Source organism: Elephas maximus, chromosome 19, assembly GCF_024166365.1.
Source record: "Elephas maximus indicus isolate mEleMax1 chromosome 19, mEleMax1 primary haplotype, whole genome shotgun sequence".
In the NCBI taxonomy this organism is placed as follows: Eukaryota; Metazoa; Chordata; class Mammalia; order Proboscidea; family Elephantidae; genus Elephas; species Elephas maximus.
The window spans coordinates 67,211,401-67,355,579 of NC_064837.1; the positions used below are offsets into that span (position 1 = coordinate 67,211,401).

The window sequence follows — 144,179 nt, forward strand, 5'->3', positions numbered from 1 at the left end:
CCACCCAGAGACTTAGAGCCTATTGGAATGGCTCAAAACCCAGTTGCTGTGCTGTTTACAGTAGCAAAAAGCTGGAAGCAGCCGAGGTGCCCATCAACGGATGAATGGATAAATAAATTATGGCACATTCACACAATGGGATACTACGCATCGATAAAGAACAGCGATGAATCTGTGAAACATTTCATAACGTGGAGGAACCTGGATGGCATTATGCTGAGTGAAATTAGTCAGTTGCAAAAGGACAAATATTGTATAAGACCGCTATTATAAGAACTTGAGAAATAGTTTAAACTGAGAAGAAAACATTCTTTTGTGGTTACGAGAGGGGGGAGGGTGGGAGAGGTAAAAAAAAAAAAAAAGGAGAGGGGTATTCACTAATTAGATAGTAGGTAAGAACTACTTTAGGTGAAGGGAAAGACAGTACACAATACAGGGGAGGTCAGCACAATTGGACTAAACCAAAAGCAGAGAAGTGTCCTGAATAAACTGAATGCTTTGAAGGCCAGCATAGCAGGGGCAGGGGTCTGGGGACCATGGTTTCAGGGGACATCTAAGTCAATCGGCATAATAAAATCTATTAAGAAAACATTCTGCATCCCACTTTGAAGAGTGGTGTCTGGGGTCTTAAACACTAGCAAGCAGCCATGTAAGATACATCAACTGGTCTCAACCCACCTGGATCAAAGGAGAATGAAGAACACCAAGGACACAAGGCGATTATGAGCCCAAGAGACAGAAAGGGCCACATGAACCATAGACTACATCATCCTGAGACCAGAAGAAGTAGATGGTGCCTGGCTACAACCGATGACTGCCCTGACAGGGAACACAACAGAGAACCCCTGAGGGAGCAGGAGAGCAGTGGGATGCAGACCCCAAATTCTCATAAGACCAGACTTAATGGTCTGACTGAGACTGGAACGACCCCAGTGGTCATGGCCCCCAGACCTTCTGTTGGCCCAGGGCAGGAACCATTCCCGAAGCCAACTCTTCAGACATAGACTGGACTGGACAATGGTTTGGAGAGGGATGCTGGTGAGGAGTGAGCTTCTTGGACCAGGTGGACGCTTGAGACTATGTTGGCATCTCCTGCCTGGAGGGGAGATGAGAGGGTGGAGGGGGTTAGAAGCTGGTGAAATGGACACGAAAAGAGAGAGTGGAGGGAGAGAGCGGGCTGTCTCATTAGGGGGAGAGTAACTGGGAGTACGTAGCAAGGTGTATATGGGTTTTTGTGTGAGAGACTGACTTGATTTGTAAACTTTCACTTAAAGCATGATAAAAATAAAAAACTTGAAGAACTTACTAATGAAGATCAAAGGCCACAGCCTTCAGCATGGATTGTACCTCAACATAAGGAAAACAAAAATGCTCACAACTGAACCAATAAACCGCATCATGATAAACGGAGAAAAGATTGACGTTGTCAAGGATTTCATTTTATTTGGATCCACAATCAACAGCCACGGAAGCAGCAGTCAAGAAATCAAAAGAAGCATTGTATTGGGCAAATCTGCTGCAAAGGACCTCTTTAAAGTGTTGAAAAGCAAAGATGTCACCTTAAAGACTAAGGTGCGCCTGACCCAAGCCACGGTATTTTCAATCACATCACGTGCATGTGAAAGCTGGATAATGAATAAGGAAGACCAAAGAAGAATTGACGCCTTTAAATTGTGGTGTTGACAAAGAATATTGAATATACCATGGGCTGCCAAAAGAACAAATATGTCTTGGAAGAAGTATAACTAGAATGCTCCTTAGAAGCAAGGATGGCAAGACTGCGCCTTACAAACTTTGGACATGTTGTCAGGAGGGATCAGTCCCTGGAGAAGGACATCATGCTTGGCAAAGTACAGGGTCAGCGGAAAAGAGGAAGACCCTCAACGAGGTGGACTGACACAGTGGCTGCAGCAATGGGCTCATGCATAACAACGATTGTGAGGATGGCGCAGGACCAGGCAGTACCTCTTTCTATTGTACATAGGGTCGCTGTGAGTTGGAGCTGACTCTGTGGCACCTAACAACAACAACTTGTTTGGGTGGCACAAATGTTTTGCATTCTACTACTAACTGAAAAGTTAGTGGTTCGAACTCATCCAGTGGCACCACGAAAGAAAAACCTGGTGATCTGCTTCCACAAAGATTATAGGCAAGAAAATCCTATGGAACTCAGTTTTTGCCTATAACATATGAGGTCACCGTGAATTGCAATTGATTCCACACCAATGTTTTTTTTTTTCCAAAATATCCTGTTTACAGTCCAGATTTATCTTTATTGTTAAATAAGATATACATATTTGGAACTTTTTATAAATTTTTTAATTCTACATTTTGGAAGTGTTTGACAGTAAAAAGTAATAACTCCCCCTCCCCCCCCCAAAAAAGCCGTTGCTGTGGAGTAGGTTTTGACTCATGGTGACCTCGTGTGTCAGATGGTGACCTCGTGTGTCAGGGTAAAGTCGTGCTCCATAGCATTTTCAGCGGCTGATTTTTCAGAAGCAGATTCCCAGGCCTTTCTTCTGGGGCACCTCTGGGTGGACTCCAACTTCCAACCTTTCAGCTAGCAACTGAAAGTATTAACCATTTGCTCCACCCAGAAACTGTCCTGAGGAAAGTGGCATGGAAAAAAGACACTTGAATGCGACCAGTAAAGTTGCCAGGACACCTGACCTTCACGCTCTCCGCTCTTCACCTTGTTGATGAAGCTGGAGGCCTGAAATGTCAGCCTGTCTCGGGGCCAAGGTCCTCCACTGTTGATTGTTCTCTCCCAGGGTCTCTAGCTCTCCATGAGAGCTCACCCGGTCATTCTGTGATTTCTTGCCTGCTTCCGTCTCTCAACTGGCTGGTTGAGGTGGGTGCCCTGCAATTACTTGTTACATCACCAAAGGGTAGATGGGTTTCGTGTAAAGCATTATGTAAAATATCATGAAGACTCCCCTAAAACTATTGCACTGAGATCGTCTTTAAACCTTAAACCGAAAATATCCTCTGAAGCCATCTTAAAAGCTTAACTAGTAAAGAATGTCTGCCTTGAGCATTGTGCTCTTTGAAGGTCTGTCTATCTGGGAACAAACCCACAACAGCAACTGGAAAGATTAGATAGGAGCCTTAGAGGGCAGAGAATTTGTGCTCCTGGGGGAGGAACAACTCAGAAAAGGAGGTGGAGCGTCCAGCAGACTGAGTTCCCCACAACTAGATGGTCCCCGGCTACCACCACTGACCACTCTGACAGTGATCACGATGGCGGGTCCTGGACAGAGCTGGGGAGAAATGTAGAACAAAATTCTACCTCACAAAAAAAGATCAGACTTACTGGTCTGAAAGACTGGAGAAACCCTGAGAGTATGGCCCCCGGACACCCTTTTAACTCAGTACTGAAGCCACTCCTAAGGTTCACCCTTCAGCCAAAGATTAGACAGGCCTATAAAACAAACCATAATGCGTAGTTCAACCACGTGTACAAGACTAAATGAGCACACCAGCCCAGGGGTACGGACGAGAAGGCCGGAGCGGACAGGAAAGCCGGACCAAGAGAAATGGGGAACGCAAAGTTGAGAAGGGGAGAGTATTGACATGTCATGGAGTTGGCAACCAGTGTCACAAAACAATATGTGTATTGTTTAATGAGAAACTTATTTGCTCTGTAAACCTTCACTTAAAGCACAATTTAAAAAAAAAAAAGGAAATTGAGAGAAAAAAGTACAAGTATAAATAGACCTCAGCGTATGTAAATGTAAATGCAAGTCCAGTCCACAAAACAGAAAAGCGTGCAATGAGGAAAAAGAAAAAGGAAGGCGAGCGAGGATGGCTGCCCAACTCGAAGGATGTAATCAGTGTCGCTGACTCGCACATGTAGAAACTGCTGAATTGGCACATGTTTTGCTGTGGATATTCTTAACAACAACAAAATAAATTATTTTTTAAAAATTCAATTTCTCAGTCACAGTATTCAAAAGTCACACGTAGCTAGGAAAAAAAAAACAACATTGCCATTGAGTCGATTCTGACTCGTAGCGACCCTATAGGACAGAGTAGAACTGCCCATAGGGTTTCCGAGGAGCACCTGGTGGATTCGAACTGCCAACCTTTTGGTTAGCAGACATAGATCTTAACCACTGCACCACCAGGGTTCCCCACACGTAGCTAAACCCAGTGCCATCGAGTCGATTCTGACTCATAGCGACCCTATAGCTAGAGGCTACCATATTAAACAGCACCTCTCCAGAGTGCACTGGTATTTGACTCAAGCATTTTAGCTCTCCTGATATCTTAATTATTATTTTTCAATATTTATCTAGTAGTATATGTACGTAGTTTAAAAATCAAATATTTTTGACTGGGGTACTGACCGGCACAATGCGCCCACTTTGGGTTAACTTATCAGGCTGTGTACTTATGGCTTACACCCTTTTCTGTTTGTAGGTCATTACATATGTTACATTTCAATAAAAACGTCACCAAAAAAAAGTCAAGATTACCAAAAAAGAAAAAAAAAATCATCCAGCAATCTTTACAGTGCAGAAGCCCGGTATGGTTTTACGTTGTGGTACACGATGCACCTATAACAGTTCTTTGATAATTCCTCGGATCAGTTATGCAGAAAACTAGCTCATTCTTGCTCTTCTGGTGGAAGTGGGTCTGCGTGCAGCTGTGGGCAGTCAGCTTCCCTCAGGGCTGCCAGCTGCGGTGTTATGCAATGGTTACGCAAGACTGCTGTCACGGCCGCCACCATCAGCAGCACCTTCAGCTTCTGGTATTGAATTAAAGTCAGACTCGTGTTCTTTCAACAACAAATTCCTTGCTAAGGAAACGAAGACTTGGATTTTCAATTTTAATATTTAACTTCTACCCAAGGCTCTGTAAGCCTCATTCCACGTTCTGTGCGTTGACTGTTCCCATTGAGTAGATTTTCTTAAGGTCAAATTTCCAATATATGTGCCTATTTGAAAACTTTAACTGGTTGTCATCTTCTATCAGGATGAGTTACGGGTGGAGCCCGCATAACCCCTAAGGCAGATCTCAAGCCCCTTTGCTACTGTATAGCCTATGTTCCAAAAAGTATTTTACTCTTTTGAAAGTTTCATGGGGAAGATAAAAAAAGAAGTCAAAATGAAATAAAGGCTTCATTTCCTCCGTTTGTTTTAAGTATGTGTAAACACTGCTTGGTGTTTCTTTTGGTTTTTAATTTCTTATTAAAGGAGTATGTGCACTTGGTTTAAAAAGTTGTAGTTACTGCTGAGTCAGTTTTGACTCATGGAGACCCCATGTATGGAAAGTAGAACTGGGTTTTCTTGGCTGTAATCATTATGGAAATAGATCACCAGGCATCTCTTCTGAGGTGCTGCTGGGTGGGTTCAGACCACCAACCTTTAGATTAATCGTGGACCAAAAACCCTTTGTACCACCCAGGGACCTGTTTTAGTGTAAGTATGTCCCAAATATTGCACTGCCATACTTATAAATTTTTGTTATCTGAAATTAAAAATATAGTTGGTTGTCCTACCCTAATTCAGTGAGGCCTAAGCTGCTTTTCAAGGCTTTGATCAGAGAGCACCTCTTCTGGCTTTGTCACTGTGCTGACGTCTCTTAGACACTGTCTTACCCCACTTGGGAGGCTTAGATCCTCTGTGTAATGCGCCGATGAGTGAGTATCATTTGTCTGGAACAGAGGGGGCACTGGCAATGTTGAATTTACCTAAGCCCAGTGCTCCACGAAAACAGTGCCGGTTGAGGAAACCAACCCAACCTGCCACCACCACCTCCCTTTTGTGTTGCAGAAAAAAACTTACTGCAAAGAGACCCCCTTCCCCTCAGGATGTAGGTAAGACTCAAGGATGCCCCCCTTGTTTACCTAAGACTATGCCATACTGATCAGTGGAACAAAATGCCTGCTAACCAAATGTTGGTTACATTTCTCTCCTTGCCTCCAGGCCCTGAACTTTGGCCTACCCTCGGCCTGAGCTAACACACACCACCACTATAAGGCACCCTCCTGGGAATGGTCTGGCCTGGGAATGAAACATTCTCTGATCTATTATTCCATCAGCCACCCTTTTGTCTCCCTTCCCCGGGACCTTGTTTATTCCTTCCAAGAAAAGTAAAACTGTTTGCACAAACCTTCAGACCTTGCAGGTCTTATGGTCAGAGCGTTCCTCCTGTTGCAATAGTCACTTCCCCCTCCCTTCCTGGACCAATGACCAACAAACATCTCGATAAACAGAGAAAAGATTGAAGTTGTGAAGGATTTCATTTTACTTGGATCCACAATCGATGCTCATGGAAGCAACAGTCAAGAAATCAAACAACGTAGTGCATTGGGCAAATCTGCTGCAAAAGACCTCTGTAAAGTGTTCAAAAGCAAACATGTCACTTTGAGGGCTAAGGTGTGCCTGATCCAAGCCATGGTATTTTCGGTCACCTCATTTGCATGTAAAAGCTGAACAGGGAATAAGGAAGACGGAAGAAGAATTGATGCCTCTGAATTATGGTGTTGGTGAAGGATATTGAATATACCATTCACTGCCAAAAGAATGAACAAATCTGTCTTGGAAAAAGTACAGCCAGAATGCTAATTAGAAGGGAGGATGGCAAAACTTCATCTCCCATACTTTGGACATGTTATCAGGAGGGACCGGTCCCTGGAGAAGGACACCATGCTTGGGAAGTAGAGGGCCAGTGAAACAGAGGAAGGCCCTCGATAGATGGATTGACATAGTGGCTACAACATTGGGCTCAAACATAGTGACAATTGTGGGGATGGTGCAGGTGTTTCATTCTGTCGTATATAGGGTCACTATGAGTTAAAACTGACTAGATGGCACCTAACGACAGCGACCTCCCTTACAATAATTCTATCTAATAAAGTCTTTCCTTACTAAACCCAAGAAACCCAGGTGATGCAGTGGTTAAGTGCTTGGTTGCTAACCAAAAGGTCAGTGGTTTTGTTATAGGGCAGGGCTTCCCAGCTTGGGACTAAGCCCTACTTAGGTTCTTACCCTCTTCTGGCCAAGAATGACCAGGAAAGGCTCAGAGGTTCCACACGAACAAAGGTTTATTAGGAAAAGGCTCATGAGGGAGAGATGGGAGGGGTTTTCACCTACGCTAGCCTCCAGTCTCTCTCTGAACAAAGGATTTCTTAGGGCTTATAAAAAGGCATTATCTTTATTCGTTAGATGGGTGGAGATTTTCAGGAGAAGGGGAGGGATTATGAAAATTAAATGTGCACGGAGTTGGAATCCAAGATGAATTTCCTCCCAGAGGTTGCTGGAACTAAGATGGAGTCTGTCACAAAGGCTGCTGGGATGTCGAACAGGACTTATTCTGGGATGTTGTGCATGCATGATGTCTCTGGATCCTGGTTCCAGTCCCGGCAAGGGATCTTTGTTCATGATTATCTCATGTGGAAGATTATTCATAGGTTACCTTGATTTTTACTGTGCATGCTCTGCGCCTGGTGGGGTACTTGAAAAACAACTCAGGAGGGTTATCAGTAATTTATAGCTGGTCAAGAATGTAGGGATAGGAAATATGGCCCCTTATCATGTCTAAGCACCTAGTTTGTTAGTCACAAGTAGTCTTCGAGTGCCAACAGTAAAAGTCGTGGTCTGCACTTAGGTTTAGATTTCCAAGAATACTGAGTCAAATGCCTTTTAATTACAGCGCCAGCCTGATCTCTCACCTGTCTCAGTTTGAACCCACCAATCACTCTGCGGGAGAAAGAAGTGGTAGTCTGATCCTATAAAGATTACAGCCTTGGAGACCCTACAGGGCAGTTCTACTCTGTCCTATAGGGTGGCTATGAGTTGCAATCGACTCGACAGAAATGAGTTTGGTTTTTTTGGTTTTTACCAAATCCAGAGTTGTTTTTTTATTGGACATTTGGCAGCCAGAAAGTCTGGTTTTATTGGGGTTACAGGTGAGCAGAGGCCTCCATACAGTGGGGAGACTGGACTTTGGAGCAGGCAGCACTGGGTTTGGATCGAGGGGCCACCTCCAGTTATGTCCTGCCTGTGACCTTTGCCCTTGCTGTTCCAGCCACCTGAAATGCCCTTCCCTCCTCTTTCTCAGCTTCTCCTTCCTGATTCAGCTCTCTCTTGCGTACTACCAGGCAGGCCTTACCTGCCTCCCAAACTGCAGTAGGAATCCCATCACCACTATCACGCCACCACTGTCATGCCATCGTCAGAGCAGCGATCTTATCGGAAGGCAGCGTTTTGGGGTGTTTGCTTACTTTCTGTGTCTCCTCAACTAGATGGTGGGCCCCAGTGCCATGGTGACTGTCCTGTTTGCCCCATATTCTTGGTGCCCTGGCCAGCGCCCAAGTACAGCAGTGTGTCTGGAGAAAGCCAGCACAGGCCTGTGACCTAGGGCGCTCCTGCCCTGGCTTGAGCACACCCTCCCTCTTCCGCCTAAATCCAGGGTCAGTGACCTCGTTCCAGGAGGTAAACTGGGAAGGTGCTTGGCACCTGCTGTTATTGTGAGGTGCCCTTGAGTCAGCACCAGCCCCACGTACCACAGGATGAAACGCTGCCTGGTCCTCCTCCATCTTCAAGGTCACTGGTGTGCTTGAGACCATGGCTGCTGCTGCTGCTGTGTGTTTTGAGTGCTTTCAGCCAAAGGGGCTCATGTTCTAGCACTATATTGGACAATATTCTGTTATGATCCATAGGGTTTTCATTGGCTGATTTTCCGAAGTTGATCACCAGGCTTTTCTTCCTAGTCTGTCTTTGTCTGGAAGCTCTGCTGAAACCTGTCCACCATGGGTGACCCTGCTGGTATTTGAAATACCAGTGGCATAGTGTCCAGCATCACAGGAACACCTGAGCTACCACAGCGTGACAGACTGACAGGCTGGACTTGGCACCTAGCAAGCCATAATAAATTATACTTACCCTCCTCTTCCCATGATATAATACAGTAAAATCTGTGAAAGCCAGAACCTGTGTAAGGTAGAAACCTGTCAGAAGGAAAACTCATATTTTCCACGAAAGTGAAGGATAGAAAAGCAGGGCTTCCACCCAGTTCCTTCTGGTTTGAACCCCTGCTGAGATAGTCTTGGTAACAAGTTCCCGGGCGATGCCAATGCTGTTGGTTAGGGACCGATTCTGAGAACAGCTAGTAGAGCCGTGGTTCTCAAATTTTATCATATGTAAGAATCACCTGGGGATCTCGTTACAATGTAGATTCTGATTCAGTATATCTGGGGTAGGAATGCAAACTCTCAGCAGGGGTTCAAACCCAAACAAACTGGTTCAAAGCCCTGTAGAAAAGTGCTAAGACTGCACCCTGTCTAAGGCAGAAAACTTGTGAGACCTGGAAGAACAAGACAGTCATACTGAGTTCCAGCTCTCCCAGGTTTCACTGTGTCTCCCACTCTCCTGGAGTTTAGAAAGCCTTCAGGTAAAGCTCACAAGGGCCAGACGGTCAGGAAGTCACCCTCTACATCTCTCCTTCCCAAATGAGGGAAAACGAATTACTGGGCCCCTTTCTTTTTTTTTTTCCCAGAGTCAGCATAGGGCCAGGCTCCGGGTCTCAGTCACGTTTTTCCTTCTAGCTGCACCCTCAGCCTGCATGACCATCCATGTTCTCCCTGGAGGTTTTATGTCTCACCAACAGAGTTCCATTTTGTGCAGGAGAGCAGCAGCTTGGGAGTCACGTAAAACCTCATAGATCCCCAAAACATGTCATTTTCCACCGCGGAATCCCTTACGTGTTAGGGGAAGACAGCTGATCAGTGAAGAGTTTTAATGACTTCAGATTTGGTGGTAGGACTGAGGAGCCTGTTTATTCAGCCAACAGCTGTAGACCCGACAGGACGAAGAAGAAACTGCAAACCAAAAATAGCTTCCACTTACCGGCCACTTGACCCACGCCAAGGCTTGGTCCCAGTGCTCTGCTATTATTGTGTCAGTTAACCCCTGGAACAGGTCTCTGAGGCCAGTGTCGTCATTATGTTCACCTTACAGATGCGAAAGGGAGGCACTTGCCCAAGATACAGGGCTAGTGAGGGCTGCGGTAGAACCTGACAGTGTGGCTCTGAGCCTTAGCGTTCACGACATACAAGAAAAAAAAGTCTTATTCTTGTGGTTTTATATAAATATAAAAATACTATGAGTATTTTATATACAAAATGTCTATTTCCAGTCCATATTATGGTCAGTTAAGACATAGGGGAAAGAAGGAAAAAGACTGAGAAACGTCCAGAAAGTAGGAAAAACCAAAGAGAAGCAGAAATGTGCAAGCTGGAGCATAAGCTTCCACCCTGACTCGTGAGAATCAACCATGACCTTCTCACCCATTGAGGGGCTTTGATGGTGCCCAGTCATTTAAAGGTGTCTTTTTTTACTTTCTTGCTAAATGAAAAAAAAAAATTTTTTTTTTAAATACAGGTTTATTTTAGACCGAAATTCTAAAGTCTTTACATGTGTGGAATGATTGAGTTGGTTTTCAAGCCTTACTTTGGAACTTATCAGTTTTATCAGCATCACCTGAAAGTTCCTTTGACAAAGTGACTTTGTCAATCAGTTTCAATCTATGATCTCTGGACACGACAATTTGGAGTTGACATTTATGTCATTGTTTTTACTCACCTTCCACACACACACACACACACACACAATTTACTTCTAGACTGTTGGTTAAATGTATCGTTGAGTCTCTTTGGACTTGGTGACCCCATGTGATGGTAGAACTGCCCCATAGGGTTTTCGAGGCTGTAATCTTTATGGAGCAGATTGCCACATCTTCCTCCCTAGGAGTTGCTTAACCACTGTGCCACTAGGACTCCTTGGAGCAAATATTTACCCAGAACCCAGTGTCGCTGAGTCGATTCCGACTCATAGTGACCCTATAGGACAGAGTAGAACTGCCCCATAGAGTTTCCAAGGAGTTCCTGGCAGATACAAACTGCTGACCCTTTGGTTAGCAGCCGTAGCAATTAACCACTATGCCACCAGGGTTTCCAAGGAGCAGGTATTTAGCATCTGGTAATTTCCAGCCGTGAAAGGGTCACCCCAGCCGGTTACAATGTAGCAGATCGTTGTCTGCTGCAGTAACTAAATACAGAAGATGCTAATATCATCATACGCGAACCTTCTCGAAATGGGCTAGGTTTCTCAATTCTGTGCTTGTGTGCAGAGCAGGGTAGTTGGCCCTCACTGCAGGCAAACTGCGTCCCTTTCCACTGTTCTGTTACCCAGAATAGAGGCGAGGGCTTATTTACTTGGTTTTCATTGAAGAACATTATTTGTCTTCTAAGGGGCACATAAGAACTCCTGTCTTAGAACACAAAGCTCTCAACAGTGATTTATCCGCGGGAGTAATTAGGCCAGTTGACTGAGCAACAGAAGGGAAATGTATTCTTGGTTGCCGGGTTGCGGGGAGAGGAAGTGGCCTGATGTGAGATTGTAAAACAGCAATTGTTTTCACCAGGTGCTAGCCTCCGACATCCTTCCCAGAGCCTTGATCTTGCAGCGATTAATTATGGACATGGCTTTGGAATAGCCACTTGCCCAGGGTGATAATGAGGCAGCCAGCAGGCTGCAAGTGTGGAATTTTACTGCTGGCAAGCCTACTTATGAGTGGAAGAAGGCTGATACAGCTTTGATATTTAATTCTCAAAATTTGCTAAAAATTGGAAGCAACGAGAGACAAAAAGGGGAAATCGATTATGGTACAGCTGTACCATGCCTTTAAAAAATGTTTGTGTGTGCGTGCAGATGTATGTATTTACAAAAGTACAGCCAGAGTGTTCCTTGAAAGCGAGGATAAGACTTTGTCTTGCTTACGTTGGGCATGTTATCAAAAGAGACCAGTCCCTAGAGAAGGACATCATGCTTGGTAAAGTAGAGGGTCAGCAAAAAAGAGGAAGACCTTCAACAAGATGGATTGGCACAGTGGCTGCAACGATGGGCTGCAACAGCAATGAGGGTGAGGATGGCGCAGGACCAGGCAGTGTTTCTTTCTGTTGTACATAGAGTTGCTGTGAGTCAGAATCAACATGTTGGCATCTAACAACAACAATAACAAATACTCATAGGGACCCTATAGACAGCAATGGAACACTGCCGGGTCCTGTGCCATCCTCACAATCGTTGTTATGCTTGAGACCGTTGTTGCAGCCACCTTGTCAATCCATCTTAATGAGAATCTTCTTCATTTTCGCTGACCCTCCACTTTCTGGTTGTACTTCCTCCAAGACAGGTTTGTTCGTTCTTTTGGCAGTCCGTGGTGTATTCAGTATTCTTTGTCAACACCACAATTCATAGGTGTCAATTCTTCGGTCTTCCTTACTCATCGTAGAGCTTTTGGATGCATAGGAGGCAATTGGGGTCAGGCATACCTTAGTCTTCAAGGCCTGACATCTTTGCTTTTTAACACTTTAAAGAGGTCTTTTGCAGCAGACTTGCCCAATGGAATGTGTCCTATAGCGACCCCATACCAAAAAACCCAAACCAAACCTGTTGCTGTTGAGTCGATTCCGACTCATAGCAACCCTATACCGACTCATAGCGACCCTATAGGAAGGTATTATTCTGCCAACCACAGGGCCTAGAGTAAAAAATTAAGAATGATCATTTCTAAGAGGTAGAATTCCCCCACTCTCCCCTGCTTTTTTCTTACCTGCATATTCAGAAGTTTGCCTGAGAGCACGCAGCATACTGCTTCACAGAGAAGAAAAGTTAAACCTCTTATCTTTGTAAGATGCGATCAGTCTACCTCCCAGTTTAGCCCTGACAGCTAACAGTGCACCTGAATGTTAAAATGATGAACCAGAAAGCACTTGAGCCTTAGGCAAAAGAGCAGAACTTCACCCGTTGTTATCACTGACCCCCCCAGGAATGCAGCGCCACCTCCTTACCCAGAAAAAAGAGCTTTTCTGCCTAAAATATTGATGAAACTTCACCGTTTAAATTTTGAAATATTAAAATTAAAATTCCTGTAGTATTAAATTTGTGTGTGAACTCATAAGCTTTATTTTTTGCAATTCATGAACGGGGCATTGTGTCTGCTCCGAGAAACAAGCGCTCCCAAGTGCCTTACAAAGCCGGAAGGGCTTTTGTGAGCACAGACACGCAGGAACAGGTAAACTGTACTTTGCAAATTTCAGATTGGCTAGTGGGCATTTTCTTGCCTTACTTGGGATTTAAGGGGAAATTTTGAACTGGATTAAACTGAGCAGGTAAGTCTTGATTGGCTGGTTAGGTTTCCGTTTTCCAGGACAGTTAGTTGTTAACTCAGATTTCGGATCCCAGGAAGGTTAGGCATTTTCAAGAAGTGGAAACTTAGGTTGCGGTTTGCTGATGTGGGGCCCAGAACAAATGACTCCGTTTTGGACCTAGTAGGGCTCTGATGGCACAGTGTTTAAGCGCTGGGCTGCTGACCGAAAGGTTGGTGGTTAGAAACCACCAACCTTGGGAGAAGGGTGTAACCATCTGCTTCCATAAAGATTATGTCCTTGGAAACCCAGTTGGGGAAGTTCTACTCTGTCCTGTAGGGCTATTATGAGGCTGAAGTGATGGCAACGGGTTTGGTTTGGGGTTTTACAGTCAGGTTAACAGAAATAAAACAATGTTTTACTGCGGAATTTTAAAAATACGTGAAATGAATGAATGATGTTTTAGAAACAGTATTGGTAACTTGCCAGCAGTACCTTAGTTTCTTTTCACCAGCAAGGCTTCCTGGTCCCTTTCTCTCTTTGGAGAGGTCAGCGCTAGCTCAGCCCACAGAACTGCGGATCATGAACTCGGCACCTATGTCTTCTTACCTCTCACCTCTTTCTTTGCCAGTGAACGCGCTAGGCTGCTAACCGAAAGGTTAGCAGTTTGAGTCTACCCAGAGGCAGCTCAGAACAAAGACCTGGCAATTTACTTCTGAAAACTCAGCTATTGAAAACCCTGCAGAGTCACCTTGAGCAACAGAGGAAGACGAGTCAGAAATAGGAGGAAATGGACTGTGTGACTAACTGCCTCCATGAACAACTGCCTCCTTTGCCATGAGATCAGAACTTGTTGGTGCCTGGCTACTGTTACTGAGTGTTTTGATCAAAGATGCTGTAGGAGGATCTTGATAAAAAGGGGGAGAATGCAGAACAAAATTTCAAATTCTCACGGAATCTAGAATTTCTGGAGCCATGGAGGCTGCTTGAAACCCTGAAATTAACTGCCATGAGATAATCTCTAAGCCTTAAACCAAAAATATCCTCTAGAGTCTTCTTAAAACCAAACAATAGTTCAGCTTAACTAGTAAAGCCTCCCTTGAGCATTGTGCTCTTTTAAAACCCTCTGGAGTCACCTGGAGCAACAGAGGAAGAGAGTCAGAATAGGAGGAAGAAATGGAATGTGTGGTTATATGGAATCATATGGGGTCAAAATCTGCATGGGATCAAACTGACCTCAACTTGAAAGATTAGATAGGAAACTTAGGGGGCAGTGAGTTTATATATGGGGGAGGAACAACTCAGAAAAGGAGGGTGAGAATGGTTGTACAAATTGAACAATGTAATCAATGTCACTGGATTAAACACGTAGAAACTTGAATTGGTGTATGTTCTGCTATGTATATTCTCTACAACAACAAAAATAGATTACGTATGAAAAAAGAAAACCCAATGGAGCACCGTCTTAGTCATCTAGTGCTACTATAAACTACCACAAGTGGATGGTTTTAACAAAGAGAAGTTTATTCTTTCACAGTCTAGTAGGCTAGAAGTCCGAATTCAGGGCACCAGCTCCAGGGGAAGGCTTTCTCTGTCTGCTCTGGAGGAAGGTCCTTGTCGTCAATCTTCCCTTGGTCTGGGAGTTTCTCTGCACAGGAACCCTGAGTCCAAAGGACACACTTTGCTCCTGGCGCTGCTTTCTTGGTGGTATGAGGTCCCCCGTCGCTCTGCTCACTTCTCTCTTTTATATCTCAAAAGAGATTGGCTGAAGACACAAACCAATCTTGTAGTTTGAGTCCTGCCTCATTAGCATGACTGCCACTAATCCCATCTCATCAACATCATAGAGGTAGAATTTATAAGACGTGGGAAAATCACATCATGACAAAACGGTGGACAATTACAATATTGGGAATCATGGCCCAGCCAAGTAGACAGATATTTTTAGGGGACACAATTCAATCCATGACAAGCACCTTCGGCTCTGACACAGATGGGGTTGTCATGAGTTGGAGTCAACGCCACAGCAGCTCATTCGGTTTTGTCTTCGTTTGTCCTTTACCTTGCCTCTTTTTCCAACCAGTCGTCCTTGCTTGGGTGCTTCCTGGGTCATAGGTTGAATAATCTGTTATGGATTCAATTGTGTCCCCAAAAATATGTATTGTAAATCCTAAACCTCTATACCTACATATATAATCCCGTTTGGGAATAGGACTTTCTTTGTCAGGCTGATGAGATCATATTGGTGTAGGGTGTGTCATACAGATTAGGCATAGAAAAGGAAGCACACATGGAGGGGAGGATACAAGCCACAGGAAGGACAGGACAAGAGACAAGGACCTTCCCCCCAGAGCTGACAGAGAGCCTCGCCCTAGAGCCGGCACCCTGAATTTCGATTTCTAGCCCGAATTGTAAGAAAATAAATTTATGCTCATTCAAGCCATCCAGTTGTGGCATTTCTGTTATAGCAGTGGTGGGACAGTACCCAGGAACGTATCTACAACAACAGATTCGCTATGTAAGGGGCTAAGAAGAAATACCTGTCCCTGCCTCAGCTCCTTGGGGCTGAGGTCATTGCGGTCCTCTGGACAAATGACAGCTCATATCACAGGTAAAGATCCTTAAGTACCCCCGTGCTTTCCATGGAGGGTAATAGAGTGTTAAATATGATGCTGCTCACTGCAGCCAATGGGCTCTGATTCCTGGCGAACTTCATTAGTAGAACTAAACGTTGCCCTTTCTTAAACCATCTTCACAATTATTGGTATTTTTCTATTTTATTTTTTATTGTTTTATGTGAAACTTTACAGCTCAAGTTTGTTTCTCATGCAAAAATTTATACACATATTGTTATGTGACCTAGTTGCAATCCCAATAATGTGATATACTCCCTCTTTCCACCCCAGGTTTCCCGTGTCCATTCAACCAGCTCCTATCCCTTTCCACCTTCTCATCTCACTTCTGGACAGGAGCTGCCCATTTAGTTTTGTGTATCTACTTGAACTAAGAAGCACACTCTTCATGAGTATCATTTCATGTTTTATAGTCCAGTCTAATGGTTGTCTGAAGAGTTGGCTTTGGGAATGGTTTTAGTTCTGGGTTAACAGAGAGTCCAGGGCCGAGTCCAGTCTCAGTCAGACCATTAAGTCTGGTCTTTTTACGTGAGTTTGAGTTCTGCACCCCACTTTTCTCCTGCTCCATCAGGGACTCTCTGTTGTGTTCCCTGTCAGGGTGCTGATTGTTGGTAGCTGGGCACCATCTAGTTCTTCTGGTCTCAGGCTGATTGAGTCTCTGGTTTATAGGGCCCTTTTTGTCTCTTGGGCTCATATTTTCCTTGTGTCTTTGGTGTTCTTCATGCTCCTTTGCTCCAAGTGGGTTGGGAGATCATTGGTATTTTGAGATCACTGTTGTGGCTGTTGTGTTAATCCATTTCACTGAGAGTTTCCCCATTTCCGCTGACCCTCTGCTTTACCAAACATGATGTTCTTTTCTAGCAATCGGTCTTTCCTGATGATGTGTCCAAAGTAAACGAGCCGAAGTCTGGCCATCCTCACTTCTAAGGAGCATTCTGGTTGTATTTCCTCCAAGACTGATTTGTTCATTGTCCTAGCAGTCCGTGGTATAGTCAGCCTTCTTTGCCAACGTGATATATTTGTTCTTATTAATTCCAGGAGCTTGTCGCTCCTGACTTTGCTATAAACATAACGTCTTATCCTACCCACAGGCACATGCCTTCTGATCTACCCAGAGATTCTGGTGCTAAATTTGGATACAAATAAAATCAGGAAAGGTCACCCTGCACCCAGGAGGAAACGCGGGTGTAGCTGTGCTATCTCTGCCTTCAACAAGGCCTTTTTAGGACACTGTTTGGGTAGCTACCTGGGTATCTGTGATGATTTATTACCAGGGCTTCGAACCAGTCCATTCTACCCCAGATATACAAATCAGAATCTACATTTTAACCAGATCCTCAGGTGATTCTTATGTATGATAAATTTTGTTCTATTATAAACTACAAGTGGTTTTCTGAATTGGTCCCTAACCACCAGCATTAGCACCACCTGGGAACTTGTTAGAAATGCAAATTATTAGCAGGGGTCTGAACTGGAAAGAACCAGTTTTAATTTATTACAAGATTTTAGGAGCCTCTCCTTTCCTTTGGAAGCCCTGGTGGCTTAGTGGCTAAGACCTATAGCTGCTAACCAAAAGGTCAGTAGTTCAAATCCACCAGGCACTGCTTGGAAACCCTATGGGGCAGTCCTGTCCTATGGGGCCGCTATGAGTTGGAATTCACTTGATGGCAATAGGTTTGGTTTGGTTTTGGTTTCCTTCCCTCTACCCTGCCCCGGGCTTCAAGAGTCAGAGATGCACTTTAAACAAACTATTGAATCCCAATAACATTTTCTGGAAGCTCCCAGCCCCAGTCTGTAGGAACACAGTCTCTTCTCTGTTCCTAAGGAGCCCTGGTGGTACAGTGGTTAAAGCACTCGGCTGCTAACCAAAAGGTCAGCGGTTCAAACCCACCAGCCTCTCCGTGGGAGAGAGACGTTGCAGCCTGCTTCCATAAAGATTACAGCCTTGGAAAACCCTATGGGGCAGCTCTACTCTGTCGTACAGTGTTGTTTGCTATGAATTGGAATCCACTCGACAGCAATGGGTTCGGGTTATTTATTTATTTTGGTTTCTGTCCTAATCACAGAGCTGTTTTCTTGTTTTGCCTTTAGTCATTTGTTTTAATAATTAACTTCAGAAAACTGCCTCTTTCCAGAACCTTCCTGTGCCTGACCGTTTACCCGGTCATCTTGGTGTTTCCAAATCAACTAGAAAATGCAAATAAGGGGTTTTTAAGTGACTGGCCCAAGAGGAGGTCTTGCAGCTGTAAAATGTGTTTAAAGCTCCAGGCCGTTAGTTTGCTTTGGCTGCTACTTTGGGGCAAGGGTGTTTTCATCAGCGACTCCACTTCCTCTAGGCCCCTAGGGGACCATCCCCGTGTTCTTGGCTGGGGCACCGGGCCTTCACTCGGGGTGGCTCCAGCCCCACACTGATGCTGCTGACCTCCAAACAGGGCTGTTCTCAGCACTGACGGCCCTGTGAGCTGTTGAGACCCAAGGAGTGTGTTCTCTTCTTTTTAGTACACAGGAAACAAATAACTGTTTCCTAAATGAGAAGGAACAAAACCAGCCTGGGAGAGTTCGAGGGAGATGTGTTCCAAGTAGCTAAGAGTACTTGGCAGAATAAGGCAAGAATGTTTGTATCTAAAATACCCTTTATCGAGGCCTGTTTTAAAGTTGTTTCATTGTGTGATAAAGGAAATTAAGAGAAAGAATGAAAAACTGTTTGGCTCTTCCATATTTTTAAACAGTACAAAAATTCACACTGATGGAACAGCATTTTTCAGGCCCCTGCCCGAGGCAGCATCTCTCAGGGGAAGACCTTGCCTAACTTTAGGAGGGGGAGGAGAATCACCATCAGCATCAGCCCAAAGCTGATTCCTATAAAGTGGAGGCCAGACATACCTCCACCCTCCAACCCTTTTTAGCAGTTCTGATGCCAGCCATCCCTCCGGTGGTATTCTCTACTTCTCTGCTGGGTTCAATCATTCGTTGCAATGGCCACACAGAACTCACAGACCATACTCACAGTTACGGGGTTTATTAGGGAAGTAACAGGTTACAATTCAGGACTAGGATCAACTAGGAAGTAACAGGTACAACTCAGGATATAGTTCTTCAGTCAGGACAGCCTATTCTCTGTTGTGCTGGAAGGCTGGCTTCGGCCCTTGCTCTCCACTGCAGCTCCTGCTCTCAGCCTCGGCTCCCTCTCAGGCCTGGCCTCGGCCCTGCTCAGGCAGGTGTTATAGCTCTTTCTTTAGCTCTGCTGGTAAGTGCCTAGAGGCACCCCACTCCGCCAAGAAGCCTCCTGGCCAAGGCACTCACCTCTCACTGCATGAGTCAACAAGTCCACTGTAGCCACCTTGCTCTGTGGGCTGGGAAACCCACTGGACTGTCTTGTGCTGGTCTCCTGGCTCTGCTGCTGCTGTTTCTCTGCCACTGGACTCTGCTATGCTTGCTGCCACTTCTTGCGGTTGCGTGCTGTCTCCAGTGTTACAGCTCTCCCTGTCTCTTGGGTCTAGGAGGTTCTCAGCACAGGGACCCTGGGTCCAAAGGACATGCTGTGCTCCCAGCTCTTCTTCTTAATGGTAGTGAGATCCCCCCTCAGCCTCTAGAATTGGCTCTTTTTAAGCCTAGCAGGATAACAAAACTGACCAATCCCTTGGTTGGCCACAGGCACCTTATTTGCATAGTCCCACCTCCACAAGTGTTCCATGGACCTTATTTGCATAGTCCCACCCAGTCATTTTGTGGGAGTTACAAGACCATGGCTAGAAGGGCCATATTAAAGAAATTCACTGCACCGCACTACCCAAAGCAGAATATTGTTGTTATTATAGTTGTTGTTAGTTCCTGTCCAGTCAGCTCCAACTCATAGTGACCCCAAGTACAACAGAAAGAAACGTTGCTCGCTCCTGTGCCATCTCCACAATCGTTGGTATGCTCAACTCTAGTTGCAGCCACTGTATATTTTGAGTGTCTTCCAACCTAGTGGCTCAGCGCTACATCAGAAAATATTCTGTTGTGATCTGCAGGGTTTTCACTGGCTAATTTTCAGAAGTAAATCACCAAGCCTTTCTTCCTAGTTCATCCTAGTCTAAAAGCTCCACCGAAACCCATCCACCATGGGTGACCCTGCTGGTATTTGAAATACCAGTGGCACGGCTTCCACCATCACAGCAGCATGCAAGCCACCATAATACAACAAACACAGCTGGGTGGTGGAAAGCAGATGTCATGAGTGCCATAGTAACTGTCTGAGCAAAACCATCGACTCAGAACCCAGCAGAAAACACACACACACACCCCAGCTGCCATCGAGTCGACTCTGACTCATGGCAAGCACATGTGTGTCGGAGTAGAAATGGGCTCCACGGGGTTTTTGATGGCTGATTTTTCAGGAATAAATCACCAGGCCATTCTTCTGAGGTGCCTCTGGGTGGACTTGAACCTTCATCCTTTGGGTTAGCAGCCAAACACATTAAACATTTGCACCACCTGGGAGGAAGGAGGAATGAATTCAGACCCCTGGGTCTGGGGGTTACACAGAGGTCCTGAACCATGAGAGATGAGGCCGGATTTTGGAGGGCTGGAGCTGCTCTGTAGTCCTTGGGTCCCAGGGCAGGGTAAAACTAAGATCTCATGTCTTCATGTTGTGCCTTACAAATCGGAGAGCTAGCGCAGCCATGAATTTGCTAAAAAGTCAGGGTCGCTATGAGTTGGAATTGACTCAATGGCAATGGGTTTGGTTTTTTAGTTGGTATAAACAGAAATGAAGTCCCGGTACGTACCACAACGTGGATGAGCCTTGAAAACATGTTGCATGAAAAAGTCAGGCTCAAAAGGACTAACATCTTGTGAGCCCACTTCGCTGGAATATCTAGATTAGGCATGTGTATAGAGACCAAAGTTTATTTAAGGTTCCCAGGGGCTGGGACTCCATATTTAGGGGACACTGAGCTTCTGTTAGGGAGCCCTGGTGGCGCAGTGGTTAAGAGCTCAGCTGCTAACCAAAAGGTCGACAGTTCAAATCCACCAGGCACACTGGAAACCCCATGGGGCAGTTCTACACTATCCCGTAGGGTCGCTATGTGTTGGAATTGACTCTATGGCAATGGGTTTTTGTTTTTTAAGCTTCTGTTAAGGATGATGGTAAAATTTGGGAACAGATAAGGTGCTGGTTGAACAACAGGGTGAACATAAGGTCACCGAAGAATGTATGTGAAGATCGCTGAAATGTCAAATATTTTGTTACATATGTATTTATCACTCACAAAAAAGTCAGGGCTTTTAATTTGGAATTGAAGGGATATTTTCCATCAGTGGCAGCCTGTTCAGTCTTGGCGTTTCACAGACTTTTCCACAGCCTCCTCCCATTTCTCCAAGGACTAGTTTGCAGGGATACTCAGTAGCTGACCAGCGGACCATAGAACTCACCCTGCCTCACCAAGCGCTGTGGATGTGAAAGGGGGCTGGAGCTGTGGGTGGGTGGGATTTTTGGGCTGTGATGCCAGCCCCACACTCCATCTTTACAGAATTAAGTCTTAAGCATCCTTTTGATTTGCTGTAATTAGTTATCTCTGGTGTCTGCTCAGTACCATCTACCCAGCAGTTTGCAGTCTTTCTCTACTCTCTGCAGTAAATGCTGGTGTAGGTGATCTGTGTACAAAGGCGTCTTCTGGGTGCACGCAGAAATCCAACCAACATCTTTGCAAAACGCTGGTATTTTAAAAGCCCTAATAAGCTGTTCTCAAGAGCTGAATGAAGGCTTTGACAGTCTAATGGTGATCGATGCGATCTATAGCTTTTAGACAGAGCTGATGAATTACAGAGTAACTTCACGGATCAAGCTGTAGATGAGAATTGTCCCCGTGGAGCTGGCCTGTCGCCAGTGAGTTGCTAAAGAAAACCCAGTCCCCATGGACCTGGCCATCTCCTGCAGAGGAAACATTCGGTAGGGCTGAGGGGTAGGAGAGCCTATCATTCCAAGATATTGGGGGGAAGGTTTAATTTGGAGGTCTTCAGATCTTTTTTAAAAAAATATTTTATTTGATTTTTGATAAAAATATATACAGCAAAACCTGCTCCCTTTCAACAGTTTGTAGACATAATGATCAGTGACGTTGGTGACATTTTTCAGGTTGTGTCAACATTCTCGTTATTTCTGTTCTAGTTGTTTTGCTTCCACTGACTTAAACTCCTTGCCCCCCGACCTTCTCGTCTATGCTTTAAAATAGCTGTTGTCCATTTGGTCTTATAGAGATAATTTTTTTAAATAATGCAACATTCAAGGGTGACGATCTTTATTTTTTGAGCTAAACTGTTACTTAGTTTAAAGGTGACTTCCAGGGATAGTTTCAATTCAAGGCTCAAAGAGTCACTCAGGGCAATAGTCTCCAGACTCTTCCAGCCTCAATAGATTCAATAAGTCAGGATTCTTTAAGAATTTGAAGTTCTGTTCTACCTTTTTTTCCTCTTCTATCAGGATTCATCTATTGTGTTCCTGATCAGCATATTCATTAGTGGTAGCCGGGCACCATCTAGGTCTTCTGGTCTCCAGATGGAGGGGGCAGTGGTTCATGGAGAAACTAGTCCTGTAGTCTGGTTTCTTTTCTGATTCTTGAGTTTCCTTCTTTCTTTTTTGTTCCAGACGAAGAGAGACCAGTTAGTGTATCTTAGATGGCCACTCAAGCTTTTATGGAAGTCGTCAGATCTTTGAGACTCCTTTAAGACCATCGCCCTGTCCTTTCTTTCTCTGTCTCATTACTTTGGGCATGAATCTATGTAGAAAGATGAATGATTTGGCCTTTGACAATGGACCTTAATAGGACCAGCCTGGTGAGAAGACCCTAAAAACAAGGCTGGCCTGACAAATGGCCAGGCCCCTCTGCACCAGGCTGGCTGGCACTCAAGTTCTCCGGAACCTAGAACCAGAAGGCCAAAGCTTGGAGGCCAGCAGCAAGGCGAGCATTTCATCCCGGTCAGCGTCTAGACCAACTGGATAGCAGGAGTAATGGGATCTTTCCAATCTGGGCATACCAAGTGGGCCAACAGGGCTACCTGGTTCACTTGGGTCATCCCAGGGCCCCAGCAGCTGGGCAGATGTGGCTGCTCAGAGTCACTGAGGCAAGTGCAGCAGAAGGGTCTGGAAGGGCTGCTTTCCTTATTCCTTCTTTATCCTAAGACCCTCTTACCTAGGCAGGCCCTCAAAGGGGTCCATAGCTGCCTGAGTTTTGTCTCCCTCTTTCTGCTTAAGGATTATAAATTGGATGATCTTATAATTTACCGCCCAACCACAAGAGTGAAAAGGGGGTGTTGTTAATAATTACCCTGAGTCAACAGGCATAAACCAACAGTTTCAGGCCAGCTAAGACCCATGTCACCCTAATTATAAGTGATGGAGGAGGGAAGGAACTTGACTCATTAGTGCAGCCTCTTAGTCTCCACCCAGGTGGGCCTGTCCTTGAGCCCAGCACATTCCAAGTGACAGTGGACACTTTTCTGTTATGTAACACAGTCCTGGGTGCCACCCAGCCCAAAGGTAACGAAGTGCAGAGCATTTCCAGCTGCCGGTCCAGGAATGCCATTGCATATAAGGAGCGCCTTAGTCCCAGTTAGAAAATAGCCTGCTTTCCTAAGCCAAGATTATAATTACACACCGCGGAAGCCTCCTTCCCGTAATTGTAATGTGCATGCATGCACGCATACAGGCAGTGCATCTAGAAGCTGCTGTTTATATTTAGCTGCTGTTATCCTTGCCTCTGCGCAGCATTCCTGCCTTAGTGTGCAAGGCGCACAGGCTTTGACTGGCATGGTAATCCCAGGAGGCTTAAAACGGGAAAGCAATAACTAGTACCTTCCAGTAATCCTCCCACCCTCTTCAACAAGATGAAGGCCCGAGAGCTAGCTTGTTATTTTTAGCTACCATCGAATTGGCCCCTGACTCATGGCGACCCCACGCACGGTGGAACAAAATGCTGCTCAGTCCGCCACCATCCACATGATCAGTTGCAATCGGACAATTGTAATCCTTAGGGTTTCCATTGACTTATTTTCAGAAGTAGATTGCCAGGCCTTTCCTCCTAGTCTGTCTTAGTCTGGAAGCTCCACTGAAACCTGTTCAGCGTCATAACAACACACAGGCCTCCACTGATCGGAGGGTAGTGGCTGCACGTGAGATACATTGGCTGGAATCGAACCTAGGCCTCCCCCAGGGAAGGGCAAGAATTCTGCCACTGAACCACCACTGCCCCCAGAGCTAGCTTAACCAGTAACCAGGAGCTGTTCAGTCAGTTCCGACTCATGGAGACCCCATGCGTGTCAGGATAGAACTGTGCTCTGTAGAGTTTACAATGGCTGATTTTTTGGAAACAGATTGCCAGGCCTTTCTTCTGAGGCACCTCTGGGAGGACTCAAAACACCAACCTTTCCTTTAGTAGCTGAAGGCGTTAACCGTTTGTATCACCCAGGAACTCTAGTGCTAACTTGGTCCTCATCTGCATGAAATTAAACAGACGTGCTAGCTGGAGGAAAACCTCACAAAGGAGCTGGCATCCCTTCCAGAGAGAGGTGGGGTGTTGTCAAGGATTCAAGCTTGCTGGTGGGACAAGAAGCAACATTTCCTTTATCCACCTGCAAGATAAAAGAGTGTGTATTTCACGAGATCACTTACACTGAGTGAAGGCAAAGAATCATCTACAGTTTCTGGTAATTAATAACTTTTTTATCCATGAAAAGAGGGCTGCAAGTCAGGCTTGTCTCTAAGATTACATAAACCAGCCTGTGCCGACACCCACCAGCTCCATCCGGCCCAGAGCAAGCTCCTTTGTGCAAGGGCTGTGAAGGCTAACAGGGAAAATTAGAATCTTTGCAGCTAGTATCAGGTAGAAAAGGCAGCAGCTTAGAAAGGCAGGAGAAATTTTAAGAAACCTGACCTTGGGGCCTTTTTCCAGGCTGGACTGACTCCTCAGGCTGAATTTGCCCTTACTAGAAATATTTTCCTTGATTGCAGGGAAAATAATTTCAGGTCATTTGTTACACTGGCTGGGGTTTTATCGGTTATAGGTTAGAGCTGACAAGCATTGTAAAAAGGTACACTAGCGATCCATATGAAAGGTCCTTTACCAGGTGCACCTTGAATGGATGTTCTGAATCCATTCTGCAGCTCATACCTGAGCTCGGCTGGGGATTTTCCTTGAGCATATCACAGCATCACTTCCATTGGATAAGGACAGATGTTAGTAACCCCCAAGTTTGTGTTCTTGGCCAACCCCCCATGTTGGGATGTGTTATGGATTGAATTGTGTTCCCTCCCACCCCCAAAAGAAATGTGGAAGCCCTAACCACTATACCTGTGAATGGGACTTTGTTTGGGAATAGGGGTTTTCTTTTGCCATGTTAATGAGGTCATACCAGAGTAGGGTGGGTCCTAAACCTGATCACTTCTGAGAAAACGCCAAAAAAACCAAACCCGGTGCCATCAAGTTGATTCCGACTCGTAGCGACCCTATAGGACAGAGTAGAACTGCCCCATAGAGCTTCTAAGGAATGCCTGGTGGATTCAAAGTGCTGACCTTTTGGTTAGCAGCTGTAGCTCTTAACCACTGTGCCACCAGGGTTTCCCACTTTTGAGAGGTATCTTATAAAAACACAGAAGAGACACACACACACATAGACACACGCACATGTGCACAGATGTACGCACGCACACACACAGAAGACAGACACGGTGTGGGGACCTGTCAGTAAGTAAAGGAAACACTAAGAATTGCCAGTGGTTGCCAGAAACTGGGAGAGGCTCACAGAAGGAACTAACATGGCCTTGAGTCTCATTTGGACTTTTAGCCCCCAGAACTGTGAGAAAATGCATATCTGTTTGTTAAAGTCACCTGTGTTGTAGTTCGCTTGTTAGAACTGCACGAGGTGGCTAAGACAGGGTACGTCCACAGCTGAGGTTGCCCCAAACTCTTTGAACTGTCCCTCCACATTCCGGTGCTTCTCCAGATTGTACATGTCACCTTCCCAGCATAGAAAGAGAAAACTTGCCAGGGTCCGGATGCGTGACTTACCCAGCCGGTCCGGTTCCAGCAGGAGGCTCGGAGTCAGGGATGAGCTACAGGCAGGAAACAGGGCATCCATTTGTTGGTATGGATTGTGGCAGGGGGAGCTTGGTTCCTGACTTGGCAGCTTTCTAAGCCTCGTGAGGTGGCAGCATCATAGCGAGCCAGTTCTTCCGTGTGGTCGGGGAGTTGGTTGTTCCTGGACACCTGCCGAGTGAGCGCCCGTGTCTCCAGCCCCCTCAACACTTCTGTGGGCTCTCCAAGTTGTTGTTGTTGGGAGCTATCAAGTCGATTTTGGACCCTATGAGTTACAGAGTAGAAGTGCCCCGTAGAATTTTCTAAGCTATGATCCTTACTGAAGCAGATTGCCAGGTCTTTCTCCGGCAGAGCCAGTGAGTGGGTTCAAACCTATCACCTGTTGTTTAGCAGCCAGGTGCTTAACCATTGCACCAGCAGGGCTCTATAAATCCCCCTAGCCTTAAACTAGCTGGGATGGATCCTGTTGTCTGCAACTAGGAAACTGCTGGCTAATACAGATGGGGCAAAGGCAGCAGGGGCAGGGGGAAGAGACCTCAGGAAGTGGTAGAAGAGTCCAGAAAGAGATCTGGGAAACCGGCAAATATTTTGAATAACGGCTACCATTTATTGAGGCCATACCATGTGTATTATCTCTAACCCATACGACAACTCTATTATTATTTCCATTTCACAGATGAGGAAACAGGCTCAGAATGGGAAAGGGGCCAACCCAATGGTTAGGACCAATCTAGGGCCACACAGCAGTTATGGCAAGGCAGGAATTCAAGCCCAGACCCTTTGTGCTTAAAGCCCAAGTTTTCTCCACTCTGCTCAGCTTGCAAAAAGAAGTGAAAACTTCTTTTCCTGTTCCTTCTGCTCCTCTTGGCTTCCCATCCCCAAAGCCCAGGCCTTCAGCTAGGCTGAGTAATGGTACAGTTTACCTACGGTTGGGTTAAAAAGTTTCCGGGGTATTCATCAGTTAGGACCAATGGACACGTTAGAAAATGCTGACGTTGCAGGGAAACTTCCAGAATGGATGACAAACTTGCAAACAGCCTGTTGCATCACAAAGGAGAGGGGATTACAGAGGCTCTCTGCTTTCTGCCTTCAACAATTGTGCTACTTGAATTTTTTATACAAAGCAGAGGTGTTACTTTTGTAATCATGTGTCACAATCAGAGCCACCAGATCAGTGGCTGAGAGGGAGGAAAAAGCAACAAAACCTAAACTGTGGTTATTATTGGATGGGGGGACGATGGGTGATGTTTTAATGTCTTCTTTATAGTTTTCTACATTTAAACATGTTTCTAAAATGAACATGTGCTCATGTTGCTTTTAACTATAAGGAACAGAAAACCCTGACTCAAACCGGGTTGCACAATAAGGACCTTTACTGTTCTCGTACCCAGACGTCTAGCAGAAGGAGGGCCCCAAGCATGGCATGAGCAGCAGTTCTGCAGAATCACCAAAAACCACTTTACTGATTCTATAGAAGAATCCTGATCAAAAGGGGGAAAATGGAGAACAGAATGTCAAATTCTCACAGACTCCAGACTTTCTGGAGCCATGGGAGCTGGATAAACCCCTGAAACTATTGCCCTGAGATAATCTTTAAACTTTAAACCAAAAATATCCCCTCAAGTCTTCTTAAAACCAAACCACAGTTTAGCTTAACTAGTAAAGAAGTCTGCCTTGAGCATTGTACGCTTTTAGAGTCTATCTAGATGGGCTCGAATTGGCAACAGCAACTCGGAAAATGAGATAGCAACCCTAGGGGACACTGAGTTCATGTTAATGGCGGAGGAACAACTTAGAAAAGGAGAGGACGGTTGCATAGCTGGAAAAATGTAGTCAGTGTCACTGAATTATACATGTAGAAACTGTGGAATTGGTATATGTTTTGCTGTGTATATTCTCAAAAATAACAACAACAACAAAAATAAAACACATGGGGGGAAAAAAAAAGAATACCAAGCTTTATATGTAAAAAACAAAAAACCCCACTGTGGAACTGAAGCCACTCCCAGAGGTCACCTTTCAGCCAAATAATAGACCTGCCTATAACACCCATGAGGAATGTGCTCTGGAGAACGATCAAATGTAGGAGACCAAAAAGGCAACATATGTCCAAAAGCAAAGATGAGAAGGCAGGGAAACAGTGAATGGAAACGGGGAGTCCAGAGGGAAAATGGGGAGAGTGCCGACATATTGCAGGGGTTGCAACCAGTGTCAGAGGACAATTTGTGTATGAATTGTTGAATAGGAAACTAATTTGCTGTGTAAACTTTCACCTAAAGCACAATAAAATGTAAAAAAAACCCCAAAAAACCCACCTTGTTCTTCCATCTCTCCCTTCTGCAGCCTTGCACCCCCTCCTCAAGGCAGGCTCCCCTCGTGGGCACACAAACGTCACAGTCCCAGAGCAGCACCACAATGTCCAGAGGCAGCAATGGTTCTTCTTCTTCTTTTTTTTTTTTTTTAATTTTGCAGTGATGAAAATATGCACACAAAATATACACCATCTCAACAATTTCTGCATGTACAATTCAGTGACATTGATTACATTCTGCACGTTGTACAGCCATTCTCGCTATCCTTTTCCAAATCAGCCTGCCACCATTAACACAACTCACTGCTCTTAAGCAAAACTCCCCTCTTCTCCCTCTCTCCCACCTCTAAACCAAAAAAAAAAAAAAACAAACCCAAACCTGTTGCCATGGAGTCAATTCTGATTCCCAGGGACTCTATAGGACAGAGTAGAACTGCCCCATAGAGTTTCCAAGGGTGTAATCTTTTTGGAATCAAGCTGTCACGTCTTTCTCCCCCAGAGTGCCTGGGGGTTCAAACCTCCAACCTTTCGGCTAGCTGCCATGCACGTAACCACTGCACCACCAGGGCTCCTTCCACCTCTGGTAACCACATAAGTGAGATCATACAGTGTTTTTCTTTTGTGACTGACTGATTTTGCTCAGCATGTTTTCAAGGTTCACCCATGCTGCGGCATGCATCAGGACTAAATTTCTGTTTATGGCTGAGTCGCATTCCATTGTGTGTCGGGGCCTCCTTTCTAAGGTGTCAAGCTCCCGGGCAGCTCCCCCGTGGGTCTCATTGGTCAGAGCTGAGTCACATGCGTATTCCTAAATCAGACCCTGGCAGGAGAGGTGCCAACTCCGCGGCTGCCGGCTGCTGTAAATTCACCAGGTCTACCTGCTGGGGCTGGGGCTGGGGCAGGGACAGGGGCCAGCTTCCCCTGGAGCACCTGGAGGGTGGAGGCCTGAACAAAATCAGGGCCTTGGGAAGGAAGAAGTGGGGGAATGGATGGTGAGTAGACTGTCTGCAACGGCTACCACCGTCACTGGTTGCTGTCGAGTGGATTCCGTCTGACTCATGGTGACCCCACGTGTATCAGGGTAGAACTGTGCTCCATAGGATTTTTTTTTTTTTTACCACAAAAAAAATGTACTTCTTGCTTAAGTAACTGTTTAAACACAGGTGTCCCTGGTCACAGGCAGCTCCTCGGTACTGGAAGATTCAGGGATCCAGACCCCCACCACCTCCTGGTTCTGCCATCACCCCAGGCTTCACCATCTCCAACACCATGGTGCGAGTCTGTCTGGGTTCTAATCAGCGGGCCAATCTTATGTCCAGTGCAGCCTCGTTCAGCAAATATTCAAGCCTGAACAGCTTCCCACTCTGTCCTCTGTTCATGTGCTTCTGTCCATCCTGCCTGATAGGCTGAACTCTCTCATCGGATGGATTACCCCTTCCTACTTTTGCTACTAGGTATTCATTGTTTTGTGTACCTTGTTCAAGCTATCATTCTGACAAGGTCTTACAAGGAGAAAGACCTCAGTTTTCCATCTTAAGCAAGATTAGAAAAACCCTTGTAAATGTCTTTAGGAGAACACGCAGCAAGTTTTGTGTGTATGTGTGTGTTTTTTAAACATTTTATTGTGCTTCAGGTGAAAGGCTCCGTAGGGTTTCCGTGGTTGGTTTTTCTGAAGTAGATGGCCAGGCATTTCTTCTGAAGTATCTCTGAATGGAATGCAGCTGCCAACCTTTAATTTACCAGCCAAGTGTACCACCCAGGGTCTCCTATGGCACATATTGTTTTAGAATTGTAACAATTACATAAATGTAAAAAATTGGACAATTGCCCTTGCTGTGGCTGGAGCCGAAATTGAAAACTTTGGCATGAGTTATGTTAGTGAGACCCCACGCAGCTGTCATTTTGTTGTACTGCAGGGACTTGCATGTTGCTGTGATGCTGGAAGCTATGCCACTGGTATTTAAATACCAGCAGGGTCACCGGTGGTGGATGGGTTTCAGCTGAGCTTCAGACTAAGACAGACTAGGAGGAAGGACCTGGCAGTCTTCTCCTGAAAAAAACTGGCCAGTGAAAACCTTACGAATAGTAGCAGAACGTTGTCTGATATAGTGCTGGAAGATGAGCCCCATCAGGTTGGAAATAAAAAACCTACTGCCATCGAGTCGATTCCAACTCAGCGACCCTATAGGACAGAGTAGAACTGCCCCATAGAGTTTCCAAGGAGCGCCTGGCAGATTCGAACTGCCAACCTCTTGGTTAGCAGCCATAGCACTTAACCACTACGCCACCAGGGTTTCATCAGGTTGGACGACACTCAAAATACGACTGGGGAAAAGCTGCCTCCTCAAAGTTGAGTTGACCTTAATGATATGGATGGAGTCAAGCTTTTGGGACCTTCATTTGCTGATGTGGCATGACTCAAAATGAGAAGAAACAGCTGCTAAGATCAATTAATAATAGGAAAGTGGGATGTACAAAGTATGAATCTAGGAAAATTGGAAACCATCAAAAATGAAATGGAAAACATAAACATCAACATCCTAGGCATTGTTGTTGTTAGGTGCTGTCGAGCCAGTTCTGACTCATAGCCATCCTATGTACAACAGAACAAAACACTGCCCTGTCCCGTGCCATCCTCACAATCGTTATGCTTGAGCCCATTGTTGCAGCCACTGTATCAATCCAGCTTGTTCAGGTCCTAGGCGTTAGTGAACTGAAATAGACTGGTATTGCCATTTTGAACCAGACAAGTTATGGTCTACCATGCTGGGAATGACAAATTGAAGAGGGATGGCATAGTGTTCACCATCAAAAAGAACATTTCAAGATCTATCCTGAAGTACAATGCTGTCAGTGATAGGATAACATCCACATGCCTACAAGGAAGACCAGTTAATACGACTATTGTTCAAATTTACGAACCAACCACTAAGGCCAAAGATGAAGAAATGGAAGATTTTTACCAACTTCTGCAGTCTGAAATTGATTGAACATGCAATCAAGATGCATTGATAATTATGGTGATCGGAATGCAAAAGTTGGAAACGAAGAAGGATTGGAAGTTGGAAAATATGGCCTTGGTGATAGAAATGACACTGGAGATCACATGATAGAATTTTGCAAGACTTCTTCATTGCAAATACCTTTTTTCAACAACATAAATAGGTACTATACGTGTGGACCTCTCCAGATCAAATCAGCTACATCTGTGGAAAGAGACAATGGAAAAGCTAAATATCATCAGTCAGAACAAGGCTAGAGGCTGACTGGAACAACCATCGATTGCTCATATGCAAGCTCAAGTTGAAGTCAAAGAAAATTAGAACAAGTTCACGAGAGCCAAAGTACGACCTTGAGTATATCCCACCTGAATTTAGAGACCATTTCAAGAATAGATTTGACCCACTGAATACTAATGACTAAAGATCAGACAAATTGTGGAATGATATCAAGGACATCATATATGAAGAAAGCAAGAGGTCATTAAAAAGACAGGAAAGAAAGAAAAGATGTCAGAAAATGGATGTCAGAAGAGACTCTGAAACTTGAACATAGAGTAGCTAAAGCAAAAGGAAGAAATGATGAAGTAAAAGTTGAACAGAAGATTTCAAACGGTGACTCTAGAAGATGAAGTATTATCATGAAATGTGCAGATACCCGGAGTTAGAAAACCAAAACGGAAGAGTATGCTCAGCATTTCTCGAGCTGAAAGAACTGAGAAAAAATTTAAGCTTTGAGTTGCAATATTGAAGGATGTTATGGGGAAAACACTAAATGATGCAGGAAGCATCAAAAGAAGGTGGAAGGAATACACGGAGTCATCAGACCAAAAAGAATTGGTTGATGTTCAACCATTTCAGGAGGTAGCATATGATCAAGAACCAGTGTTACTGAAGGAAGAAGTCCGAGCTGCAACGAAGGCATTGGCAAAAAACGAGGCTTCAAGAACTGAGGAATACCAACTGAAATGTTTCAACAAACAGATTCAGCGCTGGAAGTACTCATTTGTCTATGCCAAGAAATTTGGAAGACAGTTATCTGGCCAGCCAATTGGAAGAGATCCATATTTGTACCCATTCCAAAGAAAGGTATTCCAACAGAATGCAGAAATTATCGAACAATATCATTAATATCACACACAAGCAAAATTTTGCTAAAGATCATTCAAAAGTGGCTGCAGCAGTATATCAATAGGGAACTTCCAGAAATTCAAGCTGGATTCAGAAGAGGACGTGGAACCAGGGATATCATTGCTGATGTCAGATGGATCCTGGCTGAAAGCAGAGAATACCAGAAAGATGTTTACCTGTGTTTTATTGACTATGCAAAGGGATTCGACTGTGTGGATCATAACAAACTATGGATAATATTGCGAAGAAGGGGAATTCCAGAACACTTAATTGTGCTCATGAGGAACCTGTACTTAGACCAAGAGGCAGTCGTTCCAACAGAACAAGAGGATACTGCATGATTTAAAGTCAGGGGACGTGTGGATAAGGAAAGGTGTGCGTCAGGGTTGTATCTTTTCACCACACCAATCTGTATGCTGAGCAAATAATCCGAGAAGCTGGATGTTATGGATTGAATTGCCACCCCTCAAAATGTGTGTCAACTTGGCTAGGCCACGTTTCCCAGTATTGTGTGACTGTCTATCATTTTGTCATCTGATGTGAGTTTCCTATGTGTTGTACATCCTACCACTATGATGTTAATGAGGTGGAATTAGCAGCAATTATGTTAATGAGGCAGGACTCAATCTACAAGATTAGGTTGTCTCTTAAATTAATCTCTTTTGAGATATAAAAGAATCCAGCAGGGAGACAGGGGGATCTCATACCACTAAGAAAGTAGTGCCGGGAGCAGAGCATGTCCTTTGGACCAGGATCCCTGCACTAAGAAGCTCATAGACCACTGGGAAGATTGAAACAAGGACCTTCCTCCAGAGCTGACTGAGAGAGAAAGCCTTCCCCTGGAGCTGGCATCCTGAATTCGGACTTCTAGCCTCCTAGGCTGTGAAAGAATAAATTTCTCTTTGTTAAAGCCACCCACTTGTGGTATTTCTGTTATAGCAACACTAGATAACTAAGACACTGGACTATATGAATAAGAATGTGGTAGCAAGATTGGAGGAAGACTCATTAACAACCTGTGATATGCGGATGACACAACCTTGCTTGCTGAAAACGAGGAGGATTTGAAGCACTTACTGATGAAAATCAAAGACTATAGCCTTCAGTATGGATTACACCTCAACATAAAGAAAACAAAAGCCCTTACAATTAGACCAACAAGCCACATTGTGATGAACAGAGAAAAGATTGAAGTTGTAAAGCATTTCGTTTTACTTGGATCCACAATCATCGCCCATAGAAGCAGCAGTCAAGAAATCAAATGACGCATGGCATTGGGCAAATCTGCTGCAAAAGATCTCTTTGAAGTGTTAAAAAGTAAAGATGTCATTTTAAGGACTAAGGTGCGCCTGACTTAAACCATGGTGTTTTCAGTCACCTCACATGCGTGTGAAAGCTGGACAGTGAATAAGGAAGGCCGAAGAAGAGCTGATGCTTCTGAATTACAGTGTTGGTGAAGGTATTGAATACACCATGGACCGCCAGAAGAACGAACAAATCGGTTTTGGAAGAAGTACAGCCAGACTACTCATTAGAAGCGAGGATGGCAAGACTTCATCTCACATGCTTTGGACATGTTATCAGGAGGGACCAGTCCCTGGAGAAGGACATCGTGCTTGGTAAAGTAGAGGGTCAGCAATATAGAGGAAGACCCTCAACGAGATGGATTGACACAGTGGCTGCAACAGTGGGCTCAAGGATAACAACGATTGTGAGGATGATGCAGGACCAGACAGTGTTTTGTTCTGTTGCACAGGGGGTTGCTATGAGTTGGAAGAGACTCGAGGGCACCTAACAACAACAACAACACCTTAATAGGTCCCCTTTATTTATGAAAGCTCTCCGCTCCTAATGGAAAATAATCATGGCATAAACATGAACAAAATTCTATCTTGTTTTAGCTTTAGGATATTTTCTTATTTGTGGGAACATCGGGAGCTGAATGGGTCCTAACTGGCAGTCACAGAGCCTGAATTTCCTCAGGTGTATGTCACGTGGGTCACCTGGGCCATACCCCTTACCTGGGCTCCCTGTCTCTGCTCCTAAGGCTCTTTTCTGAAGCTGTGTGGCTCACTATTAATTTTTGTCGTTACGGTGTTGTTATGGATTAAGTTGTGCTTCCCCAAAAGATACCCTGGAATCCTAACCCCTGGTACCTGTGATCATGACCTTGGTTGAAAATAACGTCTTTGAAGATGCTATTGGTTAAGCTAGCATCAGGTCATACTGGAGTGAAGTGGGCCCTCATCCAGCAGCTGGTGTCCCTATACAAAGGAGAGATGCAGAGACAGGCACACAGAAGGAGGATGGCCATGTGAAGACACAGGCAGAGACCGGAGTGATGCCGCTACAAGCCAAGTAATGCCAAGGATTGCCAGACACCACCAGGAGCTACAAGAGTCCAGGAAGGATTCTTCCCTAAAGCTTTCAGAGGGAGCATGGCCCTGCCAACACCCTGAATTTGCACTTCTAGCCTCCAAATCTGTGAGAGAATAAATTTTTGTTGCTTTAAGCCGCCCAGTTTGTGGTAGTTAATTACAAAAACCCTAGGAAGCCAATACGTAGCGTTAGGTTCATATTCTGTGCCCCGGAAGTCACTTACCCTCTCTGTACCTTGGTTTGCTCATCTGTGAAATGGGCTGTTAGGAACGTCAGGGTGATGCGTGGCATGTGTGGCCAGCACTGGGCCTGATATAGTTGGTGTGCAATAGAGGGAGCTGTCTTTGTCCTTACAGGGATCTGTTACTACATTTAGACAGCAAGATACCCTATTTAAAGGCCACATGGGGAGAGAGGAACCGTGAACTGGCTCCAAATTTCAGAACTACCTGTAGGGATGGAACACCAGGCCTCCTTGGCCCTCGATTTCCTGGGTATGGAATGAGCTCAGGTTCCTGGAAGGGTTCCCTGAATTTCCAGGAGCCTCACTCCCAGGGCACCTTTGTATGCCTGGCAAGCCATGTGAGCCGGGCTTGTCGCCAGTGCACCTGATGAACTTTCGGATGCGGCCAGCTCCAACACAAAGGCCGGCCTTTGCCAACAAGGACAGCGATGTCTTTGTTCTGCAGCTCTCTCAGAGCCCGGGGACCCATGGGGGGAAGAATAGGCCGGCGCTGTCCCTCCTTTGGGCCCACTTTCCTTAGGCGACCAGGCAAGAGCGAGCACTGCCAGGCTCCCATGGGGCGCAGGTGCCTTCTTCACTAGTTCCTGACGAAATGAAACGCTCTCCCTTCCGGCTGTCAGGGGTTTGTTTTTAACCAATTGTGAGTGCTTCTCAGCCTTACCTGGTGACAGGTCTCCTATTTCCTGCTGTGCGAACCTGTGTCCCTGGGGATATGGAGAAAGGTCACACAGGTCTGGGCTTTGCGTCAATGCTTGAATGTTTATGGAGGGCAGTGGATGCCCCACTAAGGTCCAGGAGGAGGTGGGGGCCTTGCCTGGGCACAGGTCCAGTTCCCGATGAGGGACACCCAGGAAGGGGGGCTGGCAGGTAGGGTTCCTTCTAGGACCAGTTACGCATTCAATCTTTAACACTTTAAAGCTGAGCGTGCTTTCTCAACTTGGAAGGATGCCGGCTAAGTAAGAAGACTGTTTCCATGAGGGTGCCCTGGCCCTTGAAGCCCCACATAGCTCTTATAGGAGCCGGTTTATCAAGAAAGACCCCGTATTTTTCAGTATCTCTGTCCTAAAACTGTATAAGTGAGGGTTGTCTTTTTCTGAAGGTGGGCAATTTTTTTTTGTTTATTTAATTTTTTTTAAGTTTTATATTTCCCTGGCTTTTTGTGTATTGTGGTAAATACATATATAACAAAACATTTGCCATTTCACCATTCTTTTTAAAAGTTTTTTTTTTTTAAATTTTGGTAAATACATAGGTTATAAAACCTTTGACGTTTCCATTACCTTCACGTGTACAGCCGTCGACATTAATTATATTCAGCATGTTGTTCAGCCGTCACCATAACCATTCCTGACCTTTTCCATCAACCTTAACAGAGGCTCAGTGCCCCCTAAGCAGGGAGCCCTGCTTTACCCCTCCACCTACTCACCCCTGGGAACCGCTAATAAACTTGGATCTCTATACACTGCCTGTCCTAGCTATTTCTTACCAGTGGGACCGTATTTTTCCTCTTGTGGCTGACTTATTTCTTTCACAGGAGGCTTTCGGTGTTCATCCATGTCATATGTAGTGTGTATCAAAGCTTCACTTCTCTTTGTGGCTGCATAATACTCTATTGAGGATCTGTCTTTTTTTTTTTTTTTTTTTTACAACTTGTGCTGGCCTCCCCAGTGAGGACTGGCCTTTTGATACACACTCTTCGTATTGTTTTTCTGTTTGGGGGAAATTTAAGATGGGGAAGAATTTATCTAAATAAATAGAGGAGGATGCTGATAACCAACCAGTGGGGCAGGCAGGATTGTAATAATAATCACCTATATGTTTTATATGTAGCAGCAGTCCCTGGATGGCACAAACGGTGAACATGCTCAGTTGTTAACTAAAAGAATGGAGGTTCGAATCCGCCCAGAGGCACCTCAGAAGAAAGGCCTGGCAATCCACTTCCAAAAAATCAGCCATTGGAAATGCTATGGAGCACAATTCTATCCTGACATGCATGGTGCCGCCATGAGTTGGAATCAATCATTGGCAAATGGCAGACAGTAGTGTGCCTAGAGTTTACATAAAGCCCAACCAACCATTTACACAGTGTTTTTACAAACGTTTTCTCATCTGAGCTTAACAAGCCTGTGAGATAGGTTTTCTGACATCATGCACATCCAATTTAGAAAAAAAAAAAATCATCTCTTCTTTGGAGGAGAAAAGTCTTCAGAGATGCTGCCGGCTAATGTGAAGGCTCCATCGGCACGCAGGCCATGCGGAGGTGGGAAGGAATGTGAAATGGAACTTCCAGCCAAGTGTGAAATGGACAGCTATGTGCGCCACAGCCCCAGGTCACATTGTGTGTACAGAACATTCTGGAGGCAGAACTGTACAATGCCTGGCTGAGGGATGCTCCCCAAATAAGGAACTGAGCAGAACAGCCCCCCAAATAAAACCGTCTGGGCTGACAGGAGATTTTGGGGGGCAGCGCTTGGTCTGCGGCGGCTCCTCTTTTGCCCACATCAGGGAGAAAGGGGGAAGCTCTGGGCTCTGGGGCCCTTGTCTGTCTCTCTCTGTGTGCTCCAGCCTCTGCTCACAAAACGAAGGAGGAGGAGGAGGGTTTTCTTTTCCATATTTGTTGTTGTTGTTGGTTGCTGTGAAATCAGCCCCAATCCATGGCAACCTTGCGCACAACAGAATAAAAGGCTACCAGGTCCTGAGCTGTCCCCGTGATCAGCTGGGGCTTGGACCATGGTGATCCATAGAGTTTTCATGTCTGTGCACAAGTTGCATTGACCAGGAATCGAACCTGGGTCTCCTGCATGGAAGGTGAGGAGTCTACCACTGAGCCACCTTCTTTTCATATTTAGCCTTGGGAAAACTGTTGAACTCAGGGGATTGTGGAGCCCTGGTGGCACAGTGGTTAAGAGCTCAGCTGCTGACCAAGAGGTCGCAGTTCAAATCCACCAGCCACTCCTTAGAAACATCTCCTTGGGCAGTACTACTCTGTCCTATAGGGTCGCTGTGAGTCGGAATCGACTTGATGGCATGAAAAAAAGTTGGATTGCAGGTGCTCTGCTTTCATTCCCCACTCAGTACCTCCTTGGCACATGGCTATCCGTGTTAGGCTTGTTAGCCTTCAATTCTTTCCACGAGGCCAGTCGAAACCTTGTAAGCCCAGCCCCACCTTCAGCTGTGTGCCCGGCAGCAGCTGTGGGGACTAATAGCTGGATTGCTAACCCCAGCCCCGGTTTGGCACACGACAGTGCCGTCAGCTGCATCTAAACAGGCAGAAACGAGGACTAGATTTTGTGAAACAAGCAAACTGTGAAGAAATATGATTGGGTTGGCTATTTTTATTTCTCTGAGCTAAAAGCTAAAGGACCTCAGGTCAGCCTTGTCAGCCCAAATCTCATCGGATGCATCCAGGCGTCCCAGTGTTCATCGCAGCAGTGCTCTGCCTCAGCCGAACCGATTCCCTGACCTTGGTGTCCTTGCATGGTGCCACAGGGTGTGGACCAGCTGTCTGAAGGCAGATGGGGCAAGAGTGTCACCCCCAAAGATGCTTCAGCCCAGTCCGTGTGATGGGGAGCCGTGTTTAACGCACTCAGAATAAAGGCCAAATCGAAGGCTTGTTGTTCAGTTCAACCCAAACAATATTTAATGGGGTTTCAGTAAATGCCAGGTGCTATGAAAGATAAAAAAAGGAATGCTGGTGGCACAGTGGTTAAGTGCTCAGCTGCTTACTGAGAGGTTGGCGGTTCAAACCCAATGATATTAGCCCAAAACTGCTGAGTTCCTGCCAGAGCTCAGTTAGGAAATTGTGCCCGTAGCGGACTGTACATTTTCCCACACTTTTCCAGGCTGGAAACTGCCTGTTGGAGGTGTCAGGGGAATTTGCCATGCCTTGCCGGGTTGTTTTACCCTTTCATCATCACATAAGAAAGTGGTCTTTCCCAGGAGTGAGCGCTGACATGTAACACTGACCAAAGCACAACGTACAAATAGGGTGTGTGCAGGGCCACTGGAGAATAAGGAGTGAAAACCAGTGAGCTTGGGGTCCCTGGGGGGTACAATCGGTTAACGCAGCTGCTAACCAAAAGGCTGGAGGTTCAGATTCACCCAGAGGCTCCTCAGAAGGAAGTACTGGAGATCTCCTTCCCAAAAGTCAGCGGTTGAAAACCGTATGGAGCACAGTCCTACCGAGACACACAGGGGTTTGCCGTGAGCTGGAATTGACTGGACGGCAGCTGGTGCCACTGGGCCTCTCAGCACCGAACCCGTTGCTGTTGAGTCGATGCAGACTCATAGTGACCGTACAGGACAGAGTAGAACTGCCCCATAGGGATTCCGAGGCTGTAACCTTTATGGAGGTAGATTACCGCATCTTCCTCCCTCGGAGGCTGATGGGTTTGAACCGCTGACCTTTTGGTTGGCAGCCGAGCGTTTAAACACTGCACCACCAGGACTCCTTCCTCATGGCATCAAAAACCAAACCCATTGCCACTGAGTCGATTCCATTCCGACTCATAGTGACCCGATAGGACAGAGTACAACTGCCCCATAGGGTTTCCAAGGAGCAGCTGGTGGATTCAAACTGCTGACCTTTTGGTTAACAGCCGAGCGCTTAACCACTGTGCCACCAGATTCCACTCTTGGCACAGACTTTAATAATTAATTGAACCCGACTCCAGTAACGTTCCAAGGGATTGTTTAGACTTATCTCCTGCTTCTTTGCTGTGGTGGTGAAGAGATTGGGCGCTGGACTATGAAATGTTAGCCAGGACTGTCACCTGCCTCCACTTGCCGTTCCTGCAGTAATCTACACCCTTAGCCCTCCTGAGTCACCCATACCGCATGCTTTCCTGGAGGTGACTCTGACAGCAATGGAGAAGATGCAGCCCAAGAAACCAGTTTGCTCCTGTTGGGGCAGAATACTGAGCCATGCATGGTGCTTCCTGTCCCCTGACGTGGGTGCCCGTGCACGCGTAAGCGGGCTGTTGATAGGGCACCCTGACATCAGCCAGAGGAGGTCAACACCAGGAGTGGCATCTGCAGACTCAGGCTCCTCATGGGGACTCAGCCGAGCAATTGTAGGGAAACAGAGTGCCTTGCTACAGATTCCAGGACTTGGGAATTCAAGGCTGGCTCCATCCACCATATGAAAGGTGACAACACACAGGTGGGGAGCGTGCTACCAAGCCAGGGGCACACTCAGGGCATTTCCAAAAACTCTCCTGATATGGCTTTACAGGGACTGTCTGCGACAGCGAGAAGGTAGGCTGTTAAAGAAAAGGGTGGCTGCACTGCGTTCCTTATCTTTATTAATGACACTGCGGTCCCAGCAGTCCTGCCTTTGCTGTGCTTCTTGTTGGGGAGACCTGCCCCGTAGTGCTTTCTGGGCTGTAATCTTTACAGAAGCAGATCGCCACTGGGTGGGTGCAAACCGCCAACCTTTTGGCTAGCAGCTGAGAGCTTAACTGTTATGCCACCAGGGCTCCTTCCTGTACTAGTTAAAAAAAACCTGGGTTTATTTTCAGGTTTGGTGGAGGGAACCTCCACAGCATTAAGTGAGCCCTTCTCAGCCTACAGATAACATTACTTACCCCAGAGACAGAGAAAGTGGGTGTGGGGGCCAGCTGAGCAAACCTCGAAGAAGAACACAGACAATTCTTTTGTTATTTGGTAAAAAGGATGTTCTATTGACTTGAGTATTTACACTTAACATTTTGACTTCCATTCTCTCCTCAACCCACTGGAGTCTGGCTTCTGTCCTCGGCATGCTGTTGAGTTCATGTTCAGTAAAAAAAAAAAAAAAAAAAAAGACACCAGCAATTCTCTTATTGCCAAAGCCTGGGACCTCTCTGGTTCCTTATTCTACTCAATGTCTTTGGCCTTTGGCCCTGTTGACTGCGCATGACTTTAAACTTTCTCCTGGTGGCCACGCCATCTTGATTCTCTCCTAGTTCTCCTTCCACCTACTTCTGTAACCGCTTACCAGTATCTTTCACGGTTCTTGCCCATATCCTCATGCTTAATATTTGGAGTTTTCAGGATTCTGCCCTTGGGCCTCTTCTCTGTAGGTCTACACACACACACACCTGAGCAGTATGATATTCCCACCAGTGACTTCATTTGTCCTTGGAGACGTCCTTATGCAACTGCTGTTTCCCTCTGAGAGCCCTTCCTCCACTCCCCAGTCACTGGCTCCTGTAGCAACACAGATAAATACACCTGATACTGCTGTTGCTTGAGGTATTTTAGCCCTGGTGGAACAGTGGCTAAGAGCTACTGCTGTTCACCAAAAGGTCGGCAGTTCGAATCCACCAGCCGCTCCTTGGAACCCCTATAGGGCAGTTCTACTCTGTCCTATAGGGTCACTATGAGTTGTAATCAACTCCATGGCAATGGGTTTGATTTTTTTTTTGTAATTACCTTTTGATTTGCCGTCTTCCACAGTGGCAAGCCATCTTTGTTAAAAGTGTTTTATTATGGATATTTTCAAACATATACAAGTCAATAGAGTAGTATAATGAGCAGTTACTGACTTGAGACCAATCTTATTTCATCCATGGGTTTAGCCCTCTCTTCCTCTGTTGGGATCACTTTGAAGCTAATCCCAGATACATCATTTCATCAACAAATACTTCAGCATGTATCTTTAAAAAGTAAAGATTCTTACAGGACAGGAACCATCCCCAAAGACAACTCATCAGACATAAAAGGGACTGGACAGTGGGTAGGAGAGAGATGCTGATGAAGAGCGAGCTAATTATATCAGGCGGACACTTGAGACTGTGTTGGCATCTCCTGTCTGGAGGGGGGATGGGAGGATAGAGAGAGTTGGAAGCTGGCAAAAATGTCACGAAAGGAGAGACTGGAAGGGCTGACTCATTAGGGGGAGAGCAAGTGGGTGTACGGAGTAAGATGTATATAAACTTATATGTGACAGTCTGACTTGATTTGTAAACGTTCACTTGAAGCTCAATAAAAGTTAATAAAAAAAATAAAGATTCTTTAAAGAACATTAACCGTAATACCTTGATCCCACCTAAAAAAGTAAGTGATTTCTTAATCTCATTATATGTTCAGATAGTGTTTAAAATTCCGTTTCATAAAAATTTCTTTTACTATTCATTTGTTCAAATCAAGATGGAAGTAAAATTCATATATTGCAATTGGTTGTTGTCTCAAGTCTCTGTTAATTTTTGAAAATTGAAGTATAATACATATAGGAAATAGGCCACAAATTATAAGTATACAGATCAATGAATCTCCCAGTCTCTTTTGATCTATAGGTTGGCCTTCCTCCCCTTTTTTCCTTAGCAATTTATTGATAAAGAACGTGTTTGCCTCACAGCGTTTCCCACGGTCTGTGCTTGGCTCATTGTTTTCTGGGGTGTCATTTAATGTGTTCCTCTGTTCTCTGTATTTCCTGTCTGTGGTTACATCTAGAGGCTTATCAGATCAGGATTTTTGGGCCACACTGTTTCTCCTGATACATGTCTGGGAAGATTTTTTCGGAGGCTCATCACACTTGTGTTACCTCTTTCTCAAGGCATCTTTTGGAGGTGGATATGATTTCCCCAAACTGACAAAAGCCAGGCAGAGTGAATAATGTGGGCGATCGAGCTGGAAAATGACGGTTTGAGTTAAAAAAACGAAAGAAACAAACCAAAAAAAAACAAGGTGTGATCAAGTTATGGGTGATTTTCTTATGTGGCTGGCCAGCTGGCCTTGAAGAAAATCCCAAAACAGTTCCCAAACTGCCCTGTGCAAAGGCAGCATGGCTGGAATAAATGTATAGCCACTCAAGGTGACTAACTTGTCACCAGTGACATCGATGGAGAATCAGTATGCTGCCTAAAAAACCAGCTTTACTGTGTGGGTGGACATGCTTGGTGTCTTCCAGTGTCTAGTCATTAGCTCCTCTCAAAACCAAAAACCAAACCAAACCCACTGCCTTCCAGTCGATTCTGACTCATAGCGACCTATAGGCCAGCGTAGAACTGCCCCATAGGGTTTCCAAGGAGCGGCTGGGGAGTCAAACTGCCAAACTTTTGGTTAGCAGCCGAGAGCTTAACCATTGTGCCACCAGGGCTCCGAAGCTCCTCTCTCGTTGCTGTCAAGTGGATTCCGACTCACAGCGACCCAGTAGGACAGACCAGAACTGCCCCATGGAATTTCCGAGAAGTGCCTGGTGGATTCCAACTGCTGACCTTTTGGTTAGCAGCCATAGCCCTTAACCACTAGGCCACCAGGGTATGCACTGCCCCTCACAAGGCCCCCTAAGTGTCTCATGTTCACATTTAAAAATTGGAGCTGGAGTGCTGCTCCTAGCAGCCCTCTGAGGACCCCTCATCTCCTGGAAGGGCCGCCCCTGGACTCCTGTCTCGGCTCGACCCCATAACCTGGCCCTAGGGAGGACTGGCGGTGTTGTCGAGGCTGCTGCTGGGTTCCACCCAGCCTCTTCCAAGCCTGGTGTCTGCCTCATCGCCATTCCTGGGCGAGAATCCGGTCAGGGCACCGCAGGGGGAAGCCGGCTTCTGAGCAGTCCACAAACAATGAGGAAGCCCGGGGGGACGTCTGAGGCTGGCCGGGAAGGGCCTCAGAGCAGAGGGCCTCACCAGCACCCCGGGGCCCGCAGCAGAGGAGGAAGGTCCCGCTCATTTTGACACCCCGCGCGCTTCCCTGTTCCCATTCAGCGGAACCCCGCCCATCCCCCCGCTCGCAGCCCCTCGGGAGCCGCCCTCCCCTCCGCCCCTCTACTCCCGAGCCCCGCCCCTGCCCCGCCCCCGCCCTCGCCCCGCCCTCACCCGCCCCCCTGCCCGGAACCCAGGAAATGGGAGGAGCCAGGGCCAGGCGCCGACGGACGCCTTCTCCGGATTCCTCCTCCGCCCGCCTTGGCGCGAGCTTGCGCCTGCGCAGCACGGGGCCGGCGCCGGTTGTCACCACCTCCCCCCTCCCTAGCAACCGTCGCCGGCTCCCGCCTCCGCCCTCTGGGACCGCGTCCGCGCACGCGCGCCCCTTCCGGCGCCTCGGCCCCGCCCTCACCGTCACCCGTAACAACCACTCGTGCCCTCGCCGCGCCCCTTCGCGCTCCGCGCTCCCGCCCCCGGCCCTTACCCGGAACCGGCGGTCGAGCTGCGGCCACAGAACGGTGGAACGGCGCCGGCATCGCGGAGCCGCCGGCATGAACGCCCCCCACCGCCCCGCGCCCCGGACCCGGCCTTTCTGACAAGAGGTAGGCGCGTCGCCGCGGCGGGTCCGGGCGCGCCCCTGGACGCCGCCCGCCCCCTCCGGCTCCCGGGACCTTCTCGGGCCGTTCCCCCGCCCGCCGCCCCGTCCCCTGCGGCTCCCCCCCGGGCTCTGCCCGGAGCCAGTGCCCCTCCTGCCCTCCCCGGGCCCGGGCCCGCCGCCCCTTCTCGCTTCCCGGACTTTCCTGGTGGCCCCCTTCCCGCTTGGTTTCTCGCTCCCCGAGCAGAGTTTGGGGGCCGGAGCCGGTCCCCAGCTCACCTCCGCCTCACCGATCCCGCTGCCCGGCGCCCCCGATCCGGCTCGGGATGGACTCACCGGTCTGGACTCACTGGTCCCGGCATCGGCTCGTGTTTGAACACCGATTGTCATGCAATAGAGGCAGCCCTGGTCTAGGGTGCCACTTGACCGCTGTAGCTCCGAATTCCCTCGTAGGACGTTGATCCGGACCACAGCATCCCAAGCTGGCGCCTGAAAGGCGTTCAGAAGTTCGGAAATGAGGGTGTTCTTCAGTGTAGTCGCTTTGGGTTCTGCCAGGCGTGGAATCCCGAGGGGATGTTACCGTTTCTTAGACGAGCATTCTGCTTTACTTTTTGCGTTACCCATCTCTCCTGTATTGTACCTGGTAATCACTCTCCCCTTATCAGGTAGATAACCTAAAATTAGTTTTCCCAATTCAATTTTTAAGAGTATTGGGTACCGACTGTGAGCCAACGTTGTAAGGCGTGCGTAACTCAATAGAACGTGGTCCCAGTACACCAGGACAAGGCAGTCCCACCGTCAGGATTAAACGAGGGCTTCCAGTTGAATCTGGAAGAGAACACAGGAACTCGTCTCTAACGCTGGTCATTTTAGAGCTATCTTTCAAAATCCTCTCACCCAAAACCTCTTTCACTGAGATGAAACTGAGTCCCAGTGAAGTCAGGTGACTTGCCAGAGGTCACCCAGAGTCAGTCCTTAACAGTTTCAGCACGGTGGCTGTTTCTACAGTAACCTGTTCCTTCTGCCAGGTATGCCAAACAGAACATCCCTGAGAAGTTCCAGGCCTGTTTAAAGGCGGTAATGTAGGTAGGGCATTTCTGGAATAACATACATCTTTGTAAACTTTTTTTCTTGTACAGCTAGTCTTTGGACTCCTTGAGGATATTCTGTTTTGGACTTTTGAATATTCTCTTGCCAACTCTCAGCATAAAATAACATTCTTACTGATTATCCTTGGCAGAACAAGTAGACTTTTTGGGGTTTTTTTTTTTTTGCTCACTTTTAATAGGGAAGTAAATAGCCACATCAAGACTCCAAATGGAAGTGTCTTCAGAGAAGTCCACGTAGGCTTGGGCTGAGTGCTTGGTCCAGGGGGCGATTGTGTGCCTCGCAGAAGGATCCTTTGACAGGAGGATCAGGCTCAGAGAGTACAGCTGTTTGAAGTGGAGGTTTCGGCCGAGCTTCTTCTGCCAGAGCGCCTGGCACCGCTGTCCTTTGAAGACACTTCTTGGAGATCATAGTGGACAGAGTTAGAAAACAGGATTTGATGAAAAGTTTCCATTATAACAAGCTTTTGGGGGAGGATTCCATAATTTGAGACTCAGCAGTTATTTTTTTCCACTTTTATTTTTGTGTATCTCCAGGCCTGATATCTTGACGTGTTTTTCTGTGTTCCCCAGTTGAAAGGAACGATTCAAGAACTACTTCTGCTGGTTATCAGAATACTTGAATCACAACATTTCATAGCTAGAGAGATTTCGGAGGTCATCTAACCTGGTGCAGTCACTTTAGAGGTGCAGGGATGCAGAGGAGGGATGGGGCCCCCAGTTTGCTGCTGGTGGAGCTGGTGTCTTTCTTCACCTTTTCCTATTGTCTTATGCCCTCCCCCACCCTTGCATATTTAAGTATTTTATGATTTTTACGTGCACAGAATTATGACCTATTCAGGTCCCTTTCTACCTCTGGCTTTGGGTACGTGTGAATACAGACTGAGTTCCCCCAATCATGGCATGTACCCCGTTTGATTATGTTTTGCAGGTGTGAGAGGATTCCTGTTCTATTACAATCATGGTGCAAAAATACCAGTCACCGGTGCGGGTCTATAAACACCCCTTTGAATTAATTATGGCTGTAAGTACTTTGCGATTTACTCTTTGGCTTCTTATTTCCTGTTTGAAGTTGATAATCTGTGAATTTATTGTTTGTCTCCATCACTCTTCTTTGACTTACTGTTTTTATACATATGAACCTTTTCTAGAGTCTACGAAATGTTTTCAAAATATAAGCTCCTAAAAATCCAGTCTGCACATTTATTTTTTAAAAAATGTGCTTAGGGAAGTGTGCGAAGCTGAGTTAATTCTCCCTGTGACAACGCAGGGGTGGGATTCTGGCTGAATATTTCTGCCTCGGGATTTCGTGGGGTTTTTGTTAAAGTAGAAAAGGGCCGTGGAGTGAGTCTCATCCCTGCCCATGCTGTCTGCTCTGAAGGGGGTTGTGGGTATGGGTGGACTTACTTCAGGTGGTCTCGGCCCTGGGCACCACGGGCTGGGGTGTAACGGATTCACGTGATTTCATTGAAATGAGTTTTCTCCCCTTATATCACATTTACAAATCACATTAGAATTCCACACATGGGATAACAAAAATCGTAATTTTCTTTATTTACCCAAAGAGTTTGGCTGAAAATAAGCATTTCACCAGATGCAAAACAAGAAAACAACAACAACAATCTTTTTCTGCCACTTTTAGATCAGTATAGGGCTTTTCTTCCCTCTCTTCCCCTTCCTTGTTATTTTTAAAGTATAATATATGTACAGAAAAGTGCCTCTATCATAAACATACATCCTGATGAAAATATTTCAAACCGAACACGCCTGTGTTACTGGCCTCTGGAGCAAGAAATAGAACGTGAGCAGCACCACCGGAAGTCCCCCTGGGTCCCTTTCTGTGCCAGCTCTCACCCCTCTCAAAGGTAGCCACTGCCTGACTTCTAGCACCTGAGGTGAATGTTATCTGTTTCTATTCTTTCAATAGAAGCACAGGTCCAGTTGGTACTCTTGGGTCTGGCTTCTGCCCAGCATTGTATGTGTGAAATTTATCCAGATCAATATAGTTAAAAAAAAAAACAACCATAGTTTAAAAAACAAAAATACAGTCCCCTCAAGGAACAGTTTAGATTTAGAGCTTTGTGTTTGTTTTTTAATTGGGGTGTAATTTAATATGGAGACAGCCACACGTTGGGTGTAAGGTTGACTGGTTTTGACAGGATCAGCTACACCAGTGATGGCCACAGCTGTGAAGATTCAGACTGTTTTTCTCCATTATCCCAGAGGGTTCCCTGTGCCCCTTCCCTGTCAGGGGTGAGGGGAAGGCGGGGGGATGTTTTTTAGTTTGCGTTTCCCTGAACTATGTTTCACTGGGACTGATCAGTATTTAGGTTTGTGAGTTTTGGAAAGACTTGTTTGTCATAACATGACATAGCCTCTGATTGGCATAGTATGTGTTTGCATGTTATGTGTGCTAGGTTGGATTTGGTGGTATGGAGCAGAGCTCCATTCTAACCTGAGATGTCTACTAGTGATAAGACATAGAATCACACAGAAACCCAGGAACATGAGCTGGGACTCTGGAATCTTGGCCTGGAGTGTGGTTTCCGGGGGCTCTGGGGCCACAGGGGCAGATGTCCTTAGAACTGCACCCCATGTGACTACCTGGCTCTGGGTACACGGGACTCACTGTCCACCGCCAACTGGAGTCTTCTCCCCCCTACCCGTGGCCTCAGTTCACATGAGCTTTCTCAGCTGGCCAGAGCTCCGCAGACCCCAGTTCAACTTGATGGCATTTCTCGTTGCCTTCTTTCCGTTTCTGAGTGACCAAACATTGCCACAGTTCTTCGGTCAGATTCTTGAGAGAAATTTGGTCTGGTTCATCTTTTCCCTCTGGACCTGAGATCTAGGTTGTTCACCAGCTGCCAGTGGTTTGCCTTAGGGCCACTGGCCTAACTGGTCACTTGGCTGGACTGGTGCGAGTTGGGGGGTAAATAGCGGGGTGGGTGGGGATGGGGGTGGGAGTCGGAACAGAAAGGCAGCATTGTGTGAAGCAAAGCCACTGCCTCACTGAGGGACTGTGGGCAGAGGGCGAGGCCGGCACAGCACCATGACTTATACAGTAAACCTACGAAAACCGGAACCTGTGTACAGTGGAAACCTGTCAGAGAAGGAAAACGCAAATATTTTCCACTAAAACAAGTGATAGAAAAGTGGTAATATTACATCCTGTTAAAGGCGGAAAACTTGTGAGATCTGGAAAAACAAGGCAGTCCCGTCGAGTTCCAGCCCTTACAGGTTTCACTGTATTACGTTTCCAAAACATTATGTATGATTTAAAAAGCTGGGTGCAACACCGATAGCTTGAGGCAAGAGGTAGTCTTTTCTCCAAGTACTAGGTTGAATAAAGAGATATTTTGCTTGTCTAATGCTAAGACTTCCTTATTTTCAGAGTTGTGAATTTGCGCCTCACCAATTTTATTCATGGATTTACAGAAGAAATTCAAATTATTCTGAGCCACGTTCTCCACCAATCTTTCAAAATTAAATCACCTTTTGAAGCAGTGGTTAATTTTTTTTTTTTGAGTTGTTAGAAAATGCTTTTTAATCTGGAAATGAAATATGTTACCTTTTTCCTTCCAGAATTAGATTGAAACTAGAATGTTAAGTCTTCAGTGGGTTTCTTATGTCATTTGCCCCTTTTTCTGACTGTAATTGTACGATACAAAATCCCCAGTATTTATCTTGCTTCATTTTTTTCTTATTGAAACAAAACAATAAATACTAGAGCTGCTCTGAAAATGTCCTTTCAGTTCACGTTCAGCGTGAAGAAAGATGGTAAACAGTTAAGGCGAGAACAGGACTAATGTTATCAGGAGCTGTCAAGTCAATTCTGACTCATAGCCACCCTGTGTACAACAGAATGAAACACGCCGTCTTCACAATTGTTATGCTTGAGCCCATTGTTGCAGCCACTGTGTCAGTCCATCTCACTGTGTCTTCCTCTTTTCCGCCGACCCTGTACTTTACCAAGCATTGATGTCCTTCTCCAGGGACTGATCCCTCCTGATAACATGTCTAAAGTATGTGAGACATAGTCTCGCCATCCTTGCTTCTAAAGAGCGTGCTGGCTCTGTTTCTTCCAAGACAGGTTTGTTTGTTCTAACTGGACTAATAGATTCACTTAAGTGTCTTTGAGAATCTCAAAAGGTGAATTATGCTTCAGTAATCAAAGTACATGACCATGTTGAAAGAGTGTGGCAGGTGGTGGGTATGAGGTAATCAGTAGGTAAAGTCCTAATTTACAGGGTCCTGTGAGGGGAAAGGAAACCCTAGTGACATAGTGGTTAAGAGCTATGGCTGCTAACCAAGAGGTTGGCAGTTCAAATCCACCAGGTGCTTCTTGGAAACTGTGGGGCAGTACTACTCTGTCCTATAGGGTCGCTATGAGTTGGAATTGACTTGATGGCAACGGGTTTGGTTTTTTTGTGCGGGTGTGAGGAGAAAATCTTGGAGAAAATGCCGCTCGCTCAACTTAATGCCCTAGTTTGTCCTAGGATGCTTGGTGGCGCAGTGGTTAAAATGCTCCCCTGTTAACTGAAATGTCGGCATTTTGAACCCATCAGCCACTCTGGAGAGAACGATGTGGCAGTCTGCTTCCATAAAGATTATAGCCTTGGCAGCCCTATGGGGCAGTTCTAACATGTCCTCTGAGATTGCTCTGTGCTGAATCAATGGCAGCGTGTTTTTTTTAACCAAGAGTTTTATTGTTATTTAGTATTGCCAGAAAATTGTTTAGATAGAAAGTACTTGGTGAAAATAGGTACACAGTGGGTATCAGATACATTCATTGCTTTTCAGTTGATTTAATGGGAAGTTATCATTTGTTTTGGGTCATTATATCGGTTACAGAAAGGTTCCACCCTGCAGCACTGTGGAAGAAAGACCTGGTGGTCTGCATCCTTTAGGATTATGTCCAAGGGAGAAAACCCGTGGAGCTCAGTTCTCCTCTGTAACACGTGGGGTCGCCCTGAGTCAGAGTCGACCGGACAGCAACAGGTTTTAAATACTGGTTTCATGGAGAAATCATGTTAATACTCTCATTAACTCATTTGAATTAAAAATGGTATTTAAACAAGCAAAAGTTTTTTAGCAGGCAGTTGTGGGATTTCCTGGGCGTTCCTTTGTTAGATTAACCCAGAATCGGAATGTTAGTCTTCAGTGAGTTGCAGAGATCACCTCGCTCAACCCCATTTCCAGGGTGAGGAATCTGAGACTCGGAAGTTCAGCTGACACTGGTAATTAGTAGTGGAGATCCTCCGATGGGTGAGTCTAGTGTTCCTTCTGTTACCCCGTGCTGCCTCCCAGATAGTGCTATCCTCAAACGTTTCGTGAAGCTTCTTGTCCGTGAAGATGTCCTCAGCTCTCCCAAGTCTCACTCTGAGGCATTTCCTGGAGCAACTCTGCCTGGCTTGTGGGGAGGAGAGAGTAACCGTGAAGGACATGCCAGGTGATTGCGCCTAAAGGATTTATGGTCTCACGTGGGATCCCACTGAAAAGGACTGGGAATGGGAGAGCAATTCTGAGAGACTTGGGTTGGAGTGTTTCTTTCTGAAATTTCTGAGATAAAACACAAGTTTTAAAACTTAAGCAATTTCATGTGTAGCCCCCCGCCCCCCCGCCCTGATGTTAATGGCCCCTTAGTAAAGGATCCAAAGGAAAAACAAAGGAGGTGAGAGGATGGCGGGAAGAGCGTGGTAGAGGGCAGTATGGGAGAGGGCGGGTTAGGCTCGCACCCAGGGTTGTGTGAGAGAAGAAAAAACATGGGAACCCGTCTTCTGGTGGTAGTTGGAAGGCAGGCGGTGACTTGGTCTTCGTGATCCTCTTTCTGCGAGGACAGCTGTCATTTTGACTAGATGAAACAGATGATAGAAGAGACTCCACTGCTTTATGTAACAACTGAGAAACGGTAACCCGTTCCTACTTCAGCTTCTCATTATCATAACCAGCTTCTCTTTATTGCAACACGTTTGGTCAAATCATTCTTTCCTCTCTTCACCCACCCACCCACCCACCCATCCTAGTTCCCCTGGTTTACTCAGTAATACTGTCCTCCTCCCAGACCCTCTTTATCATCTTTGCCCCTCAGCAGATATAGCCACTAGATGGTGCGTTTCTGCCCTCCTCTCTAGCCCCACCATCACTGCTGCCCCTGGTCCCCCTCTCTGGAGGAACTGCAAAGCTGACTGGCTTGTTTTCACACTTACATTTTTATCCCTTGAAGTCGTCCTGTGGTCTAGGCCAGGCAGTGTTTTCATGTTGTCAGCACTCTGTTGGAGTTGTTTCCTATTATCTCTTCCAAATCCCTTTGCCCATTCTCCAAGGTCCTTCATAACTGTGTCCTCCCCGACGTGCTTAACCTTGTTTCATAAATTATGGAAACTTCCCAACATGGACTCGTAAAGCCATTTCTGTCCTGCCATATGCAGTGCCTTTTCTTGTCCCTCCCCCCCCTTTCTTTTGCAAGTTATCTATGTTTGTCTTTTCCCTGTCTGTCTCTTCACACCTTATTGATCCTTTGAGACCCAAGTCCTGCCTCATTTCCCTGATGCCTCTCAAGACGCCAGTGACCTTTGCTCATTTTGGCAAATGGGTTTAATGGAAACCCAGATCTAAAATATAACTGATCCTGTTTTCAGTCAAGGAACCTATGTTTTCTCCACAGGAAAGAAGTAACACGCTCGGATCCTTTAATTTAGCCAGTGGGTCTCCTAGGAGCAAAGCCCTTTTGTGATGAAATTGGCAAACTTTTTTTTTTTTTGTACATTCTCATAAATTATACAAAATCATGTTGGCAAACACTGTGAGAACAGTTTAAGCAGTGTATGTTTACAGGCCGAATAACCAAAAAACCTATTTGGCAGTGTACAGCTGTAGATTAAATGGCCCACCACAACCACAAAATTTGGTTTTGCTCTCCTCTGTTTCGTTTTATTTTTTTGTTTTATTCTCTTGTTTTATAGGCCCTCTTCTACCCTGGTGGCAGAGTGGTTAAGAGCTACAGCTCTTAACCAAAAGGTCGGCAGTTCAGATCCACCAGGCACTCCTTGGAAACTATCAGGCAGTTCTTCTCTGTCCTATAGGGTCGCTATGAGTCAAAATTGACTCACCAGCAACGGATTTGGTTTTTTTTATCAGGTATCTACTCTCTTCCCACTAAGATGAGGGGATGAAAGGATGAGAAAGAGATTTGCTGTGAGACTAGGTACAGCACTTAGCTCTGTATCCCAGGCCAGCGAGTAGCCCAGGACTGCTGTGAGGATGCCATGGAGTTAGACCACAGGGGTGAGCTCGAGCAAGACGGGGCCTGGGAATAGCCCTGTCCTCCCCTCCCCTCTTCCTCCCATCCGGCCCTTTTCCTACTTCCAGGTAGGAGGTGAAATGAGTCGGTTTATATGTAAGCAAATGACTCTAGTATGATTGTGTTTGTTAAATGGGCATTTGTATTTATATTTAACTTTTATCTCATCCATTCAAATTTTGTGTATCACAACAGCTAGGGAGGAATGTGGGGCTGGGGTAGACTTAAGAAGCCCTGGTGGCATAGTGCTTAAGTGCCCAGCTGCTAACTGAAAGGTTAGTGGTTTGAACGCACCAGCTGCTCTATGGGAGATAGATGTGGCAGCCTGCTTCCATAAAGATTACATCCTTGGAAACCCTGTGGGGCAGCTCTACTCTGTCCTGTTAGGGTCATTATGAGTCAGAATCAACTTGACGGCAGTGGGTTTTTTTGGTTTGGCGTAGGCTTGTGTCTGACTACAATGTGAGGTGAGCGTTCTCCCAGTCGAGTCTGGTGTGAGGTGTGCAGAAACCCGAGAGGTAGGACACCTCTTTGGGACAAGCCTCCCCTGGGCAGTGTTCCTGCTGGCTGGTGACGCCCTAGCCTTCCCCCGGCCCTTCCCTGCCTGATGCGGTTTTGAGCGAACACTCCTCTTTTGTCTTTTTGTTTTTTTCTCTGTCTCAAGAGTCCCATTCATACCGGATTTTCAATATTATTTCAGTTATTATGAAATATTTTCATTCCATCTTTCACTTTGAAGCACATCCTCTTCCTCTCATCTTAGAATTCATCCCTGTGCCTTTTGCATTTCTGGCTGCCTCTTGTTTCCAAGTTTCTGATAGTTAAATGTGATACTGAAATCTGTCTTTTTCACTAACACAGGTATTGTTAGATCTTCAAGCAGCCTACTATGCAGCAGGCTTCATTTTGATTCAAATGAGTAAACAGCTTACATTTAGGGTAGATGACTTAAACCCTAATTTTGTTCATGTCTGGGAGTGGAGAAAAATGTCCACTTTCTCTGGCAATCTGCTAAGGGTCCTGGTCAGTGTTCAGTGGGGGCTGTACTCGACTCGACGGCACTGGGTATTTTTTGGGTACTCGTCTCAGTTACAAAGTTCTTGGAAGTCATAGTGGGAGTCCTGCATTTAGTCAAGGCTGGGGTGCAGTTATTCAACTTCACTTGGCTTTGAAAATATACAATTCTAGTATGCTTTCATTAAACGCTGCTTTGTACAGAGCCAAGCAGTTTCCTCTCTCACTCCGCTCTCCCCAACGCATGACGCATCCTGGATTATTTTTAACGTGCTAGGTGGAAGGAAGTTGTGGGGCAGTAGGAAAATACTTTAAGGAGAAATAAAGCAGGATCAGATTCAGCGCCCTTCCTCTCTGATTCACCTTGACTCTTTTTGTAAAAACAAACAAAAAAACTCTCAAACTTTGTCTTCTGGAAAATTTCAAACATACACAGGTAGAGGGAATGATGTAATAAATCCCCGTATCATATACCCATCCCCCAGCTCTGGTATTAGTAATGTTTTGCCGGTTCTCTTCACTTTTTTTCCGGTACGTTTATAGCAGATTTCAGATGTCCTGTTAATTCCTTCATTAATGCTTAAGCATGTATCCGGAACATTAAGGACCTTTTTCTTTTTTAAAACATAATCAACGTGTCATTATTACATTAACAAAATTACTGATAATTCCTTGATACCGTCTAATACTGAGTCCATGTTCAGATTTTCCCAACTGTCTTAAAGAAAAGTGTCTTTTTAGAAGCCATTTGGCTCCTGCTTCAAATGAAACCAAGCTCCTCCCCAGTCATTTGGTCATTGTTTCTGAAGTCTCCTTTAATCCGTAACACCCCCCTTCCCTTTTGTTTTACTTCCATGCCTTTGATTTGTTAGAGAACCTGGATCATTTGTCCTGTAAAATGACCTTTGCCTTTTGGTGATCTCATTGTTCCTCACAGCAGGTAGGCACCAGGAGAAAGTGCTGAGCTAAAATCAGTCAATTCAGGCACTTTTTTGCAGCTCCGTTTAAACCTGTGCTGATGGGGATTGGAGCTAATGGCTAAGCCAGGCAACTCCCCGTCTGTCCCTGTAATTTTCATAGGTAATTTTGAGCTGCAAATAAAGTGCAAAATGTTTCTTCCCAAACTAAATTGGGTCTTTCTATTTATAATTATTTTTTACCCATGGAATTGGTCCTAATATTTCGTACAGAAAGCAGTTGAACCGTGAAGGGATTAATTTATCGGCGGGGACTGAGCACATGCAGTGTGTGCTGGGTGAAAGTCCAGCTGGTTGGCCCCGAGGTGGGTGGTGGGAGAGGTCTCTTTCCTCAGAGCCCTGGATAGGGACACCAGAGTGGTCAGAGAAGGTCGCTGTAGAGCAGGTTTGGGTTGGCAGGCCTTATAATCGATCCTTCTTTCTTGATTGTTAAGCCTGAATTAGAGTAGAACTGACAGTATATTTCTAGTGGAGTAACTTTACAGATTGTAACAGAAAAGAAAGCATATATTTCATTGTAAGAGTCATGAAGGGTGCAATTTGATTTTCGGAGTGCTAGCCTTTTTAAGACAGTCTTTATGTGTAATTGAGTATAATTGAGTATAGCTGTGTATGAGGTAATGGCTGTACGTGTCTTCAAGTGTAGGGCACCTGTTTTTCATTCAGAAATCACTCGTCAGTGCTTCATAGGTCTCTACTGCCTTGTTTAGCACTAATGTGCCGGTAAGTGCTCCTTGGGTTATTGCCACGCGCCTGGCCTGTGGATGTCTTGCTTACCTGACTCGAGGCCAGCCTCTGTAGCCCCTTCCAGGTCGAATAACCAAAAAACCTATATGCCAGTGTACAGTTGCCTGGATTCCGGCCCTGCCTTCTGATCTTTCTTCCTCCCCTTCTCACCCACCTCCTGGCCTTCCTGGGTGTGGTTGGACTCTTTCTCTGTCATTTGTTTTGCTATTTTGTGTTTTCTGGCCATAATGGGTGTTGTTTGAATGAGTAGTTAATGGTATTTCAGAAATATCTATTCATCTCTCTCCCCTGACATGCTATGGCTTCAACACACTTCAAAGCTTTTCCTTCAGTCTGGACTCACTCAGGAGCTTCCAGACACCCAGCTGCTGCCTGCTGGACATCTCCATTTGACTATTCCAAGGCAGACTTGGTTCATCTGAAAGAGAATTCTCCCTCCCCCGCACTGACACAGGGACAATACACCAGAGCAGGAAAACCAACACACAAACACACAAAACCTAAACCAGTAAGATACCACTCAGAAGCTCTTCCTTTCTCTCTAACGCTGGCATCACCACCTCCCTACCCAGATCGGACCTCTGGGCCTCCCTGCCCGTTCCCTTCTCACTCTTCTACCTTGTGGGTGACCGGACCCCTGAGCCTCCCTACCTGCTCCCTCCTCAGCCCTCTGTCTCGTGGGTGACTAGGTCCTGGCCTGTCCAGGCCCCCTTCTGCATTATTTCTGGATCTGCCCCTGTATCAGCTCGTTCCTCGTTACTTTATGGTGGGTCCCTGCACTGGCCTCTGGTTACCGAGTCCCAAGCCCATCTCGTCCTCCTCCCCCCTTTCTCAGTACAGAGAGATTTCTTAACCATAAATCCAGCCGTGCTGCTCTCTAGTTATCCTTCTTCAGCGGCTGCCCTCACCTGCAAGGTGAAGTTCAGGTTCTTTAGCTTTGTACCCAGAGCCCTTCCTCGTCTGCCTCCAGCCTTCCTCTGTGGCCTAATCTCCACACGAGAGGCCCCCACATACACGTCACACCTAGTTATGTGGAATCATTTGCAGTTTCCTGACCATACTGTAAAAGGAGCCCTGGTGGTGCAGTGGTTAAGCGCTCGGCAGCTAACTGAAAGTTAGGCGGTTTGAACCCACCAGCCATCCCGTGGGAGAAAGATGTGGCATTCTGCTTCCGTAAAGATTACAGCCTAGGAAACCCTGTCGGGCAGTTCTGCTCTGTCACCCGGGGTCGCTGTGAGTCGGAATCCACTTGATGGCACCTAACAACAACAACAGTTAGACTGTACTTTTTCAGGGCCCTGATGCCTTTGTCCTTGCCTGCGTGGAGGACCTTTCCCCTCTTTCTTACTTGGCGGGACCTAACTGGTCCCTGGAGGATTCAGTTGCCCCTCATCAGAGTTCATTCCCTCTGTGCTCCGCTGGCCGCTGGAGGGTCCTTTGTCATATACCCATCACTGCTGAGCCACGGAGGCTCCCTTTCAGGCATGGAAACAAAGTCATTTTGCTTTTTATTCCAGGATACACTAAGTCCTCACAGATAGATTTGTGAATGAATAAGCGAGTCTTGGAATGTGTGCTTATGGCTCCCGTGTTACTTCCACTTCTGGTAATGAAAATTTTGGCACATCGAACATATTCTTCCGTTGGAGGTGTTTAGGTATTTACTGTATCTGCTTTCGTCGTGCTTTGTCAGTAAAATAGTTTATGTTCAGTGATCTGAAGCTTGTAATGACGGTAGTTGACTGAAGGCTTTTCCTGGCTCTTGCATCACTTGCTGCTCTGAATGGGTTTGTCCCACAGTGATGAACACTGATTAGATTAAAAAGTCCTTCCTGTGGTTCTCCTACAGAACAGAGAATTTATTTTAAGGTAAAATCCTTGACCCTGGTAGAATGGTAATGTCATTTCCTTTTTGAGATCTCTGCAGATTCCAACCTGAGAGGTTGGGTAGTACATGATTCTTTTTTCTTAATGAGAAAGTTATTCTGTAACGTTAGGGAGTTTTAGTCATAAAATGTGTGTTTCTTTTTCCCAGTTTAATGCCTGTGTATGTACTAAAATCCAAGGCCAGAACTAAAAGCTACAAGGTCCCTGTAGTCTTTTAAAAAGTAAATTGATGTTTTGGTTGTATTGCAGGATTTATGTTAGAGATATTTAGGAAGCTCTTCCCCAAACAGCTGTTGTCTTTCATTTTAATTTTCTTAACACAAAGGCGATTTAGATTGCAAATTCTAATACAGGAAACCTGTGAGAGCTGGAACTCAGTGGGATGCCTTGTTTTTCCGGGTCTTACAAGTTTTCTGCCTTTGACAGGGTATAGTTTTACCACTTTTCTATTGCTGTCTGTTAGTGGAAAATACAGTAGATCTGCGAAAGCTGGAACTTGTATAAGGTGGGAAACTGTCAGAGGAGGAAAACGCAAATATTTTTAACTAAAAAGAGCCGCAGAAAAAATGGTAAGATTGTACCCTATCAAAGGTGGGAAACTTGCGAGACCCAGAAAAACAAGGCAGTCCTTGCTCGTTTAGGCTCTCACAGGCTTCATTGGGTTTATGTTTTCTTTCTCTGGCAAGTTTTCGCTTTACACTGGCTCTGGCTTTCACAAGTTTTACTGTAATTCTAAATTCTGATTCTGTAGCGACACGGAAACGGGGGACAGAGCCCAGGTGTCTGTTTTAACAAGCCATCCCGGTGATCCTGGTGCAGGCTCAGGTTTAACCAACCAAAAACCAGGCTTGTTGCTGTTGATTCGATTCCAACTCACAGCAACCCTACAGGACAGAATAGAACTGCCCCATAGGGTGTCCGAGGAGCAGCTGGTGGATTTGAACTGCCAACCTCCTGGTTAGCAGCTATAGCTCTTAACCACGGTGCCACCAGGGCTCTGAGAACAGTGGTTTAGTGCTCCTTAATTTGATTTGAGGTAAATTGAATAGGAAGAAAGGAAGTTGGTTTCAGTTATATCTTTTTTTTTTAATTTTCAAAGGGATAAATTCTTGTCATAGGATAAAATCACCTCAACAGTGTATATAGACATAACAAATGAATAAAATCATTAAAAGCTTCACCTTTTGGCTAAAAACTGCCAAATCGCCATGATTCTACATTTTAAATTGTCTTTCTTAATAATCCTTGGTACAAGTTTCAGTAAGAACAGTCGGGAGGGTCTTTGTTGGTCCAACAGATCTTACTATTTACTGAATGCTAGTAGAAAATAAGAGTGGAAAGGTAAAAAGATAAGAGTGGAAAGGTAAGGGTGGGTCTTTTGTGCTCTGTCTAAACCAAAACCTCATAGCTCCTATAGGATAGAGTAGAACTGCCCCCTACGGTCCAGGGAGTAGCTGGTGGACTCAAACTGCCAACCTTTTCCTTAGCAGCCAGCTCTTAACCACTGTGCCACCGGGGTATTTATGGGAAAGGTTTCCTGAGAGATGTTTTCCAGGGTTGTCCCAGCTATCGTTTTTATACTTCAGGGCCCAGTTGATGTGTCCTTGTGAGTCCCTGTTGCACCAGCTGGGTCACATTCTTTATTCTCAAGGACAGGAAATAATGGTTCCAATTTTAACTCCTAAGTCATTCTTTAACAAGAGACACTCTTTTATTAAATTATGATTTCTTTATAAAGATCGAATATATACTCAGAGGAGACTATTTGCTTTGTGAGCTTCACCAGACTGCTGTTGTTCACTTCATTTAATGATGCCAAAGCTCTCAAGAGTGTGTTTTCTTAAGCTTGTCTGAATTATTCCTGTGACTTCAGTTGCCAATTTTCAGGTAGAGTAGTTTTATACTGTACATTTTTAAAGTCTAGTTTTTGACTGTACTATCAACCAAAAACTGCATATCTCTCTAGGTTTATTTTTTTGTCTTTTGTAGATTCTAGAACAGAAAGACAAGTCCTTGAGGAGTTCAACCACTGTATTTTATTACATCTAATAACTGTATAGGAAACCCTGGTGGCCTAGTGGTTAAGTGCTACGGCTGCTAACCAAAAGTTCAGCAGTTGGAATCCGCCGGGCGCTCCTTGGAAACTCTGTGGGGCAGTTCTACTCTGTCCTGTAGGGTCACTATGAGTCAGAATTGACTCGATGGCAGTGGGTTTAATGAGTATAAACATTTCATGATTGCCATTGCTGTTAGCTTCCTAGGGAAGGAAGGACATCGAGAAGTAGGTGAGCTCAGTGGTCATCCACTGAAGTGCAAAGGGGAGCCTGCTCTAAGGGGATGGAGTCCTGGTGGTGCAGTAGTTAAGCACCCGGCTGCTAACCAAAAAGTTGACAGTTCGAATGACCAGCCGATCCGTGGGAGAGAAGACCCGTAAAGATTACAGCCTAGGAAACCCTATGGGATAGTTCTGCTTTGTCACATGGGGTCGCTATGAGTCGGAATCAACTTGACGGCACACACAACAGCAGCTCTAAGGGAATGGAGGTGATAGGAAAGATAGTTCTGCAGACAACCGCAACGCACTCTCAGTGTTCAAGTCAGGGCAGATTTGGTTTTGTTTTTCTGAGTGTTTTTAAATCTCAGACATTTGATGGTCTGTTATAACTTGTAGTACAGGTATTTAATACTAGCGCAGCAGTTAAGAGCTCAGCTGCTAGCCAAAAGGTCGGCAGTTTGAATCCACCAGCCGCTCCTTGGAAACCCTATGGGGCAATTCTATTCTGTCTTGTAGGGTCACTATGAGTCAGAATCAACTTGACGGCAGTGGGTTTGGTTTTGGGTTTTTGCTTTTACGTGATACTTGCCTCATGGATTTAATCAACTCATGCTATCAGCCTGCTGACTCTCTGGAGTTTGTATTCCGGTTCACGAGACCAGATAATATTTCCATAGCCCACTGCGTTCTCTATGTGGGCAAACACATGGCCTCTTTAAAAGCTGACAACTGCAGTTCCCTGGAACACCAAATGCTTCTCTGAAATCCACGAATTTATTTTTTACGCTCTGGAAAGGGAAACGGTACCCCGCCAGAGCCGACTGGGTTTGAAGGAGAGTATGCAGAGCTGCTATTTTGCTGTCGTAGATACACTGATACTCAGTTTCCTCTTTACTGGACAAAAGTCCGTGGGTTAGGAATGGTTTTTGAAAATCATGGCATGGTTTGGATTCCATTGGATCCTTTCATCCATCATGTGGTGGCTTTAAATATAAAATTAAGCACATGGAGAACGAAGAGAAGTGAACCGTTGTATAGCACGCCACACGTTCTTCTTTGCCGAGGGCTTAAGTGATTGTGGCACGTGAAGCCTTTGACCTTCAGGGTTTATTGACAAAGACAAGTGTAATGATCCACTTAAAGATGTGTATACCTTTAGTTTTTCAAACTGCAGTCCTTTAACTGAATTGGTTAATTTTATGCTTTTATTTTGATAATAAAAAATACATAAACATTTGAGATCAACTAAGTACCCATCGTATTCATAGGTAAGCATACTCAGACGTTCCAGTGCGTGGTTGCTTTTTGTGCTTTCTTTGTGGGCAACAGAGAATACTCTTGTAATGGTTGAAAGCAAGCACAGAAAGAGTAGAGGTGGAATTAACATGTAAATGAAGCGTTTGAGCCAAGTATAGGCCCAGTGACTTTGCAGAGAGCTGTACACATGACAAGTTAAATAGAGCACTGTGGCGGGAGTGGGGAGTGTGGGCGGCCAGCTTTGGAAGCAGCTGTGCCTGACAGGCCCTGCATAGTCGTGTCAGAGGGGGCTTCCTTCTCAGCCCATTGTCCTCCTTCCCACTAAACAGGTGTCACTGAGTGTTATTGCTTGCATAATTTGTAAATTTGTTTTTTGTTTTATCATTGTCTGAATTTTCACCTAATTTGAACATATCCAAATAATATTATAATAAAAATATCAACAATCATGAAGATGGTGGAGGGCCGGGCAGCATTTGTTCTGTTATACAGGTAGCCCCCGACCTATGATAGGGTTCTGTTCTGACGACTGTTGTAAGTCGGTTCTGACGTAAGTCAAAATACTTTTTTTTTTTTATTTTCATTATTGTTGCCTTTTACTATCAGTATCTTTATAAATCCAATCTTTGTCTTCGTGGGTTGGAAACATTACATGTAAACGTCTGGGGATGGTAACAGCAGATTAAGTGCTACAACATTGTATGTAGTACCAAAATTTTTTTTAAAAGACGGTGGTAAGTGCAGCTTAGTAAGCGCGGTTCACCGTAACTAGAATATGTCATACGTTGGGGACGGTAAGTAAAACCTGTGAAAGCCGGAACCTGTGTAAGGCACAAACCTGTCAGAGAAGGAAAACTCGGATATTTTCCACTAAAATGAACTACAGAAAAGTTTTCTGCCCTGTCAAAAGTGGAAAACTTGTGAGACATGGAGAATCAAGGCTGTCCCGGAGTTCCGGCTCTCACAGGCTTCACTGTTTATAAGTTGCTTTGAGTCAGAGCCAACCCAAAGGCAACTAACAACAACATAATAAAAATAACTGGTCAGCACTAAAGGTCTGAGACAACTTTGCTCTTTTAAAAGTTTTCACATTACTCAGGTTTATAAACACTTCCTCTGAGTCACGTGAATTTTTGGTGTACTTTCATGAATCCGAATCAGTCAGGTCTTTAAACTGGGTTGTGTTGAAAACTAGAGGTTAAGGGGGAAAAGAAATACACTTGTATTTTCCTACTTGCGCTTGACATGTGTGGCTTGATGGTTCAAATATATTAATCAGCGTTGGGCAGCTCTTCCCTCCAGCGTGTCAGCAGTGAGTCCTTTGACCACCCTCTGAATGATGGTGAGGGTGGGATTGGAATGTAGGTTTGGGAGTGTCTTTGGTGCCTTTTCTTTTTGGTGCCTTCCAGGTATAAGAGAGAGAAACCTATGGAAATCTATGTGGCATATATGTTTTGACTTTGCTTTGTCACTCTATGGTGACAAAGTTTTTCAAGTTTTAAGTGGAAAGGTTAAAAAAAAGTCCTTGTATACTCGTGGGTTCTCATGGTCGTGGTTTTCTTTTTCATGAAGGAAATGTTAGCTTTTAACGACGTTAAGAGCCTTGAATACAACTATGCCATGGTTTGAATTTATAGTTTCCAACTTTTAAAGTAGTTCAGTTTAGTAAGCACTAGTCTTATACCAGGGAAGCAAAGCTGGGCTGGGTGCCATAGGGGGATGGGAAACAATGCATAACACGCCCACCCTCCAGGGTCTCATTCAGCTCTGCTAGGCCTTCAGCTGGCAGCAACAAAACCATCTCCACGGGCTCTGCCTTAGCAAGGGGAACAGTACAACGAAGAGACACCATTGCCTGGTCCAGGGGCGAGCCTGGGCCCCCGTGTGGCGGAAGGAGTGCTACCGCGAAACACCGTATGCAGAACACATAAAGAACATATAAAGATTCTAAGAACAACAGCTAGCATTTGTGGGGTATTGTTGTTGTTAGGTGCCATCGAGTTGGCTCTGGCTTATAGTGACCCTATGTACAAGAGAACGAAACATTGATCGGTCCTGCACCATCCTCACAATCGTCATGCGCAGCCACTGTGTCAGTCTATCTCATGAGGGTCTTTTTCTTATTCCCTGACCATCTACCAAGCACGATGTCCTTCTCCAGGGGCTGGTCCCTCCTGATAATGTGTCCAAGGTATGTGAAATGAAGTCTCACCATCCTCACTTCTCAGGAGCATTCTGGCTGTACTTCTTCCAAGACAGATCTGTTTCTTCTTTTGGCAGTCCATGGTATAGTCAGTATCACCGACACCGTAATTCAAAGGAGCCAATTCTTCGGTTTTACCTTTTCATTGTTTATCTTTCACATGGAGATGAGGGGATTGAGAATACCATGGCTTGGGTCAGGCTCACCTCAGTCCTCCAAGTGACATTTTTGTTTTTTGTAAAGAGATCTTTTGTAGCGGATTTGCCCAGTACAACATGTCATTTGATTTCTTGACTGCCACTTCCATGGGCATTGATTGTTGATCCAAGTAGGGTGTTTGTCATTATCTCATTTATAAAGGAGCCCTGGTGGCACAGTGATTAAGTGCTTGTCTGCTAACGAAAAGGTTGGTGGATTGAACCCACCAGGAGAAAAGAGACTGCAGCCTAGGAAATCCTATGGGGCAAGTTATACTGTGTCATGTAAGGTTGCTTACTCTGACTTTATAGAGTCAGCTGTTCTTTATCCTTCTTTACAGACAAAAGCCAGATTCCAACACCTGGTGACCCAGGTGTGCAGAGTAGAACTGCACTTCATAGAATTTTCAAGGCTGTGACCTTTCGGAAGCAGATTGCCAGGCCTGTCTTACAAGGCACTTTTGGGTGGGTTCGAACTGCCAACCTTTTGGTTAGATGAGGAAACTGATGTTTAAATTGCTTACCAAGTGATAATCCCTAACCTGACTATCTGGCTCTCTGACAGTGGCTCAGGATGACCGGATACCATAGCCCCGGACGGCCTACACACACCAGTGACCGCCAGCCAGCCGGCCCAGCACTCACCTCACTAACAACCCTGATCTTCAGTCAGCTAGCCACACCGAGACTGGCCTTGCTAAGGACAGAGCCAGGTTGCAGTGTTTTGACTTTAGAAGACTGCCCCCATTTCTCCTCCCCCAACGTTGTTCCTCCCCAGCCTCAGTTCCCCTTCTAGAGAGCCTGACCTGGTTCCCTGCTGGGCAGTAAAACTTTCTCCCCAGCAATCCAGCCTTTCTCTTCCCGTCAACAGAAGGTTCTTGCTTCTTGGTGGAGCTGGGATTCAGATCAAGGCCTTCTGGACATTGGAGCCCAGGCACTAGGTTTGCAGCTGTGTGCCCCCCTCCCTGGTTTATGGCCTCGCCCCAGTGTGCCGGTACTCTTAAGAGCTGCGGTGGGGCAGTGCTGCTATGAGCGGGGAGCAGACGCATAGCCGTCAGGCTTGGAGTTTGAGGCCCTTGGAGTTTGAGGCCCTCGGTGTTGCTGCAGGCCCCACCTTCAGTAGGTAATTGTGCCCAGAACAGTAGGAGTCTCCCAGGGCTGTGGGAACAACAGCCTACTGTTTACATTTATTCAGGCCACAATGGGAGCCTAGCGATTAGTTTCCCCACATGCGTGCTTTCTCTTCCAGGTATATTGTGCTTTCTCTTCCAGGTATATTGTGTTTCTTCATTCTGTGGAAAATGTGAATACCATTCACAGGGGGCCAGATTCAGGGCTACCTGTAACCCGAATCCTTTTGATTCTGGCTTCTCTTCAGCCTCCCTCTTTTATTTGTGCAAACCATCTTTCCCATTTCGGTAATGTTGATTTTCAGGGCCATATTTTCTGCTTTCAGCAGCTGAGTTTAATATATTTAGCTAATTAAGGGAGTATATGACTGACTAAACGTGTGTATTTCTTGTATTGACATGATATTGCCCGGGGAGTGTTTCACTCTTGATGCCTGAACGGAAATACGATGACTTAAGCTTTATTTCCTGTTGGCTTTTCTTTTTCCTGACAGAAGAAAGGAGACCAAAATGGTATTTATTTACATCTAGTGCCCTTATTTTTTTTTAGTTAGCTAATTATAATTTTTAATTATAAACTTAAAATTATTTGGTTTCCAACAAAGCCTCTTTGATATTTGCATCGTGCACGTTTAGGGTCGTGGAGGAGCTATTTGGCATTTTAGTCTGCTGAGTGTGTGGGTTTTATTTGGAGCATTTTCACCAAAGGATAGTAGAAGAGATAAATGTCAAATGAAAAAATTTAGCTTATTAAAGCTGATTGTACTAGAAGGCTTTCCTCCTGTTTTTGTGCATACTCTTGAGCCGACAGCGTCTACCTAGCGTTCAATAACTTTCTTCCCCATTGCGAAGTTCCATGCAGCATGGACCAGTAGCGACATTTACTGGGTATTGTACTTATTCTCGAGTTCGGGTGGCACAGTGGTTAAGAGCTCAGCTGCTAACCAAATGGTCGGTAGTTCGAATGCACCAGCCGCTACTTGGACGCCCTATGGGGCAGTTTTGCTCTGTCCTGTATGATCATTATGAGTCAGAATCAACTTGACAGTAGCGGGTTTAGTTTTTAACAGGTACTTATTTGAGGAGCCCTGGTGCGGAAGGTTGGCAGTGCAAACCCACCAGCCATGCCAGGAGAGGAAGATGCGGCTGTCTGCTTCTGAATAGATTACGGCCTTGGAAACCCTATGGGGCAGTTCTACTCTGTCCTATAGGGGCGCCATGAGTCAGAATTGACAGCAGTGGGTTTTTGGTACTTATTCTATTTCAGGAACTGCTAAACTCTTTATGTTTTCTTCAACAACCTTATGAATTGAAGAAGATGAAGAAACTTAGGCTCACTGAAATTAAGGGACAAGTCCAAGGACAGTTTCTGATTGTGGAGCCTGGATTTCAGGCCAGTCTCCCTCTCCCAAAGCCAGTGCTCTGAATATAATGCTGACTGCATTTGGAGTGGGACAGACCTGGCTTCAGATCCATGGAGATTATTTAACTTCTCTCTGCCTCTGTTTCTTCATTCTTAAAATGGGGAGAAACGCTTATTTCCTGGAAAGATTATGCTCGTTCCACCAATTGTTCTGACAGGGATCACAATAGAGGGTCCCAGACAGAGCAGGAGAAAAATGTAGAAGGAAATTCAAGTTCACAAAAAAAGACCAGACTTACTGGTCTGACAGAGATTGGTGGAACCCCCGAGACAATGGCCCCGAACACCTGGCTAATTCAGAACTAAAGCCACTCCTGAAGTCCACCTGTTAGCCATCGATTAGACAGGCCTATAAAACAAACAACAACACACGTATGCAACGTGCTTCTTAGTTCAATCAAGTCCACGAGACTGACTAGGCAATACCTGCCCAAAAGCTAAGATGAGAAGGCAGGAAGGGACAGGAAAACTGGATGAATAGACATGGGGAACTGGGGTGGAAAAGGGGAGAGTGCTGACACATTGCTAGTATTGTAACCAGTGTCACAAACAATTTGTATAAATTTTTGAATGAGAAACTCGTTTGCACGGTGAACTTTCACCTAAAGCACAATAAAATTAAATGAAAAGAAAGATTATGCCTGTTACCAAGTGCCGTCGAGTCGATTTGGACTCATAGCAACCCTACAGGACAGAGTAGAACTGCCTCATAGAGTTTCCGAGGAGCTCCTGGCGGATTCGAACTGCTGACCCTTCGGTTCACAGCCGTAGCACTTAACCACTATGCCACCAGGGTTTCCATTATGCCTATTAGAAGCCTTAATCTTTATGAGACTGATTGTGTTGCGCACGTAATAGACTCGATGAATATTTGTCCTCTGACCTGATTCTCCTCTTCATGAAAGCCCAACCCCTCCCTCCTCATTTCCCCTGTTCATAACACCTTGCATACCTGTGGTACATTTGGTACAATCACTGAACCGGTTTTCATAGTTTTTACTGACCAAAGTCCACAGTTTACACCGGGGTTCACTCTGTGTTGTACAGGTCTGAGTTTTTTAATAATTTTTTTTAATAACTTTTATTGTGCTTTAAGTGAAAGTTTACAAATCAAGTCAGTCTCTCACACAAAAACCCATATACACCTTGCTACATACCCCCAGTTACTCTCCCCCTAATGAGACAGCCCGCTCTCTCCTTCCACTCTCTCTTTTCGTGTCCATTTCACCAGCTTCTAACCCCCTCCACCCTCTCATCTCCCTTCCAGGCAGGAGATGCCAACATAGTCTCAAGTGTCCACCTGGTCCAAGAAGCTCACTCGTCACCAGCATCCCTCTCCAACCCATTGTCCAGTCCAGTCCATGTCTGAAGAGTTGGCTTCAGGAATGGTTCCTGTCCTTGGCCAACAGAAGGTCTGGGGGCCATAATGACCACTGGGGTCCTTCCAGTCTCACTCAAACCATTAAGTCTGGACTTTTTATGGAATTTGGAGTCTGCAACCCACTGCTCTCCTGCTCCCTCAGGGGTTCTCTGTTGTGTTCCCTGTCAGGGCAGTCATCGGTTGTAGCCGGGCACCATCTAGTTCTTCCAGTTTCAGGATGATGTAGTCTCTGGTTCGTGTGGCCCTTTCTGTCTCTTGGGTTCGGAATTACCTTGTGTCCTTGGTGTTCTTCATTCTCCTTTGATCCAGGTGGGCTGAGACCAATTGATGCATCTGAGATGGCTGCTTGCTAGTGTTTAAGACCCCAGACACCACTCTTCAAAGTGGGATGCAGAATGTTTTCTTAATAGATTTTATTATGTCAATTGACTGTCCCCTGAAATCATGGTCCCCAGACCCCTGCCCCTGCTACGCTGGCCTTCGAAGCATTCAGTTTATTCAGGATACTTCTTTGCTTTTGATTTAGTCCAGTTGTGCTGATCTCCCCTGTATTGTGTGTTGTCGTTCCCTTCACCTAAAGTAGTTCTTATCTACCAACTAATTAGTGAATACCCCTCTCCCACCCTCCCACCCTCCCTCCTCTCGTACCACGAAAGAATGTTTTCTTCTCAGTTTAAACTATTTCTCCAGTTCTTATAATGGGGGTCTTATACAATATTTGTCCTTTTGCAACTGACTAATTTCACTCAGCTTAATGTCTTCCAGGTTCCTCCATGTTATGAAATGTTTCACAGATTCCTCACTGTTCTTTATCGATGTGTAGTATTCCATTGTGTGAATATACCATATTTTATTTATCCATTCATCCTTTGTCGGGCACCTTGGTTGCTTCCATCTTTTTGCTATTGTAAGCAGCATTGCAATAAACATGGGTGTACATATATCTGTTTGTGTAAAGGCTCTTATTTCTCTAGGATATATTCCGAGGAGTGGGATTGCTGGATCGTATGGTAGTTCTATTTCTAGCTTTTTAAAGAATCGCCAAATTGATTTCCAAAGTGGTTGTACCATTTTACATTCCCACCAGCAATGTGTAAGTGTTCCAGTCTCTCCACAGCCTCTCCAACAGTTATTATTTTGTGTTTTTTGGATTAATGCCAGCCTTGTTGGAGATGAAATCTCATTGCAGTTTTGATCTGCGTTTCTCTAATGGCTACTGATCGTGAGCATTTCCTTATATATCCATTAGCTACCTGAATGTCTTCTTTAGTGAAGTGTCTATTCATATCTTTTGCCCATTTTTTAATAGGGTTATTTCCTTTTTGTAGTTGAGTTTTTGCAGTATCATGTAGATTTTAGAGATCAGGCGCTCATCAGAAATGTCGTAGCTAAAAACTTTTTCCCAGTCTATAGGTAGTCTTTTTACTCTTTTGGTGAAGTCTTTGGATGGGCATAGGTATTTGATTTTTAGGAGCTCCCAGTTATCTAGTTTTTCTTCTACATTCTTTATAATGTTTTGTATACTGTTCATGCTATGTATTAGGGCTCCTAACATTGTCCCTATTTTTTCTTCCATGATCTTTATCATTTTAGATTTTATAATTCGGTCTTTGATCCATTTTGAGTTAGTTTTTGTGCATGGAGTGAGGTATGGGTCCTGTTTCATTTTTTTGCAGATGGATATCCAGTTATGCCAGCACCATTTGTTAAAAAGACTGTCTTTTCCCCATTTAACTGTTCTGGGGCCTTTGTCAAATATCAACTGCTCATATGTGGATGGATTTATGTCTGGATTCTCAATTCTGTTCCATTGGTCCATGTATCTGTTCTTGTACCAGTACCAGGCTGTTTTGACTACTGTGGCGGTATAATAGGTTCTAAAACCAGGTAGAGTAAGGCCTCCCACTTTATTCTTCTTTTTCAGTAATGCCTTATTTATCCGGAGCCTCTTTCCCTTCCATATGAAGTTGGTGATTTGTTTCTCCATCTCATTAAAGAATGTCGTCGGGATTTGGATTGGAATTGCATTAAATGTATAGATCGCTTTTAGTAGAATAGACATTTTTATGATGTTAAGTCTTCTATCCACGAGCAAGGTATGTTCTTCCACTTCTATAAGTCTCTTTTGGTTTCTTGCAGAAGTGTACTGTAGTTTTCTTTGTATAAGTCTTTTACATATCTGGTAAGATTTATTCCTGAGTATTTTATCTTCTTGGGGGCTACTGTAAATGGCATTGATTTGGTGGTTTCCTCTTCAATGTTCTTTTTGTTGGTATAGAGGAATCCAACTGATTTTTGTATGTTTATCTTGTATCCCGATACTCTGCTGAACTCTTCTATTAGTTTCAGTAGTTTTCTGGAGGATTCCTTAGCGTTTTCTGTGTATAAGATCATGTCATCTGTGAATAGAGATACTTTTACTTCTTCCTTGCCAATCTGGATGCCCTTTATTTCTTTATCTAGCCTAATTGCTCTGGCTAGGACTTCTAGCACAATGTTCAATAAGGGTGATGATAAAGGGCATCCTTGTCTGGTTCCCGATCTCAGTGGGAATGTTTTCAGGCTCTCTCCTTTTAAGGCGTTGTTGGCTGTTGGCTTTGTATAAATGCCCTTTATTATGTTGAGGAATTTTCCTTCTATTCCTGTTTTGCTGAGAGTTTTTATCATGAATGAGTGTTGAACTTTGTCAAATGCCTTTTCTGCATCAGCTGATAAAATCATGTGATTCTTATCTTTTGTTTTATTTATGTGGTGGATTGCATTGTTTTTCTAATGTTGAACCATCCCTGTATACCTGGTATGAATCCCACTTGGTGAATTATTTTTTTGATGTGTTGTTGAATTCTATTGGCTAGAATTTTGTTGAGGATTTTTGCATCTACATTCATGATGCATATAGGTCTATAATTTTCTTTTCTTGTGTCTTTACCTAGTTTTGGTATCAGGGATATGGTGGCTTCATAGAATGAGTTTGGTAGTATTCCATCCTTTTCTATGCTCTGAAATACCTTTAGTGGTAGTGGTGTTAACTCTTCTCTGAAAGTTTGGTAGAACTCTGCAGTGAAGCCATCCGGACCAGGGCTTTTTTGGGGGGGAGTTTTTTGATTACCTTTTCAATCTCTTCTTTTGTTATGGGTCTATTTAGCTGTTCTACCTCTGTTTGTGGTAGTGTGTTTCTAGGAATTCATCCATTTCTTCTAGGTTTCCAAATTTGTTTGAGTATAGTTTTTCATAGTAATCTGATATGATTCTTTTAATTTCAGTTGGGTCTGTTGTAATATCGCCCCTCTCATTTCTTATTTGGGTTATTTGCTTCCTCTCCTGTTTTTCTTTTGTCATTTTGGCCAGTGGTTTATCAATTTTGTTGATTTTTAAAAAAACCAGCTTTTGGTCTTGTTAATTCTTTCAATTGTTTTTTCTGTTTTCTATTTCATTTAGTTCAGCTCTGGTTTTTATTATTTGTTTTTGCCTGTGGGTTTCTTTTGTTGCTCTCTTTCTATTTGTTCAAGTTGTAGGGATAATTCTTTGATTTTGGCCCTTTCTTCTTTTTGGATGTGTGCATTTATTGATATAAATTGGCCTCTGTGCATCGCTTTTGCTGTGTCTCAAAGGTTCTGATAGGAAGTGTTTTCGTTCTCACTGGATTCTCTGAATTTCTTTATACCATCCTTAATGTCTTCTATAATCCAGTCTTTTTTGAGCATGGTATTGTTCAGTTTCCAAGTGTTTGATTTCTTTTCCCTGCTTTTCCTGTTTGTGATTTCTACTTCTTTGGCCTTATGGTCAGAGAAGATGCTTTGTAATATTTCAGTGTTTTGGATTCTGCTAAGGCTTGCTTTATGACCTAATATGTGGTCTATTCTAGAGAATGTTCCATGTGCACTAGAAAAGAAAGTATACTTGGTTGCTGTTGGGTGGAGTGTTCTGTGTATGTCTACGAGGTCAAGTTGGTTGGTTGTGGCATTTAGATCTTCCGTGTCTTTATCAAGCTTCTTTCTGGATGTCCTGTCCTTCACTGAAAGTGGTGTGTTGAAGTCTCCTACTATTATTGTGGAGCTGTCTATCTCACTTTTCAATGCTGACAGAGTTTGTTTTATGTATCTTGCAGCCCTGTCATTGGGTGCATAAATATTTAATATGGTTATATCTTCTTGGTGTATTGTCCCTTTAATCATTATATAGTGTCATTCCTTATTCTTTCTGATGGATTTAACTTTAAAGCCTATTTTGTCAGAAATTAATATTGCCACTCCTGCTCTTTTTCGATTGTTGTTTGCTTGATATATTTTTTCCCATCCTTTGAGTTTTAGTTTGTGTCTCTAAGTCTAAGGTATGTCTCTTGCAGGCAGCATATAGACGGATCTGGTTTTCTAACGCATTCTGCCACTCTCTGTGTCTTTATTGGTGCATTTAGTCCATTTACACTCAGGGTAATTATGGAGAGGTATGAATTTAGTGCTGTCATTTTGATGTCTTTTTTTGTGTGTTGACAGTTTCTTTTTCCCACTTGATTTTAGGTGCTGAGCAGATTTTCTTTACATATTGTCCTTTCCTCATATTGGTTGTTGTTGATTTTGTTTCTGCTGAGTCTGTACTTTTCCCTTGTATTTTATTTTGATGAGTAGGATAGTTTGTCTCCTTTGTGGTTACCTTATTATTTACCCCTATTTTTCTAAATGTAAAACTGACTTTTATTTCTTTGTATCGCCGTATCTTCCTCTCCGTATGGAAGGTGTATGATTACATTTCTTAGTCCCTCTTTATTACTTTAATGTTGTCTTCTTTTATGTAACAACATCGCTGTTACCCTGTTTTGGGCTTTTTTTTTTTTTTAATAATATTGCTTTGCTTTTTTTGGATTTCCCTGTCTGGGTTGACTTCTGGTTGCTCTGCCCAGTGTTCTAGTCTTGCATTGATACCTGATATTATTGATTTTCTAACCAAAGAACTCCGTTCAATATTTCTGGTAGTTTTGGTTTGGTTTTTACGAATTCCCTAAACTTGTGTTTATCTGGAAATGTCTTAATTTCACCTTCATATTTAAGAGACAGTTTTGCTGCATATATGATTCTTGGCAGGCAATTTTTTTCCTTCAATTTTTAAAATATGTCATCCCATTGCCTTCTTGCCTGCATGGTTTCTGCCAAGTAGTGTGAGCTTATTCTTATTGGCTCTCCTTTGTAGGTGACTTTTTGTTTATCCCTTGCTGCTCTTATAATTCTCTCTTTATCTTTGGTTTTGGCAAGTTTGATTATAATATGTCTTGGTGACTTTCTTTTCAGGTCTACCTTATGTGGAGTTCGATGAGCATCTTGGATAGATATCTTCTCGTCTTTCACAATATCAGGGAAGTTTTCTGCCAACAAATCTTCAACAATTTTCTCTGTATTTTCTGTTATCCCTCCCTGTTCTGATACTCCAATCACTCGTAGGTTATTTCTCTTGATAGAGTCCCACATGATTCTTAAGGTTTCTTCATTTTTTTAAATTCTTTTATCTGATTTCTCTTCAAATATATTAGTGCCAAGTGATTTATCTTCAAGTTCAGAAATTCTAGCTTCTACTTGCTCAATTCTGCTCCTCTGACTTTGTCTTGAGTTGTCTAATTCTGTAATTTTATTGTTAACCTTCTGAATTTCTGATTGCTGTCTGTCTGTGGATTTTTCCAGCTTATTAAACTTTTCATTATGTTCCTGAATAATCTTTCTAATTTCTTCAGTTGCTTTATCTGTGTGTTCCTTGGCTTGCTTTGTGTATTGCCTCATTTCCTTCCTGATGTCTTGAAGGGTTCTGTATATTAACCTTTTGTGTTCTGCATCTGGTAATTCCAGGAATGCACTTTCATCTAGAAGATCCCTGGATTCTTTGTTATGAGAGCTTGTTGAGGTGATCATGGTCTGTTTCTTTATGTGACTTGATATTGACTGTTGTCTCCAAGCCATCTATAAGTTATTGTATTAGTTTATGCTTGCTTACTGTGTCGTAGCTGCTTGCTTTGTTTTGTTTTGGTATATGCCTATGGGTTGCTTGAGTGAGCTAGCTTGATTAGTTTCACCTTTGGAGCTCTGGTGTCCTGTCTCCAGCTGGCTAGAGCTGTTATCAGGTATATCAGTCTAGGAGTCCATTCAGTTTTCTTGTATGAATTCAGCTCAGGTTTCCAGGTAGCTGATCATCAAGTGTGTGGTACAGGCTCTGTCCTACAGTCTTAGAGGGGCAGGGGTGACTGGTGTATATACCGGTATCTGATTGCAGCAGAGGGTCATGCTCTGAACAAGTCAGGGGGCTGAGAACCGACCCCCAAGCATCTCTGAGGAAAACGGGTCTCTGTTGCCTAGAACGTGCTGGTGGGTGGGTTCTGCAGAGGGACCATGGGCACCCAAAGTTTTTGGTTGTAAGGACTGGGAGGTACCAGTTATCTTTGGACCCCTGTCATGGGTGGCTGAGTGACCTGAGTGGAGCTATCAGTCCTTAGGTCTCTGATGTGGGTAGGTGAGGACCTTGTTAAATAGGCAAAGCAATGTCAAATATCAAATACCCACATCTCCACCGCACAGCTGAAATCGTTGGAGTTTGCCAACAAGGGCCTATTCTCCCGAAATAGGCCTACACAGGTCCCTGCAGAAGGGAAAGGTGCTCAAGGTCCATGGACAGTTTATGCCTGGACAGGAGCCGCTTCTGTCCTGAGCTCCCCTGGTTATGGAGCTAGCAAATTATCTTTTCCCTGCAATGCGTATTTTTTCCTTCCCCCTGGCCGGGAGGACAGCTCCAGGTGCTCACCAGGGTCTATCTCAGGCCCAGGGATTCAACCGCTGAGGCCGGCTTTTGGGGGGCGGCGGGGGGAGGCGCAGTAAAATATACTCAAAGACTTAGCTTTTGCCCAGAGTGCCCTTCTGCTCAGGTTCCGGACGTGTGAGTGGGCTGTGTGGCTGGCTGCTTCTCCCTGAGGAAACTGCAGCCCAACACTAGGACCAGCCCGCCGCCACCGCTGTCACCGCCACCGCCGGCCGCCACTGCCGCCGCCTCGGGAATGGTCCCTGAGGGCGCCCCGCGATTCAGGTCCAGCAACTCCTCTCCACTTTTGAATGGCCTCTTCCTCCCCCTGCCCCTCAGTTCCTTGTCTAAGCTTGCCTTTGATGCTCAGGGCTCCCAGTTTGTCACAAATATACTCATTTCACTTGTTTTTTCGGGCCTTTGTTGTAAAGAGGGCTCGACGGAAGCGTCTCTCTGTTCCGCCATCTTGGCTCCGCCAGGTCTATGAGTTTTAACAAACGTATGTCACAGGGTTGCTATGAGTCAGAATAGACTCCACGGCACTGGGTTTTTGGTTTTTTTATGTCATGTTTCTTACAGTATCCTGCAGAATTGTTTCGCTGCCCTAAAAATGCCCTGTGGTCCACCTGTTCATCCCTCCCACCTCCCCTCAGGCCCCTGACAGCCACTGATCTTTTTACTGTTTTGCCCTTTCCAGAATACCACATAGTTGGAATCATACAGTAGGTAGCCTTTGCAGACTGGCTTTTTTCACTTAGCAATATGCATGAAGGGAACAACTGAAACTGGAAAAACTGGATGGTGCCTGGCTACCATTACTGAAGATTTTGATCAAGGATCGTACAGATGAATCCTGATCAAAAGGGGAAACATACAGTACAAAATTTAAAAATCTCTTGGAATCCAGACTTTCTGGAGCCATGGGGGCTGGATGAACCCCTGAAACTATTGCCCTGAGAGAATCTTTAAACCTTAAACCAAAAATATCCCATACAGTCTTCTTAAAATCAAACATTAGTTTAGCTAATCCAGTAAAAAATATCTGCCTTGAGCATTGTGCTATTTTAAGAACTATATGGGATCAAAGTGACAACAGCAACTTGAAAGATTAGATAGGAACCGTAGGGGGCAGTGAGTTGATGTTAATGGGGGAGGAACAACTCAGAAATGGGGGGTGAGAATGTTGCTCAGCTTGAAGAGTGCAATCAGTGGCGCTGAATTTTACAGGTAGAAACTGTTGAATTGGTGCATATTTTGCTGTGTATATTCTCAAGGACAACAAAATAAATTAAAAATAAATTTGCACGTAAAGTTCCTCCATGTCTTGTCTGGCATCATAGCTCGTCTCTTTTTATTGCTGGATAATACTCCGTTGTTTGGCTGTACCACAGTTTGTTTATATGCTCACTTTTTGAAGGACATCTAGTTGCTTCCAGTTTTTGGAAATTATGAATAAGGTCTTCTATGCTGATTCCTTTCAAGTACGCTTGAGACTGTCCTGCTTTGTACTGAATGATGGTGAGTCAGGTTTCCTTATCAGAAGTAGTGGTGACCATCAGAATAGCTGTTCCTCTGTGTTGGCATGGCAAAAAAAGTACATTTACATTCTTGTTGTTTTTAACAGCTTTATCAATGTATAAATGACCAGCAAAAAACTGCAGATTTTTAAAGTATATAGTTAGATACATTTTGACATGTATGCATACCTGTGAAGCCATGGTGGTGTTTCAGATAATGCCCGTATCTGTCCCCCCAGAAGTTCTTCATGACCCATGGTAACACCTCCCTCCTTCTTGTCCCCAACTCGCCTGTGCAACAACTGATCTCCCTGTCACTGTAAATTAGTTTGTATTTTCTAGAATTTTACAGAAATGGAATCGTATATAATTTTTTCTTTTTTTGGCAACTGGTTTCTTTCACTCAGCATAATTATTTTGGATTCACCCATGTTCTTGTGCGCATAAATATTTCATTCCTTTTTATTGCCGAAGAGTATGCCAGTGGATGGATATGCCACGATTGGTTCTTTTATATCTATTGCAGGAGAAAACATTGGCATTAAAAAAAAAAAGATAATTTTCTTATTCCACTTAGCCTTTCTAAGATTTTGGATCTGTTAGAATCAAGAGTAAATTCTACGGTTTATTTAAAAATTGGGGCTAGTACTTGTAGACTAGAAAACAAAGGGAGACTTTTTAGGCTATTAGGAGAAAAGAGTACAAAACGGTTACTAAAGTTATGTTCTAGGCAGCAAACAAAACTGAATCTGCAAATCTTGAGGCCAAGAGAGGGGAGGAATGAAGCTGGGGGAGAGTTAGCAGGGAGGGTCTGCCTTGCTGGGAGCAGCTTCCAGAGGCAGGGAGGGGCCTTCGGAGGGGGGGGTCTCCTAGAGGTGGGAAAGGGCCTGGGGGAGTGTCTCCCAGAAGTCAGGAGGGGCCTGGGGGGCTGTCTACTAGAGGCGGGGGTGAGGGGTGAGGGTCTCCCAGAGAGGCAGTATCTACCAGAGGCAGGGAGGGGTCTGGGGGGTGTCTCCCAGAGGTGGGGGGAGGGGCATCACCCAGAGGCAGGGGAGATGTAGGGGGATTGGGGGTGAGGATCTCACAGAGATGGGGGGTATCTACCAGAGCCAGGGAGGGGTCTCCCAGAGGTGGGGAGAAACTTGTCTTCTGTCTCCAGCCTCTCTCTAGAGTAGATGTCTTTGAGCTGCTCGTCTTTAAAAGCATTACCTGGCACTCACTCTCAGTCAGCCTCATGTGAGTATGATCCCAGGGGCTGCCTGTTTCCAGAAGATTCCTTCACCTCTTTTGTTGACGTCTGAAATATTTAGACAGGGCTAAAACCTTTTATTCTTTAAATAATAAAGCCTAGTTGATAGAACAGATTTGAAACTCAATACTAGTCTAGTAATCAATTAGTATGAATGAGGCCTGGGTCCTTCTGGGCTTCCTGGGGTGGGGGGAGAAATTTCTCATATGGCTGATTCCTATTTAGGGCATCTGAGGACAGGAGCTAAAACAAAGATGCGTTGTAGTTGTCTGGTCAAAATGTTGGTCACAGAGTTAAATTATTCATTGTAAGACAGCCAGGAATATCATAGCGACTTCTTGAAATGTGGCTAATGAGACGGAGGAACTGAATTTAAATGTTCTTTAGCTTTATTTTTTTTTTTTAGCTTTAATTAACTGTAGGCTTAAATAGCCAGCTCTGAATATCGGTTCGAGTGGGATGATGGGGGTCCTGAACCTAAATTCCTTCTCCTCCCCTCGCCCCGCTTCATTTTGGGCTTGAGTGTATGGAGCTAAAGTTCAGTGTGTAGGTTGGACGTGCATTTGACGGGCCCTGCTGTGCCGTGGAGGACGCTTAGTGAAGTGGAAGTTCACATGTTTACAGCCCTTTTTATTTTCTGCACAAGCTCTCATCCTTCACTCTTCGGGCTGGTTGGCATTGACAGTAACTCTTGAGCTGTTGTGAGAAAATAAGTGGAACCTGCTGCAGGGAGTCTCCTAAATGAGGAGGCAGCCATCTGCAGCCTGCTGCCTGTTTTTGTACTTGAGCTGAGAATGACCTTTACCTTTTTTCAATAGTTGAGAAAAAATCAAAAGAAGAATGACATTTTGTTTCACGTGAGTGTTTTGGTTTTGGGGTACCATGAAAAAGCTGCTGAGACGCTGAAGGTGCAGTGAGTGGAAGTTTGGGAACGTCTGACCTGGAGCTGTGCGTGACATTGCGAATACTGTGAAGCACTGATGTGTAGTTAATGCTCTTAGATGAGCCAGGAGCAGCTTTGTTAGCAGGACATCCAACTGTCCCCTGTGTGCAGTATAAAACCAGAGCCACGAGCTCACGGTGCACTAATGTGGGGTGGGGGACGTACACACGAAACTGTCAAATTAGGTTTTATCGGGGACGTCCCGGCTCTCTGCTAACCTTTGTACACTGATTTTTTTTTGTCACGTGCTAGCACTGGGTTCTAGGATCCAAAGGGTTAGGGAAAATTTATGGCAGGACATCTTAAAATGGATAGAACTCTATTTAGTAGCACTGTCTCTGGCACTTTGGGAGGAGACCCTTGTCCTTTTGCTTCAGGACACCTTCACCCCACTTGTCGCTCAGTCTACAAGAACCACGCCTTTTGGAATAGCTAGAGCCACTGGCAGCCTTGGGGTCAGGAAGAAAAAACCTACTCCTGTGTTTTTTTGGACACTATTTAAAAATACCAGAGTATGAATAAATCAGATGAGTGGCCTCTCTCTGGATTTAAAACTCTGTGTACGTGAAGTCTGTTAGTTTTGTAGGTAATTGTTACCAGTTCGTTTCATTTCCAGCTGATAAAGCCCTATGCAAAGGAGGGGCTCAGTGCAGGCTGGAGACTGGGGCACCCAAACAATTACTGCATAGAGCACCCTTTCCATGCAGGCGGTGCCAGGGGACAGAGGGGGTCACTTGCCCCCCGGGGTGCAAGTCTGTGCGGCCCGGGGGCGGGGGGGAGGTGCCAGACAAAGCCAGCAGAGAATCACCTCCCCATGGGAGGGGCTTGCAAACTTAGAGATTGCTCCTGGGTGCTTGTTCCCCACGCCAGGCCTCTGGATGCAGGCCCAACCCCCAGACTGGCGCAAACACCCTGAGTCATCACGCCGTTGTCTAAAGGGAAAGAGGTGGATTTTCAAAGAAATTCAGAAGTTTCTTTCTCCTATCCTTTGTCTTAGTCATCTAGTGCTGCTGTAACAGAAATACCACAAGTGGATGGCTTCATCAAACAGAAGTTTATTCTCTCACAGTCTAGTAGGCTACGTGTCCAAATTCAGGGCGTCAGCTCTGGGGGAAAGCGTTTCCCTGTTGGCTCTGGAGGAAGGTCCTTATCAGTCTTCCTTGGTCGAGGAGCTTCTCAGTGCAGGGACCCTGGCTCCAAAGGACGTGTACTCTTGCTCCTCATTCTTGGTGTGAGGTCCCCGTTTCTCTGCTTCGCTCTTCCTTTTATATTTCAAAAGAGATTGGCTTAAGACACAATCTGTCTTAGTCATCTAGTGCTGCCATAACAGAAATACCACAAGTGGATGGCTTTAACAAAGAGAAATTTATTCTCTCATGGCCTAGTAGGCTTCAAGTCCAAATTTAAGGTGTCATCTCCAGGGGAAGGCTTTCTTTCTCTGTCACTCTGGAGTAAGGTCCTTCTCGTCAATCTTCCCCTGGACCAGGAGCTTCTTTGCACAGGAACCCCAGGTCCAAACGACACACTCTGCTCCTGGCACTGCTTTCTGGGTGGTATCAAGTCCCCCACTCTGCTTGCTTCCCTTTTATCTCTTGTAAGATAAAAGGTGGTGCAGGCCACACCCCAGAGAAACTCGCTTTACATTGGTGTTACATCCCACCCTAATCCTCTTGAACCACAAGCAGGGATTGTGATTTATAACAGATAGGAAAATCAAAAAATGGAGGACAGTCACACAGTACTGGGAATCATGGCCTAATCAAGTTGACACATATTTTGGGGGGGCACAGTTCAATCATGACACTATCCAATCTTGTAGATCTCATCAAAGTAACTGCCCCTAATCCATCTTATTAGCGTAATAGTGATAGGATTTACAACACATAGGGAAGAAATTGATGACAAAATGGTAGATAGTCGTACAATAGCATGACCTAGCCAAGTTGACAGATTTTTTTTTAAATAATTTGTTTTTGTTGTTGTTGAGAATATACACAGCAGAACATACACCAGTTCAACCGTTTCTACATGTACAATTCAGTGACATTGATTACATTCTTTGAGTTATGCAACCATTCTCACCCTCCTTTTCTGAATTGTTCCCACCCCCCCCAACATAAACTCACTGCCCCCTAAGCTTTCTGTCTGACCTTTTGAGTTGCCCTTGTCACTTTGGTCCCATATGGATAGTTCTTTCCAAGAGCACAGTGTTCAAGGCAGACATTGTTTACTAGTTAAGGTAAACTATTGTTTGGTTTAAAGACAATTTAAGGGGATATTTTTGGCTTAAGGTTTAAAGATTATCTCAGGACAATAGTTCAGAAGTTCATCTAGCCTTCATGGCTCTAGAAAGTCTGGATTCCATGAGAATTTAAAATTCTGTTCTGCATTTTTCCCCCTTTTGATTAGGATTCTTTTATATAATATTCGATCAAAATATAGAATCTTTTTTTTTTAATTTTTATTGTGCTTTAAGTGAAAGTTTACAAATCAGGTCGGTCTCTCATACAAAAACTTATATACACCTTGTTATATACTCCTAGTTGCTGTCCCCCTAATGAGACTGCACGCTCCTTCTCTCCACCCTGTGTTTCCGTGTCCATTCACCCAGCTTCTCTCCCGCTCTGCCTTCACCTCTCCCCGCCAGACAGGAGCTGCCCACATGGTCTCATGTGTCTGCTTGAAGTTGATGGATATTTTGGGGGGACACAATTCAATCCATGACATCCTCTAACAAAATCATTTCATATTTAGAACTTTTGAAGCAAAGGATTATATGAATAGAAGAAACTGTAATATTGATGCAAAATTTCTTACCGGTGTTTGTCCATTCCCTTTCCTTGGCGTAGGGTAATTTATATGGAAATGGCTCCTTTATCAATAGTAAATATGCTGGCTTATGCCATTGTGTGGTAAAGTGTGAGATAGGAGTGGGCCTTGGAAGAGAGATGAAGAAAACGCGTTCTTAGTCTAAAATGTATGCGCGCCTTCTGGTGCGTGGTCTGAGCAGCGCGTTCACCATCTGTTCTTGCAGCTCTGATGAAGCCTTCCACACTCATCACCCTGCTGGCAGTGCAGTGACGGGATCGTGCAGAAGACACTCGGCTTTTTCTAAGGGGTTACTCGGACATCTGTCTTGTTGCTCTTGGTGCCCATCTTAGACCTTACGTCATTGTTGTTAGTTGCCGTTGTGTCATGTGACCTCATGTATGCAGAGTAGAACCACTCCGTAGGGTTTTCAGGGCTGTGAACTTTTGGAAGCAGATTGCCAGGTCTTTCTTCCAAGGTGCCTCTGGATGGGTTCTAACCACCAACCTTTGGCTAGTAGTCGAGTGCATAACCGCTTTCGCCACCAGGAGCAAACCTTACAGGACTATGGATTACTTTCTGTCTTTTCCAGAGTACATCTTACCTCTGGGAAAAGCATATCATCAGGACCTTGGCATTTAAGTTTTCTATGATGAAGTTTGGAAACCCTGGTGGCGTAGTGGTTAAGAGCTACAGCTGCTAACCAAAAGGTTGGCAGTTCAAGTCCACCAGGTGCTCCTTGAAAACAGTGTGGGGGCAGTTCTACTCTGTCCTGTAGGGTTGCTATGGGTCAGAATTGACTTAACAGCAACGGGTTTGGTTTTTTTTTATGATGAAGTTCATAGTTTAAACCTCAGATGTGTTTGATCTTAGAGGGGAATGGCTTGGGACATATCAAACTAAAAGAATTTTTTTTTTTAGTTTTAATGTAGTCATTATGATATTTTCTTGTTCGATCTTGTACCACAGTAGAATGAATGAGTATCCCACTGGGTATTCTAGTCCACTGTCAGGACTCGATGCATTGGTTGGACTGAAGACTGGTGGTTGAGGAAAATGACGGGTTTAAATATACCCGTAAACTAGACTCGCTGCCGTCAAGTCAATTCTGACTCATAGCGACCCTATAGGACAGAGTAGAACTGCCCCATAGGGCTTACAAGGGTTAATCTTTACGGGAGCATACTGCCACGTCTTTCTCCTGCGGAGTGGCTGGTGGCTTCAAACCGTCAACTTTTCAGTTAGTGGCCGAGCACTTTAGCTACTGTGCCACCAGGGCTCCTTGGTTTAAATATCACACTTACTTAATAGATTTGTGGGTGCTGTCTTAGAGTTGTTCGCTTGCCCATAGCAGCCTTACAGTCTCGGTTGAGAGCCCATTTGAGGGGCTGTCAGTAAGTATTGAATGAAATATGCCAGAACTAACTACATTACAGTCTTTCTTTAAAAGGGGTCAAGTTTTTATGAATTGCATTTTTTATAAACACCTTATGAAATATGAGCACATTTATTCACAAATAGCATGCAGGTTGAAACTTGGGCTTGCTAGTGGACAAGATGACTGCTTGTTCTCTGACAGAAGTATAGTGTCTGGTGCCGGAGCCCACAGAGGGCCGGGTTATGATAAAATGCGGGGTCAGGGCTTTCTTTTCCCCTGGGTGGCTGTCACCTTCAGTAGCTAGAATTAGCCTAGATGTCGGTGTGCGTTTGTGTCTTCGGCCGCGGGCTCTGGCACTTGAAGCTATTCGTGGCGCTGCCCCGCCTGTACTTGAGCCAGGTTCTGAGTAAGTTGACATTTTGCAGACAGTTCTGAACCAGTGCTCTGGACTTAGTCTGTGCTTTGCTCCCTTTTAAAGGTTTTGCTTGTGGTCCTCCCAGGAATGTTGCCTTCCCTCAGAGCCAGTTCTCTAAACCCTGCGAGGACGTACTTCCTCAATAAGGCCTTCAACCACCCCAACCTGAAGTGATTTCCTCTTAAATTTCTTAAGCGGTAATATTGTCACTGTAGTTCATTTAAGGAGCCCTGGAGGTGCAGTGCTTAAGTGCTAAGCTACAGACTCAAAGGTTGGCGGTTCGAGTCCAGGGGAGAAAGATGTGGCAGGCTGATTCTGTAAAGCTTATAACCTTGGAAACCCTATGGGACAGTTCTCCTCGGTCCAGTGGGGTTGCTATCCACGGCAGTGGGTTTTTTAGGATTCATTTGACAGTTAATCACCTCCTCCCCAGTCTTCTCTTCTATTGTGTGTACAGTTTTATTACAAGTTTCTATGTCTTATCTCTCTACTCAGCAACGTTCTTTGGGCTTCTGCTTTTATATTCTCTAGAATCCTTAGTATTGTGCCTGCGTATGGTAGGTCCCCTCTATATATTTGTGTTTAATAGTCATTGAATTTTAGAATTGTAAGTCTAAGGGCCCTTGGCCAGCTTCCCACATTTTTTTGATTTGTTGAATATTTTTTGTTTCTTTGAGCACTGGCAACTCCCAAGAGAGACTTAAGCTAGGGTTTTTTTCACTTAACGATTCTTTCCAGGATAAAGCTAGATCTGTTTATAAATGACCTTGGTGGTCAAGTCTAGCGACATAGAATGTCCAGGTTTTTCCCAGGAAAGCCACGGGCTGAGTTTGTTGACTAAATTGGATATGAGCACAGTTCAGTTTAGAGGTAGGTTCTTAAAATGGAATTTCTTTTAAAAGGCTTTTCTTGGCAGAATGTGCCATTAAGCTGATTAATTCTCAAGTTGAAACGCCTTCACAAAAATACAGCTTTCTTTAGCACAGTACTAGCTTTTAATATGTCAAAATTGCATTCAAAGGTTGGTTAAAAACTGAAAATACTGTTGTCAAGCTCCCAAATTGCAGGCTCAGAACTCTCCTTGAAACAGGAAGAGTGGGTGTAGGAAGGTAGGAAGAAGCAGAGTTACCCCAAGGCGGCATTCCTCTCAGGGGCAAGTTGATAAGGCCCTGGTTGTGTTTTTGTTATTGAAACAATAGCCATGTTAAACAAATGAGTGAGCAGTGGTTCTTGGAGTTAGAAAAGGGGACAGCAAATAACATTTCTTCCCCCCTGAAGAAACAGGTTCTGAAAGAGCTCGTTTTGTCCAGCTTTTCTTGATGTTTGTGTTTGGCAAACGTTGGGTGTGATGAGGAAGTGGCTACATAATATTGCCGATAGTTGGAGAGAAAAAAAGACATTTGGAAATTTGGCTGCCTTTTCTAGTGGAGTGATTTGAACCGGTGAGAGTTGAAAATGGGGTTCCTTCCTCCTGGCTGTCTTACAGAGGCTTCCTGGTGCAGAGAAGAGCACGGAAGGCCCGCTGATGTGGGCTCTTTGGCCCAAACAGGGTCTTAAAAATAGGGAATCTTCACATAAAAATCCCTGTGGCTGGCTTCTCTTGAAATAGCGGAAGCTGGCGCACTATGGGCCTGCATGTCCTAGAGCCACAGGGAGCTAGCATTGGGAGGGTCCTTAGGGTAGGCGCCAGCCCTGTGGTACTGCACACCTGGACCGCCACCCCTGGGCTACAACTTTGGGCAAGCCTAAAATTTGTATAAATTTTCATGTATAAAATATAGCAATCTAGACAATACAGACTGTAGGTCAGTGAGTTTTTTGGTTTGGGCCAACCTGGACAGGCTCTGGCTTTATGTAATAAAAGCACTTTTAGTTTACACGTGGACTTTTTCCCTCAGAGCCACCTTTAGGGCCACCTTTAGCCACACATTAATGTTTTGTTGCCAACTTTCTGTTTTGAAAATTTTTTATTTTAGCAAACTTGGTACAGTACAGTGAACACCTGTGTACACTTCACTAGCTAAATTAACTCATTTCGTTTTCTCTCTCTCTACACACACACCCACACATTTTTTTTTCTGCAGAACCATTTGGAAGTAAGTTATGTATATCATGACATTTTACTCCTAAATACTAAAGCCTGTATTGCCTGAGAATAAAAATACAACATTATCACAGAAATTTAATACCGATAGAGTATTACTGGTGTGCACAGTCACAGTTCTCACTTGGTCCCAAAGTGTTCTGTTTAGTAATTTTTAGTCTGACCCAAGAGTCAGTGAAGCATTGTATTTGATAGTTCTGTCTCCTTAGTTGCCTTTATTCTAGATAGTTCCCTGCCTTTTTTGTCTTTCAAGATACTGTTATATTTTTTCCTTTGTAAGCAGGCCCAGGCTAGTTGGTTGTAGAAAGTTGCGTAATTTGGATTTGTCTGATTAGCCTCGGGTTCAGCATTCTTAGAGTGCTGGGTAGGCCCCAGGCACTTCCACTGCATCCCATCAGACTGTCAGATGGTCCCGGTATTGGTTCTGTGTTTAACCACTTGGTTAAATTAAGGTGGTGTCATCAGGACCTTTGTCTCTTTGTAACTGGTAACCTGTAGGACGATAATTTGAGACCCTCACGCTTTCCTCCAGCAGCCATTCCATTGGTTGATGGTTCTTGGCCTGAATCAGTTATTGCATATGGGCAGCGAAAAATGGTGATTTTTCTAATTTTGCCATTCATTCTTCTCTGTTTATTAGGTGGCAGTTTTCTGTTAAATGTCCTCCCCTCCCCTTTTCCTTAACACTGTGGTTTTTAATGGTAGACCATCTTTTTTATTTCTGGTGCTGAGATTATCCCAGAATTGGCCAGTGAAGCCCCCTTGGCCTCTTTCTGTATCCTTTTGACGTGTCCCTGTCGGTCATCGAGGACGTCCTTGCTTTCTGGTACAAAATGTTTCAGACTCACCTTGAACTTTCCTTGCGCCAGACTCTGTAATCAGCCATTTCCCCAAGCAGCCTGATTCCTTTTTGGTAGGGAGTGGTATTTAGAAACCAAGATCTGAGGGCCAAGTTTGCTCATTGCTACAGGTGTCATTGCGTCTACACCCTTCCAGTGGGTAGAGCTGGGACATATATTAATGTTTTTAGTAAAATTAGAATGCTGCTATTCTCCAGGGGCTGCTAACGTGCGTGTAGGGCCCTTACGGAGTGTAGCCCATGTTGAAAAGCTAGGGTACGGGTATCTGTAAGCCACTTCAGAGGCTAAAGCTGTATCAACCAACTGTTGGCCGTCTTCCTTTCCCATAACCCTCGAAGAAGCTAGGGCTTTATATGCTGGCAGTGCGCAGAGTTCATTAACCTTACCCTTCAGGCCAAACAAGGTGAGTGAGCGCGGAAACATAAAGCCCCATAGGGTTTCCAAGGCCACTTCTTTCTCCCATGGAGTGGCTGGTAGATTCGAAGTGCCAGCCTTCGGTCAGCAGCCAAGTACTTAACCACTGCATCCACAGGGCTCCTTTATTTACTAAACATTCATTCCATATTTTAAAAAATGCTTATTGAACAGCAGCTTTGCTTCACGCACTGAATAAGGTCCTGGGGATACAAAGAGAAGTAGGACTTTGTCTCTTCCCTGTGGCCAGTAACACCTTTGATAACAGGGTGGCAGGACTCAGCAGGATGTAGCTGCTTACTAACGAGTCTGGACACCCACAGCTTTGGAGAGGCATGTGCTGATCCCCTGAGGCAGCTGCTCTTTGGCCTGGATACCTTAAAGTGCCATCTGGCTGGGGTATACCAAGGTGAAGGTGGGTGTCTGTGCACATAAGAGTCTACATGGATGGATAGTTTTACAGGAAATGGAAAGTTTTTAGTCTGTTTCAAAGTCAAGGCTAGGCCGTGTGGGTAATACCTTATGCTGACAGCCTCTCAAGAATTTAAAGGATGTCGTAGGTGGTTTGAAAATGGTCTAATTCAGCTAAGGGAGAGACCCTTAGCTTACCCTTTGTGTAACATAAAAAAATTTTTTTGTTTGATGCCCTCATAGTCTCAATTTCTTGGTACTTGTAGTGCTGGAATGTGCAAAGCCAGTTGGTTAGTTTTGTTTTGTTTTATAATGTAGTCCAATGCAAAAGTCAGTTTAGATAGTTTTCAGTGTCAGTGCAAATTAAGTGATAATCAGCAAATTTTTTTCCCTAGAATTTATTGCTCATGTGTTCAGTACTTACTGCTGAAAATTCTTAGAACTTCCTATGAGATTATCTGTGGGCTGGCCTGAGCAGTTGAGTAAACTCCTTGAATTTTTTTTTTTTTTTTAAGAAAATGCATGGAGACATAATGTACGATTTATCAAGATTATGGCAGTAATGGGATTCAGAGTATATTTGAGTGAGAGAGGGGAGTAGATAAACATAGGAGAATATCACTAAGGTCTGTGATCCATTTTGAGTTAATTTTTGTGTAAGGTATGAGGTTTAGGTTGAAGTTCATCTCTTTTGCCTTATTGCAGTCCAGTTTCTCCAGTACCGTTTGTTAAAAGGTGACCCATCCTCATTGAATTGCTTTTGTACTTTTGTCAAAAACCAGTTGGACAGATTTGTGTGGGTCAATTCGTGGACTCTGTTCTGTTCACCATTGCTGTAGTCCTCTGCCAGTACCACAGTCTTGATCACTGGAGCTATGTAAACCCAACCAAAACCGGTTGCCGTTGACTCAACTCCAACTTGTGGCACCCCTTCCGTGTGTCAGAGTAGAACTGTGCTCCGTAAGGTTTTCAATGGCTTGCTTTGCAGAAGTAGATTGCCAGGCCTTTCTTCCTGGGGAGACTCAAGCGTCTAACCTTTCAGTTAGCAACGGAGGACGTTAACCATTTGCAGTACCCAGGGGCTCCATGGCTATATAGTAAGCCTAAATCTCAGGAAAAGTAGTTCTTCCCGACACGCTCCTCTTTTCCAGAATTGTTTTAGCTAGTCTAATTCCTTTGCCTTTTCATGTAAATTTTAAATAACCTTGTCTGTGGCTGGGGTTTTGATCGGCATTACCTTAACGTGAGTTTGGGGAGAATTTGCATCTTTATTAATTCAAGTTCCAATCCATAAACACTGTGTGTCTTTTTGTTTTTTAATGAAACCTTAAGATGTAAAGACTAAGATAGCAGTGCTGCAACCTGTTGCCATGTATTAAGAGATGATTTTGTTCCACAGAGAATATCAATGGCTATCAGACTGTGTCTTCATTCAGTTCCTCTTTTTTTTTTCTTTAATTAATAAATCTGTAGGCCTATGAAAGGAGGTTTCCCACATGTCCTTTGATTCCGATGTTTGTGGACAGTGACACTGTGAATGAATTCAAGAGTGAAGATGGAGCTATCCATGTTATTGAACGGCGCTGCAAACTGGATATAGATGCTCCCAGACTGTTGAAAAAGGTAACGAAAAAGGACATCTTAAAAGACGACCCTTCAAAACCAGATGAATCAGTACTTACAGCTTCTGTTGCAGTTGGCTCTTCTTAATAAACTCTTTTTATTTCTTTTTTTAAAGATTGCAGGAGTTGATTATGTTTATTTTGTCCAGAAAAATTCTCTGAACTCTCGGGAACGGACTTTGCATATTGAGGCCCATAATGAAACGTTTTCTAATCGGGTCATCATCAACGAGCACTGCTGCTATAGCGTGAGTAGCCAGCGCCCAGCCAGAGGCAGCACGCTTGCTAAAGTACTGGCCATCATTTTAAACAGTGCATTTTTTTGTCCGTGAGGGCGGTTCTTCATCAAATATTGTCACTCAGATTAGTGGGATTGTAGGGAAGCAAGATATAGATATTAAGATGAGAGCTGAGAGGCGTTGTCTTCCCCAGCTTCCCTGCTCACCGCCCTGTTTCGAGGTGCTCCTCTGACCAGGTTATTAGGATGTCCTCCTAACAGGTCTGCGTGCCTCTGTCCTCTTCCTCCTCTAATATAGTCTCAGCATAGAATCCACAGAGCCACGTAAAATACGTGGGCTCACATTGCTTCTCTGGGCTCAAACTCCGCAGGGTCTCCTCATGTCCTCAGAGGAAAAGCCCATGTTTATGGCTAATTGTTTCCCCTGGCTAGACCGGAAGTTTCACGCGGTGGGGCCTTTGTTTTATTCATGGTGAAGAACAGTGCCAGTCACAACATGCTGCCTGAGTGAGTGAGCCAAAAACGAACACAGAGCTCTTCCAGGGGGCCACAGGCCCCGTGTCCTCACTTGGTCTGTACCCGCCGGCCCTCCTTCACTGTGCAGAAGCCAGGCAACCTTCCTGCTCTTCCCTGATCTGCAAGCAGCTTCCCCTAAGAGCCTTTGCTCCAAGTGCCTGCTCTGCCAAGAGTGCTTCCCCAGACTGCACTGCTTTGTTTGCCCCTCACCTCTGTCAGTCCTTGCTCACACCTCACCTTCTGGATGAAGCCAGCATGGTCACCTGTTTAATTCCTAGCCTGCTAACTCCCCGCCCTGCCATCCTTTTAACCTTGCTCTGCCTATTTCTGTTTTCCATATCGCTCATCTTCCCACACCCTTCCCACACCCGTATGAACTCCTCACTGTGTTTATGGCTAATTGTCTCCCCGGCTAGACCGGAAGTTTCACACGGTGGGGGCCTTCATTTTATTCATGGTGGAGAACGGTGCCCGTCGTGCTCAGCAGTATGCTGCATGAGTGAGTCAGCCAGAAACGAGCACAAAGCTCTCCTTTTATAGCCACCGTCAGGGTATTTGGGGAGATTATTTGCACCTCCTCAGGATTTTGAACCTCTCTGTAATTTTTTCGTTTGCTGTTTTCACGATAACAACATTATTAGTAAAATCCATGTTTGCTTCTGGTTACCAGTTGGTTGAGGAACAGACAAACGGTGCTCTCTGTTGCCAGACTAGTTGATGGGAGTGCTTTCTTTCCTTTCGGCAGGTTCACCCTGAAAATGAAGACTGGACCTGTTTTGAACAGTCTGCAAGTTTAGATATTAAATCTTTCTTTGGTTTTGAAAGTACAGTGGAAAAAATTGCAATGAAGCAATACACCAGCAACATTAAAAAAGTGAGTTTACTTTGAGATTTTCTGGAAAAGGGTGGACAGGAGTCATTCTGAGATGACCTGAGCCGACAGTCTTTCTGGAAGGCCAGGAATGGTTTGCAAGGGGTTCCCAGCTATTTCCTGAAGAACTGCCTGGCCTTTGCCCAGTGCCTGACATCCTAGGAGCTGAAGGGGACGGGATGCTGAGGGGGACAGGGTGCTGAGGGTGCTAATTGCCAGTAAGAGGAATGTGTGGCTGTTGGCTGTGACATTCTCTTCTTGGACTTGCTGGGAAAGGTGAGACTTGGGGTGAGGCAGCAGCAGCCAGCTTAAAGCACCCCAAGTTTCCTCTGTGGATCTGCTGTTGGGGGGCCTTGTGTACTGAGGAAATTTACCAGGCGGTCTCTCAGGGGCTCCCAGCCCTTGGGTTGTGAGATTCATCTTCCATGGAAGACTCCCCCTCTTCCCTCTTGTCTTCATGCTGTTGCTAATGGTTGTGGAATTTTGCTTTTGAAACATGTCGGTATGGGACTGTGGGGTGCTTTTTGAAGGCTTGTTTTATTTTCAGAATGCTGTATTGGAGTTTGGATTGAGATATATAAAAATTTCCATGTTTTTAGATACTGTTTCCTAGACCTTTGGAGAAGAGGAAGTAAAATAATTAAGAAAAATGAAAACACAAAGGCGTTTGACTTTTCCCATATTTTTTTCCCGTATCAATCACTTTCGGTTTGTGTTTTAAAAGCCTTTGAGGGGTGAGTAATGCGTATGTTGTATACATACTAACCTTAAGCCTGGCATTGTTTTCAAGGGGAAAGAAATCATTGAGTACTACCTTCGTCAGTTAGAAGAGGAAGGCATCACGTTCGTACCCCGCTGGACACCACCTTCCCTCACAGCCTCCTCAGAGGCAGCTTTCTCCTGCAAGAAACAGCCAGTGTCCACAGCTGTTGTCACCCCTGACACTGCCCTGATGGAAGGGCTGAGCAGCGAGGCCCTCAGTAACATCGCTGGGGCCCCCGAGCTGGTAGTGGGGACCCCGGACGGTAGGTCTGGAGGAGGCTGTATTCCAAAACAACTCTTAGTCAGTTGTTGGGTCTGACACGTGGTGACCCCATGTGTGTTAGAATAGAACTGTTCCCACAGGATTTTCAGTGACTGGCCTTTGGAGGCACCTGTGGGTGAAATTGAACCTCAAACCTTCTGGGTAGAAACCAAGCATGTTAACTGTTTGCACCACCCAGGGACTCCAGAAGGAGGCAAGACCCCTCATATATAAAGCAGAACTGTGTCGTTGTGACCTGGCCCCAGAGGGAAATGATGTCATGCACGCACTTTCAATAAGGGTGCTATTGTCCCCCACCCATTGTCAAACCCTCTGCTGTCCAGTCGATTCCAACTCAAAGCACCCCTGTAGGACAGAGTAGGACCGCCCTACAGGGTTTCCAAGGCTGTAATCTTTGTGGAAGCAGACTGCCACATCTTTCTCCCAAAGAGCTGCTGGTGGGTTTGAACCACTGACCTTTCAGTTAGTAGCTGAGTGCTTAGTAAATTAGAGGGAGTCATTTTCTCCCTGGTTGCTCTACCTATCGTTTCCTTGGAATATTTAGATGTTACATAAAGGAAATGTTAGTCTCTTATTTCTGGCCCTTATCTTTCAGCTTAGGTGACATATTTATTTTATTTTCTCTGAGAATGAAGAAACTTAGAATTTTTGTTTAAAAGGCGGGAAGGCTTAGCCAGCAGTCATTCCTTTGGTGAGACCAGGAAATGCTGACAGCATCTTTAGTGAATGGATGGTAGCTATGAATCCTTTTAGCAGAATGATGTCATCATCGAAGTCAAACATTCTTAGGCTTCCGTGTGCCCTGTGCCAGGCCCTCCCAGGAATGAACACCCAGGGGCAATCTCTAATTTGCAGCCCCTCCACTAATTTCAATATGAATAGGCTTTGGTAGCACAAACACCTTCCCCCCTCTCGTCCGGCTGCCTCAGGTACCTTTCATGTCTGTGGCACCTCCGAACGTCATTCCACACTTTGTCTGGCGCCCCTTGGACTTGTGCTGGGAACAAGTGACACTCTCTGGGCTCCCCCAACCCTACCCCCGCTACACCTCTGGGCCATCCCTGGGTGGCGCAAACAGTTAACATGCTCGACTTCTAACTGAAAGGTTGGTGGTTCGACTCTACCTAGGGGTGCCCTGGAAGAAAGTCCTGGCAGTCTACTTGTGAGAGATCACAGCCACTCAGAACCCTCAAGAGCACAGGGATACTCTGCCCCGTGTGGGGGCCGCCAGGAGTTGAAACTGACTCGATGACAGCTGGCTTTGTTTTTGTTTTCTGGGCCAGGTACTGTTCTAAGCAGTTTATGAATATCCACTCGTTCAGTATTGGTTCCTTTGAGATAGGAAATGCCATGAGTCTCACTTTATACCATGTGTTAACCGAGGCTCAGAGAGACTGAGTAACTGGCTTGGGGTCACACAGCTGGGAAGCACAGAGCGGGGACTGAGCCCAGGTGGTTTGGCTCCAGCATCTGTGCTTTTAGCCACAGTGTTTTGCTGCCTTTTATGTGTATTAAAACACACACACGCACAAACCTTTTCTTTAATTATAAGAGCAATGCCCATTCTAACAAGTTTAGAAAACATAAGAAAATCCTACCACTCAGAAATTTTGTTAAAATATCAACTTGTATCTTTCCATACGTTCTTCTCTGCAGTGAAACTGGGCCTTTTGTTAGCTTTTAAAGGTGGCAGGTATTTTACTTGGCTTGGGAATGAGCTTTCTTTTTCATATCATGAATTTTTCTTTGCCGTCCTGAAATGTTTGCTGTCTTGTTTTTCCAGCATGTGGTACATTATCATGAAAAAGATTCCCTGTATTCTCGAGTAGAGTAGCTCAATCCAAAGTAGGCTTAGATCTGCTTGTTTGTTTTGTCTCATAGTTTGATATCATGTAAGACCTCTTCATAGAACTTTAAGTAAAGACAGTCATTAAAGATCTGGATGTCCGTTGTTTTATTGTGACTAGCATTGAGATTCTGCCAGTAGAGGTGACCTGCTGGTAATCGAGAAAGATAGTTGACCAGAAAGTTCACCTGCATTTTGGCCAGTGTTTTCATTATACAGACTACCTGTGAATTTCTCCGGGATGGGGGAAGGAGGAGGAGTTTAAATCTGCCATCTCTAGGGTCTCATTTACCTCTGTCTAAGACATTTTTTTATGATAATTTTTATTTTTTAAGACATCAAGATCACAGTTCACTGAGCCGTCAAGTTCCAGTGTTCTTGGTTGTAACATGATACTGTGTAACTTATGTTCTAGATAAATTAGATGCAGACTACATCAAGAGATACCTGGGCGACTTGACCCCCCTGCAGGAGAGCTGCCTCATCAGACTTCGCCAGTGGCTCCAGGAAACCCACAAGGGCAAAGTAAGACTCGCCCCCCAGCGTGCAGGGGTCTTCTAGGTATGAAGCCACGGGAGCCTTCTGCTCACAGCCACTAAGAGTTCTTACTTGCTGTGGCTGGGGTATTCATTCCCAGCTGAAAGGGACTAGCTCTGCATCTCTGTCTGAGGAGTCTCTGTCCTTTGCGGCAGGTGCTGACGCTCCTCTGTGTATAATTAAAAAAAAAAAAATAGCTGTGTTTTTTCTGGGTTTCACAGAGGACGGTCTAGGCTAAAAACAACCAGGTGTCGAGTTACAAGGCAACATTGTGTTCTAAGTATTCATACCTTTTAATTTTCAGAAAGTTTGGAGTTCACAGATGGTTTATCCAGAGATTACAAATATTGGGGGTTTCATTTTGAGTTTTTTGGTGACATTTTTTGCCTTATAATGTGTTAATTCCATTTTTGTAATGAGCCTTTTACTTATGGAGCAGGGGTGGGGCTGGTAATGACAGGTGGGCTTGTGTGTCTAGTTACTGACATTACTTAGTAAAGGGAAGCTGGCAGTGTGTGCACTTGACCTGCTGTAACTCTGTCAAACCTGGTTACTGAGACCAAGTGTAGGAGCACCATGTAACAGTGGTCAAGAAAGCAGCCGCAGTGACAACAGCTGCCGCTTGTTGTGCACTGCCATGTCCTAGACACACTTGAAGCTCTTTCTCAGATCCTCCCAAGAGCCCTATGTGGTGGGTTCCCTTTCTGCCACCCCGTTTTACATATGAAGAACCTGAGGCACAGAGAAGGGAAGTAACTTGCCCGAGGTCTTTACAACTAGTGGGTGGTGGGCTCCGGAACTCACATTCCTGTCACTGTGACTGACTGTGTGATCCTTTCTGAGCAGAGAGGCTGCTGCATCAGTGGTCACACACTCTCTTTCAGTGAGTTCTCCAGGGTGGGTGGTGAGCAGGCTCACACTCACACTTCCTTCCTGGTCCCCTTGGGCCAATGGCATGCTTTTAGCATGTGTGTGAGTGCGTGGCCGTGGAGAAAGATGCACGATCTGGAGAGACGCAGATGTAGTCTTGGCTGTTCTTTATTCAGGGAAGCCGGCCTGTTGATCACCAGTTGTCGAATCTCTAGACGGTTCCTGTAGGTTCGCAGCACCACCGTCCCTACCAAAACCAGCAGTGCTTTTTTGTATTGTACGTTTTTATTTATGCAGGATACATTCACAGAGAAGTGCACAGACCCTCATATTCACAGATGACCTCAGGGACACAGCTGATGTTTATAGAATAGTTTTATGTCTTCACGCTGCTGAAACGAAAATGCAGTGCCGTCAAGGTCATTCCAGCTAATAGTGCTGGTTTTCTAAAGCGTTAAGTGAAATTTTTCTGGTAACAGCTAACTTTAAATAGCGGAATGCAGCTCCCTCACGCTAAGCAGGGGGAGTTTGGAGGTTGTCTTCCCTTAGCAACTGATTTTTCTCTTCCCTTAGCAACTTCTGACATTGCTTAGAAACGTCTTTTCTCTCACTAGATCCCCAAAGACGAGCACATTCTTCGGTTCCTACGCGCTCGGGACTTCAACATTGACAAGGCCAGGGAGATACTGTGCCAGTCCTTAACCTGGCGGAAGCAGCACCAGGTTGACTACATTCTGGACACCTGGAACCCTCCGCAGGTCCTTCAGGATTACTACGCAGGGGGCTGGCACCACCATGACAAAGGTGATCCAGGCGCTTGCCACTGTCTAATTTGCATCACGATCTGTCTCGATGGGTCATAAAGACTCAAGACCGCCCCACTTTTCCTGACTTATAACCAGTTGTTGGTGCGTCTTTCCCTTTCTGTTCTGAGGCATCGTGGCCACTGCCACAGCCCTAACGCGCTGTGAGGATATATCAGAGAGCAGCCCAGGAGACCTGTGTTTGCTTCTTCCTCAGGGCCCACGTAGCCCCTGGGCTAGTTACTTACTGCCCTTCTTAGTGAAATGGAGATGTTTTGCCCTATTAACAAGCCTGTCTGGTCTGAAATGCGTAGAGGGAGGGTTTCTCCCATGGTACCATGCTAGTAAAGGGACTTTTCAGGGACTGAAGCCCCTACCCATTAAAAATCCGCTGCCGGCGAGTGGGTGCCAACTCATAACGATCCTATAGGACAGAGTAGAACTGCCCCAGAGGGTTTTCCGAGGAACAGCTGGTGGATTCAAACTGTCGACCTTTTGGTTAGTAGCTGAGCTCTTAACCACTGCGCCGCTGTGTTTCCTAAACCCCTATGGTATCTGTAAAAATGTTTAGCCAGATTTTCGACATCTAGACAATAAAGAGCTTCAGTTCTGCTTTGGGGTGAAAGTAAAGCATAAATCTAGGGCATAATACACCTAGAATGAAGAATGATTTAAACGGGGAATTTAAAGCACAGTTTACTCCATTCTTCATGGATCGTGCCCTGCACGAGACCCTGCTCTGTCCATGATCTGCTTCTCGTTTCCTGATTCAAACCCTGATAGTGGACAGAAGACCACAGACACTGGGGACCTGCCCCTAGGGATTACCATAGGGCCACTTCCTCTCCTGCTTCATGACAGGCCCTTTCTGGGCTGGACAGTCCCCACTCATCTCTTTTTCTGACTCATCTTTTGTATTTCTCTAGGTTAATTCTAGCTTTATTAGTTTTTACTGGAAGCATGTAATATTTATATTTGTTCTACTTTGTGATCCTTGAAAGAGTGAAGCTTGGTAGTAACACGTTGACAAATGTGTCTTATTAAAATTTGGGAGAGTCAGCCTTTCAACAAGATTTTTTGCTTTAAGTAGAACAGATCAGGAGCCAGACTCTGCTAGGAGGTGAAGTTCACCAGCTGGTAATACAAGGTGAATATTGGGCCCTATGACCACCATTAAGACTCATTAACAACCCGCGTTATGCAGATGACACACCCTTGCTTGCTGAAAGTGAAGAGGACTTGAAGCACTTACTGATGAAGATGAAAGGCTACAGCCTTCAGTATGGACTGCACCTCAACATAAAGAAAACAAAAATCCTCCCACCTGGACCAATGAGCAACATCATGATAAACGGAGAAAAGATTGACGTTGTCAAGGATTTCATTTTACTTGGATCCACAATCAATGCCTGTGGAAGCAGAAGTGAAGAAATCAAAGGATGTATTGCACTGGGCACATCTGCTGCAAAAGACCTCTTTAAAGAGTTAAAAAAGCACAGATGTCACTTTAAGGACTAGGGTGCGCCTGCCCCAAGCCATGGTGTTTTCAGTTGCCTTGTGTGCATATGAAAGCTGGACAATGAATAAGGAAGACCGAAGAGGGGTTGAAGTATCTGAATTGTGGTGTTGGTGAAGAATACTGACTAGACCACGGGCTGCCAAAACAACAAACAGATCTGTCTTGGAAGAAGTACAACCAGAATGCTCCTTAGAAGCAAGGATGGCGAGACTTTGTCTCGCATACCTTGGACGTGTTATCAGGAGGGACTGGGCCCTGGAGAAGGACATCATGATTGGTAATGTAGAGGGTCAGCAAAACAGAGGAAGACCCTCAACGAGATGGATTGACACAGTGGCTGCAACAGTGACCCCAAGCATAACAACAGTTGTGAGGATGGCACAGGACTAGGCAGTGCTTTGTTCTGTTGTACATAGGGTCGCTGTGAATCGAAACTGACTCAACAGCACCTAACAACAACAACATGACCGCCATTAGCAACAGAAGACAAGCCGTAGTTGCTTTTCAGGAACATGATCAGTCCATATTCTTTCTGTTACTCTCCTTGAACACTGAGTGGCAGGAGTCTGGGCACCGCTGACTGTGGGTACTCTCTGATCAGTGGGATCTTTTTCTCTTTTATGTAACAGGCAGTGATGGCATGGAGCTTATGTGATGACTTAGGTTCCTTTCAGGCTCCATCCATTAGACCTCCAGGCCATAAAGAAGCAGAGCCAGAGTTTACTGAATTTAAAGATTTCCACAAAGGCCTCGTTTATCCTTAGCCCTTAGGGTGGGAATTTAAGGAAGCTGACTTCTTTAAAATCTTCATGTGAACTTTTTGGTAACTTAAGAAATGAAAATTTAGAAGTGTGCATAGAAAATGTGACCAATCTGATGTTCCCCAGCTACTGAGAACAAGTGCTCACTGAACCCCTGATTGGTGAAGTGAGGAAACTGCGCCCTGCTGTCGCCCACAGTTCCCCTGGCCTCAGCTCCCCTCGCCCCAGCAAGCTCCCCAGCTCCAGAGAGCTCTCTCCAGGCTCCCCACTCCCCCAGCCCCATCGAGCCCTCCCCAGCCCCAGGGATCCCTCCCCAGGCCCTGCCGAACTGCTCCTGCACTGCTCCTTGTTGCCTCTTCTTTTACAATTTGAGGGGGAAACGTGGGAACGCCTCACAGGAGTCAGTTGCTGCCTGCGAGCTTAGGAAAGAGCTTCAAGCTCACCTGGAGTCTCCTGAAGGTTCTTGTTGAGGCCTCAGTGCTGACAATGCGTTTCCTTCCCCCCTGCAGATGGGCGGCCCCTCTACGTGCTCCGGCTGGGGCAGATGGACACCAAAGGCTTGGTGCGTGCCCTCGGCGAGGAGGCCCTGCTGAGATACGTGAGTGCTCCCCTGCAGGGACGTTAGGACCTTAGGACATCAGAGGATATTGTATAAGCCTGGGGTCGGGGAAGTCCTTGAACAAGCTAGGAAACCGAGAGCTCCTAAGAGGAAGATGGGATTTGACTGTTGTGTATAAAGACCTCTCTGGGAAATGTTACCTGTAGACACAGTCAGAAGACAGAAAATAACCCATAATATTTTTAACATACTCCACTAGACAAATGGTAAGTATTCCTAATATATTAAGATTTTCTGCAAGTTTAAGATAGAGACATCCCAGTAAAAAAATTGGCAGGGTTTCAACAAGCAGTTTATAGGTGAGGAAATAGGCAGGGGCAGGAACCTCTGAAGAGAGGCTCAGCCGCCTCAGCCCTCCAGAGGGCCGGGATGCGTTCCATGCTCCTGAGTGTGTGAGGAAGTGGAGACTAATCTATTCGCCACCACTCTTTGAGAAATCTGGGGAAAAAAAAAAAAGAATAGATACGAAAAATTTCAATATTCTCAGCCTTTTACCCAGTATGAAAGAGTCTTCATTGCAACACTGTTTTAATACTAGAAAAGGGAACAGTCTGAATGTCCATTAATAGGTTGGTGGTTGGAAAATATTGCCCTTCTATAAAAATTATGCAGCTGATAAGACCAAGTTGTATATACTGGTCTTGACAAGAGGGGTCCTCACATTCAGTTATTAAGTGAAAAAAGCAAGTTGCAGTGTGCGTGACGTGACTGTTGTTACAGAACAAAAACCCGAAGCACCGTGTCTTCACATACCCGCATGTAACTGTGTACACATACCCGTGTGTGTCTGTGTAAAGTGCTGGGTGCACATACCCGCGTGTGTCTGTGTAAAGCCCTGTGTACACATACCCGCGTGTGTCTGTGTAAAGCCCTGTGTACACATACCCGCGTGTGTCTGTGTAAAGCGCTGGGTACACATACCCGCGTGTGTGTGTGTAAAGCGCTGGGTACACATACCCGCGTGTCTGTGTAAAGCTCTGTGTACACATACCCGCGTGTGTCTGTGTAAAGCGCTGTGTACACATACCCGCGTGTGTCTGTGTAAAGCGCTGGGTACACATACCCGCGTGTCTGTGTAAAGCGCTGTGTACACATACCCGCGTGTGTCTTTGTAAAGCGCTGGGTACACATACCCGCGTGTCTGTGTAAAGCGCTGTTTACAGATACCCGCGTGTGTTTGTGTAAAGCGCTGTTTACGCATACCCGAGTGTGTCTCTGTAAAGCACTGTTTGCACATACCCGCGTGTATCTGTGTAAAGCACTGTTTACACATACCAGCATGTATCTGTTTTGTAAAGCACTGTTTACACATACCCGCATGTATTCTTGTGAGCACAGACACACCCTAAATGGTTTCCATTGTACCAGGAAGAGTGAGGGGAGGTTGTGGGCTTTGGCTTCGTCTTTGCATTCTTAGGCTGAGGACTGATACTACAAGCTTGTACAGGGGGTCCCTGACTTACAACGGGTTTCCGTTTCAATGACAGAGTCGTAAGTCAGTTCAGACGTTAGTCGAATACTACCTCATTTGCCTGTTTGTCCTATAAATAATGGATAGTTTAGAACTGATGTACCTTGCTGGTGAATTGAACTTTTTATCACTGTGTAGTGATCCTCTCCATCCCTAATAATTTTTGGTTAACGTATTTTATCTAGTATTAATATAGCTACACTAACCTGTTGCCATCGAGTCGATTCTGACTTACAATGACCCTGTAGGACAGAGTAGAACTGCCCCATAGGGTTTCCAAGAAGTGGCTGGTGGATTTGAACTGTCGACCTTTTGGTTAGCAGCTGATCTCTTAACCACTGAGCCACCAGGGCTCAGTAGCTACACTAGCTTTCATTTAAGGAGCCCTGGTGGCACACTGGTTAAGCACTTGGCTGCTAACTGAAAGATTGGCGGTTTGAAGCCACCAAGCCACTCTATGGGAGAAAGATGTCGCAGTCTGCTTCTATAAAGATTACCCATTGCCATCAAATCGATTCCGACTTAGAGCAACCCTAAAGGACAGAGTAGACTGCCCCATGGGTTTCCAAGACTATAATCTTTACTAATGATAACATGTACCAAAAAAAAAAAAAAAGACAGTTGTTAAGTACGCTTTGTCATAACTTGCACATGTCTTCAATCAGGGACTGCCTGTGTTGCTTTTGTAGTTGGAAAGGAAGATCTATTTATATATTTAAGAGATTTCAGAAATTTCAGAAGACAACACAAAAGTCACAATGGAAGCATCAGGAAAACATACCCACTCAGGATGACTGCTTGGAAGCTGATCCTGAGTCATGGCCTCACCTCACTACCCCAGCCTAGCTCTCCTTCGGGGGTGGCTCTTAGTGTCACCCAGAGTCACCTGTCTCCCTGCCTTCAGGCTCCCGCCTCCCGTGCAGCCTCCAAGTGAGCGCCGGCAGCACCGTCTCCCACTCCGCCCCCCGCCCCAGCAGAAGAAGACTGTCCTTAAATTAGAAACAGCAACACTGAAAACTACACCTCCTTATCCTAGAACATCCTCTGCCAACATTTTTTCGGGTATTCTATTAGCCCTCCCACTGTGTGAGTGTACATGCGTGTGTACGTATTTATCTGTGCGAATGTGTGTGCACATAAAGATACAGACCGACATCTATGGGGAAGGACTAGCTAATCCAAATGGAGGGCTCTCTTTAGCGGAACTTTAAGCGTTTGCTTAGACTCCCCTTTCTCCTGGCAGGCGCATGTAGTATCCAGATGTTCTCACACTTAGCAGATACTTATCTTCAGTTCCAAATGTGTTTGTCCTGAAGACAAACCGAAAGATCACACCCTGCCCTGCTCACTGGTGACGTCGCTCACCGTTGCTTTACTTGGGGTCTTACTTTGGCTGTAGGCGATAGTGTTTATTCTCTTTCCAGAGTAAGATATTCTGTTGGTGATACGCTTTGTGTACGTGAATATGGCAGAAAATCTAAATACATGATTTTTGGGGTTTACATGCCTACCTGCAATATGCCGTGTTAATGTCACTCTTTTTCACAGCCTGATGCAACAGTCTGAGCCTTTGAGACTAATCACGGTCATTTTTATGGCCCTTTTATGCATAGGTTCTCTCCATAAATGAAGAAGGGCTAAGACGGTGTGAAGAAAATACCAAAGTCTTTGGTCGACCTATCAGGTAGATGTGGAATTTTGATTTGCTTCTGGCTTATTTGAGAATATGAATTAAATGTTTCTAGTTGATTTTGGAACCAAAATCTGAAAGTTTACTGTTTTCCACAGTGTTCCACATGGTAGAAAATAGGTAAAATTGTAACCCGATCACATGGGAGGGACAGCTGCTGGGTCCTAGTACTTCTTCCTCCTCTGGGGAGTGCTGGCATGGCATCGGGCAGGCCAGCCTGTTGTCGGGTCAGCCTGCATGGTCCTCATGACCCAGGGCTGCGGCTTCGATGCAGTCTAGTCGGTTTCTGTGCGCACGCGCACGCATTCCCAAACCAGACTTCTGATTATGGTGAGCTGTCGTAGAAACGTGAGTGACTCAGAGGCTGAGAAGAGCATCATGGAACGTAGGCCCCAGGAAGGCGCGGAGATATTTGCTCACTGCTGTCTCCCCAGCTCCAAAGACAAATATGTATTAAAATTCTAAATACTCATACCTTTTGTAAGAGAGTCTTTATTGCAACATTGTTTTAATATCAGAAAAGAGAACCACCCATTCATAGGGCAGTAACTCTTTGATGAAGACTAGCGTATTGCTAGTAAAAGAGGAAGACCCTCAACAAGGTGGATTGACACAGTGGCTGCAACAATGAGCTCAAACATAACAATGATTGTAAGGATGGCTCAGGACCGGGTGGTGTTCCGTTCTGTTGTGTGTAGGGTCACTATGAGTTGGAACTGACTCGACGGCACCTAACAACAACAGCGTATTGCGGCTCAGTTGCACTGCGTGTTAAATGCCAGGTGTGCGCCTTGTTGGCAGTGGACCAGGAGACGTGACTTAAGTGTGAAGGATGACACAAATCACTCTCCTTGCTGGATCACTGAGCACCTCTCACTGAGAGGCCTTTGGGTGATGGGTGATGGGTTCTGGTCCTCTGTGCTTTATAGGAGTAGATAACACAGGAGCTATGCACACAGTTCATGAAACTGCAGTTCCACAAAACTAGATGGAACCGGATGTAAATGACTGTTTTATGATTTCAAAAAGAAAAGGTGAAATACAAGACACCGTGTGCCACTCATGCCGTATCCTGAGTGACACACTGCTCTGTAACCCCGCAGCTCGTGGACCTGCCTGGTGGACCTGGAAGGACTAAACATGCGCCACCTGTGGAGACCCGGCGTCAAAGCCCTGTTGCGCATCATTGAGGTGGTGGAGGCCAACTACCCCGAGACACTGGGCCGCCTCCTCATCCTGCGTGCCCCCCGCGTATTCCCAGTGCTCTGGACGCTGGTGCGTGCAAATCCCCCGCGTGTTCCCCGTGCTCTGGATGCTGGTGCATGCAAATCCCCCGTGTGTTCCCCGTGCTCTGGACGCTGGTGCGTGCAAATCCCCCGCGTGTTCCCCGTGCTCTGGACGCTGGTGCGTGCAAATCCCCCGTGTGTTCCCCATGCCCTGGATGCTGGTGTGTGCAGATGCCACGTGTTACCTGCCCCCCAGGTGTCCCCCAAGCGCTGGATGCTGGTGCGTGCAAATCCCCCATGTGTTCCCCGTGCTCTGGACGCTGGTGCGTGCAGACACCATGTGTTACCTGCCCCCTAGGTGTCCCCCGAGCTCTGGACACAGGTGTGTGCAGACGTTATGTGTTACCTGCCCCCCAGGTCTCCCCCGAGCTCTGGACTCTGGTGTGTGCAGATGCCATGTGTTATGTGCCCCCCGGGTGTCCCTCGAGCTCTGGATGCTGGTACATACAGATGCTGTTGGCAGTGACTATGTACATTTGTATACGTAAATCTGTGACCATAAGGAGCCCTGGTGGTGCAGTGGTTCGGTGCTTGGCTGCTAACCGGAAGGTTGGCAGTTCAAACCCACACAGTGGCTTCAAAGGAGAAAGAGCTGGTGATCTGCTCCTGTAAAGATTACAGCCTCAGAAAGCCTGTGGGGCAGTTCTCCTGTGTCCTTCAGGGTCGCTATGAGTCAGAGTCTGCTTGATGACATACAACAAGTCTTAACTAGTTAGGAAAAAACAAAGTAAATGTGGAAGGATAGAAAATGTGTTTAACAGAGAAACCCACGTTTTTTCTGAACGTCCTAATGTCCTGCAAATGGACTTTACAGAACCCGTGTCTCAAGCTCAAGTGCCCTTCTCACCCCCATCGCCCACTCATCTATCACAGTGTCATTTGTCTCTGAAAACCAGTTGGCAAAGCAGACATGACCAGTGTCTTTCCTGTGACTCCAGGTTAGTCCGTTCATTGACGACAACACCAGAAGGAAGTTCCTTATTTATGCGGGAAATGACTACCAGGGTCCTGGCGGCCTGCTGGACTACATCGACAGAGAGATCATCCCAGATTTCCTGAGCGGAGAGTGCATGGTGCGTACGGAGGCTGCTGAAAGGGGTCGGGTGCTGGTCTGCACAAACACCCTTCATGTTCGGTTTGCTTTGTGGTAGTTTTGTGGCTGTTGTCTCTCTGATCCAGGAATAAGCTCCATAGAAACTGAGTTTTTATGTAATTTTTTTTTTTAATATATTGAATTGCTGAGTAATCATGTCAATGCCTCCACTTTTACATTCTGTGTTGGTATAAAGGAATCAGAAGAGGTGAGTGCCCTGAGGACCTTGGGGTGCCGGGGACAGTGCCCTGACTTGGGGTCAAGGGCACGCAAGTGTGCAGCAGCAGCCTGGGACAGGGCTCCGTGGGCCGCAGCAGCTCTGAGCCACAGGACCTGGCGTTCTCCACTGCCTCCTGTGTCTGCTTCCTGTTACAGACAAGACCTCTGGTCACCCTTAGGAGTAAAGGTTACAGTTGTCCTTTCGAGATGTGTCGATGCTGGGTTTAGCTAACGAATTGGGTTTTCAGGCACGTCTTCCTGAATGGTTAGGGGACTTTCAAAAACACTTTGAGTTCAGCTCTCAGCTCATTAGTGCTGCTTTAAGAAAATTGCAGGCATAATCACAGTACAAGGGCAAAAAAAAAACTAAATTACAGGACTGTCACTGATCAAGTGCCTGTGAGATAAGCCACGTCTGTAAGTGGCTTTGTTATATGTGATGAAGTTGCCTTGTCGTTCTGACGGGAAGAATTGAGCTCCCGGGAGCAGGAGGAGGCCTGCCTCACAGCAGGTCAGGCTGCTTTGTGCACCGACCGCCCTGCTGGCCTGGTCAGAATGCGAAGAGCTTTCATCATTAAAGGGGTCGCCACACCCTGGCCTTGCAAGACTGCGGGGATGTCGAAGAGGCTCTCGTCAAAGAGGCTCTGGTTCTCTTCTGCCTTCCTGTGGCCGGAGGCTTTTACAGCTCTGACCAGCCTGCGACTTTTCTAACGTTAGGTCCTTGCTGGGACGTTCTCCATCCTGCTCCGCTGTGAACTGAGGACGGGGTGTTTATTTCCTGAGTAGTCACCTCCCATGGCTTGATGGTACGCTCAGGTTTTACGAACTTGAGCATTAAATTGTTGAATCAAGGTCAATTAGGAGATGTATGGTATGTAGAAATTCTGATTCAACTCAGCCGGTACTAAGCAAATTCAGAAGGAGCTCTCCTTTATTGCTTTTTGGCCAGCGTTAGAGACTAACCACTTGATGTAGGTTAGACACGGAGCTTTCCACAGCGATTATATATCCTGACTATAATTGCACCTAATAAAAATAATGCCTGTAGCTGCTGAGAGTGAAACTTTCCGTGCATGACTGTTTTCCTTTACGGGGCAGTTTAAATACCAGCTCTCACGTAAACCAGCTTTAGTCCTGGAGCTCGGTACCTATGCATATCGGTGGGAAGCCTGGGGTACATCAGCTTCTACTCATTTTCATTTATTCAAAGCAGAACACATGTCCTGAAGTGGTTTTTGAAGACTGTGTTGTGACATTGTCAGGGTTTCTATTCTCTAACCAGCTTCAAGGAGCTGAGCATACCAGGAGTGACGTCCACCTGCGTGCCGGTTCTCAGAGGTGAGTGTGTGTGCGCAGCTCTCATGTGTGTGTTTGGATTTCCAGTGTGAAGTGCCAGAGGGCGGGCTGGTCCCCAAGTCTCTGTACCGGACTGCGGAGGAGCTGGAGAACGAAGACCTGAAGCTCTGGACCGAAACCATCTACCAGTCTGCGAGCGTCTTCAAAGGAGCCCCGCACGAGGTACCCTGCGTTCGCAAGTGCCACCCAGGGCGTCTGGGGCCACTTCTCTCCCCTCAGAGAAATGGTGCCTCAGTGCCTTTTCCTTATGAGGTTTCCTCTAGAAGAACCGGTGATTTTTATGGTTTTAGATTTTTTTTTTATACTTGATAATTTAGTTGCGGTAAACGTCAGCATTGAAGAACAGGTGTTTCCCGGGATCGAAAACAGATGTGCTTGGTCAGAGTGAGAGAATGTTTGGTCCCTCACCTTGGTCTCACCGGTGACCCCGAGCAGACATGTGTGACGGGACTCATTTGCGTGGCCCATTTCCAGCTCCCGCACGCAGTGTGTTTAGTGCTTGTAGAGAACTGGTGGTGTTTCTGTTTTTCCCTGAGCCAGTTTTCGTAATTCCAACTTAAGGAATTTGCCCCTTCTTCCAAGTCTGTGGAGCGGGAAGCAAGCTCATCAGCGTGCTCCGTGTTTCCGTACACGCTCTGTCCTGTGTGTCGTAAGTGACCTGGAGCATGGGGACTCACAGCTGGGTCACCTTCCCTTAGCTCTGGGGCAGGGTTTGTGGCTTAGTTGTTGAGGAGGACGGTGGCACTGTGAATGTGGCGTGTTCAGTGGGAACATGGGCCTTGCCTAGGCTGAGGGTGGTGGCCAGGCACTCACCCCTGTTGCCTCCTGCCATAGCTGCCTAGCTCTGGCACCTGCCACTTGTAGTGGCTGGCATGGCTCCTAGCACAGCTCCTAGCACAGTCGACCTGACACTTGTGGGCCAAGTGGATGGAGGTAGTACTGTTGCTATGGTTGGCACAAGCAGAGACAGATGTGGGGTGCCCCATTTATAGATCGCATAGGGAAAGACTCAGATTGTTATAACTGTGTCCTGAGGCTTATTTGTATTAATTTCTTACCTTTTAAAACAGCGTGTGTTGGTCTTGTGTTATTGTGGAATATTGCTATCCTCAATCCTTTTTATTTGCGGGGGGCGGGGGGCAGGGCAGGCTTGAGGAGCCGGAGTTCTCGGTTGCCTTTTATTAGGTAACTGGAGCACTTGTCCCCGTTCAAGAGCTTAGTGGTTAGTACACTTCCCATATGCCACAGGTGTCTGTAGGAATGGTGAGTTTTCTGTGTTAGAACAGTAAGGATTCCCGTTCGGCTTTGGGGATTAGGTAAAGCACAAATCAAACAGTTACATACCTAAAATGGAGACTGGATTAGATGTCCCTGTTGTGGGCACAGAAGGGGGATGCCTGGCAGCATGGGGGGCTCAGGCCATGTGCAAACCCTCCAGGGGCCCTTGGCTGAAGGGAGAGTGGGCCGTGCCGCTCGGCCCCTCGCGGGGTGCTGCTTTGAACCTGCTACGTAAGGACGTGCTGCCCTGGGATTTAGTGTGACAAGTAGCAGCGTGCAGTGAGCCAACCTTTTAGCCTCTTTGAAAAGGGCCCGGCTTGCAGGAGAGCGAGGCACTAAAGATCAGGCCGCAGAGTCCTGCCGAGAGGAAGGGGCGGCGGGCCTGCGGCAGCTGTCGCTCAGGCAGGCCAGAACCTTTTGGTGCTCACACCACTTCTTACAGCTGGTTTTCATTCTCACACCCCTTGCTCCCACAGCCGTCTTTTGAAACTTAACCTCACAGGATGTAGTTGAGGTTTTAGAAGGGCCCTCGACGCTGGGTGTGCCCCTGCCCTGTGTCCGTGCCTCCACCAGCCTGGGCTCTCTTCGCACATCGTTCAGGCCTGCTCGGAGGCTGGCTTCCTCAACTCATACCGGCCCTGGCTCAGGGCGCTTCCTCCTGCTCTTCCCGGCCCTGTGCGGCTGCACCTCCCCGACCCTCCCTGAGCACTGCAGTCTAAGGCAACGTGTGGGACCACCCTGCGCAGGCCTGCACGGCTGCAGCCTTGTAGTACTGAGGCACGTGGCACGTCCCAGGCCCCTAGTGTTGGGAGTCGTGTGCGCAGGTGTGGGTAACAATGTGCCGCACGTGGTGTGCAGTAGCAGGAGCCACGAGGTGGAGGAGTGAAGGAGGCGGGGGGGACCTGGCTGGCAGAATCGTGACTCTGAGTCGGGATCCGCTGATCGTAGCCACCCCATTTTCCTCCCCCCGCAGCCATACCCCCAGCAGGATCAGAAAGCTGCATGAAAGTCCCAGGCTGGGCCCTGAGCTGGAAGTCTTGGCCGGCTCTCGGTTGGCTGACAGAGTGCCTTTCTCTAGATTCTCATCCAGATCGTGGACGCCTCTTCAGTGATCACCTGGGACTTTGACGTGTGCAAAGGGGACATTGTCTTCAACATCTACCACTCTAAGAGGTCACCCCAGCCCCCCAAGAAGGACTCCCTGGGCACCCACGGCCTGACCTCACCTGGAGGGAACAACGTGCAGCTCATAGACAAGGTCTGGCAGCTAGGCCGCGACTACAGCATGGTGGAATCGCCACTCATCTGCAAAGAGGGAGAGAGCGTCCAGGTGAAACCCCCTTACCCCACTCCCCTGCAGCCGGCTGTCCTGTCCTGAGTCACTCCTGCCCCGTGTAGCCTCCCAGGCGCCATCTGTCTGGGGAAGAGCAGTTAGGTGTGCCTGGTGCAGTCATGCTTCTTGACTCAGGGTCACTCAGGAAGCCAAACCAGACTTAGAAGAAAAAGTACTCCAGTCTCAGCCGTGGCTTCAGACAGAACCCGTGACTTCTGTCCGAGTGTGTCAGCTCCCCCAGAATTATTTCCATAAGCGGGTGTGTGAGAGGAAGGCAGTGTATTCTGAGCACACACAGCTGGGCCTCAGCAGTCTCCCGCCAAGACAGTGGGGCCATGTCATGTTCACCTCCTTCAGGGGATGGGCGCCCTAAATAGAAGCACAGGAAGCAAGTGCTTAGGGCTATTAGTTGTCATTAGTGGATGTTCTAATTTACTCAGAAATGAGCTGTCAGTTCATTTTGACAATTCAGGCCAGTTATTTTTGAGTGCTTGTGCTCCTCATAAGGGGCCCTGGTGGCACAGTGGTTAAAGCGCTTGACTGCCAACCAAAAGGTCGGTGGTTCGAACCTACCAGCCGCTCCGTGGGAGAAAGATGTGGCAGTCTGCTCCTGTATGGATTCCAGCCTTGGAAACCCTACGGGACAGTTCTACCTTGTCCTTTAGGGTCGCTATGAGTCAGAACTAACTTGACAGCAACAGGCGGGTGCTTCTGTTTTAGCTGCTCTCCAGGAGCTCCTGGCCTTTGCAGGAGAGGCCATGGTGCTGCCGTCGCAGCTCGAGGACGGGCCTGTCAGTGGCGCTGGTCTGAAGGGCAGAGTTAAGAATGGTAGACCTGATCCGCAGTCCTTACTCCCAGACGTGGTGGGCAGGTCACCTTCAGGTTGGTGTTCGTGGTAGGCTGACGTGCTTTCTGCCCAGGGGGCCCCCGGGAAATCATGGAGGTAGAACATTGCCAGTCCAGGTCACCTGTGCTGACCTGAGAGTGGTCAGAGTGCCCCTGCCCAGGCCTTTCTCTCCACAGCCTCGTGGCCTGCGTACAGGCTTCATGTGCCCTCGAGGCAGCAGGTGTCTGAGGGAGGCACTGAGCCTCCCCCTGCGGCCTCCCGCACCTCACTGAGGACTGGCCCCCAAGGGCGGGACCTCAGGAGACCAGTCCTGCTCAGCGGTACTGCCTTGTTGTCCCCAGGGCTCCCACGTTACGCGGTGGCCAGGCTTCTACATCTTGCAGTGGAGGTTCCACAGCATGCCCGCGTGTGCCGCCACCAACCTGCCGCGGGTGGACGACGTGCTGGCCTCCCTGCAGGTGTCCTCGCACAAGTGCAAAGTGATGTACTACACGGAGCTTATTGGCTCTGCCGACTTCAGGTACAGCTCCCTTGCCGTGGCGGAGGCTGCCCGAGGGGTGTACGGGGGTCCCCCCATCCTGGGGTGGGGGCTACACAAGTGGGTGCGTGCGGGGCCCTTATGCCAGGGTGGAGGCTGCACAAGTGGGTGTGCAGCGGCCCTGTGCTGAGCGGGAGCAGGGCAGCAGTGGGTCTGAGGGCCTGTGCTGTTGGAGCAGGTCTGCAGTGGGTCTGAGGGGCCTGTGCTGGGTAGGAGCAAGGCTGCAGTGGGTCTGAGGGGCCTGTGCTGGATGGGAGCAGGGCGGCAGTGGGTTTGAGGGGCCATGCTGGGTGGGAGTAGGGCAGCAGTGAGTCTGAGGGCCTGTGCTGTTGGAAGAGGGCGGCAGTGGGTCTGAGGGGCCTGTGCTGGGTGGGAGCAGAGCTTCAGTGGGTCTGAGGGGCCTGTGCTGGGTAGGAGGAGGGCTTCAGTGGGTCTGAGGGGGCTGTGCTGGGTGGGAGCAGGGCTGCAGTGGGTCTGAGGGGCCATGCTGGGTAGGAGCAGGGCGGCAGTGGGTCTGAGGCACCCCCTGCTTGATGGGAGCAGGGCGGTGCTGGTTCTGAGGGCCCCGTGCTGGGCGGGAGCAGGGCCGCAGTGGGTCTGAGGGCCCTGTGCTGGGTGGGACCAGGGCTTCAGTGGGTCTGAGGGCCCTGTGCCATGGGAGCAGACTGGCAGTGGGTCTGAGGGGCCTATGTTGTGGGAACAGGGCGGCAGTGGGTCTGAGGGCCCTGTGCCATGGGAGCAGGGCGGCAGTGGGTCTGAGGGCCCTGTGGTGTCATGGGAACAGGACGGCAGTGGGCCTGAGGGGCCCTGTGTTGTGGGAGCAGAGCTGCAGTGGGCCTGAGGGTCCTGTGCTGGGTGGGAGCAGGGCGGCAGTGGGTCTGAGGACAGGCAGGGAGGAGCCTCGGGTCCCTCACTGGCTCTGACTGCACGTGTAGGGGAGAGATGGGTAGGCTTTGCCCCTGTTCAGTTCACGATGGGATTTGTGTGAAAGGCAGGGGGACGTACTACCTCAGGTGACACTCAGACCCCTCTTCACTGAGCTGGCCCTGAGGGAAGCCAAGTAACACATAGCCACATGGCGCAGATTGTCCTAGGAGGGTGTGGAGAGGCCTGGTTTAGCAGTGGTTCAAAGGCTGCAGAGAGCCAGGTTGAGCTGCAGGGTGGAAGGCCGCAGAGGGCCCAGTCGAGTGGTGGGGTGGAAGGTGGGCTGTTTCTGAGACTGCGGTGCCCGAGCTGACTCTCTGTTCCCCGCGTTGTTCCAGGGGCTCCATGACCAGCCTGGAGTCCAGCCACAGCGGGTTCTCGCAGCTGAGTGCCGCCACCACTTCCTCCAGCCAGTCCCACTCCAGCTCCACGGTTTCCAGGTAGTGCAGCGAGGGGATGGCGCTCCGCGGGATGCCGGCTCCGCCTGCCTGGGTGACCGCAGACACCGCTCACCCTCTAGATAGCAAACTAGTCTCCAGATGGTAAACTAGTCGTGTGATCCCGAAGCTCTCTCGACAGGTAGTTTTAACTCTCACCCTGACTCTAACTCAATAGCCATAGATTTTGTATGCAGTGTGCGCAGAATCAAACCAGAGCACAAGGGCTGTCTTGAGAGGAAAGTAGTTTATATTCCAATTAAGAGACTGATTTTTGTCTCATATGTTGATGCAAAAAAAATTTTTCCAGGAAACTCCACCCACCTGTTTGTACAGTAGCAGATGGGTTTTTGTAGCCTCCTCAGAGCCGAGGCCAGCTCCTTATGGGGAACAGAAAGCTGCACCTGTGTCCTGTGTCCCGTAAACCTCTCCAGCCTTCATGTCCTTCCCTGCCGTGTTCAGAACAAGAGGTTGTGTGGATTGAGCGACAGCCCTCAAGGGCCCCTTCCCCGAAACAGACACTGTAACTCCACAGGACTCAGAAGCAGCTGCAGGGAGCGCCACCCTGCTCTGGCTGACCCACTGCCATCCTGAAGCTGTGCTGGTGGGCCTGGCGGACCCAAGGGGTCCCCCAGGGACTCGAAGGAACACGCCACCATCCTTAGCCACTGTTGTCTGTGTCCTCCTTTACAAATGTTTTTCACACTTTTCAGAGCAGGGTTTCTCGGCACATGAACATGGGTGGAGGGTTTTTTCCCTCCTTCCTCATCGGTGTTTATCTCCCCGTGTCCCTGGGAGCTTCATGTCATCCAGCCCAGGCGGTCCTTCTAGAAGAGTAGTTAGAAAACCAAGGTCCATGCTCCTTGTACCCCTTCAGCTTTCTCACTTGTTGCCGGTCGGGGTAGCATAAGGCCTGTGGGAGCTTTGCTCCTTAGTATGTGGGTGGGTGTGCGTGTGCGCGTGAGGCAGCCAGGCGTGGGTGGTGGGGATAGAAGTTTTGTTCGTGGAGCAAAGGATTCTTCACGGAAGCAAATCAGAGTATGGGATGAGTTTGCCTTTTGTTTTTCCTTTTGGTTCCGGATTGCGAAGGTCCCCTTCGCAGCTTGTTATGTGGAAAAGCGGGCTCCCGGCGAGTGGTCCTTGCAGCAGCACAGGGTGGGTCTGTGTGCAGCAGGGCCACCCTCTGTGACAGGCAGGTACACCCAGGCTGGCAGTATCAGAACCACTCTGTTTCCGTGGCTGGGTGGCCTGTGATGGAGAGAGTGGGTGTGTCCCATGGGGAGGTGTCAGAAGGCTGGGGCAGACACGGAACAGGCGGCCCAGGAGCCCTGGCCCCTCAGCGTCGGCTCCCCGCCGTGGAGGCCAGCTCGGGCCGCCGCCTGCCTCGGGCTGCTGCCTCCTGGCCGTAGCTCTGCGTTTCCTTCTGAGTGCCAGACGCCTGTTCCAGAAAGCATGGCAGGGTGACAGAATGTATCTGTGCTGGGTCCAGACGGCTTCCTGTTTCCAGACTGTGAGGGTCTGAAGACAGTCCCTTCTTTCTCCTTGTCTCTTTCTCTGTGTCTCAGATGGCGACTTTGCTGACAGCTGCAAAGAAAACCCTTCACTCAACAGTCCCCATCTGCCCAAAGGTGTTTGTAGACCTCTCTGAGATGCAGCCCCTCCCCCACCCCAGGCTGGAGATGTAATTTCGTTAAGCTGATAGAAAAGTGGCACTGTTTTGTCCCCAAAGAGTTTAATGAGTCTTTCATTGAAAGCACATACTGCGCAGACGCTTACAGGGTTTTCTCAGGAGTGAAGTGCCACCTCGTTCTCTCTGTGAAGGGGTGGGGTCACCTGACCGGCTCTGCGGTTTGTTCTTTGTCTCTCCTGGCCGTACCTGCCACCCCATAACCATGGGCTGTCCCTTTCTCCCGGCAGGGCACGGAGGAGTCTTGGTTTCCCCCACTCTGTAACTAATGTCTTCATTCTCTCTCCGCCCTCTGCTCACTATTTGCATATCAAACTGTAAATGTTTTGTATACTTATTACCTCACTCTTGGTAATACAATACTGATAGTCTTTAAAAGATTTTTTTATTGTAATCCATAATAAATGTGAACTGTTTAAAGAAAAGCGTGTCTCTTTGAGCACACCCTGTAGTGGCAGAACCGGGGTGACACCGCCCTGCAGCCCCAGTGAATGAATGAGTTTGAGGCAGAGGTGCTGATGGTAGAACCGGGGTGACACCGCCCTGCAGCCCCAGTGAATGAGTTTGAGGTGGAGGTGCCGACCTTTGGGTGTATGATCTCCGTTACCAGGACCCAGAGCCAGAAGCAAAGGAGAGGACAGTGCTGCCCGTTCCCTCTTTAGAACGCTCTCGGGCCTGGAAGCTTGGGTCCTTTCCCAGGAAGCCACAGCCCCCAGCAGGTGCTGTGGAGCTGACGCCGACTCCTGGCAACCCCCTGTGTGTCAGAGTAGAACTGTGCTCCGTGGGGTTTTCAGTGGCTGATTTTTTGGAAGTAGATCGCCAGGCATTTCTTCCAAGGTGCCACTGGTGGACTTGAACTATCAACCTTCTGGTTAGCAGCTGAGCCCACTAACCGTTTACAACACCCAGGGGCTCCATTTCCTAGGTATAGAGTCAGGACAAAGACTCAGCCCAGCTACAGAGAGGGGCAGGCCCTGGCAGCTTCAGTCAGAGCTGAGATCTAAACCTCGTCTGACTGCAGAGCCCTGCTCCTTCCCACCTGCAAGGCCAGCTCGCCCCTCACCTGACAGCGTCCCACCCACCCCATGCTGTAGGAAGAGAATTAAACCGAACTGCAGCCCCAGCTATGAGTCAGAATCGACTCAAAGGCAGTGGGTTTGGTTTTTTGCTTTTTGCAGCCCCGGAGTGGGGAGCCCTTCTTCTCAGTTCTGCTGAAGGTGGTGCCTCCCTTGGCGCCACCTGGAGTCTGCGTCAGAGACACGCAGTGTCCCTCACCATGATGGAGCTCTGTGATGATGACGCCGTTGCTCCCTGCAGCTCAGCCTGGAGCTGGCGCCTGAGAGAGAGTTCCCCTCCAAACGGCTGTGTGCCACAGTCCAGGACTTGACAAGACGGTTTCATCTGGAATCATCTCTTCTTGGTGTGTGTGTGTGCGTTTTCCCCCATCCATAGGTTTATCTTTCCAATTGTAGAATAAAATTCCAACTCATAGTGACCCTACAGGACAAAGTAGAACTGCCCCATAGGGTTTCCAAGGAGCTGCTGGTGGATTCGAACTGCTGACCTTTTGGTTAACAGCCAAGCTCTTAACCAGTGCGCCACCAGGGCTCCAGAGTAAAATTGCAGGCCTTTAAAACTGGAAGAAAAGCTTAGCCATGCTCTAGTTCAGGCCCCTTGATGTACAGCTGAGGAACTGAGCCCAGAGGAGGGGCTGTTCCCGGTCACACGTGGGTGCAGTGCTGGGCCAGGCCGGGGCACGCTGTGAGCCCAGCTGGCTGTAGGACCTGGGCCGCCGGTCAGCTCCCCAAGCCCTGGCCTCTCCCCATAAACGGAGGTGGCCACGTCCAACGCTGTAACGTCCCACCATCTCACTTGCTGTCACTGTTCCACGAAATAGGGGGAGCAAGCTCTCTCGAGGGACTGTTGTCCTGGCTGCCAGAACACTTCGCGGGTGCAGTGCTAGGCCCTCCAAGGCGGGGGCACAGCCTGTGCCGGGACTGAGGCGGGCCAGCACTGCCCTCCCACTGCTGCTGCTGCAGGGGTTGGTTTTCCAGGGCAGGGACCCGCCGAGCCTCTGGGGGCTCAGGAGGGACAATATTGACACTCAGGAAGGAAAATAAGCTGCTAAAGGAGAGACCAAAGAGACAAAGTCAAAATAATTAAGCTTTATAATAAATTTTCTTTAGGAGAGAAATGAGATTATCCTAGGGGATGAAATTAAAATGTCACCAAACTGCCCCTGAGCACAGGAGCCATGGACCGCCTTCTGACAGCTTGAGCCACACTGGTACAGAGCCACCCACCACCCTCTGGGGTCCCCCTCTCCACCGCAATCACCTCTGCGTCTTCTGGTTTTTATTTTCTGCCTCCCTGTGTCATAACACAAACCCCAAAAGGCCTGCCCGCCATCCCCATCCGAGAAGGGCTCAGGTGGAGGTGTGAGAAGAGGCCGGGCAGGAAGGCAGGGCTGTCAGGGAGCAGGGCTCCCTGGTAGGTGGGGACCCCTGTCCATCTGCCCTGGGCCACCCCAGCTGTCCTGTGGCCTGACCCTGCCCTCCTGTGAGCTGGTCCCGCCCCCTGCGGCCTGGCCCCGCCTTCCCACAGACTGGCTCTGGGGCTGGCTCTCCAGCACCCCTGCCCAACCCTGCTCCTTCTGCAGCCCTCGGTCACTCCATCCTCGCAGGGCCATCTGTGGGGCTGAGCACAAGTCTAAGGCGCTCCCTCCTACTTGCAGCTCCAAAAGGGATTGGGCCCAGGGTGGGTAAGCACCCATCGGAGGAACGGTGGATGAATTAATTCATTTTTTGTTAACTCTCGAAGTCAAGTCTCAAGCTCCCCAGAGCCAGATGTGGTCATCCTTCTTTCCTGGCAACGAAGAGCTATTTATAGGATTTGAGCTTGGGAAGGGTTGCCTGGCAGGGGCAGGGGGATGGGCCCATAAGCCCGCCCCACACTCCCTTCCTCAACTTGGCGCCCACCAGGCCCCAGGCCTTTCCACCACTGTCCCTGCCACTCATTGGGGAGAAGATGAGGGAAGCTCTTCCAGGACTTTGGGGTCCAGCCTCCACCAGTCCCTCTTTGTGTCTCTTGGTACCATGTCTAGACTGTGCGGGCCAGGACAGCATGAGCTATCTTGTTTGGGTGCCTGCCCCGTTCTATACAGAAGCTCCCCAGGGGAGACAGTGTCATGTCTGTGTGACCAGAGTCCAGCACATACAGAGCACTTGGAGGGGTCCTGGCACGTGGTGGTACAGCAAGGTCAGACCCACCTCCTCAGTGAGGGAGGCAGACCCAGCAAAGGTCAGGGGGCAGGGAGAGGTCGCGTGACTCCCAGTGAAGCCGGAGATGCCCCGAGGCCAGGGTCCTCAGAATGGATTTAATGGACCAGAGAGTGTTTTCAAAGAAATTGTGAACGTTGACACATGGGAGTGCACACACACAGGCGCACACACACACACACAAACACATTCATACACACTAACAGGCACACACACATATACACACTGACACAGGCACACATACATTCGTACAGACACGCAAACAGATACACACATATACACTAATAGGCAGACAGGCACACACACAGCAATGCACTCACGCTAACATACACTAGCCCTTCCATGAATTCCAAGAAGGGGCATTAGAGCACAAAAAGGAGAATGGCTATAATCTCAGAGCAAACAGCCGTTCTCTCACCTGACTTTGGCCTTGGGAGCAGCTTACCTCCTTGTCCTGCTGTCAGTTAGCTGGCGTCTGTCCTCGCCCAGCCCTGCTTGTGCCCAGCCTCTGGGAACCTCTGTCCAGCCTGTCCCTCTCGATTCGTCTTTGTGTCCATGCCTGTGGCAGGCCCGGTCCACAGGGGTCACCAGCCCCCACGGGCTGTGTGATGAAAGGGGAGAGGCCGTGCCAGCAAAGGCCTGGCAAAGCACCGCACAGGTCTGGGGCGCTAAGTGGCAGTGCTCTGAGCAACGGCCTGACTGGTTTGAAGGCAGGCTGGTATCAGGGCCAGGAGCCAGCCTGCAGAGTTCAGCTCTTATGCTGTCCCACCTTCACCTGCTGTTGGTACCTGGGAGCTTGAGCCAACTCAGGAGTGAGAGTGGAGGCTGGACCATTCATCGACCAGAGAGGTCAGCGGTGCCGGAGCCGTGAGTAGAGACCTGCCCCACCAGGGTGCGCTTTCCTAACTACCTTCTCTATGCTCAGTGCTTGGGGCTGGGGTGTGCAGCGGGTGTGGGGGGGGGGGAAAGGGGTCAGGATTCAGATTGAGGGGGATGCAGCCCTTACCCCTGAGCAGACTACGGTCTCATTGGGGAACCACACATTGCATGCACAAAAGAGCCAGCAAACAGTGTGTCACGATGTCAGGGCCAAAGCTGTAGGGCTCCCAGGGACGGACACAGATGTTCTGTGTCCACCTGCTTTGTTCTAGGTCTGCAATGTTACTTAATGCAGCTCTCCAAGGAGAAACAGTCTCAGAGAGGTTAAGTAACTTGCCAAAAGTCACACAATGACTTTGCTAGAGCTGGGGTCTGACCCCAGGTTTGATCCCAGGCAGGTGAGACCCTAAAACCCATCTTTTCTTTCCCCGTTTAGTTGTCCCCTGTGGTCCAGGGTCTAAATGGAAAGTGTTCAGAGGACAGGAAATGAAAGAGTCCCAGAGGGCCCTGAAGAGGAGGCCCTGCGTGGACCCTGAGGGTGGGCAGGAGGATGCCCAGATAGGAGAGAGGATGCCCACAACAGGAAGGGTGGGCATGTGGAAGGAAGGTTGGAGCTTCATGTTGGGAGCACTTGGAGACCAGAGAAGGCAGCAGATGGCAAACAGCAGACCCCACCGGTGGAACACAGCTTGGCAGTGCCTCAGAAAGTTAGACACAAACCCACCACATGGCCCAGCAATTCCGCTTCTAGCTGTCTACCCCTAAGACTTGGAAACAGGGACGCAAACAGACACTTGTGCACAGGTGTTCATTGCAACATTCATAGCAATTGCCAGAAGGTGGAAGGAAACAGCCCAAGTGTCAACGGATGAGTGGATACACAAAATGTGGTCCATCCATGCAACGGAATATTACTCAGCCAGAAAGAGAAATGAAGTTCTGGTACATGCTAGAACATAGAGAACTTTGAAAGCATGCTGAGTGACAGAAGCCGATACAAAAGGACAAACACTGTCTGATCCCACTTACGTGAAATACTTGTTTCACCCCTCTTGCCTCTAAGGAGCATTCTGGCTATACTCCTTCCAAGACAAATTTGTTCATTCTTTTGGCAGCCCATGGAATATTCAATATTCTTCACCAACACCATAATTCAAAGGCATCAATTCTTCTTCAGTCTTCTTTATTCATTGTCTAGCTTTCGCATACCTATGAGGCCATTGAAAAGACCATGGCTTGGGTCAGTTGCCCCTTAATCCTTAAAGTGACATCTTTGCTGTGAAATGTCTAGAACAGGCAAATGCATAGAGGCAGTAGATTAGTGGTTGCCCAGGGCTGGGGGAGAGGAAATGGGAAGTTGCGGGGGAGGAAAGGCAATAGTTAAGTTTTCTGGGTTTACGTGTTAAAGCAACCTGTGTATGACACCCTTCTCCCCGCCCCGCTAGCTGCTGGAAGCCACAGGTTGAGTTGGTCAAGTCCCTGATGGAAACAGCCTGGGTTGCTGAGTCACCGCATGGAGGTGCTGCTCCTCGGAGAGGTGCCTGACTCTCGCCTGGCCCAGTGTGAGTGCCAGGGGGGTCTGCTCATCATGCCTCAGAGATTTCAGGGCCCATCACCACTGCAAAACTAGCGTCTCCCAGCAAATACAGGGGTTAAGTCAGAGGTCGGGGGGGCAGGGACAGCCAGGTCCTAGAAGGGCTGTGAGGCTTGGTCAGGATTGTCCCCCGTACCTCATCCCACCGCGAGCTGTAAAGTGGTTCCTGGCCCTCACGTGGAAACCAGAAGCCTTTGCAGAGCAGCCAAGTCTGTCGGGCAGGCGCAGGCTGTGGGCAGGCCCTGGCCCAGCTGTCGGCCATGTGACAGTGTCCCGTCGGCTGCAGCCATGAGGCCGAGTCACCGACAGCTGTCTTCTTAGAACCAGCCATTTGTTTTATTGCCTCATTCTTAAACACTTCACCATGCCTCCCAAGAAGCTGTGTGGTTTGGAAAATCACAAGAGAAAGCTGAAGAGAAACGCAAACTAGAGAGAAGTGGGAATGCACCGTCAGTATCTTTCTCCGGAACACTGGTTCTGCTTCACTTGGGGACGGGGCTTTGGCCGAGGCTGCCTCTGCGCCTCTGGGGTTCGGGCACCCGGGCGGGGGCTGAGTCCCACTACAGATTTGAAAGGCAACCAGGTTTTTATTAAAGGAAATAAAGAATACTGGTTTCTCTGCTTCTCTAAGTACCTGGTTGTTGTGAGTTCCTGTCAAATGGATTCTGACTCATGGCGACCCCGTGTGTGCAGAGTAGACCTGCTCCATAGGGTTTTCAAGGCTATGATTTTTCAGAAGCAGATGGCCAGGCCTGTCTTCCCAGGTGCCTCTGGGTGGGTTCGAACCACCAACCTTTCAGCTAATAGCTGAGTGCTTAACTGTTGGCTCCACCCGGGGACTCTCCTCTAAGCATGTATTGAACAAAAACAAACAAACCAGTTGCTATCAGGTTGGATCTGACTCCTGTTGACCCCGTGTGTGTCAGAGTAGAACTGTGCTCAGTGGCCGATATTTTGAAAGTAGATTGTCAGGCCTTTCTTCTGAGACACCTGTGGGTGGACTCGAACTCTCAACCTTTCAGTTAGCAGGCAAGCATGTAAACCATTTACACCACCCAGGGACGACTCCATCATCAGTAGATGTTGAGCAGGAATCCCAGGTGTATGACGTGGCATTCTTGGGAACCAAGTCAACTTCAGTCTACTCAATAACACCTTCCCAGTACCTCAGATCACATTTTAAAATATGTTCTGGGAAGAGGTTGTTGAAAGGAACCCCCAGGACGGATCCTCTCATCATGCCAGATTTCTGTTGTGGTTACTTCCTGATTTTATGCTGAATAAGTGAAAATTACATGGCATGGAATTTTTTAAAATCACGAACATTTATTTGGGACTAGGGATAGAAGGGTGTCGGGGGTGGGGCAGTCGAACCTAGCCTAAGGACTGAGTACCAGAACAGAGTACAGAAATCCATTCACACTTTTGATTTCATAATCCTAGAATCGTCAGCTCTGACACAAAATATGCAAATTGGAGGGAAATTGCGTGCAAATGAACAGAAGGTGGGTTCTATTTTGAGCCATTCTTTCTCCCACCTTCCTTGGGATGATGACATCTACAGAGCTCAGCCAGATGGGTGTTTCTTTTCCTTCCCAGTGCCTCCCAGAGCCCCGGGTCAGCTCTGTGACCTGTGTCTTCACTGCACTGTCATGGTGACCAGGCCAGGTGTCCGCAGACCATGACATGGGTGCCCCCGTGTGGATGCTGCCCCCCCTGGGGTGCAGGGCAGGGTGACGAGGGCTCCAGTTCTCAGTTCCACGACCACCTTGGGAGAGGTAGCAGACCTTCCAGTCCCAGAAAGGTGGTTCTCTGCATGAAGTGAGCATGGACGCCTGTACTGGGCACCATGCCCAGCACACACAGAAACTGGTCTGTAAATGCCTGCTGCAGGCTGCTGAGGAAGGGGGCGGGGAGGGTGCAAGGCTGACTCGAGGCCATTCCTGTCACCCGCTTGGCCCTCGGTTCTTCTCCCGGAGGTGATCAGAACTGATCCGAATCTTCTGGGCTCACTGGGACTCCCACTTCTAGCTCAGCTGGGTTTTGTAAGAGACTGTCTCTCATGCTTTTCTTCTCGCCCCAGCCCAGGAAGTCTTAGAGGGAGGACTGCTGGCAGCGAGGAGACTGTGGGCCTGGCCACGCTGCCTGGGGCTGGACCTCATCCCAACAGCTGGTAGTCACTGCACCCCGGCACCCCAGGACAACCACCTGGGACCTTGCGGGGCTGAGTACCAAGGCCCCTCCTCCTCTCATCCGGGGTTCATGACATCGCATTTCTCCCCATCACCCTCCATGGGGCAGAGCTTACCTCCCCCGTCACCCTCCGTGGGGCACAGCTTCCCTTTCCTCCCTCCTCCACAGGCAGCCTGCCTCTCTCCACTCTGCCCTATGCAGCCTCACAGCATGTCCTCCTTGTCCTGCCAACCCCACTCAGCCAAGCCCAAGCCTGGAGGTCAGCCAAGTTGTGACCACCTCTGGATCCCCAGCAGGCCTGGGGTGGGGTGAGGTGGGTGAGGGTGAGTCTCACCTCATTCCATCACACATTAGAAAAGGTGTAGAACCATCTGGTGACTAGACTGGCAGGGACGTCAGAGGTCCTTCCGTGTTAGCAAATGTAAACCCACTTCCCACCTGCCCAAAGCTCGCCTGAGACTGCTGATATTGAAAGGCAAGTTAATGGACACAAGAATTAAGTTGGATCGTGAATTAAGTTAGATCATGAAAGATCAAAGACAAAAAATAATCAAAGCCCCCAGCCCTATGTCTTAGGCATCTAGGGCTGCTATAACAGAAATACCACAAGTCGATGGCTTTGATAAAGAAATTTATTCTCTCACTGTCTAGGAGGCGAGAAGTCCGAATCAGGGTGCCAGCTCCAAGGGAAGGCTTTCTCTCTGTGTGGGCTCTGGGGGAAAGTCGTTGTCATCAGTCTTTCCCTGGACTAGGAGCTTCTCAGTGCAAGGACCCCAGGTCTAAAGGACGCACTCCTCTCCCAGGTTTTCGTTCTTGGTGGTATGAGGTCCTCCTATCTCTCGGCTCCCTTCTCTCTTTTACATCTCAAAAGAGATTGACTCAAGATACAACCTAGTCTTGTAGATTGAGTCCTGCTTTATTAACAGGACTGCCTCTAATCCTGCCTCATTAACATCATAGAGGTAGGATTTACAACACATAGGAAAATCACCTCAGATGACAAAATGGTGGACAGTTACGCAATGCTGGGAATCATGGCCTAACCAAGTTGACACACATTTTTGAGGGGCACAACTCAATCCGTAACACCCCATTGGATCAGCACGCCTTCCTGGGCCCCCGTTCCATCAGCATTTGCAAAGGTCCAACCCCAGAACCACTCACCTGGCAGCGCGTCTAGCCTTGGATCCAGCCCCTAGGCAGCCAGTGCGCCAACACTCTCCCACATGACTTCTGCCCCTGGGTATGGTTTCGGGCAGATGACTTGGGGACAGGTTGGTGTGCCTCCTTTTGTGGATGAAGACTGCAGTGTAGACCATGGTTGAGTCGCCTGGTAGCACCCAGGGACCAGCCAGTGCTGCGTTCACCACCATCCCTAGGAAGTTCACAACCAATGGCTTCTCCTGGGAATGAAAGCTTGTCCATACTTCTCCTGAGGAGAAACAGAGACCTCCAGGCCTTTGGGAACTCTGTTAGCTATCGAGTGCTGCTAAAACATATACCACAGGTAGGTGGCTTTAAAAAACAAATTTATCTGGAAGTCCAAATTCAGGGTGCTGGCTCTAGGGGAAGGCTTTCTCTCTCTGTTGGCTCTGCAGGAAGGTCCTTGTTCCTTGGCTTCTTGGTGACCTTTACATGGTATGGCATCTATCGTCCCCCATCTCTGCTCTCTTCTCTGTCCTAATCTGCTCTTTTTATATCTCAAAGATGATTGGCTTAAAACAATCCCACACTTAACAAGGAAAACCCATTCCCAAATGGAATTAGAACCACGTTTGTTGTTGTGTGTCCTCGGGTCAATTACAGCTCATAGCAACCCTACAGGATAGAGTAGAACTGCCCCATAGGGTTTCATCTTAATCAAAAGATTAAGGCTGTAATCTTTCAGTTAGTAATTGTGTTCTGAAATGTTCGCGCTACCAGGGCTTCTTACCACAGGAGCAGGGACAGGGATTTACAACACACAATATTGGGAGACACAATTCAGTCCCTAACAGGAACTAACAATCAGTCGCCATCACATCGATTCTGACTCGTGGTGACCCCATGTGTGTCAGAGTAGAACTGGCTGCATAGGGTTTCCAACGACTGTGACCATTCAGAAGTAGATCGCCAGGCCTTCCCCCTGAGGTGCTTGTGAGTGGACTTGAACCATCAAACTTTTGGCTAGCATCTGCGTGTGTAACCATTTTTGTCACCCAGGGACTAATGGGGAGTGTCAGTAAACTCCGGGTCCACAGAAATGTCTCGGGGAGAGCCTGTAGTGCACCCCAGCGCACACCAGAAAATCTTCGCGAGACTGGAGGTGAGCTAGGGTGTGACTGAATCCCCCGGCAGGACCCGGGCCTGCTCCGTAGCATCATGGGATTTTAAGAACACCTTAGCCTTGGCCAGAAACCAACTCCACAGGCAGCCTGACCCTGCAACAGCTGAGTGAAGAGGTTAAGGTGGCCATCCCGTTCCAGCCAGGGTCTCAGGATGAAAGGCTGTTGCCCAGGGAGCTCATTGGACCCCACCAGGGGCCTCCATGTCCTTCCAGAACCTTCTGGCATGCTTGGAAGGCCTGGGCCAGCCCAGAAAAAGTGGCCACCGGGGTCTTCGGGGGCGTCTGTACTCTGACAAGGACATGTCCCCCCGACACCCACATGGAGATGAAAGCAGAGCCACTTCCCTTATGTAACTGTGACAAACGTGTCTTTTCAAGGCCGAGGTCCTCCCATGTGACGTCTACACGACTTTTATTAAAAGTTCCAAAAGCTCTTAACTGTGAACAATCTCAAATACACTGGCAAGGACCGAGAGCAGCGGTGTGGACACCTTTCTATTTGCTGTCTGCATTTGACAGTCGCTCGCGTTTGGTATACTGGCTTCATCTGTTCCTTTTGCTGAACTATTTTAAAGTAAATTACAGTCTTCCATGACATTTCCACCTAAATAGTTGAGTAGCATATCTTTAAAAGAGGATATTTTCCTACTTAACTACAATGCCATTGACATGGCTAACAAAATTAATGATAGTTTCCTGATGTCATTTAATGCTAACTCTGTATTTAATTTACCTGGTTATCCCTTGTGTGGTGGTATTAGCTGCCACCGTGTTGGCTTTTAGGGACCCCATGCTCTTGTTTTCATACAAGTTACTTCTAAGATGATGGTTGCAATAGCATTTCCTTCTAGAAATTTCTAGTCTTTAATCAACAGTGCAGTATAGTAGAAACACTGCCCAGTCCCACACCGTCTCCGTGATTGGTTACGGATGGGACCATTGTGACTCATTCACTGGCTGATTTTCAGAGGTAGGCTGCTGGCCTTTCCTCCTAGTCCATCTTAGTCTGGAAGCTCTGCTGAGATCTGCTCAGGATCACAGGAACACATAAGCTGTCTTGGTCATCTAGTGCTGCTGTAACAGAAATAACACAAGTGGATGTCTTTTAGGAAAGAGAAGTTTATTCTCTCACAGTCCAGTGGGCTACAAGTCCAAATTCAGGGTGCCAGCTCCAGGAGAAGGCTTTCTCTCTTTGTCGGCTCTGGAGGAAAGTCCTTGTCATCAGTCTTCCCTTGGTCTGGGAACAACTCAGCGCAGGAACCTCAGGTCCAAAGGACTCACTCTGCTCCCGGCACTGCTTTCTTGGTGGTGCGAGGTCCCCACGTCTCTCTGCTCGCTTCTCTCTTTTATATCTCAAAAGAGATTGCCTTAAGACACTAATCTTGTAGACTTCATCAATATAACTGCCCCTAATCCATCTTATTACATCACAGTGGTAGGATTTACAACACATGGGGAAATCACATCAGATGACAAAATCATAGACAATCATACACTACTGGGAATCACGACTTAGCCAAGTTGACAGGTATTTTGAGGGGACACAATTCAGTCCATGACATAAGCCCTCCACTGATAGACTGTGCATGAGGCGCCTTGGCCAGGAATTGAACCCAGGTCTCCCAGGTGGAAGGTGCGCAATCTACCACTGAACCACCCCGTGTGTTCCCTGTGTAATGAAGAATTAACTTGGCCCAAAGAGAGGTCTAACCTTTGGCCTTAGCTACTGGGAGTTGACTTTGAGGACCCTGGAGTGTCCTGTCTGATAGCGTCTTTGTTGGTCTGGGAGCTTTGACCACTAGACAGTCTAACAACGTGATTTATGATGGGGGCTTGGGGCCATGCAGTCAGAGACTAAAGTCAGACACATAGGCAGTGTGCAATTGAGCCCCAGTAACACTCTGGACACCTAAGTCTCAGTGAGCTTCCTGGGTTGGCAATACCCTTGCGTGTGGTCACTTGTTGATTCCAGGGGGTAACCTGTCCTAACAACATGAACACTTCACGTCTGGAACCCCCCTAGTCTCTGCCCCATGCATATCTTTCTTTGGCTGGTTCTACCATATTTTTATGCAAATAATGTGCACCTTCTATGTTTGTTTGCCCCCTGAACCCTCTTCATGTGAAGTATTTTCATAACACCTCTATGCCAATGTTTTTTACGTGTTGCTGAAAAAGAACTAGCATAGCACACTTATGAACATACCTCACATCTTTCCCCCATGGCGCAGCTGGTGGGTTCAAACTGTCGACCTTTTGGTTAGCAGCCGAGCACTTAACCACTGTGCCTCCAGGGCACCTTCTGTAAAGATTACAACCTTAAAGCAGTTTTACTCTGTCCTATAGGGTGGCTATGAGTTGGAGTCAACTTGATGGCAACAGGTTTGGTTTTAGGAGAGCCCTGGTGGCACAGTGGTTATGGGCTCAGCTGCTAACCAAAAGGTCAGGGGTTAGAACCCACCAGCTGCTTTGCAGAAAAAAGATGTGGCAGTTTGCTTTTGTAAAGATTATAAACCCCTTGCCATCAGGTCGATTCTGACTCATCGTGACCCTTTAGGACAGAGTAGAACTGGTTTCCAAGGAGCACCTGGTAGGTTTGAACTGCCCACCGTTTAGTTAGCAGCCACGGCGCTTTACCACTACACCACCAGGTTTCCTTGTAAAGATTACAACCTTGGAAACCCTATGGGGCAGTTCTACTCTGTCCTATAAGGTCGCTAAGAGTTGGAGTTGACTCGACAGCAATGGGAATTGTGAAAGAGACGGGACAGGAGACTCGCAGGGTCAGCACGTTACTGGTCAAAACTAAGTTCTTACTACACAACAGGCAAACGTAGGCCTGCACCTTGGCCCGGGGAAGGAAGCGCTTTCTCGTTATACTTCAGGTAAGGGACAGACGTTCCGAGGGAGGAATGTCCCCCGGGCCTCCGGCTAGAAATCATGGCCTGGGATGGCCTGACTAGACACCCTTGCCCTCTGCCTCAGATGTGCTGTCTCCTAGCCGCCCCTCCACGTTCTCCCTGAGCTTGGTATTGACTAACTGGAGGCTGACTCCTGACTTCCCCAAGTTCCCTTCCCACTCTGACATCATGGAGTCACTGTCTGCACCATAGTTGTCCTGTTTTCAGGAGAGAATCGTCCCACAGGGATTTCAAGGCTGTGATCTTTCCAAAGTAGATCTTCAAGACTTTCTTCCGAGGCACCTGTGGGGGGATTTGAACTGCCAACCTTTCGGTTAGTAACTGGGTGCTTAACTTTGTGCCCGCCAGGGACTCCAGTTCATTCCAAAAGCTCTGGATACTTCCTGTCTCCTTTTGTCAGACCCCTCCTCTCTCTCTCCCTCCCTGTCCTCCTGCCAGTCCCAGCTCTGGTTCTTGTCACTGCACACAGACAACCACCTCCCCCAACACTGCCCCCCCAGCCCATCCTGCACTGCCTGATCCAATTATATCAAAATCTCCCAAATCCCATATTCAAATCCAAGATAGGTCACAAAGGTTTGGAATTTAAGAATTCAAGTTTATAGAACATCATATACCATGTGGGGGGGGGGGAGGGCAGGGTCCTTCTATTAAGAAAATGGATTCAAACGCTAGAGAAGTATTTATCACTTAGTGGAGTGCCCCCCAGCCCGGATGTGGCTAATCTGAGCCTAACCAAACCTAGGTCAGATCTAACTTCCAATTCACATTGGAAGTTAATATTCCAGCAGCAAATTAAGACACACCCCCTCCCCATGAAACCAGTCGACACTGGCTGTGTGGCCAGGGCCCCAGGTCTGGCGAGAAGGGGATGCTGGGGTTTGCCTGGCATGAGGAGAGGAGGAGGGTCACGCCCCACACCCGGAATGAGAGGGTGCAGGACCTTGGTTGCCACAGGCATGGGGCGGGGGGGGGGGGTGGGGGACGGGGGCGACTGTGGGGGTGGGCAATGAGAATCTCACAAAGAACAATGCCCGTCCCTGGGCTGGCGATGGCGGAGGCCGAGGCTGTGATGTGTGTGTGTGGTTTGTGGAGGCCTCACTTCCAGCTGGAACCTCACTGCCCACCCGGCCCTCCACGGGGTTCTGCCCCTTCGCCCTGGGTGCCCGGCGCCCCAGCCGAGCCTGCTCATCCCAGAGGGGAGCGGCCTCGGTACGAGAGGCGACGGCGCCACCTGCTGGAGCCCGGCTGTCTGTGCGCCAGGAAGTCCTGGAAGCTCCCCGAGTCGTGGTGAATTCGCGAGTCCCCGGGGTTCCCAGAGTCCTGGGGGCTGCGCCCAGAGCCCTCTACATGCTGTAGCCCCGTCCGTCTGCCCCTCTGAGTCCCCTGCAGCCTCGAAGGCACCTCCACGCATATGGGACGGTTGACCTGGTAGGAGCGGGCACTGGGCGCTTTCTTCAGAGTGACATTTGGTCTCAAAGAAAGGACCACCCGCTGTTCTCTTCCGCAGACTGAGGCCCGAGGGCTTGGTGGCATCGAGAAGGGGTCTCCTTCGCCTCACCCCAGGGCTGATGGCTCCCACCTGTCTGTCTCCACCCGTTCATCCAGGACCTGGGGCCTCTTGGGAGACCCTTCTTCCATGCCCCCTGAGGAAGCAGACTCTTTGCCATGGCAGGGCTGGGGGGCTGCTACCCTGTCATGGGGGTTGGGGGGAGGCTGAGGCTCAGGGTGGGCCTCACACATGGGGGCAGCAGGCCAGGCCTCTGGACTCTCAGCTCAGCGATGGTGACCAGCGACCGTCTTTCTGAGATGAATTCTTCTCTTCCACCTGGTGGGTCCGGCCTGCCCTGTGCCCCTTCCCCACCTCCTGCTGGGGCCTGCCCCACGCCCTCCCACCTTCCTGTCCCCTCCCAGCCCTGCTCTTCTTCCCTGTACTTGGCCCTCGTGGGCTGCTCTGTGCCCTGTGGGCTCTAAGTGCACGGATCCCACCTGCGAGAGGCGCCCACTGTCTCCATGGAAACCTATAACTGAGAGCTGAGTCACCGACAGTAGCTGCAGCCAGATCTGTGAGCCACCTGGGGCCTGACGAAGTGACCAGCCTGTGCCCTGAGGTCAGAACCCAGAGACCAGGCCCCAGGAGGTCTGTGTGTGAATAAGCCTCTGACTGCAGAGTGTAGGCGGAGGCTAGCCCCTCCCTTGAACACTCCCACCAGTGCTCAGGAACCGCTGTGGCTCCCTATGATCCTGTGCCAGGGTGTCAAATGGGACGTTCCCTGTGCCTTGGAGGAACACCCAAAGCAGAGAAGGAAGGCATTGCACCCACGTGTTGCCGAGAGGGTGCTGGGCATACCATGCAGGACTTGCCAAAAGAGAGCAAAACGGTCCAGCGGAGACAGACCCTGGAGGCACACTGCCAAGGACTGAGTTTAGACTTGGCCTCTGAGCAGCTGTGTGACCTTAAGCAGGTGATTTAACTTCTCTGTGCTTCTGTTTACTCCTCTGTAAGATGTGGAGTCTCCCGGTACTGCAACCGGTGAATGCACTTGGCTGCCAACCAAAAGGCTGGAGGTTGCAGCCCATCCAGAGGTACCTCAGAAGAAACGCCTGGAGACCTACTTTCAGAAAATCAGCCACTGGGAACCCTGTGGAGCACAGTTCTAGTCTGACACGTGTGGGGCTGCCACGAGTCAGAGTCGACTCGATGGTAATTGGTTTACGGACTAGGGAATGTTCCTCCTTGGAGGGATGTTAAGGGATTTGGCCCACCCCCCACGTTGCCCAAGCTGGTCTCCTCTGGGCCCCTCAGCCTCTGGCAGAATCCCATGTTTGTAGGGGCTACTCAAGGGGCTATACCTGGAAGTAGGGGAAAGGAGGCATGGAATAAACTTGGGAGATGACCTCTTGCCGTCACAGCTGTTAAGTGGACATTTATGAAAAAGAAACCACCACGGAGAACAGCTGCTGCGACCTTCCCTCTTTCTATTCAGGAGTGCCCGTCACCTGTGAGGTGCTGATGGCCGAGCCGTCACTATGAAGTACCTGTCTAAGGACAAATCGAAGCGTATCCTTAGGGCATTGCGTCTGAAGAGTCAAGTCTCTCTTTGGTTTTGACAGAATGTCAGCTGTTCTCTTTTAGAACACCATTTTTGTGCCATTTCTTCTCTTCTCCCAGAATTCCCGTTGGCCATAGTCTGAGCCTCTCAGTCCATGTCTCTCAATCCTAACTTCTTATTTTCATCCATTTGTTTCTGTGTCGCACGCTCAGGATGGGTTCCTCAATCATACTGACGACAGCAAATTCTCTCTTCAATGTGTCCAGCTAAGTAGAGTCTGCCTGTTGGGTTTTTTAAATTTCAATAAACATATTTTTTTTCACTCCCAGGATTTCTAATTGGGACTTTTTCATGACCACCCATTTTTATTTCATTTAACCCAGTTTTGGTTTCATAACTTCTTATTTTCTTTGACATCCTAAACGTTTTTTTAAAATAGTTTTTATTGTGCTTTAAGTGAAAGTTTACAAGTCAAGTCAGTCTGTCACATATAAGCTTATATACACCTTACTCCGTACTCCCACTTACTCTCCCCCAGTGAGTCAGCCCGCTCCCTCCTTCCAGTCTCTCCTTTCGTGACAATTTTGCCAGTTTCTAACCCTCTCTACCCTCCTATCTCCCCTCCAGACAGGAGATGCCAACACAGTCTCAAATGTCCACCTGATACAAGTAGCTCACTCTTCGTCAGCATCTCTCTCCAACCCATTGTCCAGTCCCTTCCATGTCTGATGAGTTGTCTTTGGGAATGGTTCCTGTCCTGGGCCAACAGAAGGTTTGGGGAACATGACCACCAGGATTCTTCTAGTCTCAGTCAGACCATTAAGTCTGGTCTTTTTATGAGAATTTGGGGTCTGCATCCCACTGATCTCCTGCTCCCTCAGGGGTTCTCTGTTGTGCTTCCTGTCAGGGCAGTCATCGGTTGTGGCCGGGCACCATCTAGTTCTTCTGGTCTCAGGGTGATGTAAGTCTCTGGTTCATGTGGCCCGTTCTGTCTCTTGGGCTCATAGTTATCGTGTGACCTTGATGTTCTTCATTCTCCTTTGATCCAGGTGGGTTGAGACAAATTGATGCATCTTAGATGGCCGCTTGTTAGCATTTAAGACCCCAGATGCCACATTTCAAAGTGGGGACATCCTAAACATTTTTGTGTGAGAATCCTTTTCAGAGTCCTCTATTATTTCAGTTTCATCTGGAATGGTTTCATATACCCATGGCTGATTTTCTTTTCTTTTTTAATTGTGCTTTAGGTGAAAGTTTACAGAGCAAATTAATTTCTCATTTGGTTGATTTTCTTGATTGTCTTATTAGCGTTAGATTTTTCCAATGTAATTGAGCTCTAGGCTTTCAGGTACATCTTGAGTAGGCGTTTCTCTCTCTTATTTTCCAGTGGCCTCCACATGGCCTCCTGATGACCATAGTCCAGAATGAGGTCATATGCTGTTGGCTCAGTGCTCCTATCACCTGGAGAGGGTCTTGGCGATATTATCATTGGCTCTGTTCCTGAGTCCCTGGGTGGCATGGCCCTCTCAGGTACATAGTGGAGGGCTCTGTCCCAGCCCCTGTTCGCAGAGAGAGCTTGGATCCATCCCTTGCCTCCTTCAGTTATCTTTTTTTTCTAAATTGTGGCTGTATCTTTTTAATTTTTCTCTTTTTATACTTTCTCTCTTTGCTCTATGGGGTGTCTCAAATCATGAACTTAATAGGCCCTCTTTTTTTTTAACTTTAAATATTTCTTTTCATTGGAAGTCCATTAAAAATCGAAAACCAGGGTAAATTTTAAGTTTCCTGGATGTAATGGCTTTAAAGGTTAATTTCAAAAAATAAAACCTCTTCAAACTGACCTACATGTGAGCTCAGCAGAACATTTCTTTCCTCAATGGTGGACCCTGCCGGCTGCACACAGGTGACAGATAATAAATCATCATTCCCATTCATTAAAGTGGGTGGTAATAAAAGTTCCTACTCTATTGGAAGACTTTGCTAATTGAAGTTAATTGTTAAGTTAAAAAAAAAAATACCATAGAGTCGATTCTCCCAGTGACACTATAGGACAGAGTAGAGCTGCCCATAGGGTTTCCAAGACTGTAATCTTTATGGAAGCAGACCACCACCAGAGTGGCTGGTGGGTTCAAACTGCCAACCTTTCAGTTAGCAGCCGAGTGCTTCACCACTGTGCCACCACAGCATCTGTTGAATTTTTATAAACTATCATATTGAATTATAACATTGACCCAAGAAAGGCGCACCAATTGTAAGTCTTCAATGAGGTTCCATGTTTGGATACTCCAGTCGATGTCTTAGTCATCTAGCACTGCCATAACAGAGATACCACAAGTGGATGGTCATCTAGCGCTGCCATAACAGAGATACCACAAGTGGATAGTCATCTAGCGCTGCCATAACACAGATACCACAATTGGATGGTCATCTGGCACTCCTATAACAGAGATACCACCAGTGGATGGTCATCTAGCACTGCTACAACAGAGATATCACAAGTGGATGGTCATCTAGTCCTGCTATAACAGAGATACAACAAGTAGATGGTCAGCAAGTGCTGCTATAACAGAGATACCAAAAGTGGATGGTCATCTACTGCTCCTATAACAGAGATTCCAAAAGAGGATGGTCATCGAGTGCTGCTATAACAGACACACCACAAGTGGATGATCATCTAGCAGTGCTATAACAGAGATACCACAAGTGGATGGCCATCTAATGCTGCCGTAACAGAGATACTGCAAGTGGACGGTCATCTAGCACTGCCATAACAGAGATAGAAGAAGTGGATGGTCATCCAGTGCTGCTATAACAGAGATACCACAAATGGATGGTCATCTAGCACTGCGATAACAGATATACCACAAGTAGATGGTCATCTAGCGCTGCGATAACAGAGATACAACAAGTGGATGGTCATCTACTGGTGTTATAACAGAGATACCACAAGTGGGTGGTCATCTGGCGCTAGTATAACAGAGATACCACAAGTGGATGCTCATCTAGCGCTTCTACAACAGAGATACCACAAGTGGATGGTCATCTAGCACTGCTATAAAACAGACACTACAAGTGGATGGTCATCTAGTGTGCTATGACAGAGATACCACAAGTGGATGGTCATCTAGGGCTGGTATAACAGAGATACCACAAGTGGATGGTCATCTAGGGCTGGTATAACAGAGATAACACAAGTGGATGGTCATCTAGCACTTCCATTACAAAGATACCACAGTGGATGGTCATCTACCACTGTGATAACAGAGATACCACAGTGGATGGTCATCTAGCGCTCCTATAACAGAGATACCACAAGAGAATGGTCATCTAGCACTGCTATAAAACAGACACTACAAGTGGATGGTCATCTAGTGTGCTATGACAGAGATACCACAAGTGGATGGTCATCTAGGGCTGGTATAACAGAGATAACACAAGTGGATGGTCATCTAGCACTTCCATAACAAAGATACCACAGTGGATGGTCATCTACCACTGTGATAACAGAGATACCACAGTGGATGGTCATCTACCACTGTGATAACAGAGATACCACAGTGGATGGTCATCTAGCGCTGCTATAACAGAGATACCACAGTGGATGGTCATCTAGCGCTGCTATAACAGAGATACCACAAGGGGATGGTCATGTAGCGGTGCTATAACACAGCATGAGTTGGTGGTCATCTAGCGGTGCTGTAACAGAGATACCGTGAGTGGATTGTCATCTAGCGTTGCCATAACAGACGTAGAAGAAGTGGATGGTCATCTGGTGCTGCTATAACAGAGATACCACAAGTGGATGATCATCTAGCACTTCCATAACAGAGATGGAAGAAATGGATGGTCATCCAGTACTGCTATAAGAGAGATACCACAAGTGGATAGTCATCCAGTGCTGCTATAACAGAGATACCACAAGTGGATGGTAATCTACTGCTGTTATAACAGAGGTACCACAAGTGAGTGGTCATCTAGTGCTGCTATAACAGAGATACCACAAGTGGATGGTAATCTACTGCTGTTATAACAGAGGTACCAAAAGTGAGTGGTCATCTAGTGCTGCTATAACAGAGATACCACAAGTGGATGGTCATCTAGCGCTTCCATAGCAGAGATAACACAAGTTGATGGTCATCTAGTGCTTCCATAACAGAGATACCACAAGTGGATAGTCATCTAGTGCTGCTATAACACAGATACCACAAGTGGATAGTAATCTAGCCCTGCTATAACAGAGATACCACAAGTGGATGGTCATCTAGCGGTGCAACAACAGAGATACCACAAGTGGATGTTTATCTAGTGCTGCTATAACAGAGATACCACAAGTGGATGGTAATCTAGTGCTGCTATAACAGAGATACCACAAGTGGATGGTCATCTAGCGGTGCAACAACAGAGATACCACAAGTGGTTGTTTATCTAGTGCTGCTATAACAGAGATAACACAAGTGGATGGTCATCTAGCGGTGCAACAACAGAGATACCACAAGTGGATGGTAATCTAGTGTTGCTATAACAGAGATACCACAAGTGGATGGTCATCTAGCGGTGCAACAACAGAGATACCACAAGTGGATGGTCATCTAGTACTGCTATAATAGGGATACTGCAAGTGGATGGTCATCTAGCACTGCGATAACAGACATACCACAAGTGGATGGTCATCTAGCGCTTCCATAACAGAGATACCACAAGTGGATAGTCATCCAGAGCTGCTATAACACAGATACCAGAAGTGGATGGTCATCTACTGCTGTTATAACAGATATACCACAAGTGGGTGGTCATCCAGCGCTGCTATAACAGAGATACCACAAGTGGATGGTCATCTAGGGCTGTTATACCAGAGATACCACAAGTGGATAGTCATCTAGCCCTGCTATAGCAGAGATACCACAAGTGGATGGTCATCTAGGGCTGTTATACCAGAGATACCACAAGTGGATAGTCATCTAGCCCTGCTATAGCAGAGATACCACAAGTGGATGGTCATCTAGCCCTGCTATACCAGAGATACCACAAGTGGATGGTCATCTAGTGCTGTTATACCAGAGATACCACAAGTGGATGGTCATCTAGTGCTGTTATACCAGAGATACCACAAGTGGATGGTCATCTAGTGCTGTTATACCAGAGATACCACAAGTGGATGGTCATCTAGTGCTGTTATACCAGAGATACCACAAGTGGATGGTCATCTAGGGCTGTTATACCAGAGATACCACAAGTGGATAGTCATCTAGCCCTGCTATACCAGAGATACCACAAGTGGATGGTCATCTAGTGCTGTTATACCAGAGATACCACAAGTGGATGGTCATCTAGTGCTGTTATACCAGAGATACCACAAGTGGATGGTCATCTAGCGCTGCCATAAGAGAGATACCACAAGTGGATGGTCATCTAGTGCTGCCATAACAGAGATAGAAGTGGATGGTTATCTAGTGCTGCTATAAAGGAGACACCACAAGTGGGTACTCATCCAGTGCTGCTATAACAGAGATACCACAGGTGGATGATCTTCTAGTGCTGCTATAACACAAATACCACAAGTGGATCATCCTGTAGTGCCACCATAAGAGATACCACAAGTGGATGGTCATCTAGCGCTGCCATAACAGAGAAACCACAGGTGGATGGAAATCTAGTGCTGTTATCACAGAGATACCACAAGTGGATTGTCATCTTATGCTACCATAACATAGATACCACAAGTGGATGGCCATATAGAGCTACTATAACAGAGATACCACAAGTGGATGGTGTTCTAGCGCTGGTATAATGGAGTTACCACAAGTGGATGGTCATCTACTGCTGCTATAACAGAGATACCACAAGTGGATGGTCATCTAGTGCTGCGATAACAGATATACCAAAAGTGGATCGTAATCTAGCGCTGCTATAACAGAGATACCACAAATGGATGGTCATCGAGCGCTGCTATAACAGGGATACCACAAGTGAATGGTCATCTAATCCTGCTATAACAGAGATACCACAAGTGGATGACCATCTAGTGGTGCAATAACAGAGATACCAAAAGTGGATGGTCATCTAGTGCCTCTATAACAGAGATACCACAAGTGGATGGTTACCTAGCGCTGCCATAACAGAGATACCACAAGTGGATGATCATCTAGCACTGGGATAACAGGGATTCTGCAAGTGGATGGTCATCTAGCACTACCATAACATAGATACCAGAAGTGGATTGTCATCTGGTCCTGCTAGAACATAGATACCACAAGTGGATGATCATCTAGCGGCGCAATAACAGAGATACCACAAGTGGATGGTCATCTAGCATTGCTATAACAGAGATACCACAACTGGATGCTCCTCTAGCACTGCTATAACAGAGATACCACAAGTGGAAGTTCATCTAGCACTGCTATAACATAGATATCACAAGTGGATGGTCATCTAGCGGTGCTATAAAAGAGATACCACAAGTGAATGGTCATCTAGTGAGGCCATAACAGAAATACCACAAGTGGATGACCATCTAGTGATGGTATAACAGAGATACCGCAAGTGGATGATCATCTAGCACTTCCATAACAGAGATAGAAAAAATGGATGGTCATCCAGTACTGCTATAACAGAGATACCACAAATGGATGGTCCTCTAGTGCTGCTATCACAGAGATACCACGAGTGGATTGACATCTAGCACTGCCATAACAGAGATACCACGAGTGGATGGTAATCTAGCGCTGCTATAACAGAGATACCAAAAGTGGATGGTCATCTAGTGCTGCGATAACACATATACCACAAGTAGATAGTCATGTAGCGCTGCCATAAGAGAGATACCACAAGTGGATGGTCATCTACTGCTGTTATAACAGAGATACCACAAGTGGGTTTTCGTCTAGTGCTGCTATAACAGAGACACCACAAGTGGATGGTCATCTGGCGCTTCCATAATAGAGATGCCACAATTGGATAGTCATCCAGTGCTGCTATAACAGAGACACCACAAGTGGACGGTCATCTAGCGCTGCCATAACAGAGATACCACAAGTGGATGATCATATAGTGCTGCTATAACAGACACCACAAGTGGGTGGTCATCTAGTGGTGGTATAACAGAGATACCAGAAGTGGATGGTCTTCTAACGGTGCTATAACAGAGATACCGCGAGTGGATGGTCATGTAGTGCTGGCATAAGAGATACCACAAGTGGATGGTCATCTAGTGTTGCCATAACAGAGATACCACAAGGGGATGGTCATGTAGTGCTGGTATAGCAGAGATACCACAAGTGGATGGACATCTAGCACTGGTATAACAGAGATACCACTGGTGGATGGTCATCTACCGCTGCGATAACAGAGATACCACATGTGGATGGTCATCTAGTGGTGTTATAATAGAGATACAACAGGTGGTTGGTCATTTAGCAGTGTGATAACGGAGATACCACAAGTGGGTGGTAATCCAGTGCTCCTATAACATAGATACAACAAGTGAATGGTCATCAAGCACTGCGAGAACGGAGATACCAGAAGTGGATGGTCATTTAGCGCAACTATAACAGAGATACCACAAGTCCATGGTCATCTAGCACTGCTATAACAGAGATACCACAAGTGGATGGTCATCTAGGGCTGCTATAACAGAGATAGAAGAAGTGGATGGTCATCTAGCGCTGCTGTAACAGAGATACCACAAGTGGATGGTCATCTAGCGCTGCGATAACAGGGATACCACAAGTGGATCGTCATCTAGCGCTGCTATAACAGAGATACCACAAGTGGATGGTCACCTAGTGCTTCCATAATAGAGGTACCAGAAGTGGGTGGTCATCGAGCACTTGTATAATAGAGATACCACAAGTGAATGGTCATCTAGCACTGCTGTAACAGAGATACCTCAAATGGATTGTCATCTTGTGCTGGTATAACAGAGATACCACAACTGGATGGTCATCTAGTTCTGCTATAAGAGAGATACCACAGGTGAATGGTCATCTAGCGCTGGTATAACGGAGATACCACAAGTGGATGGTCATCTAGCGCTGCCATTAACAAAGACAGAAGAAGTGGATGGTCATCCAGTGCTGCCATAACAGAGATACCACAAGTGGATGGTCATCTAGCGCTGCCATAACAGAGATACCACAAGTGGGTGGTCATCTAGCGCTGCTAAAACAGAGATACTACAAGTGCATGGTCATCTAGCAACGCTATAACAGAGATACCATGAGTGGATGGTCATCTAGCGCTGCCATAACAGAGACAGAAATAGTGGATGGATATCAGGTGCTGCTATAACAGAGATACCACAATTGGGTGGTGATCTAGTGCTACTATAACAGAGATACCACAAGTGGATGGTCATCTAGCGCTGCTATAACAGAGATAGTACAAGTGGAATGTCTTTAACAAAGAGAAATTTATTCTGTCACAGTCTAGTAGGTTAGAAGTCCAAATTCAAGGTGTCAGCTATGTCGGTTTTGGAGGAAGGTCCTTGTCATTCATCTTTCCTTGATCTGGGAGAATCTCATTGTGGGAATCTCAGTTGCAAAGGAAGCGCTCTGCTCCTGGCACTGCTTTCTTGTTGGCATGAGGCCCCCCAACTCTCTGCTTACTCCCTTTTCCCTTTATCTCATGAGAGATAAAAGGTGGTGCAGGCCACACCCCAGGGAAACTCCCTTTATATTGGATCAGGGAGTTGACCTGAGTAAGGGTGGTGTTACAATCCCACCCTAATCCTCTCAACATAAAATTACAATCACAAAATGGAGGACAACCACAGAATACTGGGAATCATGGCCTAACCAAAATCATACACACATTTTTGGGGGGGACATTTGGTGTAGCCTCTGCCCGATCATGCCACCTTGGGGGACCACCACTTGGTGTCGCGTGCTGGTGAGCAGCCTGGGGAAACAAAGAGGTCGGGGGTGAAGGCAGAGACATGACAGGGAGGTCACAGGCTCCATCTGGGAGTAACTCTGAGAGCCTGATGCAGCTGGGGAGGCCCTGGGAAGTGCCAGATGGGAGCAGAGGAATAAATGATTGAGAAACAGTCAAGTCAGATGGACAAGGACATGTCGGGGAGCAGAGAGGAGCTGAGGCAGAGGTAGTCGGTGAGCCCAGGGCTGGGCCCCAGCCCTGCCTGTGGTGTGGGATTGACCTTTTACCTCCGCAGGCTTTGGGACTTTGACTCATGGTGACTCCGTGTGTCAGGGTAGAACTGTGCTCCACAGGGTTTTCTGTTCTTTCTCTCTTTTTTTTTTTTTTTTAAAAATATCTTACTGTGTGTTAGGTGAAAGCTTACATAGCAAATTAGTTTCCCATCAGATAGTTTGTACACACAGTACTCCATGACATTGGTTCCATCCACAGGGTTTTCAATGACTGATTTTCTAGAAGTAGATCATCAGGCTTTTCTTCCTAGACACCTCTGGGTAGACTCAAACCTCCAATCTTCTGGTTAGTAGCCGAGTCTGTTAAATGAAGTCCCTGGGATTTCATACACCAGTATTTTTTTGTGCTTTAGATGAAGGTTTACAGAGCAAATTAGTTTCTCATTAAACTATTAATACATATATTGTTTTGTGACATTGGTTGCCAACACCACATGTCAACACGCTCCCCCTCTCAACCTTGGATTTTCTCTTACCCACTTTCCTGTCCCCTCCCGCGTTCTCATCCTTGCCCCTGGGCTGTTGTGCCCATTTAGTCTCGTTTTGTTTTGTGGCCTGTCTAATCTTTGGCTGAAGGGTGAACCTCAGGAGTGGCTTCAGTATTGAGTTAAAAGGGTGTCCCGGGTCCATACTCTCAGGGTTTCTCCAGTCTCTGTCAGACCAACAAGTCTGGTATTTTTTAGTGAGTTAGAATTTCGTTCTACATTTTTTCTCCAGCTCAGTCCGTGACCCTCTATTGTGATCCCTGTCAGAGCAGTCGGTGGTGGTAGCCAGGCACCATCTAGTTGTGTTGGACTCAGTCTGGTGGAGGCTGTGGTAGTTGTGGTCCACTAGTCCTTTGAACTAATCTTTCCCTTGTGTCTTTGGTTTTCTTCATTCTCCCTTGCTCCATACGGGGTGGGACCAGTATTTTTTTTTTTTTTTTTTTTAATTGGAGGCTTTGTAATGGGATTGCTGACTTTTATTTGGCCAGAATGATATATTTCAAAAGACGCACTACTTGCTATTGCCATCACTTTATTTTTATAAGTACACTTTCACACACACAAGCATACACACACACAAGTAGAAACAGCAAACCTCAGAGTAAAGACGAGTCCTTTGGACACCTTCAGCTTTACAAAGAGCTCTTTGCATTGTCCTTGTTTACATCTGACGGGTGAGAACTTGTCCCAGGCTGGCCCTGGTCCTCAGCCTAGTGCTTGGGAACCCTGAATAGCGTAATTGTCAAATTTCCCTCCCAGCCCTAGTAGTTTAGGGCTGGGAGGCCAAGCCCATCGGGTTTCTGGATTTGACAAATCAAAGTACAGGGCCTCCAGTTAGATTTGAATTTCAGGCAAACAATGAATTTTTTTTTTTTTTTTAGCATAATTATGACCTAAATATTGCATGGGATGTACTTATGCCACAAAATTATGCTTGCTTCTCTGAGGCTCATCTGTAACTGGGCACCCGGGTTTTCTCTGACCACCCTAGCTCAGGGGCCCTTTTAGAACAGACAGGGCTGAGCAGAGTGTATTGAGGAGGGCCAGAACCAATGCCCACAGCTGTGCCTGCAGCCCCCCGAGTGGGGCCTTGACCTCCAGTCTCCCGACTTGGCTGGTGACCCTCAGCTACCCGCACACAGCTGTGGCCTCAGAGAGCGGCGAGCCAGTTTCCCAGCACTCCCACCGGTGCTGTTTGGCAGGCCTTGTATTTATTTATGTTTTTCATGAAAGCAAATTAAGATTCGCTCACTCACCCTCGAGAGCTGTGCCGTGATTACTCTTGTGATAAGAGCGGACAGCTGGCTTAGTGTGCGGCCTCTCGGGACTCTTGTTAGAGAGGCCTGTGTGGGGCTCGGCCTCCACAGCCCGGTTCCCACAAGCTTCAATCCCTCGTCAGATCCTCACCAAGCGTCTGTGGAGCACCCAGGCGCTGAGGGAGGCCCCGGGGGGTTGGCAGCTCAAATAACCGTCTGTCTGCTGGCAAGGCAAGAGATCAGCAGTAAGACAATAGCTAAGCAGACAATACGTATCCCGTCCCCAAGCCCCACAACAACCCAGAGACTAGGGGAAACTGAGGCACAGAGCAGTTAAGGCATGCCTAGGACATAGGGCTCATACATAGCTGAAGTGGGATTTCATCTCAGATCTCTGTGGGCTGCCCCTGGACTCAGGGCTCCACGCATTAGAGTCACCTGGGCTCCACCCCCCAGAGATGCTGATTTAATAGGCCGGGGGTGGGACCTGGGGTGGGTATTTTTAAAAGCTCCCTGGAGAATTCCAAAGTAGTGGTTGAAACCAGATGCTGTTGACTCCGACTCATGGCGACCCCATGTGTGTTAGAGTAGAACTGCGCTCCGTACAGTTTTCAATGGCTGATTTTTCAAAAGTGGATCACCACGCCTTTCTTCTGAGGTGCCTCTGGGTGGACTTGAGCCTCCAATCTTTATGGTTAGCAGCTGAGCATGATCACCTTTTGTACCACCCAGGGCCTAGCTTTCCCCCTGCAATTAAGAAATGTGTCAAACAGGTCGTGCTTGCTCTGTTTGGAGGAGGCAAAGCTCCACAGAGGAGGGGCAGGAAAGAAGGGGCAGGGAGAGGGAGTTGTCATCAGGTGCCGTCAAGTCGGTTCCGACTCACTGACCCCACGCACAACAGAATGAAACACTGCCTGGTCCTGCACCATGCTCAAAATCACTGCTATGTTCGAGCCCATTGTTGCAGCCACTGTGTCAATCCATCTCTCATTGAGGGTCTTCCTCTTTATCGCTGACCCTCTATGGAGAAAAGATTGAAGTTGTCAAGGGTTTCATTTTACTTGGCTCCACAATCAGCACCCATGGAAGCAGCAGTCAAGAAATTAAAAGATGTATTGCACTGGGCAACTCTGCTGTAAAGGACCTCTTTAAAGTGTTGAAGAGCAACGATGTCACCTTGAAGGCTAAGGTGCACCTAACCCAAGCCATGGTGTTTTCAATTGCATCATATGCATACGAAAGCTGGACGATGAATAAGGAAGACAGAAGAATTATTGACGCCTTTGAATTGTGGTGTTGTTGAAGAATATTGAATGTACAGTGGACTGCCAAAAGAATGAACAGATCTGTCTGAGAAGAAGTACAACCAGGATGCTCCTTAGAAGCAAGGATGGGGAGACTGCATCTTACATACTTTGGACATGCTGTCAGGAGGTATTAGCCCCTGGAGAAGGACATCATGCTTGGCAAAGTACAGGGTCAGCGGAAAAGAGGAAGACTCTCAACAAGATGGATTGACACAGTGGCTGCAACAATGGGCTCAAGCACAGGAATGATTGTAAGGCTGGCACAGGACTGGGCAGTGTTTCGTTCTGTTGTGCATAGGGTCGCTATGAGTCAGAACCAACTCGATGGCACCTAACAACAGCAACAACAGTGCTACATGATGTCCTTCTCCAGGGACTGATCCCTCCTGATAACATGTCCAAAATATGTGAGACATAGTCTCGCCATCCTTGCTTCTAAGGAGCATTCTGGTTGTACTGGAGAGGGAGGGGGGAGGGAAAGGGGCAGGAGGAGGAAGGAGTAGGGGAGGAGGAAGAGGGGAAGAAGGGGAATGTCAGCCAGCTCCAAAGAGTGGGTGGAGCTAGTAGGGAGGGCATCGGGGTGGAGGGGATGGCTGGATAAAGGCCAGGAGGTAGGAATGCCTGCACAATGCTTAGGGACGATGACAGACTGGTCCTGCAGGTCCATAGGGTTCAAGGAGGTGAGTAACAGAGAACAGGCTGAGATTAAGATAAACTTCCAGAGCGTGGGCTTTTCTACCCGTTTTTCCTCTGGGGATCCCGTTGAGAGGAAAAAACCAAAAAACCAAACCTGTTGCCATCAAGTCGATTCTGACTCATAGTAGTTAAGAGCTATAGCTGTTAACCATAAGAGTAGGCAGTCAAATCCACCAGCAGCTCCTTGGAAACCTGATGGAGCAGTTGTGCTCTGTCCTGTAGAGGTACCATGAGCTGGAATCAACTCAAGAGCAACGGGTTGAGGGGAAGGCACTAGTGAATGTCAGTGAGGACAAGGACCCTGCTCCACCTCACTGCACACAGCTCCTGTCCTGGCTTTTCCTTCTGGAGGGAGGGAAGCAGGAGTAGACGACTAATCATTGAGGCCAATAGGAGGGACGGGACAAAGGCTCAGAGAAGTCCAATCACAGTGTGTACCCTGCAGTGGCTGATAAATGCCCCGGGCTGACTGCCCCTGTATAAGCAGCGTTTACCAAAGGGTGCCCCACGGAATCCACAAGGTGCCTTGTGATAAACTATGTTTGGGAAATGCTGCCTACTATAACCCTTTTTGGAGCCTTGATGCACAGTGGTTAAGAGCTTGGCTGCTAACCAAAAGGTCGGCAGTTTGAATCCAACAGCCACTCCTTGGAAACCCAGTGGGGCAGTTCTACTCCATCCTATAAGGTCTCTATGAGTTGGAATCGGCTCGACGGCAATGGGTTTGGTTACGGGTTGTATAATACTTTTTGGAGACCCACAGCACCTATGAGCATATTAAAGACTCTGAGAAGTCCTGCAATCAAAAGGCCTATCAACGTCCACTTATGTAAGCCTTGTCTCTTTGTGACCTCAGAGCCCTCTTTCTGCACAACACTGACACCTATGAACATCTGTGGAATATGCCCTGGGAACAAATGTAGCAACACAAGGGTTGTGACTATAGAGACTCCCACTGAATGATTCCCTAAAGGAAGGGTTTGTGGTGCCCACCTAAATCTTCCAGATGATCCTCCTTGGTGGGCTGCTGGTGGGGGAAGGATGGCAGGCCAGAGCTGACCGTGCAGCCTGGGCAACACTGGGGGCATGTGAGGAGGAGGCTGGAGGTGGGGCCCCTCTCCCTCCCCCCTGCTTCACACCTTCTCTGGGGAAGCACTTTGCTGGAATCCAGGGTGAGTCTTTCTCCAGGGAGGCCCAGCGCTGGTGGAGCCTGATCTAGGGGAACAGAGAGCTGAGTTCTGAGTCTCAGCATCCAGGGGTTAGCCTGGCCAGGTGGCCTCGGCAGATCTCCATGGTCTCGGTTAACAACAGATCCAGACCCAGCTGGGTGGGGAGGGAGGGCACCGTGTGTGCCAGCTGGTAAAGCTGAGACCCTGGCATACATTCTATAGGACTCAGCCTTACACTTGTTGTTGTTAGGTGCCGTCGAGTCGGTTCTGACTCATAGCGACCCTATGCACAACAGAACGAAACACTTCCGGGTCCTGCACCATCCTCACAATTGTTGTTCCGCTTGAGCCCGTGGTTGCAGCCGCTGTGTCAATCCACCTCGTTGACGGTTTTCCTCTTTTCCGTTGACCCTGTACTCTGCCAAGCATGATGTCCTTCTCCAGAGACTGATCCCTCCTGACAACATGTCCAAAGTATGTAAGATGCAGTCCCCCCATCCTTGCTTCTAAGGAGCATTCTGGTTGTACTTCTTCTAAGACAGATCTGTTCGTTCTTTTGGCAGTCCATGGTATATTCAATATTCATTGCCAACACTGCAATTCAAAGGCATCAATCCTTCTTCGATCTTCCTTATGCGATTGAAAATACCATGGCTTGGGTCAGGCGCACCTTAGTCTTCAAGGTGACATCTTTGCTCTTCAACACTTTGAAGAGGTCCTTTGCAGCAGAGTTGCCCAGTGCAATGCGTCTTTTGATTTCTTGACTGCTGCTTCCATGGCTGTTGATTGTGGATCCAAGTAAAATGAAATCTTTGACAACCTCAATCTTTTCTCCGTTTATCATGATGTTGCTCATTGGTCCAGTTGTGAGGATTTTTGTTTTCTTTATGTTGAGGTGCAATCCATACTGAAGGTTGTGGTCTTTGATCTTCATTAGTAAGTGCTTCAAGTCCTCTTCACTTTCAGCAAGCAAGGTTGTGTCATCTGCATAACGCAGGTTGTTAATGAGTCTTCCTGCAATCCTGATGGCCCGTTCTTCTTCATATAGTCCAGCTTCTCAGATTATTTGCTCAGCATACAGATTGAATAGATATGGTGAAAGAATACAACCCTGGCACACACATTTCCTGAATTTAAACCAATCAGTACCCCCTTGTTCTGTCTGAACAAATGCCTCTTGATCTATGTAAAGGTTCCTCATGAGCACGATTAAGTGTTCTGGAATTCCCATTCTTCGCAGTGTTATCCATAATTTGTTAAGATCCACACAGTCGAATGCCTTTGCATAGTCAATAAAACACAGGTAAACATCCTTCTGGTATTCTCTGCTTTCAGCCAGGATCCATCTGACATCAGCAATGATATCCCTGGTTCCACGTCCTCTTCTGAAACCAGCCTGAATTTCTGGCAGTTCCCTGTCGACATACTGCTGCAGCTGTTTTTGAATGATCTTCAGCAAAATTTTGCTTGCGTGTGATATTAATGATATTGTTCTATAATTTCCACATTCGGTTGGATCACCTTTCTTGGGAATAGGCATAAATATAGATCTCTTCCAGTCAGTTGGCCGGGAAGCTGTCTTCCATATTTCTTCGCATAGACGAGTGAGCACCTCCAGCGCCACATCTGTTTGTTGAAACATCTCAATTGATATTCCATCGATTCCTGGAGCCTTGTTTTTCGCCAATGTCTTCAGAGCAGCTTGGACTTCTTCCTTCAGTACCATCGGTTCCGGATCATATGCCACCTCTTGAAATGGTTGAATATTGACTAATTCCTTTTGGTATAATGACTCTGTGTATTCCTTCCATCTTCTTTTGATGCTTCCTGCATCATTTAATATTTTCCCCATGGAGTCCTTCACTGTTGCAACTCGAGGCTTAAATTTTTTCTTCAGTTCTTTCAGCTTGAGAAACACCGAGCGTGTTCTTCCCTTTTGGTTTTCCATCTCCAGCTCTTTGCACATGTCATTATGATACTTTACTTTGTCTTCTCGAGCCGCCCTTTGAAATCTTCTGTTCAGTTCTTTTACTTCATCAATTCTTCCTTTTGCTTTAGCTGCTCGATGTTCAAGAGCAAGTTTCAGAGTCTCCTCTGACATCCATCTTGGTCTTTTCTTTATTTACTGTTTTTTTCAATGACCTCTTGCTTTCTTCATGTATTATGTCCTTGATGTCATTCCACAACTCGTCTGGTCTTCAGTCACCAGTGTTCAATGCAACAAGTGTATTCTTCAGATGGTCTCTAAATTCAGGTGGGATATACTCAAGGTCGTATTTTGGCTCTTGTGGACTTGCTCTGATTTTCTTCAGTTTCAGCTTGAACTTGCATATGAGCAATTGATGGTATGTTCCACAGTCGGCCCCTGGCCTTGTTCTGACTGATGATATTGAGCTTTTCCATTATCTCTTTCCCCAGATGTAGTCAATTTGATTTCTGTGTGCTCTATCTGGCAAGGTCCATGTGTACAGTTGCCGTTTATGTTGGTGAAAGAAGGTTTTTGCAATGAAGAAGTTGTTGGTCTTGCAAAATTCTATCATTTG

At 46.8% G+C, this 144,179-nt stretch overlaps 1 protein-coding gene across 1 annotated transcript; it reads left to right on the top strand.

Annotated features, from left to right (window-relative positions):
* The first annotated feature begins 43,988 nt into the window (after nucleotides 1-43,988).
* On the top strand, nucleotides 43,989-111,754 carry SEC14L1 (SEC14 like lipid binding 1). The gene is made up of 16 exons (XM_049858922.1): nucleotides 43,989-44,149; nucleotides 46,180-46,272; nucleotides 87,383-87,532; nucleotides 87,648-87,779; nucleotides 89,031-89,159; nucleotides 89,947-90,181; nucleotides 92,463-92,572; nucleotides 94,069-94,258; nucleotides 97,047-97,135; nucleotides 100,241-100,311; nucleotides 101,421-101,592; nucleotides 102,542-102,676; nucleotides 104,299-104,433; nucleotides 106,628-106,879; nucleotides 108,071-108,249; nucleotides 109,530-111,754. Exons 2-16 carry the CDS (start codon nucleotides 46,210-46,212, stop codon nucleotides 109,633-109,635), a joined length of 2,148 nt encoding a protein of 715 aa, XP_049714879.1. The 5' UTR covers nucleotides 43,989-44,149; nucleotides 46,180-46,209; the 3' UTR covers nucleotides 109,636-111,754.
* Nucleotides 111,755-144,179: the final 32,425 nt, after the last annotated feature.

What these genes read in the sequence shown, in the direction of transcription:
- SEC14L1 (XM_049858922.1), top strand. Translation starts at nt 46,210, where the DNA reads ATGGTGCAAAAATACCAGTCACCGGTGCGGGTCTATAAACACCCCTTT. An exon ending in AGGAAACCCACAAGGGCAAA is followed by an intron (nt 92,573 to 94,068) that starts GTAAGACTCGCC and finishes TTCTCTCACTAG; the next exon opens with ATCCCCAAAGACGAGCACAT. An exon ending in GTCTTTGGTCGACCTATCAG is followed by an intron (nt 100,312 to 101,420) that starts GTAGATGTGGAA and finishes GTAACCCCGCAG; the next exon opens with CTCGTGGACCTGCCTGGTGG.